The following is a 144179-nucleotide window of genomic DNA, read 5'->3' on the forward strand; positions in this document are numbered from 1 at the left end:
CCGTAAGTTTAACACTGAAATCATTTTATATGTATGAGACGAACTCTCTTCTCAATATGACAAATGATTCTTGTATTTTTATGAATAATTCACAACATGCATAAACAACTGTCTAAAACTGTCTCCAACACTGATGCAGTAATATCTTCACTGGCTTGTTTGTATCTTAGTAAAAGTAATTTTTTACTTGTTAAAGAGATTAAATGTCTTCTTCTTACTGCAGTTTACATATTTTAACCTGTTTCCAACAGAAATCAACTGAATACTGAGTGTCAGTATCTTTGAATGTCAGACCATTTCATTATAATACAGATAGAGTTGATTTATATTGGAAACATTCATTTGTTTATTTACTTTAAAAAGAAAAAAAAAGACATATGACTCAATAATGGACAAAAATAACTTATAAAATGCTGAATTTTGTAGTCAAAGAAAACTTTTATGTGACATAAAAAGCAGATTGTGAAAAATAAATCAAACTTAAAACAGCTTTAGTACAAATTTTAAATTGTGCTGCATGAAAAACCTGAATCTGAGCTTAAATAAAAAACAGTTCTCAGCTGTTTGAGCAGCAGATGTGGAAGCAGCTGCAGTTTTAGTCACGACGTGTCTCACGGTGTGAATACTGGGAGCGGTGGTTACGGTAAACTGGTGTTTGGATCCGGCAGCAGGCTGATTGTCCAGAGCCGTGAGTTTCCTCTCAAACATCTAAAACTCTTCACCGACTTTAATCACTTTATTTAAACCGCAGCCGTCTGACCATTAATCTGTCACCTCAAATCTACTCTTAGAGCTCAAAAACCATTAAAACTCATCTGATTTTCATCTAATATTCGTCTCGTGTTTCTGAAAACTGAGCGAATAAAAACTGTCAGCAGAACAACAGAAAGATTTAAACGATCAGGCTTCATTAACTTAAGTGTAACTGGCAGCAGAAGCTTTTACACTCAACAGTAAAACAAATAAAACATCTCAACTCATTTTGTCTAAATGATCTTAAAGTCGTCCTGATGAAACTGTTTTTATTCAGAAGCTGATCAATTCAGGGAAAAAACTGAAACATCTTCAGTCTGTTATTTTTGTCTAAACTGATCTAATTTGATGCAGCTTTAAAAGTTACTGCAGCAAGTTTAACAGTTAAATTATTTGAGTTTCATTGACATCAAAAGACCTAAAAACTCTAAATTACCATAAAAACTTGACGGAGCTGAGACTCGTTTTCTCTGTTTGTACTGAAACAAATCAACATCTTGCAGTTTAAACATGTGGAGCAACACAGCTGCAACTGACTTTGTACAGAAAGTCAAATCAGATTAATTGACTTAAAGTTTAGTTTGTTCAGTCTTGATTTAAACTGACGAGTTTAAAGTTGAATAAAGCTGCCTGGAGGTTTTCAGCCAGCTGTCAGTCACAGTGTGACGCAGGGCGGTGCTGGGAAGATGATATTTGGGAGAGGAACTCGGCTGATAGTCGACTCAGGTATGAAGGAAAAGCTTTTTAATACTTTTTGAAGAAGGAGAAAAGTTTAACAATAACCAACACTGCAAAAAATATCTGCTTTATCAAATAACGTTTGTCTATAATTGAGCCTTTAACAAGTGAAATAATCCTCCAGCACAGCGAGAATATTTCAATCTGTTCAATTTAATAATAACAATAATCGACTTATTTCAAAGTGTTTGTAGTTAGAAGTCAGAAGCTCTTTGACTGGAGGTTTTCAGCCAGCTGTCAGTCACAGTGTGACACAGAGCGGTGTTGCGAAGATGATATTTGGGAGAGGAACTCGGCTGATAGTCGACTCAGGTGAGAAACATAAAAATATATATTATTATTGAATAGGGACTACGTTTTTAAACCATGAAAGTTTATCTTATGTTTGAAACAAACAGCCAAACTCTCAAAAACGTAAAGTTCTCCATTTACTGTTTGTTACGTGAAAATTTAAAAGTAGTTTTTATGGATTAAACTACAGAAATCAGCTGCTGGTGACTCTAGTGGAGAAAGTTTCTAAAGAGGCCAAATGCAGATGTAGCAGTCATGTCGCATATTTCTATATTTCACTCAGTGGAAATATTATATAATTTCTATGAAGAGACTTAAGGTGGAGAATTGAGAGTTTTTATGGTCTGAAATGTGTTTAAATCTAGTCTCAGCAGGTTTTGTGTCACACTGTGAACAGAAAAAAGGTCAAAGGTTACAGTTTGGGACGAAGTTATTGGTGGTGACTGTTGACTGAAATCATGTAAAGATACCATACGATTGTATGGAAGTTGATTTCTGCCAGGAAAAAAAAATAGAAATAACAATAAATAAATAAAAGCTTCATCACAGTAAAACTATCCTACAAACTGAAATTAATGCACAAAAATGATCCGGTCACATGGCTTCAAAATAAAGAAATACTTTCATTAATTCTGTATCTAATCATTTTAGTTCATTTTATCATCAGTCATTTCTTCTTGTCTTTGTGGAAAAAGGCTTCCATAGGTTTTGTTCTCGTTAAATATTTAAAACATGTGAATCACATAAGTTTAACTTTTACACATCAAACCCTGAATGTCCCTTTTATTGTTCACATTATTCACACTTAAAAGTTTTTAAATAAGAGACAAACTCCCAATCAAAGGAAGACGTTTTAACTGTTTTTAAGTAAAGACAGTTTCTGTAGTTTTATTGTATCTTTGGTATTTGTGGCAGTTTGGAGTTTGAGGGTTTTTGTTGAAGCGTTTGCTGCTGTGTGAACACTGGAGCAGGACAGAAGATGGTGTTTGGTCGAGGAACTCAACTGACTGTCGAGTCAAGTAAGAGATTTCTGTCTGATTCCTCCAGAAAAAAACAAAAAATACATTTATACAAGATTATTGGTGTCTATAGAGTCTAAGAGATTGATTGATTAATTGACAAGATGTGTAGCAGAGGACGTTAAAGTCAGTAATGATCAGTTTCAGGCCTCCAGAAAGAAGAATTATTGGATTCTGATCTTTGGTTTCTCGGTGATGTTCAGGAACAGAAGTTAGTCGTGTTTAACTAGTCGGATCGAGCTGCTCGTTAGTGTTTTAATTGTTTCTTTAATGATTTGATGACTTCAGTCTGACGGGTGAATGACTGAGTTGTGTTGCAGTTGAGTTTCTGTGTTTTTGTCACGTGTTGTGTTGCTGTGTGAAGGGATCTGGTGTCGATAAAATCCTGTTTGGAGCTGGAACTAAACTGACTGTGGACTCCTGTAAGTCTGCTCATCTTTTATCATCCTGTCAATCAAATTAAAAACACTCCGAGCTTCACAAATGTGTTTTTTTTACCGAAACACAAAAGCTCCAGTTGTCTTTGTCTCACGTTAAAATCAACTCTAAATCTACATAACTGTGTTTTATTGTTCTGATTGGTTGACTCATTCAGAAGCCTTTTCTGTCTCTTTTCATTCAAATGGTTCATTTTTGTGGCTACTGATCAATAATTCAGACATAAATAAACAGCTGATCAGTGATACTGAGGGTGCCGGCTCATCCAAATCATTGTGAAGAAAGTTTTTGGTTGCAGATTGACAGTTTCCATCTTTTCTGTGAACTTTTATCTAAAGACATAAACAAACAGAAAAGATTTAATTCAGCTGATTAAACCCTCCGACATGTTTCTCTTCTTTGGGTCAGAAAATATTACTGTAATAATATTATTTATAGTCGACTTTCTTGTCAGATTGTTGGTGATTTTAAGTTTCTGGCTTCTTGTTTTTGACTAAAACCCCGCTGCAGTTGGTTGAGATGTTGAGGCTGCTGTTGTAGTTTGAGCAGTTTGAGGTTTATGTGATGAGACTCGACACTGTGTGAAAACTGGAGGCTACGAAAAAATCCTGTTTGGCTCCGGAAGCAAACTGACCGTCGAGTCCAGTAAGTTCAAAACCATAAAAAACTGTTTGACTTATTTTGAAACACATTGTCTTCAGTCTTCAGAGTGATTATTGATCCGGATAGATTGTTCAAAGTAGAAAAACTGACTTTTGATCAGTAAGTTTGTTATAGGTTGTTAAGATCACACAGGATCTTTAAATATCTGTACAATCAGTCCACTGCTTCAGTAATATGTTGAAATAATACAGAATATTGTAAACACAACTTTTATTGAAGCAAGAAAGTTTCAGCCAGATTAAAATTATCTTGTAAATTAATTAATTCAAAATAAAACACATCAAATATGAAGAAAGTTTTAAGAAAAGGAATAAAACAGATGATCTGTTTTATAAGATGATATAAAACTGATAAAATAAGAGGAGTTAATACATTATTACAACAAATATGAAAACAGAAATCCATCAGTTGTGACAGAAAGTTAAGAAAACTTTACAAAGAGCAACGATTTAAAAGCAGGTCAGTGGATCAGAAACAGTAACGTTCATGTGGAAGCTGAGAGAAAACGTGTTAAAATGAAATAAAAACTTAATTTGAGCAGATTTTTGAGCTCAGTGTGGTTGAGCTGATGATTCTGTGTGAGGACAGTAACACTGTGTGACTTCATCTGGCGGAAGGAAGATTTTCTTTGGAGAAGGAACCAAACTGATTATTAGCAGCAGTGAGTAACTGATGAATTATTTTACAGCATCACTGTGAGTTTTGATCATATTACCAAAGCAGCTGGACACCAAATATAGTTTTAAAACAAACTGTGAGGCTGCTGATATAGGAGCTCATGTAATAAAGTATACTTATCGTAATATTTCATGTTATATATATGTTAACGAGCCTCAAACATCAGACAAGTTTACAAAAAACACGCCTGAAATGTCTAGAAATCAGATATGTACATGTGTGTATTAATAACATGTGAAGTATCTGAAATTAACATGCGTCTGTGTGAATATTTCACATGTGAAATATTGAATTTCAGGTTTATCAAATGTAAAATTGTAAAAAACCTTTAGTCAGACAGATCTGCCCTGACAGGTTTAATTAATCAGGTTTATTTAATCCTATTTTAATCAAACTGAGCAAAGCCAGATACGTTTTTTTGAGTCTCTTTATATCTTTTCCTCTGATTTCTCGAACCTTTGATCATCTCAGTAATATTTCTTCCATCTTACGGTCACCTCTGACCTTTGACCTTCTGACTTTTGGTCATTTTTCATGTTTGGCTTGCAGCGGTTGAGTTTGTTGTCCTGTAGTTTGACGCCTGAGTGAAGCTGAGTGTTTTTGTTGGGTGCTCTCGTGTTGTGTGAATGTTGGTGGACGAGAGAAACTCATCTTTGGTTCTGGTTCTCTGTTAGTGGTTCAGTCCAGTAAGTCCCATCTTCTATTTTATCTTTTCTGATGTAAAAAGTCGTTGTGAGAGTATTAACTGACGAGTGGATGCTGTTGACAGTGATGAAAATGATTCATTTGACTCTTCAGACTCTTAAAGTCAGAAAATAAGTAGAACATTTAGTTTTAGCTGCTGCAGTTTTCAGTAGAGTCAGTGAGGTTTGTGTGCTGAGGCTTCAGGCTGTGTGACATACGGCTCTGGTGCAAACAAGATTATCTTTGGAAGTGGCACCAAACTGCTCGTTACTGCCAGTAAGTAGAACTAATTTCATTCTGTGGTGAAACTGTTTAACTTTAAGCAGCAGACAGACAGACGGACTGAATTAAAGCTTCATTTACAGAAGAAAACATCAGATCATTCAACTGTTCAACAGCTACAAAAAGCCAGAACATAATCATAATCACAAGAATAAATGCATCAATTAAGACTAATTATAAAAAGCATCATCACTTAAAACCTTCCTTTAAAACTAACGTTTATTTTTGATTAAAATTGCAGTTTATTCTAAAGTTTTTCTAAATGTAGTTTGGTTCAGTTTGTGTTATGATGCTTCATGTTGTGTGAATACTGGAAGTGGAATTAAGCTCGTCTTTGGAAGTGGAACCAGATTAACCATTGAAACCAGTGAGTACAAATATAGATCATAAACTTCATATTGAACAGCAATAATCTGAATCATTAATACATTAATCAGCATCTAAAGCACTAAAATAATCTGCATATAATCTCTGCTGCAAATTAAATATATAAATATATAAACATTATTGTTTAATATGACTGAAATTTAATAACAAAAGTCTAAAATGTAGAAAAGAAGTTTTTCTTAAATGTAGTTTGGTTCAGTTCATCTCTGCTGAGTTTATGTTATGATGCTTCATGTTGTGTGAATACTGGAGGTGCATATGATAAATTCATCTTTGGAAGTGGAACCAGATTAACCATTGAACCCAGTGAGTACTGATATCAATCTTTAACTGTGTTAATCATATAAATCATAAAATCATAAATACGTCAACTGTTAAGTAGCCGCGCTAATAAGAATCATCAATGTTTTAATCACTAACATGGTCCCTATATAATTTATACTGTAAAGTAAATATCATAACTTAAATTTTATTTATTATATGTAATTATATTGTGAGTTGATTTAGAACAAAAATAATGACATGAATGTGATCAAACAGGCAAAAGTCTAAAATGTAAAAAAACTATGATTAAATGACAGGAACTCCTCTTTTAAATCTTTAAATCTGGATGTTTATGTTTAAAATTAGTTTGTAAGTTTTCTAAATGTAGTTTGGTTCAATTCATCTCTGCTGAGTTTGTGTTATGATGCTTTATGTTGTGTGAATACTGGAAGTGGAAATAAGATCTTCTTTGGAAGTGGAACCAGATTAACCATTGAAACCAGTGAGTACTTTCATATCAAAACATAAATGTTAATGTTAAATATGACTGAAATTTTATAACAGTTAGTTTTATAACAAAAGTCTCAAATGTAGAAAAGAAGTTTTTCTTAAATGTAGTTTGGTTCAGTTTGTCTCTGCTGAGTTTGTGTAATGATGCTTCATGTTGTGTGAATACTGGAGGTGGATATAATAAGATCATCTTTGGAAGTGGAACCAGATTAACCATTGAACCCAGTAAGTCCTGATAAAGATCATAAACATTATTAATATGGAGCATCTTTAAAAGCAAACTTTACTTGTGTTATACATAAAAAACAGGAAAATAGATAAAAACATTAACAGCTGCTGCTGATGAAAATTATTCAGACAAAAAGAAAAGTTTTTGCTTTAGCTGCTGCAGTTTTCAGTAGAGTCAGTGAGGTTTGTGTGCTGAGGCTTCAGGCTGTGTGACATACGGCTCTGGTGTAAACAAAATTATCTTTGGAAGTGGCACCAAACTGCTCGTTACTGCCAGTAAGTCGAACTAATTTCATTCTGTGGTGAAACTGTTTAACTTTAAGCAGCAGACAGACAGACGGACTGAATTAAAGCTTCATTTACAGAAGAAAACATCAGATCATTCAACTGTTCAACAGCTACAAAAAGCCAGAACATAATCATAATCACAAGAATAAATGCATCAATTAAGACTAATTATAAAAAGCATCATTACTTAAAACCTTCCTTTAAAACTAATGTTTATTTTTGATTAAAATTGCAGCTTATTCTAAAGTTTTTCTAAATGTAGTTTGGTTCAGTTTGTGTTATGATGCTTCATGTTGTGTGAATACTGGAGGTGGAACTAAGTTCGTCTTTGGAAGTGGAACCAGATTAACCATCGAAACCAGTGAGTACAAATATAGATGATAAACTTCATATTGAACAGCAATAATCTGAATCATTAATACATTAATCAGCATCTAAAGCACTAAAATAATCTGCATATAATCTCTGCTGCAAATTAAATATATAAATATATAAACATTATTGTTTAATATGACTGAAATTTAATAACAAAAGTCTCAAATGTAGAAAAGAAGTTTTTCTTAAATGTAGTTTGGTTCAGTTCGTCTCTGCTGAGTTTGTGTTATGATGCTTCATGTTGTGTGAATGCTGGAGGTGCAAGTAATAAGCTCTTCTTTGGAAGTGGAACCAGATTAACCATTGAACCCAGTGAGTACTGATATCAATCTTTAACTGTGTTAATCATATAAATCATAAAATCATAAATACGTCAACTGTTAAGTAGCCGCGCTAATAAGAATCATCAATGTTTTAATCACTAAAATGGTCCCTATATAATTTATACTGTAAAGTAAATATCATAACTTAAATTTTATTTATTATATATAATTATATTGTGAGTTGATTTAGAACAAAAATAATGACGTGAATGTGATCAAACAGGCAAAAGTCTAAAATGTAAAAAAACTGTGATTAAATGACAGGAACTCCTCTTTTAAATCTTTAAATCTGGATGTTTATGTTTAAAATTAGTTTGTAAGTTTTCTAAATGTAGTTTGGTTCAATTCATCTCTGCTGAGTTTGTGTTATGATGCTTCATGTTGTGTGAATACTGGAAGTGGAGGAAATAAGATCGTCTTTGGAAGTGGAACCAGATTAACCATTGAAACCAGTGAGTACTGATATAGATCATAAACTTTATATTTAACAGCAATAATCTGAATCATTAATACATTAATCAGCATCTTCACTAAAATAATCTGCATATAATTGCTGCTGCAAATTAAATATATCAAAACATAAATGTTAATGTTAAATATGACTGAAATTTAATAACAAAAGTCTCAAATGTAGAAAAGAAGTTTTTCTTAAATGTAGTTTGGTTCACTTTGTCTCTGCTGAGTTTGTGTTATGATGCTTCATGTTGTGTGAATACTGGAGGATATAATAAGATCATCTTTGGAAGTGGAACCAGATTAACCATTGAACCCAGTAAGTCCTGATAAAGATCATAAACATTATTAATATGGAGCATCTTTAAAAGCAAACTTTACTTGTGTTATACATAAAAAACAGGAAAATAGATAAAAACATTAACAGCTGCTGCTGATGAAAATTATTCAGACAAAAAGAAAAGTTTTTGCTTTAGTTGCTGCAGTTTTGGGATTATTTAAATATTATTTAAAGGTTTTATGGCACTAAATGGTTAAAAGCTTGTCTCAGTTATATTGAAAATAATCATAATCAGTACGTTGACTTAGCATGTACCAGTAAAAGCATCAAATATAATAATCAATCACATCATTGCTAAAACAGTTTGTTCAGTATCTCCACTGTAAATACGAATATAAATATAATTATTTAGGCAAAAGTCTCAAATGTAAAAATTTTTATAAATGAAGTTTGGTTCAGTTTTTGTTATGATGCTTCATGTTGTGTGAATTATGGAAGTTCATCTAAGATCATCTTTGGAAGTGGAACCAGGTTAACCATTGATGCCAGTAAGTCCTGATATATATACTGTAAAAAACAACTTAAGTGTTTGACATAAATATATGCAAAATTAGAATACATATATATATATATATATACAATATGTAAAAATATATAGAAAACTGTAGTTAGCTGGACTGATTAGACTCTTTAGGCTCATAAAATAAACACAAAATAGAAAATAATTCAATATAACACTCGTGATTATCGGTAATGAAGAAAATTGAAGAATCATCCAGCTAAAACAAAGATATAAAAGATTTTTTATGATAAATTGCTGAAAGATTGTCATTATTATAATAATCAGATTTTATTTCACATTCATTAATTTATTAATCAACCCTAAAACTGTTTATTCAGAGTCCATTTTGTACAGTAAATATCAGTGTAATTATAATGTGCATTTATTTTTCATCAAATTAGTGTCTTATTTATGTACCTGGAGTGTAAACAGTTTGTGTTATGATGCTTCATGTTGTGTGAATACTGGGAATAAGATCACCTTTGGAAGTGGAACCAGATTAATCATTGAACCCAGTGAGTACTGATATAGATCATAAATATTATTTAGTATCTTTAAGAGCAAACTTTACCTTTGTTAAACATATAAAACCAGAATACTGAAACAGATCATAAACATTATTTATACGGAGCATCTTTAAAAGCAAACTTTATGGTATTTTACAAAACCATAATAATAATAATAATAATCATCACTGAAATAGTTTGTTCAGTATCTCTATTGTACTGTAAATATCAACATTTAGACTTTAATTATAATACACAGTATTTCTATAATGTAACAGCTGCTTATTTTTGTGACTGGAATGTAATTGTTCGTGTAGAAATCTCAAATTATTATGAAGGGAACTAATCTTTTAAATTAAATCTGGATACTTAATTGGAAGGTTAATATTTCACTACTACAGTTTTTCTAAATGTAGTTTGGTTCAGTTTGTCTCTGCTGAGTTTGTGTTATGATGATTCATGTTGTGTGAATACTGGAGGAAATAAGATCTTCTTTGGAAGTGGAACCAGATTAACCATTGAACCCAGTAAGTACTAATATAGATCATTAACATTATTATTATTATTATGGAACATCTTTAAAAGCAAACTTTACCTGTGTTAATCATATAAATCATAAAATCATAAATACATCAACTGTTAAGTAGCCGCGCTACTTAGAATCATCAATGTTTTAATCACTAACATGGTCCCTATATAATTTATACTGTAAAGTAAATATCATAACTTAAATTTTATTTATTATATATAATTATATTGTGAGTTGATTTAGAACAAAAATAATGACGTGAATGTGATCAAACAGGCAAAAGTCTAAAATGTAAAAAATTATGATTAAATGACAGGAACTCGTCTTTTAAATCTTTAAATCTGAATGTTTGTGATTAAAATTAGTTTGTCAGTTTTTCTAAATGTAGTTTGGTTCAGTTTGTCTCTGCTGAGTTTGTGTTATGATACTTCATGTTGTGTGAATACTGGAGGTGGAAGAAATAAGATCTTCTTTGGAAGTGGAACCAGATTAAACATTGAAACCAGTGAGTACAAATATAGATCACAAACTTTATATTTCACAGCAATAATCTGAATCATTAATACATTAATCAGCATCTAAAGCAATAAAATAATCTGCATATAATCTGTGCTGCAAATTAAATGTTATTGTTAAATATGACTGAAATTTTATAACAATAGTCTCAAATTAAAAAATTATGTTTTCTTAAATGTAGTTTGGTTCAGTTCGACGAAAATTATTCAGGCAAAAGAAAAGTGTTTGCTTTAGTTGGATGTTGCTGCAGTTTTGGGATTATTTAAAGATTATTTAAAGGTTTTATGGCACTAAATGGTTAAAAGCTTGTCTCAGTTATATTGAAAATAATCATAATCAGTACGTTGACTTAGCATGTATCAGTAAATGCATCAAATACAATAATCAATCACATCATTGCTAAAACAGTTTGTTCAGTATCTCCACTGTAAATACGAATATAAATATAATCATTCAGGCAAAAGTCTCAAATGTAAAAATGATGTTTTTGTAAATTAAGTTTGGTTCAGTTTTTGTTACGATGCTTCATGTTGTGTGAATACTGGAAGTTCATATAAGATCATCTTTGGAAGTGGAACCAGATTAACCATTGATGCCAGTAAGTGCTGATATATATAATGTAAAAAACAACAGTACAGTGTTTGACATAAATATATGCAAAATTAGAATACATATATATACATAAAAAAATATGTAAAAATATATAGAAAACTGTAGTTAGCTGGACTGATAGATAAGTGAATAGCTGCTCATTAGATTCTTTAGGCTCATAAAATAAACACAAAATAGAAAATAATTCAATATAACACTTGTTGTGATTATCGGTAACGAAGAAAACTGAAGAATCAGAATCAGAATCCAGCTAAAACAAAGATATAAAAGATTTTTTTATGATAAATTGCTGAAAGATTGTCATGATTATAATAATTACATTTTATTTCACATTCATTACTTTATTAATCAACCCTATAACTGTTTATTCAGAGTCCATTTTGTGCAGTAAATATCAGTGTAATTATAATGTACATTTATTTTTCATCAAATCAGTGTCTTATTTATGTACCTGGAGTTTAAACAGTTTGTGTTATGATGCTTCATGTTGTGTGAATACTGGGAGTAAGTTCACCTTTGGAAGTGGAACCAGATTAATCATTGAACCCAGTAAGTAATGATATAGATCATAAATATTATTTAGTATCTTTAAGAGCAAACTTTACCTTTGTTAAACATATAAAACCAGAATACTGAAACAGATCATAAACATTATTTATACGGAGCATCTTTAAAAGCAAACTTTATGGTATTTTACAAAACCATAATAATAATAATAATAATCACTGAAATAGTTTGTTCAGTATCTCTATTGTACTGTAAATATCAACATTTAGACTTTAATTATAATACACAGTATTTCTATAATGTAACTGCTGCTTATTTTTGTGACTGGAATGTAATCGTTCGTGTAGAAATCTCAAATTATTATGAAAGGAACTAATCTTTTAAATTAAATCTGGATACTTAATTGGAAGGTTAATATTTCACTACTACAGTCTTTCTAAATGTAGTTTGGTTCAGTTCGTCTCTGCTGAGTTTGTGTTATGATGATTCATGTTGTGTGAATACTGGAGCTGCAGATAAGCTCATCTTTGGAAGTGGAACCAGATTAACCATTGAACCCAGTAAGTACTAATATAGATCATTAACATTATTATTATTATTATGGAACATCTTTAAAAGCAAACTTTACCTCTGTTATACATATAAAACCAGACTAGAAAAGATTCAACATTCATTCAACTCTTCAGGTTCATAAAAATCAACACAAAGTAGAAAATAATAAAGTATGACACAACAACAACAACGTTTGTATAAAACCAGGAATACAGCACCATCCAGCTAAAGCAAAGAGTTCAAGTTTTTGTATGAGTGTAAATAGTTGAAAGACTAACCTGATCATATTAAATACATCAAGAAAAAGTATCCAACTAATCAGAATGATCAATGTATTTAACTAAAACAGTTTATTTAGTTAGTACTGTGCAGCAATTGTCAAAATTTACATTTACATATAATTCATGTTGATAATGTACATTTATCTTTAAATCAAATAGAGAATTATTTTGTGTCTTTTGAAAGTTTGGTTCAGTTTGTCTCTGCTGAGTTTGTGTTATGATGCTTCATGTTGTGTGAATGATGGATTTAAGTTAATCTTTGGAAGTGGAACCAGATTAACCATTGATCCCAGTAAGTACTGATATAGATCATAAACATTATTAATATGGAGTATCTTTAAAAGCAAACTTTACCTGCGTTATACATAAAAACCAGAACAGTTAACATAAAAGAAAGTTGTTGTAGTCGTGATGTATTTAGTTGCGGACTTATAAAATCAACTCAGAGTGGAAAATAATTGAGCAACACTTGTGTTAAACACAAAACAGCAGATATTAGAATTGACATATTATTTTTGATATATGATTTATTATGTGCCAGTGTTTTAAATGAAAATAGAAACCAAAGTCTAAAATGTAAAACATTAATGACTCGTTTTTCTGAACGGAGTTTGGTTCAGTTTGTGTTATGATGCTTCGTGTTGTGTGACTTCTGGGAATCAATATAAGATCTTCTTTGGAAGTGGAACCAGATTAAACATTGAACCCAGTAAGTACTGATATAGATCATAAATATTATTTAGTATCTTTAAAATGAAACTTTACCTGTGTTTTACATACAAAACCATAAAAATAGTTGAAAGTACTGTCAACTGCTGATGATGATAGAAATGATTCAGACGAACAGTTTTAAGTTTAGTTTGTTCAGTATCTCTATGGTTCAGCATTCAGTTTATGACTGAAATTTAATTATTCAGGAAAAAGTCTTAAATGCAGAAATGATGATTGTGTGACTATATTTAAGGGTAAATGTGATTCTTCACTACGTATTTTTCTAAATAGAATTTGGTTCAGATCGACACTGCTGAGTTTGTGTAATGGAGATCCATGTTGTGTGTATACTGGGAATCAAGTTAAGCTCATCTTTGGAAGTGGAACCAGATTAACCATTGATCCCAGTAAGTAATGATATAGATCATATACAAAAGCATATATACGTTTTTACAGAAGTACATACAAACCCAGACTAGAAGATTAAAAACTATTAAATAGTCAATTGTAGTCAGTTATAACACCTGCCTGCAGTGATGGAAATTTAAGTGAAATCTTCAGGCTCAGAAAACCTGCAGTTTTCTTGTTATTCAAAGATTTAAAGAAGGTTTTATTAAACAAAATGAGTGAAAGATTGTCTTCATCTCATTAACCATGAATATTATAATAATGAAATACACTGTAAATTCTAATTAGTCAAACTTATTTATAAAAAGCATGCAAACTGAGTGGAACAGGTGTTGTATGCTGTACTAACTAATGCTTATCCAGTATACTTACACTTGAGTTTAAGTAACTAAAAGAAAAACCTGTATAGAGTACTTAATCATTTACTTTAGACGTACTCTTAGTATAGACTACTCACAATTACTATTTCAAACAACTAAATCATTTCAAGCGTACATGAATTCATGTAGATATTTCTAAATCTCTCAGTAGTTGTTTTAAATGTAGTTGAGCTGAGTTTGTGTTATGATGCTTCATGTTGTGTGAATGCTGGAGGATTTAAGATCTTCTTTGGAAATGGAACCAGATTAACCATTGAACCCAGTGAGTACTGATATAGATCATAAACTTTATCTTTAACAGCAAAATCTGAATCATTAATGCATTAATCAACATCATGACTAAAATAATCTGCATATAATCTCTGCTGCAAAGTAAATATCAAAATATAAATGTTATTGTTAAATATAACTGAAATTTTATAATAAAAGTCTCAAATTAAAAAATTATGTTTTCTTAAATGTAGTTTGGTTCAGTTCGTCTCTGCTGAGTTTGTGTTATGATGCTTCATGTTGTGTGAATACTGGAGGTGCATATAAGATCATCTTTGGAAGTGGAACCAGATTAACCATTGAAGCCAGTGAGTACTAAAATAGATCATTAACATTATTAATTTGGAGCATCTTTAAAAGCAATTATATGAATTTTAAAATCATAAATACATCAACTGTTAAGTAGCTGTGCTAATAAGAATCATAAATGTTTTAATCAAAAGCACCATCACTAACATGGTCCCTATATAATTTATACTGTAAAGTAAATATCATAACTTACATTTTGATCTATTATATATAATTATATTGTGAATTGATTTAGAACAAAAATAATGACGTGAATGTGATCAAACAGGGAAAAGTCTCAAATGTAAAAATTATGATTAAATGACAGGAACTCCTCTTTTAAATCTTTAAATCTGAATGTTTATGTTTAAAATTAGTTTGTCAGTTTTTTTTAAATGTAGTTAGGTTCAGTTCATCACTGCTGAGTTTGTGTTATGATGCTTCATGTTGTGTGAATACTGGGAATCAATATAAGATCATCTTTGGAAGTGGAACCAGATTAACCATTGAACCCAGTAAGTTCTGATATTTATCATACACAAAAGCAACATTTATATTTCATTTGTTTAACATGAACACTTACAAAAGCAGAATAGCAGATAAAAAAATATAAAACATGTAGACATCTGAACTCATTGATGAGCAAACAGCTGCTGATTCATTTGAAACTAATCCAGTATATAATATATATAATATAGTATAACACTGTTGTCAGGTGGAAAAGCTATGAAACAAACAAAAAAAATCTGTAGTTTTGGAATTAATTAAAGATTTGAAGAAGGTTTATAACTAAATAGTAAAAATACTGTCTCAGTCATATTAAACATGATCATAATCAATATGCCAAAGCATTAACGTATTAATCAATAGCATCATTGGTAAAATAGTTTGTCCAGTAATTCTACAGTAAATATCAAAATCTACATTTTGTTTGTGACTGAAATTTAAATGTTGAGGCAAAAGTCTCAAATATAAAAATGTGTTTTTTAAATCTAGTTTGGTTCAGTTTGTGTTATGCTGCTTCATGTTGTGTGAATGCTGGAAGTGGATTTAAAATCATCTTTGGAAGTGGAACCAGATTAACCATTGAACCCAGTAAGTTCTGATATAGATCATAAATGTTATTTATATATAGTATCTTTAAAAACAAACTTTACAGTGTTCAGAATTTACCTTTTATTTAAGTTTATATTTACAACATACATTTATTTTTGTCCTATTTTACTGGAATGTAACTGTTCAGGTAAAAGTTTTATTACATGAGATGTTCCTCTAATGTTATTCATTATATCAAACTTAGATATTTAATTGTAAAATACATTTTTCAGTAATCATTTTTCTAAATGTAGTTTGGTTCAAATAATCACTCCACTGAGTTTATGTTATGATGCTTCATGTTGTGTGAATGATGGAAGTGGATATAATAAGCTCTTCTTTGGAAGTGGAACCAGATTAACCATTGAATCCAGTGAGTACTGATATTGATCATAATCATTATTAATATGGACCACCTTTAAAAGCAATCTTTACCTGTGTTAATCACATAAATCATAAAAACATAAATACATCAACTGTTAAGTAGCCGTGCTAGTAAAAATCATAAACATATTAATCAAAAGCACCATCACTAAGATGGTCCCTATATAATTTATACTGTAAAGTAAATATCATAACTTAGATTTTATTTATTATACATAATTATATTGTGAATTGTTTTAGAACAAAAATAATGACGTGAATGTGATCAAACAGGCAAAAGTCTCAAATGTAAAAAACTATGATTAAATGACAGGAACTCCTCTTTTAAATCTTTAAATCTGGATGTTTATGTTTAAAATTAGTTTGTCAGTTTTTCTAAATGTCGTTTGGTTCAGTTCATCTCTGCTGAGTTTGTGTTATGATGCTTTATGTTGTGTGAATACTGGAGGATATGGAAAGCTTATCTTTGGAAGTGGAACCAGATTAACCATTGATCCCAGTAAGTAATGATACAGATCATATACAAAAGCAAACTATTCATGTTTTACAGAAGTACATTCAAACCCAGACTAGTCGATTAAAAACTATTAAATAGTTGTAGTCAGTTATAACACCTGCCTGCAGTGATGGAAATTTAAGTGAAATCTTCAGGCTCATAAAACCTGCAGTTTTGTTGTTATCCAAAGATTTAAAGAAGGTTTTATTAAACAAAATGAGTGAAAGATTGTATTGATCATGTTAATCTTGAATATTATAATAATAAATACACTGTAAATTCTAATTATTCAACCTGACTTAAAAACAGCATACAAACCAATTGCCTTTAAAAACACTAAGTGGAACAGGTATTGTATGCTGTACTAACTAATGCTTATTCAGTATACTTACACTTGAGTTTAAGTAACTAAAAGAAAACCCCGTATAGAGTACTTAATCATTTACTTTAGATGTACTCTTAGTATAGACTACTCACAATTACCATTTCAAAAAACTAAATAATTTCAAGTGTACATGAATTCATGTAGATATTTCTAAATCCCTCAGTAGTTGTTTTTCTAAATGTAGTTTGGTTCAGTTCATCTCTGCTGAGTTTGTGTTATGATACTTCATGTTGTGTGAATGCTGGAGGAAATAATAAGCTCTTCTTTGGAAGTGGAACCAGATTAACCATTGACCCTAGTGAGTACTGATATCAATCATAAATGTTATTAATATGGAGCATCTTTAAAAGCAATCTTATCTCTGTTAATTATATAAATCATAAAATTATAAATATGTCAACTGTTAAGTAGTCGCGCTAATAAGAATCATAAATATTTTAATCAAAAGCACCATCACTAACATGGTCTCTATATAATTTATACTGTAAAGTAAATATCATAATTTATTTATTATATATAATTATATAGTGATTGTTTTAGAACAAAAATAATGACGTGAATGTGATCAAACAGGCAAAAGTCTCAAATGTTAAAATTATGATTAAACGACAGGAACTTGTCTTTTAAATCTTTAAATCTGAATGTTTATGTTTAAAATGAGTTTGTCAGTTTTTTAAATGTAGTTTGGTTCAGTTCATCACTGCTGAGTTTGTGTTATGATGCTTCATGTTGTGTGTATACTGGAGGAAATGATAAGATCTTCTTTGGAAGTGGAACCAGATTAACCATTGAACCCAGTGAGTACTGATATCAATCATTAACATTATTAATTTGGAGCACCTTTAAAAGCAAACTTTACCTCTGTTAATCATATAAATCATAAAATCATAAATACATCAAATGTTAAGTAGCCATGCTAGTACGAATCATAAATGTATTAATCAAAAGCACCATCACTAACATGGTCTCTATATAATTTATACTGTAAAGTAAATATCATAACTTACATTTTACTTATTATTTATAATTATATTGTGAATTGATTTAGAACAAAAATAATTACATGAATGTGATCAAACAGGGAAACGTCTAAAGTGTAAAAATTATGATTAAATAACAGGAACTCCTCTTTTAAATCTTTAAATCTGAATGTTTATGTTTAAAATTAGTTTGTTGGTTTTTTAAATGTAGTTTGGTTCAGTTCATCACTGCTGAGTTTGTGTTATGATGCTTCATGTTGTGTGAATAATGCAAATGGAAAGCTCTTCTTTGGAAGTGGAACCAGATTAACCATTGATCCCAGTAAGTAATGATACAGATCATATATACAAAAGCATCAATACATGTTTTACAGAAGTACATACAAACCCAGACTAGTAGATTAAAAACTATTAAATAGTTGTAGTCAGTTATAACACCTGCCTGCAGTGATGGAAATTTAAGTGAAATCTTCAGGCTCATAAAACCTGCAGTTTTGTTGTTATTCAAAGATTTAAAAAAAGGTTTTATTAAACAAAATGAGTGAAAGATTGTCTTCATCTCATTAACCATGAATATTATAATAATGAAATACGGTGTAAATTCTAATTAGTCAACCTCACTTATACTGAGTTTGTGTTATGATGCTTCTTGTTGTGTGAATACTGGAGGCATAACTAAGCTGTTCTTTGGAAGTGGAACCAGATTATCCATTGATCCCAGTAAGTAATGATACAGATCATATACAAAAGCAAACTGACCATTCATGTTTTACAGAGGTACATACAAAACCAGAATAGTAGATGAAAAACTATGAAATAGTTGTAATCAGTTATAACACCTGCCTGCAGTGTATGTAGTTTGGTTCAGTTTATGTTATGATGCCTCATGTTGTGTGAATGCTGGAGGCGTAAATAAGATCATCTTTGGAAGTGGAACCAGATTAACCATTGAAACCAGTAAGTAAGCGAAAAAAACTATAAAATATTTACAGTATTATTTTGCACATCAAACCAGAGTAATAGATAGATGAATATCTCTATAAATATAAAGTCAGCTGGACTCATCGATGAGTGAACAGTAATGGAAATCAATTATTCTCCTAAAATCGGCATAAAGTAGAAAATAATCCAGCATAAAACTGTTACCAGATGGAAAACATGTATCTCCAAAATATTAACTTTTGACAATGTAAAAGAACAGTTGTTGTTTTAGTAGGATGATACTCCAGTTTTGGTGTTTTGCAAATATTTAACGAAGGTTTAATGATACTTATAATAATATGAATAAATCAACCAAGCAAGTATTAAACAAAAGCATCTCTACTGTTCAGTGAATATCACATGTCTTATTCATAATATATATTTTGGTGTGTAAATTGTGACCCGATTTTTGAAACTGGAAAGTAATGATTCAGTTAAAAGTCTCACATGAAAAAAAAAACAAAACAACGATTATATGAGAAGAACAAATCATTTAAATTAAATGTAAGAGTAAAATGATTCTCCGGGTTTTTTTTAAAAATGTAGTTTGGTTCAGTTCGTCTCTGCTGAGTTTGTGTTATGATGCTTCATGTTGTGTGTATACTGGGAATCAAAAGATCATCTTTGGAAGTGGAACCAGATTAACCATTGATCCCAGTAAGTAATGATACAGATCATATACAAAAGCATCTCTACGTGTTTTACATAAGTACATACAAACCCAGACGAGTATATTAAGCTATTAATTAGTTGTAGTCAGTTATAACACCTGCCTGCAGTGATGAAAATTTAAGTGAAATCTTCAGGCTCATAAAACCTGCAGTTTTGTTGTTAGTCAAAGATTTAAAGGTTTTATTAAACAAAATGAGTGAAAGATTGTCTTGATCTCATTAACCATGATTAATATAATAATAAATACAGTGTATATTCTAATTAGTCAACCTGACTTAAAACCAGCATACAAACCAATTGCCTTTAAAAACACTAAGTGGAACAGGTGTTGTATGCTGTACTAACTAATGCTTATTCAGTATACTTACACTTGAGTTTAAGTAACTAAAAGAAAACCCTGTATAGAATACTTAATCATTTACTTTAGACGTACTCTTAGTATAGACTACTCACAATTACTATTTCAAACAACTAAATCATTTCAAGTGTACATGAATTCATGTAGATATTTCTAAATTTCTCAGTAGGTGGTTTTCTAAATGTAGTTTGGTTCAGTTCATCTCTGCTGAGTTTGTGTTATGATGCTTCATGTTGTGTGAATGCTGGAGGTGCACGTAAGATCATCTTTGGAAGTGGAGCCAGATTAACCATTGAAGCCAGTGAGTACTGATATCAATCATTAACATTATTAATATGGAGCGTCTTTAAAAGCAAACTTTACCTCTGTTAATTACATGAATCCTAAAATCATAAATACATTAACTGTTAAGTAGCTGCGCTAATAAGAATCATAAATGTATTAATCAAAAGCACCATCACTAACATGGTCCCTATATAATTTATACTGTAAAGTAAATATCATAACTTAGATTTTATCTATTGTGTATAATTATATTGTCAATTGATTTAGAACAAAAAAAAATGACATGAATGTGATCAAACAGGGAAAAGTCTCAAATGTAAAAAACTATGATTAAATGACAGGAACTCCTCTTTTAAATCTTTAAATCTGGATGTTTATGTTTTAAATTAGTTTGTAAGTTTTTTAAATGTAGTTTGGTTCAGTTCATCACTGCTGAGTTTGTGTTATGATGCTTTATGTTGTGTGAATGCTGGAGGTGGAGGATTTAAGATCTTCTTTGGGAGTGGAACCAGATTAACCATTGAACCCAGTAAGTTCTGATACTTATCATAAACAAAAGCAACATTTATATTTCATTTGTTTAACATGAACACTTACAAAAGCAGAATAGCAGATAAAAGAAATATAAAACATGTAAAGTCTGGACTCATTGATGAGCAAACAGCTGCTGACAGTGATGACGATGATTCATTTGAAACTAATCCATATATAATATATATAATATATATAATATAGTATAACATTGTTGTCAGGTGGAAAAGCTATGAAACAAACAAACAAACAAATGAAAAAATGCTGTAGTTTTGGAATTAATTAAAGATTTAAAGAAGGTTTATGACTAAATAGTTAAAATACTGTCTCAGTCATATTAAACATAATCATAATCAATATGCCAAAGCATTAATGTATTAATCAATAGCATCATTGGTAAAATAGTTTGTTCAGTAATTCTACAGTAAATATCAAAATCTACATTTTGTTTGTGACTGAAATTTAAACTTTCAGACAAAAGTCTCATATGTCAAAATGATGTTTTTCTGAATGAAGTTTGATTCAGTTTGTGTTATGATGCTTCATGTTGTGTGAATCAAGTTAAGCTCATCTTTGGAAGTGGAACCAGATTAACCATTGATCCCAGTAAGTTCTGATATAGATCATAAATGTTATTTATATATAGTATCTTTAAAAACAAACTTTACAGTGTTCAGAATTGACATTTTCTTGAAGTTTATATTTACAACATACATTTATTTTTGTCCTAATTTACTGGAACGTAATCGTTCAGGTAAAAGTTTTATTACATGAGATGTTCCTCTAATGTTATTATTTATATCAAACATGGATATTTAACTGTAAAATACATTTTTCAGTAATCATTTTTCTAAATGTAGTTTGGTTCAAATAATCACTCCACTGAGTTTATGTTATGATGCTTCATGTTGTGTGAATGATGGAAGTGGATATAAGCTCATCTTTGGAAGTGGAACCAGATTAACCATTGAACCCAGTGAGTACTGATATTGATCATAATCATTATTAATATGGAGCGTCTTTAAAAGCAATCTTTACCTGTGTTAATCACATAAATCATAAAAACATAAATACATTAACTGTTAAGTATCCGCGCTAATAAGATGCATCGATGTTTTAATCAAAAGCACCATCACTAACATGGTCCCTATATAATTTATACAGTAAAGTAAATATCAAAACTTATATTTTATTTATTATATATAATTATATTGTGAATTGTTTTAGAACAAAAATAATGACGTGAATGTGATCAGACAGGCAAAAGTCTCAAATGTAAAAAATTATGATTAAATGACAGGAACTCGTCTTTTAAATCTTTAAATCTGGATGTTTCTGTTTAAAATTAGTTTGTCAGTTTCTTAAATGTAGTTTGGTTCAGTTCATCACTGCTGAGTTTGTGTTATGATGCTTCATGTTGTGTGAATGATGGAGGATATAATAAGATCATCTTTGGAAGTGGAACCAGATTAATCATTGATCCCAGTAAGTAATGATACAGATCATATACAAAAGCAAACTGACTATTCATGTTTTACAGAAGTACATACAAAATCAGAATAGTAGATGAAAAACTATTAAATAGTTGTAGTCAGTGATATCACCTGCCTGCAGTGTATGAAGTTTGGTTCAGTTTATGTTATGATGCTTCATGTTGTGTGAATACTGGAAGTGGATATAATAAGATCATCTTTGGAAGTGGAACCAGATTAACCATTAATCCCAGTGAGTACTGATATAGATAATAAATGTTATTTATATTCAGTATCTTTTACAACCAGTGTTTTACATGAAAGCATAAAACCAACATAACTGGGATAAAAAACAAAGTCAGCTGGAAAATAAAAGAAAATAATTCAGTATAACACAGCATCTTCATCATAATAATCAAATAAGTCAACCGAGAAATTATTCATCAAAATCTTCAATGTATTAATGGAAAACATTTTCGTTATTTATTCAAAAGGGCTTTACATAAGTTAAAAGGATTCTAAAAGAACAAAACAACACACTTTAATCACAATGTAGCACACAATATTAATCACAATTCATATTTTAGAATTAATCATGTGCTAATATTTTAATGAAAATAGAAACCTGTTTTCTGTGACTCATAACTTACATTTTATTTATTATATATAATGATATTGTGAATCGATTTAGAACCAAAATATTAATTTGAATTTGATCAAACAGGCAAAAGTCTAAAATGTAAAAAACATGATTAAATGACAGGAACTCCTCTTTTAAATCTTTAAATCTGTGTGTTTGTGTTAAAAATTAGTATTTCAGTTTTTAAATGTAGTTAGGTTCAGTTCATCTCTGCTGAATTTGTGTTATGATGCTTCATGTTGTGTGAATACTGGAGGTGGATATAAGCTCATTTTTGGAAGTGGAACCAGATTAACCATTGATCCCAGTAAGTACTAATATAGATCAAAGATAAATGTTATTAATATGGAGTGTGTTTCAAAGCAAACTTTACCTCTGTTAATTACATGAATCCTAAAATCATAAATAAATTAACTGTCAAGTAGCCGTGCTAATACGAATCATAAATGGTTTAATCAAAAGCATCATCACTAAAATGGTCCCTATATAATTTATACTGTAAAGTAAATATCATAACTTACATTTTATCTATCATATATAATTATATTGTGAATTGATTTAGAACAAAATAATTACATGAATGTGATCAGGGTTAGGGTTAGGGTTAGAGAAAAGTCTCAAATGTAAACATTATGATTAATGACAGGAGCTCTTCTTTTACATCTTTAAATCTGGATGTTTATGTTGAAAAGTAATTTGTCAGTTTTTTAAATGTAGTTTGGTTCAGTTTGTCTCTGCTGAGTTTGTGTTATGATGCTTCATGTTGTGTGAATACTGCAAGTAGAAAGATCATCTTTGGAAGTGGGACCAGATTAACCATTGATCCCAGTAAGTAATGATACAGATCATATACAAAAGCAAACTATTCATGTTTTACAGAAGTACATACAAACCCAGACTAGTAGATTAAAAACTATTAAATAGTTGTAGTCAGTTATAACACCTGCCTGCAGTGATGGAAATTTAAGTGAAATCTTCAGGCTCAGAAAACCTGCAGTTTTGTTGTTATTCAAAGATTTAAAGAAGGTTCTATTAAACAAAATGAGTGAAAGATTGTCTTCATCTCATTAACCATGAATATTATAATAATAAATACATGGATTCATGTAGATATTTCTAAATTTAGTTTGGATTTTGGATTTTGGAAGTGTCAAGATAATTTCTCAGTAGTTTTTCTAAATGTAGTTTGTTTCAGTTCGTCTGCTGAGTTTTTGTTATGATGCTTCATGTTGTGTGAATACTGGATATAAGCTCTTCTTTGGAAGTGGAACCAGATTAAACATTGAACCCAGTGAGTACTAAAGATCTAGATCATAAATGTTATTAATATGGAGCGTCTTTAAAAGCAAACTTTACCTCTGTTAATTATATGAATTTTAAAATCATAAATACATCAACTGTTAAGTAGCCGCGCTAATAAAAATCATAAATGTATTAATCAAAAGCACCATCACTAACATGGTCCCTATATAATTTATACTGTAAAGTAAATATCATAACTTACATTTTGATCTATTATATATAATTATATTGTGAATTGATTCAGAACAAAAATAATGACATGAATTAATGATCAAACAGACAAAAGTCTAAAAAGTAAAAAAAACATGATTAAATGACAGGAACTCCTCTTTTAAATCTTTAAATCTGGATGTTTCTGTTTAAAATTAGTTTGTCAGTTTCTTAAATGTAGTTTGGTTCAGTTCATCACTGCTGAGTTTGTGTCATGATGCTTCATGTTGTGTGAATGATGGAGTGTATAAGCTTATCTTTGGAAGTGGAACCAGATTAACCATTGAACCCAGTGAGTACAAATATAGATCATAAACTTTATCTTTAACAGCAAAATCTGAATCATTAATGCATTAATCAGCATCATCACTAAAATAATCTCTGTATAATCTCTGCTGCATATTAAATATATCAAAATATAAATGTTATTATGAAATATGACTGAAATTTATTAACAAAAGTCTCAAATTTAAAAATTATGTTTCCTTAAATGGAGTTTGGTTCAGTTCATCACTGCTGAGTTTATGTCATGATGCTTCATGTTGTGTGAATACTGGAACTGCAACTAAGATCATCTTTGGAAGTGGAACCAGATTAACCATTGAACCCAGTGAGTACTGATATAGATCATGAACATTATTTAGTATCTTTAAAAGCAAACTTTACCCTTGTTAAACATACAAAACCATCCAAAAATAGGTAAAAAAATATCAACAGCTTATTCAAATGATAACAAAAACTAAACAACAGTTTTTGCTTTAGTTTTTACAGTATCTCTACAAATATTTCAAATTAACATTTAGTTTATGACTGAAATTTAATTATTCAGTAAAAAGTCTCAAATGCAGAAATGATGATTGCGTGATTTTATTTTAGGGTAAATGTGATTCTTCACTACATAATTTTCTAAATGTAGTTTGGCTCAGTTCATCACTGCTGAGTTTGTGTAATGGAGATTCATGTTGTGTGAATACTGGAAATCGAAATAAGATCATCTTTGGAAGTGGAACCAGATTAACCATTGATCCCAGTAAGTTCTGATATAGATTATAAATGTTTTTTTATATAGTGTCTTTAAAAACAAACTTTACAGTTCTCAGAATTTACTTTTTTATTTAAGTTTATATTTACAACATACATTTATTTTTGTGGAACATAATCATTCAGGTAAAAGTTTTATTACATGAGATGTCATTAATTATATCAAACATGGATATTTAATTGTAAAATGCATTTTTCTAAATGGAGTTTGGTTCAAATAATCACTCCACTGAGTTTATGTTATGATGCTTCATGTTGTGTGAATACTGGAGCTGCATATAAGCTCTTCTTTGGAAGTGGAACCAGATTAACCATTGAACCCAGTGAGTACTGATATTAATCTTTAACTGTGTTAATCATAGAAATCATGAAATCATAAATACATCAACTGTTAAGTAGCCGCGCTAATAAGAATCATAAATGTATTAATCAAAAGCACCATCACTAACATGGTCCCTATATAATTTATACTGTAAAGTAAATATCATAACTTACATTTTATTTATTATATATAATTATATTGTGAGTTGATTTAGAACAAAATAATTACATGAATGTGATCAAACAGGCAAAAGTCTAAAATGTAAAAAACATGACTAAATGACAGGAACTCCTCTTTTAAATCTTTAAATCTGGATGTTTGTGTTTAAAATTAGTTTGTCAGTTTCTTAAATGTAGTTTGGTTCAATTCATCACTGCTGAGTTTGTGTTATGATGCTTCATGTTGTGTGACAACTACAAGTCAATATAAGATCATCTTTGGAAGTGGAACCAGATTAAACGTTGAAGCCAGTAAGTACTGATATAGATCATAAACATTATTATTATTACTATTATGGATCTTTAAATGCAAACATTACCTGTATTTTACATACAAAACCAGAAAAATGGATAAAAATATCTATTATATCTATATGACAATGATGGAAATGATTCAGTCTCATAAAATCAGCACAAAGTGGGAAATAGTTGAGTGTAGCACTGCTGTCAGGTGGAAAACTTCAGAAACTACAAAATCATGTTTAGTTTCAGCTGGATGTTTGTTGTTATCCAAAGATTTAAAGCTTTTATGGCACTAAATGGTTGAAAGATCGTCTACGTCATATTAAAAATAATCATAATCAGTAAATCAAATGAGCATGCATTAGTCAAAGCATCAATGTATGTTAATCATTAGTATAATTGGTAAAAAAGTTTGCTCAGTGTCTCTGTTGTGCAGTAAATATAAAAATGTACAGTTGATTTAGAATTATCATTCAGGCAAAAGTCTCAAAAGTAAAAATAATGTTTTCTTAAATGAAGTTTGGTTCAGTTTCGTCACTGCTGAGTTTATGTTATGATGCTTCATGTTGTGTGAATGATGGGATTAAGATCTTCTTTGGAAGTGGAACCAGATTAACCATTGAAACCAGTAAGTACTGATATAGATCATAAACAGTATTAATATGGGGCCTTTTTTAAGTTAACACTACAGTTTTTTATTGGAACACATACAAAACTACTAAACGTAATAAATAATAGAGAAGACAAATATAATGAGAATTTATTTATTTGTATAGCAGTTTTAGCAGTTTTAGATATTTAGTTGTGTTTTATCCAGATTGTCTCTCGGTTTGTTTGCAGTTTTTCTTTTGAATTGAATCTGCAGCAGTTTGTTGTCAGTCTGGAGTTGAAGGGTTTTTATCAGGCTGTTAAACGCTGTGTGACAGCGGGGAATAAGCTGCTGTTTGGCCGAGGAATCAGCCTGAATGTTGAGTCACGTAAGTTTAAGGAAATTTCAAACAAAACCAGCAGAAACTTTGGGGGACTTTTGTACATAAGTAAGTCTAAAAGAAATAGAAACAGCTTGACATGCAGGTAATTTAATTTCAAATCCAGTTTGAAATATAATATTTGAAGTTTAATCACTGACACTGAATTAATTTTCAGAAAACTAAATTAAACTAAAGAAACAGATTTTTAAACTCTCATGACTTGTCCAGTGTTACTCTAACAGTAAATGAGAGGCAATAGCACTCAGAGTTTCAGGGTCTAAAACTTTTCACTGAAAAGTGTTTCTGTTAGTTTGAAGAATGACACTCACAAGAAACAAGACACAGTTTGAACAAATTTTGCCCTAAAATCTTAACATCATCATAACATTTCCCACTGGTGCTGTGTAATGTCAGCTTTTTACTGTCTGTTTCCAGAGGTTTTGTTTATTTCTGTAACTTGTGTTTGAGCTGCGTGAGCTGTTTGCTGTAAAGTTTAGTCACTCAGGTTTGTGTACTGCGGCTTCAGACTGTGTGACTGTTAACAAGATTATCTTTGGAAGCGGCACTAAACTACATGTCAATGCCAGTAAGTTGAATTCTTTTCATACTGTGCTGAAGTCTGACTATATGTAGAGAGTTAAAAGTTAAACACTGTACACAGATTGGGTTTCCCCATGATAGAATATTTCTGACAAGAAGTCTAAACAATTCAGAAATATAGAGTTTAATCTTCAATAGTCCTTTAAAAACCCATAAAACTCTCTGGATGAACTGAACTGGTCAAACTGAAAGCCAGATTTTTATCCAAAAAGTTGATATTTTGAATATTCTAGCAGGCAGTAATTTAGGCAGATTACAGTATATTTTCCCCTAAATTCAGAGGAGATGTTTAATTGTAAAATCAAGAGTTAAAGAATGTAAAGGTCAACTAAACAAGATATTTTACCATTTGATGAATGAAACCATTTGAAAAATATTTGTTAGACCTCTGAGGGTTTTTGTCCTGTCAGTTCGTACTGTGGGACAAACACCGGCAAAATGACGTTTGGAGCTGGAATCAAAGTGACTGTGGAGACACGTGAGTCCACTCATCCAAACTGTCTGATATTAGTTATTCATACATGACAAAGATTTGCTATTTTTCATCATGCAAATTTTGAGTGTCAGTTACAAACTAATTATTTTGATTCTAAATTCAATGATCCCATTGCTGAAATAAAGGAAGAAGTTCATTCAAACCCAGCAAACAAACAATCTGCACACCTGTTATTTTCCAAAAGACTCAAAATAAGAGGCAGAGAAGAGATTTACTGGACATGTGAAACCTTTTCTGGAGATTATTTTACCTTTTTCTTCACTGGGTGAATATAAATCTCCATATAACAGCTAATTATGTCTATAAAATGCAACTGTTTGCAGATGATGTGGTTACAACTTTAGTTCTTTGCACATACAGTTCATGCAGATCAAACAGCTCATTAAGTTGAAATAACTTAAATTAGAAAATGTGCATGTTAAATCAATGATTTTACATCAGTTTTTATAGGTTTAGTGGTAATTTAAATGTACCGGATGCAAATCTACAAATTTAATGAAACCATCAAACATGTAGCATAAACTTTAAATTGGTACAGTAATAATCCTGCTAATGTGACACATATGACATACCATCTATGAAAAAAACAAGGCTTCAGTAGATATTATTGCATTAAAAAGCAGGTTTAAACTGTTAACATGTATTCTGATTATCACCAAACAATAATCATTATTTAATTTTTTCTAATGGAACATTGAAGTTAGTCATTTATAAAAATCGAATCATTTTGATGTATTTATCAGGTATTAAAATAAGAAATGTTTATTTGTTCCTCTGGATACAGACACTGTGAGCTGCTGGTGAAGCTCAGTTCATGTCAGTTTATGTGATGGTGTTTTATGTTGTGTGAATACTGGAACTTACAAGCTGATCTTTGGATCGGGGATCAGGCTGAACGTTGAAGCCAGTAAGTCCAGTCATGTTTGTTTTATTTAAAAAAAAATACTCCTTAAACTCTTGTAAATATTATATAAACTGTAAATATTTTACACCATCACCTTTAGTTTTTTTTTAAAGCAAAGATTATCTGTTTGAAACTAATGAACGCCAAGTTAAATATTCATGTGATCTCAAATCTTTAAAATGGTGGACATCTGATTTTAAATGTAAACACTTCAGCTCAGATTGAGTGTGCAGTTTAGATTCAGACCATTTTAATCTCCTGAAATTCATACCAGCAACATCTTGTTGCTGTTCGGTAAAAACTTTGGATCTCCAATTCTGGTGATTTGCCACACTTTCAAAAAAGTTAAATTACAGCACTCTCCTCTGTGGTTTGAGACCATTTTACGTTAAACAGTTGTGTGATCCAGCTTAAATGAGGCTGTTTTGACCAGAAATTGACATACTGTTGACATATGTTAGCATGCATGCAGCAGGATCAGTTACTGTGATGGCAACAAACACTGTGTGACTTATTCCAAGCTCAAATTTGGCAGAGGGATAAAACTGATCACTGAATCAAGTAAGTTCAAATACAACACAAAATGATGGGATGAAAAGCAGACTCTGAGAAGACAGTAGAAATCATTGACTTTACTTTTTGAATACTCTACCTTTATCCATTTGAATTCTGATCTGATATCTCCATGTCTTTTTTAATGTGTAACATTGTTTTTGGAGATTCACTTCAGAAAATGTTTTAAAAATTATTTTCTCTCTGATAAGTTACACAAAACTAAATGTGAAAGTAAATATTTAATTATATCTCTCTAACTGTGAGTTGCAGAAGATATTGCAGTGAAAAATGACTTTAAAAAGTCACATTTAATAACTTAAGTCCAATAAAGTCCAAACACAATGAAGCTAAATACAAATTTGCTGTTACTGTTTTGTTAACTTATTTCTTTTTAACGTGAACTACGGCATGTTCAGGAGGAAACACTCTAAGTAGTTATTGTTCAGATCAAATCTACTGTGTGACTTTGACTGGAAACAACAAACTAATATTTGGAGAAGGAACCAAACTGACAGTAGAGAGCAGTGAGTATCAATAATATCATGTTAGATGGTTTTACGTTTCTTCCTTCTGCCAAATCTGCCTTTTCCATCACGTAACTTGACACGAGTCCTTCCTGAAAATGTAAATGACCGTTAAAACTAATTGCTTGATTTAACTATTTCAACACAAAGTCTCATATCAACAGTCTCCTTTTAGTTGGATGAGATTAAATTTAATATTATCTAATATTGGTGTAATGGATTGAAAATGGTCCTAACACATGGAGAGCATGTCATCATTCATCTCATCTGAAAACAGGAAAAATCACCAAAATTTAATCTATAAGGTTTTTACCCAACAGGGATGATCTTTCAAAGATACCAATTTTATCAGGCTGAATTTTTGGAAATGCGTTTTACCTAATGTACAAAATGTCTACAATATTTCCATTCAGTGGAATTTCATTTAAGCACTTAAATGGAAAAAGCAATGATTTCAGATATGAAACAATAATGTTTTGCTTTCATTAGAAATTGCAAAAAGCAACTTAAATCTGATGTGATTATATTCATCAGCTCTGCAGTTATTGTTGAGGGCAGAAATACTGTGTGACTGGAACTGGAAACAGAAAAGTACTTTTTGGTGAAGGAACACAGTTGACTGTTGAATCCAGTGAGTACAATTTAAAAAAAAATATGTGCTATATTTTATTTTAAACCATGTAGAGAGACAAAGCTGGCAGGCACTGCAATAATACAAGATTTTATGTCTTTATGATGATGATAAACTAGTCACTTTTTCCTGATGTTAATCCACTGTTTGCCTTATTTAGTTTAATTTTGCTCAGATTCGTAGTGCATGGCCATCTGTTCCTTGAACTAAAAGTTTATCCAGTTACATTTGCTACTGCAGTTGCCCAAATTATACATTTTTAATTTCATTCAATAATTCAATTATTCATATTTGAAATTGACTGTGAACAAATCTTTCAAAAACTTGTAGTATTTAAGAGGTAAAAAACTGCGAAATGTTCATATTTTTCCCTCTAAAATTTCACAAAAGTCTTTCTTTATAAGTTTAACTGTCATTTTTCTGTGCTTAGTATGCAATCTGTAGTCATTTTTAAAAAGTACCTAAGACTTATTAACTGTACCTTCTGTATCATCATGAGGAAACAGTTCATGTAGTTATTGTTTAGATCAGATGCACTGTGTGACTTCATCTGGAGGAAGCTGGAAACTCATTTTTGGAAAAGGAACCAAACTAACTGTAGAAAGCAGTGAGTACCCAAAATACAAATAAAATAAAAATAGATACACAATGACTGATATCTAATTTATGTCATCATTTATTAGAACTTAAAATAGCAGCTCTATTGGTTGGAAATATCAGTAAAGGTCTCCTTAATGGCATTTTCTATTTTTATTTTTAGCTAGCAAGAATAATGTTTAAAAGGTTTCCATTATTTCTAACAGCTGGGAGATTTGTATGAGACCTTTTCTATATAGTTCTAGTGAAAAAATATATATATTTACTCGTTTTTTACTTCTGACCCCAGATCTTCCAGTTAATATGAAGTCTTATAAAATACTCTTTTAGTCAAATACACACCCAAATCCTTTTTAACAGTTTATTATTAATTAGTGTGGATTAACTGCATTAGTTGATGTCATTAAAGCCGAGTTAAGCAGCAGAAGTCCATGTAGTTATTGTTGAGCTCAGATCCACTGTGTGACTTCTGGAGCAGGAAACTATAAACTGATCTTTGGAGAAGGAACCAAACTAACTGTAGAAACCAGTGAGTATCATAAATTCATATGTTTCAAAGATAACATTCATATATTTGTGTTTGATAGTTGCCCATGTCAAATTTATAATGTGGTATAAGACAACTTGAAATGAAGTCAGTTATGGCTGTAAATATGATAACAGCTAAATCTAATGTAGCATTTTGACAATATATATATGTGTATTATTGTCAAAATGTGTCACAAATGTGAAACTAACTTGTCAAAACTAGCTAATTTAGAGTCGTCCCTTTAACATATTTAAAGTTTAAAATAATTGTACTGTTTTTACATCTTCATCATTAATTAACAGCTTTACTTGTTGATAACTGGTGTAATCAGTGTTGTTTGAGGCAACAGCAGTCCATGTAGTTATTGTTCAGATCAGATCCACTGTGTGACTGTTGGAACAGGAAGCTATAAACTGATTTTTGGAGAAGGAACCAAACTAACTGTAGAAACCAGTGAGTATTAATAATTTTTGTGTTTATTAGGTAAAATACATTAAAATGTGTTTGTTGGTCCTTCAGGCTGAGGTAATATTTGAAATTGACAAAATCAACCAATTCATGGATGGAAACATTTTAGACGATATATACAGACGTAGTTATTGTTTAGATCAGATCCACTGTGTGACTGCTGGAGGAGGAAACTTCAAACTTATTTTTGGAGAAGGAACCAAAGTAACTGTAGAAACCAGTGAGTATCATATATTCATATATTATTAGATAAAATAAATCAAAATGTGTTGAGTGTTCATGCTAAGATATTGTTAGGTATTGACAGAACTCAAGACAAAGACAATTATTGCCACAAATATCATAACAGCCTGATTAAATTATACATTTTAATATCAACGATAATAATCGTCAGCCAGCTAAAACAGAACTGTTTGCAGATTATAAACATAAATCCATCACTGTAAACATCTTTACACATCAGTTATTGTTTTGGGAGGAAACATTGTGTGACTAGTGCTGGGTCAGCAGGCTGGAAAATATCTTTCGGAGAAGGAGTCAAACTAACCATTGAGGCCAGTGAGTATCAATAATTTAGTAATTTGCTTTTTAGATGTATATTTACATATAATGAAGGTCAGACTCTAAGAAGACAAAACTATAAAACTGAAAGAGTAGATCTATTAAAATGTAGAGATCTCAGTGCAGATTTAGTAAGGAGCTCGGTGAAAGGTTTAAAAATCACTTTTTAAGCACAGATTCTTCTGATAAACCTCAAACTATCTATTGCCCACAGCAGCCCAAAAAATACAAAGTCCACTAAAAATATATTTGTAATAGTAATCTGTTGGTATCAGACTGAAAATAGGACATTCCTAAAATTATGATTAACAAAAAACAAAAGTATGCATCATTACTGGCTTGAGTACTGGAAAGAAAGAGTATGTGACCGACAATTTTGAAAAGAAGATGTTGTATTTAACTTTATAATGAACTGCAATAGACTGCTGTTTTAATGTACATGTTTAGAATTTTTCTTACTCTTACTTTTGCGTCCTAATCAGAGGTACATTTTAATAGTTTTAAACCTCCAAAATTACTCTAAGTTCATATAAATAAACCTATCACACGTTCAATTCATTTTTTCTCTTAAATAATCCATCTATGGGTTTGTGTGGTTGGATTTCTCAGAGTGTGACTAGCTCTGGCTTTTCTAAACTCATCTTTGGCTCTGGGACTAAAGTGACAGTTGTCTCCAGTAAGTTCACCTTTTAAATTTAACATTATATAAATATCCACTGGAAAATATGAACGATATGAGATAAATTATATAAAGGCACTCCAGTTTTGGTGATTTTCATACTTTTAAATACGTTGAATGGCCGCATAATGAGAAATTATTTTCAATCCCTTAAAACCTTTAAACCATTTGGATAGCAATAAAACAAATACACCAACATCCAGCTATGATAAGATGACTTTAATATAAAGTCATCTTATATATAAAATTAAATCTATAAATTATTGAATTCAGAAAAACAATGTCTTTTTCAACCTAGTATTTGTCAGTTGTGATAAGCACAACTTCATAATAAAATAGTCCATGTAGTTATTGTTCAGATCAGATCCACTGTGTGACTACTGGAGGAGCAAACTTGAAACTTATTTTTGGAGAAGGAACCAAACTGACTGTAGAAACCAGTGAGTACAACAATGATCTATTCAACACATTAAATTAACTGAAAGATATATAATATAATATATCTAAAAGAACTGTAAACTAATGACACATTTTGACATATGTTATATTGTTAATCAAAAAGTTAGCAATATAGTCCTTTATAAGTACAATTAATTAGTTGTGTTATTAGATGTATTAAATCCATTGAAGTTATTTAGATAAACTTACTCAACACATTCAGTACATTTCCATATCCGTTAATATTCCATCTCTGGGTTTATGTGATTAGATTTCTCAGAGTGTGACATACTCTGGAGTTTCTAAACTCATCTTTGGCTCTGGCATCAAACTGACAATTATCTCCAGATAGATTTAAACGTTCTTATTTGACCTCATAAGTCCTCCAATTTCCAGTGGAAGTTGGAGAAGAACTTGATAAACTATATAATTGATTTCAGCAAATATCTCATATCTGGTATTGCACTAACATGAAGCTGAAACAAGCTGATTTGACTTAATTACCACAAAATGTAATTTTTCAAATACATGGTTTTCACCCGACTGGACTATGAAGTCCATTTCAGTCCTTTGATTCTAAGATGTCTGACATTTATTAAACTATACGTGTTTTTGTACAAATTTCTGCGAGAACGCAAACATCCAAATGATGTAATTTCTTTTACTTGATAATTTACAGTTAAAATGCAGTATTTAAACCTGTCTCCTGTTTGGTGCAATTAGTCTAACTTGATACCGAAATAGTCTGTGTAGTTATTGTAAAGATCAGATCCACTGTGTGACTACTGGAGGAGACAGGAGGCTGATTTTTGGAAAAGGGACAGAAATAACAGTAGAGAGCAGTGAGTATTAAATATTTCAATTTTAAAAGGTGACTTACATGTCTGTTTGTTCATGTTATTTAATAATTGACATTACATAAAATGGCACCATTTATTATAGGAATATGACAGCAAATACTAATGATATATTTCAAGGGAAATAATGTTTGATAAAAAGTAGAAGGTGTAGTTTGTTCTTGATGTGATTATGTCAAACTAAAAATCACATAAAGATAACAGTCTGCAGCATATTTTTGAAATTTAGCATGTTTTACAAGATTCAGGGCACCTTTGAAGATGAATGAACTGCTATGAACTAACTAATTATGTTTAACTAATCAGAACCAGGTATCCATACAGTTAACACTAGTTTGTCTGTAAAAGTAAAACTGTTTGCAGACGATGTGATTAAATTAATCACTGTCGGGTTCTTGATGCTGCGGTTTTCGTTGAGGGAACAAACAGTGTGTGACTGGACAGGGAAGCCGGAAAATCATTTTTGGGGAGGGTATCAAACTGATCGTGATTGAAAGTAAGTTGAATTAATATAATTGTATACTTTCTCTGGTTTATCAGATCAATCACAGTGGACGGTTAAGAGACAGGAGAGATAAACTAAAAATTTGAATGTATTCAATCATTACACATTTATCATGTTACATGTTAAATGTAATTAAATACTGTATATATATTTGGCTGCCAGGCTTTTATTTTTGGCACACGTGGCCTGAAACTGAACTCAATGCAGTCTCCTAATTTTAACTGAAAATGCACAGCGTTCAAATGAGAAAAGAAACATTTTCAAATAGTGGATGTTGTTTGCTGTAGAAAAGTCTAATTGTCTCTCAGTATCTCTCCATGACTTATTTCAAGTGATTCATTTTATATATCACATACAACAAAATAGCAGTTGCAACATAACTGTATATACGAACCCAGTCAGACACTTTGTTGGCCTGTTTTTGTTTTAGTGCTCTAAACACTGTTTGTGTCCGAGTTGTTCTCTGAATTTATGTCAGTGGTTTTCTTACTGTGTGAATGGCTATGGCAATAAGCTCATCTTTGGTTCTGGCACAAAACTTAAAGTTGAATCAAGTAAGTTACTTTATTCATTTGTAAGGAATGATGGCTGATATGATGCACTTTCCGAATTTAGCTTTTTTCCACCTGGTTTTAACTTATATTATACATATACAACATTCGATAAAACTGTAGTTGAAAATCTCTTTCACTCTTGTAATTGTTTAATGGTAGCAAAATTAAATTTTAAGTTACATATAGTGATGAAATCATGTTCCTTTTAAGCCAAATGAGAATGACAAGGGATGTAATTTTTGCATATCTTTTGTTAAATATAAATAGAGCAGCTTCATGAGGCATTAGTTCAGTTTATGGATCTCTGGGTTTACGCAGTTGGGTTTCTGTCTGTGTGTCTGGCTTTGGGAACTCAAAACTCGTCTTTGGTTCTGGCACAAAACTGAGAATTGAATCAAGTAAGTTATTTTATTACCTATTTATTACCTCACGTAACACTCCGAATTCAAAATTTTCACCCAGATTTACACCACAAGCCGTTCATATATACAAACAGAAATCACTAGATAAACTCTAATGCAGACAAAAACGAAGCTTTTAAAACTCCACTACCCTCCAGTAATCATTACATTTTCTGTGCATGTATTTCAGATAGGACCTCATTTGTTATATATAAATAATGAAACCCAATAAGGAAATAGTCCATATCATCGATCTAGGGTTTGTGTAGTTGTGTTTCTTATTGTGTGACTGGCTATTCTGGTGCAAAACTCATCTTTGGTTCTGGAACCAAACTTACAGTTGGATCAGGTGAGGTATTTTCTTAATTTGTAAGAAGTGACGGTTAATCTAATATAACACTCTAAATTAAGCTTTTTTACTGTTGTCATGTACCACACCAACAGCTCATATACATAAAAAGAAAAACAAACCTTTCATTCACAAACAGACAAAAAGTGGCTTTTAAAACCCCACTGACTCCTGTAATCATTATATTTCTGATAATTATTTTTTTCTTTGTTTATATCTTGAGGAAAAGTTCATGTCATTAATGTTCAGAGCAGCACCACTGTGTGACTGCTTCAACAGGAATTGTGAGGCCAGTTTTTGGAAAAGGGACCAAACTTACAGTAGAGAGCAGTGAGTATCAGCAATTCAAATATTCTAGAAGAATATAACATATTGATGTGAATGACAAAAAGTGACATTTTATTTCTACAACATAAATCTAATGACACATTTTATGTTGATAAAATTGTTCATTACATAGTTGTAAAGCGATGCCTTACAGTAAAATGAGGGTGGATAAAATTGTTCAACATCCAAGGCTCCTAAAACCATTTCAAACCTCTTTAAATTATTTAAAAACACATGTTACCAGGCTGTTTTTCACCCAGTTTGATATAGTTTGTTGTTGATGTGAGAGAGATTGTTAGCTGCCATCAAAATGTTAACATTGTCTCAAGTACAGTAGGTTTTTTAAAAATTGTGGATAAAAACTAAGAAACATCTCATTAAGATCATGTAAACATATGATTGCTGCTGAGACTTACAGTTAAAACCAGTCGTAGTGTAATATTGTTTGAAGATGATGTGATTTAGTCTGTCGCTGTTATTGTTTTGAAATTTTGATTTTGTTCATATTCTTCAGCAGAGACTTTTCTTTGATAGATATTACTTTTTGGGAAAGGGATTAAATTAATTTTTGAGGTCAGAGAGTATTACTCTTGTGTTTAAAGTGGTTGGATAGATGAGATCAAGTTAAAATATAAAACTCTTTGCAGATGATGTGATTACATTTGTGGCTGTGAGAAACTTTCTACAGCAGTTATTGTTCAGGACAAAAACACTGTGTGACAGGAAGCTGGAAATTAATTTTTGGAGAAGGAATCAGACTGACTGTTGAGGACAGTAAGTACTACTAGTCTGTTAATATATTAGTGTATATTTGGAGTGTTTTAAGATGGTACAGTGGTGAGAACAGAGATTCCAAAAACTCTACTATAGACAACCCACATTCTTTAAATATTTGTTGTGCTTGACCACAATATAATAAAAATATGCTACTGTTATATTTGCATTTATAAATGCATAACTCGTTCTTGTTTTAAAATCCCTAAATTTACTGGACTTCATATTGGTCAGTCAGCTGCATGAGCGGTTGTCAGGGTTTTTTGTATTTGAGTTTCGGAGTGTGTGACTGACTCTGGACTTTACAAACTCATCTTTGGTGGTGGCACAAAACTGATAGTTGGTTCAAGTAAGTCATTTCATGATTAATTAAAAGACATAATTGAATCATTTTGTAATGTAGAGACTTGAGTTTTGCAAAAACTAACTGAAATGTTTTAAGTACACATTATCCTTTTCCAAGATTAGTACAATCCATATAGTTTCTTATTTACTAAATAGTTAATATTAACATTCATAACTAATAATTTCCTAATGTTTTTTCTTACTCTGCCCATTCATTATTTCACAATACTTGTAATATTTCATGAGTGAAACTCTTTTTAGCTTCACATTTTTAATTCCAACCTAATTAGTGCATTACTACACAGAAAAATAAACCCCACACCTCAGGCTGGGTGTTTGTACTGTGGTTTATTATTTGTCCTTTGCTGAGGCACAGGTAGTTTTTGTTGAGTCTCTTTCCAGTGTGTGAATGTTGGAGTGAAGCTCCTCTTCAGCACTGGAACGTCTCTACATGTAGAAACAAGTAAGAAAAAACAATATCTTAAGTATCAAGTTAGGTCATTGATTAAGAAATCATGGACATCAATGAAGCATTTCTTAAGATTAGACATTGGATTGGTAAAGGTTAAACAGAATATAGAACAAGCAAACTGAAAAGAAATAATGCATCAACTCTAATATCACTTCTTAACACAATCCAGACTAAACTAGTGACTAATGGGCAAGAATCATAAATAATATATAACAAATGTCACTGTGTGTTTTTTCATTGTAAAACAAAGTAATTGATTATTTCAGTTTAATTCATTGGTTTAAATAATCGTCATTTCTATAGTGCAGCAGCAACTTGGTGCTGTGAGTATTAATATTGAATCTGTTTTGAACTTCTGTTTGTGGTTTAATAGATTAGAAAGCGGCAGGAAAGTTGGGAGATTGAAAAATGTTGAAATGAAAGTTGATTTGATTTCTTTAGTTGTGTTGAAAAAGTTTTATTAAAATAATTTCAGTCCAGTATCTGTCTGTGACTGTGAGCTTAGATCAGTGTCAGTGTTTCTGTAATTGCTCCTGTCACAGTGTGACGAGCTCTGGAGTTAATAAGATCTTCTTCGGTTCTGGCACCAAACTAACAGTAGAGTCCAGTAAGTTTGTTTTATTCAGATTGATGGTCCATCTAGTATCTAATCTCTGCAGCTGAGTCTGATTTTGTTTGTACATTTCTGTAAAAAGTTTCTCAGATATCTTACGGAAGATTTGACTTTGTACATTATGAACAAAATCATGCTAATTTACCCTCTAAATGGAATTATTCATAGCTCAATTCATGGAGGCTCTAGTGGTAACCAGGTCATTTTGATGGTTCATATAATTTGATTATTAATGTGAGAAGACCAATCATACAAATTTAATGCCCCCTTACTGATTATCTTCAACAGGATTCAATACAAATAACTTTTATTGCTTTAATGACAAAGACTTTAAGTCTTGTAAATTTATTACAAGATTAAACTGAGAAATGTGGTGTTTTGAGATTAAAGTATTTTTAATGGCAGATTTTTAAATTCTGTTTAAAAGTATGCAGTTAATGCTGAGGAGGCTGTTAAGGTTGTCGTGAAAAATGGCAAATGAGTGTTACTTACACCTCCAATCATAACTGCTCAAATACATTTTAGTTGATAAAGGAAAAATTGATGTAAATTTGAGGTCAGTTTATGGAATGTATTATTTGTAGATGTAATAATGCCACAATCTACAATATACACTCCATTATTATATAATATAGACTTAGTAACAGGTTTAAACTGCGAAAGGCCTCCAAAAGGCTTTCTTTATCAGCAGTAAATTTGAAGTTTTTATCGGTTGCTCTCATTAAAACCAGCCATCACTTGAAGTCAGTTTTCGTTCATCCTGTTGTCATTGTGTGACTTTTGGAGGAGCAAAACTTGTCTTTGGCAGTGGAACGACGTTGTTCGTACAAACCAGTAAGAAAATGACCTTCATTAAGATTTTCCGAACAGAATAATCATATTATTTACTTCACAGTTTGTTCGCACTTTTCATCAGTAAATGTTTTGTCTCTAGAACTGAAAGAGTTATTATTTGAATATAAAAAGGTCACGTGTGAAAATTCAAATTCAAAGTTTGCAGTAGATAACACACTTTTCATCTGTGCAGTTTGCATGTTTACATGTAAAACCAAAAATATAAAATCCTCTATTGTAAGTTTGGAAATGATTGTATGTGATTGTAATTCCACATATGAGAAAATTAATGCTTCTCATGTGATCATTTGTAACTGCTGAAAAGAGAAAAATGTTTCCAATCAAACGTTAACAAAATATAAAGGAATGCAGCTCAAGTTTTTGGTTTGTAGCTAAGCACTGTGTGACTGACACTGGACTCAGAAAACTCTACTTTGGAAGAGGAACCAAATTAGTTATTGAACCCAGTGAGTCAAATCAATTTTTTTTAAATCTTAACTTTTGACAAAATTAGTTTCTTTCCCTTCAACTCAATTTCACACCACATACCAAATCAACAAAATCCCATTAATCTCTTATCACTGAAACTGTATGTGTAATTATTAAATATGTCAATATATTTCACAATAGTATCTGAACAGTCTCTGGTATGCAAGCCATTGATGTTAATCCGTTTAATTGAACTTATACACTCCATTTTCCGACTGACTGTTCTAGTTTACAAAGTCTCTGAATATATAAGAGTTAGTAAAGAAGTATCTGAGTTATTGATCAGCCTTCCTGCACTGTGTGACTGTGAGCAATTCCCGGAAACTACAGTTTGGATCTGGAGTTAAACTCATCGTCCATGAGAGTGAGTAAAAACTCTTGATTACAACTGAATCATAAAGACAAAAAAACCTGCAGTTAATATAATTGCATAGTTGTTTAATCTTTTTTCCTCACAATTATTTCCTTTTGGATCTCACAAGAACAAGATGTTATGTTGTGGGAAGTGATTCTGATGGTTTTAATACCTTAAGGTTAAAAAATATAATACAGATATCATGATTTATTGTGAGGACTCAAAAGTGTTCTTCTGTACAGTCAGGAAAACTGGCAAAATGATCACCTTTGACCTTTATACACGAGATCTGACTGTAAGCTCAAAACCAACAAATCTATAATTCCTCATCCAGAACTGATTCAACACTAAATATTTCCACTAAAATATGAAATGACAGAAAATCCACAATCCTAAAAACATATAGTAGGTGTAAATACCATTCTTCATAACTTTAGTTTTTTCAGTCACATTCTCAGTGAGTTTGTGTTGTGAAGCATCTCAGTGTGTGAATGACGGGACTGGAAGGCTGATCTTTGGACAGGGAACCGAGCTGAAAATACACAACAGTAAGATTATTAAACACAAAATAACTGAACCAGTCATTCACAACTCGCTTAACAGTTACAAAAGACTAAATTATCTCTTCTGTGATTTTAACAGCTTTGTGATATCAGCTGCATTACACATATTATTGCAAATAAGTTAAATTTGCTTAACTGATAAGAAGTTAATTGATAACAATTTTGATATATAGTATTGTCATTTCAACACCTTTGGCTTTTTGTAGTGTTTGTATGTTTAGTCACTACTTACTTAGGCTCTGCTAACCTGTTGTTACTAATTTTGAGGAAACAGTTTCCTTTCATGTCTGATGAGCATGTTTTCCATGTTTTTGGTCAGATGATAGTTAGTCTTATCTAAGAATAGTCCATACAACTCAAAACCAAAAATATACAAAGAGATAATATAAAGAAAACCTTGTAGTTGAGAAGTTGAAACCTTCACTCTGAGTTATTGTTCAAGCTTCCTGAACTGTGTGACTGGAGGCAGTTCTCAAAAACTCCAGTTTGGATCTGGGATCAAACTCATCATTCATGTCCGTGAGTAAAAGCTATTTATGGGGATAACGAAGCCTGCAGTAACTTCAACATATACGCATTGCACCTTTTAACTGACCATTGAATTCTTTCAAAACTTGTGACAACTAGATGTTATATTGCAGGAATAAATTCTTAAGTTATTATCTTATTTTCTGAGTAGATACAACACAAAGTTTTCATTGGTGCTAATATTACGTAAAAAACTTTGCAGTTTAGAAGTCTTTGAAACCTGTAAAGTACGTGAGGAGATATGAGAGTTATTGATCAGCCTTCCTGAACTGTGTGACTACATCTGGTTATCAAAGACTCCAGTTTGGATCTGGAATTAAACTCATCATCCATGACAGTGAGTAAAAACTGTTTATTAAAACACTATCTGAGCTGTAAGTCCTAAAACATCTCTCTTAGATATTAAAAGTGGTGAGCTGGTTTTATCTAACAGAACTAACAGAACAAACTCACAGAACCACAGTTTAATGTGAACTAACAAGTTCAATGTAATAGTAATAAAATAAATAATATTACTTGATTTGAAATAATATATTAATAGTAGCAAAGGGAACTGCTCTCTTACTATGGGACAAATATCCCTTAAAATATATTGAAATACTTAAATCATCTTTTAATCTACACACACTCAACCTCTCCATAGAAACGGATGGTCCTTTAAATAGCTGAATTTAATGCCTCTATTTAATCAATGAAATTGTCTGCCAGTCACACTAACATTTCCTTCATTTATTTCATATAGTCTCTATTAAATCTGGGAGCAAAAGTTCACTAAAAGAAAGAAATGAAATCTTATCGTCAGCATACAGTGATAATTTGTATGGTGACTTTTCCCGCCAGCAGCTATTCCCTGTTATATTTTCATGCTGTCTAAGTGCTTCACTGAGAGGTGACTGAGTCACTGAGTCACTGAGTCATGTATAAGTGCTTGATAGGGTGGATTTTAATTAATTTAATTTGAACCATAAAATTAATTTAGCCTTTATTTCATCTTAGAAGACTAACCGCTGTTAAATTTACCTCACTTACACTTATTCCGTCAGGATTTAAGCCATTCGTTTATGAATGTAAGGAAAGATGTAGTGAGAGAAGCAACATTTAGGGCTTTGTTTGGGCTAATAAAAGTCAAATTAAGTAGTTTTACTCTCATATTTACTTTATTTTGTCCATATTTCAACTTGTTGTTCATTAAAAACAGTTTGAGGTGGATTTAAGGTTAACACTTGGGGGATTCTGTTCCTCATGGTATTTGCACTGAAGTGTGACACTGTGTGACTTATGGAAACAACAAAATGATTTTTGGATCTGACACAAAGCTGACAGTTCACACCAGTAAGTTACTTCATCCATTGAACAATCCATTATTTCAAACTAATGTGCGGAAATAATCACTGTATTTTTAATTATCATAATTGTCAAAGTAATAATTTCAGTTCCCGTTAATGCAGTGACCATTCAACACAGAACCACCCATGTAATACACATTTCCCTCTGTCTTTAATGATAATATTTAAAATGTTATATCATTGGGTATAATTACATGAAAGGGAAGACTGTAATTACATTTGGATAAGGCATACAGTATCTATCTTGAACTTTAACAATTACAAGAAAAAAAGGTGAAATTGGTGTTAGGAGCGTATTGTTGTCTTAATGGTTCATTATACTTATACGATTGGTGGATGCTATCTTGTGTAGAGTTAAACATTAAGAGTTTAGATGTTCAGCAGTTTTTGATGTGAAGAAATGTACAGTGTGAATGATGCTGCACGCAAACTCATCTTTGGGAAAGGAACTGAACTCTTCATACAGTCCAGTAAGAATGAAACAAAACATTATTTTGATATATTTGTGCATCACAATGACAATTTGCATGAATAACTTTAATAATATTTTTGTATGCAAGCTACAAAGTGCTTTACGGAGTCATGAAATAGATAAAAACAGGAAAATCCTAGAAAAAAAGTAAAATAATACAGTTTTAATACGGTTAATATTATTAAGTATAAACAGAAACCATATAAAAACCTGTTTACAAAGAGATGATTTTTAAAGAGATTTGTTGGTAGAAACTGATTTGATTTGCATTATTGAAAACAGGATTTTGCTCCAAAGTTTGTAGCCTCAACCTCAAAGTTTGCTTGAACTCCTCATGAAGTAATTCAAGACTTTATACAGAACTGTCAGTGTGGGTTACGGTTTTATTTAGCCTTTGAAAATCTAAAAGAATATCATCTTTGACTTTAGGAAACCCATCAGATGTCACATAACTCTTCAGATGGAACATTCAGCTATAGATATTTTTATAAAAATATAAACAGGTGTAAATTACTATTCGGTTTTGTGAAACTTTCTTTAATCAAACATTGACATTGAGCCGCTCGGTGACTTTGTGTTATGAAGCATCTCAGTGTGTGAATGACGGCACTCAAAAGGTGATCTTTGGACAAGGAACTGAGCTGAAAATACAAAACAGTAAGATTTTACATTCATTAAAAGAGAAAATAATGGAAACAATTAATGATACCTCCCTAACCAACAATTTACAAAATGTCATTACAACATTATCAATAGATAGTAATAGATAATTGAACTGTAATGTTAGTGAAAATCAACAACAGCTACACTACAGTATCAGTTCATTATAAATACATCAGTGCTGAAAAAAATAATTTTTGAGTTGATAGACAAAAACTGATGACAATTTTAATAATTGATTGAAGTAAAACTGGTATGAAAATGCAATGTACATGCAAAAGTTAATGTCATAATTGTCACAGCTTTATTTTGATTGATTTTATTTACTGAAGTTATAAAAATCACATGGTAAAAAGTTACCCTCATATTTATCCCATTAAGTCAAATATTTTTGAGAAAAATCTTCCTGTTGCTTTCAAATTAGTTCCCAAATGTTTCTGTAAACCCCCATATGTCCATGTCAGGATTTAATTATAATACGATTATGTGGAGAAATTATTCATCACAATATTTAATTTTATGATCAAAGGATAGAGCACAACAGAATCAGTATTAGTATGTGAACATCAGGTTGGAGTTTTCGATAAAGCTCTCCTTGATGTGTGACTCAGACTGGAGCCCAGAAACTTCTGTTTGGATCAGGGATTCAAGTCTCAGTACAAACAAGTGAGTTCTGTTTCAATTAAGCAGCCAATTAATGAGTTTAAGCTCAGTTGAAATGGTGAAATTGTCCATTTAAATGTTTTAATAGTTAGTTTAAATTGTTAGCAAAGACAAATGCCTTTTTAAGATAAGTAACATTTCATAAAGCGGCAGAGTCATCAGCGTAAAATGTTTTACATCTGGAAGTTTTTTGAACAATAAATTAAACCCTAATTTAAATAATTAACCATAAAGGTCTTTCATAAACATGTAGCTGTAGAAATATATATATATACACACATCAAGTACTGTAATTTGGGTAAAATTACTGTTTTCCTAAATATAACTGTTAGTGTTATAGTTATTGCACAAGTAAAATGAAATTAAGTTAGCGAAGTTAAAATGTTAGTAGATACATGTTTAATAAAAAACAAGTAGTATTAAGTAGTAAATATTAGTAGTTATAAGACAAATAGCTTACTGTATGTTAAACTAAATACACCTTCACCTTGATGCTTTGATAAAATGTTTTCAATCTTTCACTTTGAAAAATACTTCTTTCTGCACTGAATAATTATTTTAGTTTGGCATTACACACAGAAATATTAGGTCTAGTCATGTTATTTAACATTTTCGGCTGTTTGACGCAGTGGTTATCAGCAGGTTATTGTTGAGCTTTCACACACAGTGTGAATACTAACAACCAGAAAATCACCTTTGGTTCAGGAATTCAACTGAAAATTCAAACACGTGAGTAGAATGTTTTATGTAAAGCAGATTAAAATCCAAACCTGTCTTTTAGAGTCATGTCACATTTATTCATTATCTCTGGACATACAGCAGGACCACACAGGCTTTTTTTAAAAAATATATATCTTCATCCACATCCCAAATGTTCAGACAGAATGCTATTTTGTATTAACAACATAGATTTTCAAAGAAATGGTAATGCTGCAAAGATTATGTTTTCCCATTATGTTCCCATTAAACTATCTTATAATATATTAATCATACTCATATGGCCGACAAATAATTTATAGGGAGAAGGTTAGCTTGTCTTTTCTCTTTACTCTTAAAGAGGCAACTGAACTAACAAGGCCATTTAGTAAACAGATTTTAGTTAGGGTGGATTTTAATAGATTAATTTGTCTCTATTTCATCTTAGAAGACTAACTGCTGTTAAATTTACCTCACTTACACTTATTCTGTCGGGATTTAAGCCATTCGTTTATGAATGTAAGGAAAGATTTAGTGAGAGAAGCAACATTTAGGGCTTTTGTTTGGGCTAATAAAAGTCAAATTAAGTAGTTTTACTCTCATATTTACTTTATTTTGTCCATATTTCAACTCATTCATTAAAAACAGTTTGAGGAGGATTTAAGGTTAACACTTGGGGGATTCTGTTCCTCACTGTATTTGCACTGAAGTGTGCCACTGTGTGACTTATGGAGGTGACAAAATGATTTTTGGATCTGGCACAAAGCTGACAGTTCACACCAGTAAGTTACTTCATCCACTAAACAATCCATCATTTCAAACTAATGTGTGGAAATAATCACTGTATTTTTAAAAATACAATGGAAAAGCTGTATGTTTAGAAACACTGTGAATAGATTCTATATTAAAGCTATAAAATAATGATATTTTATTTAACCGAACCTGTGAGGACTAGCAGTATGAAACAAAGTGTGTGAGGGGTTTTTGTTCTGGAGTCAGTGCATGTGTGAATGTTGGATACAAGTTAACTTTTGGAAATGGGATCAAACTACACGTCCAGGCTAGTAAGTTGTTTATCAGCTTTAAAATGTACATATAGCTGTGCTCATCATGACTTAATTATATAATTTATTAATTTTTAGGAAATAAAATGTGTAAATAGTGTAATCCCGGCATGATCATGAAGGCAATATAAGGAATGAAGATGATGTAAATGATATAGGGCTTCATATTCAAACTAAAAAGTCAATAATGACTGAATATGTGATTTTCTTTGTAATGTATTTTATGTATTGCATACAATACATAAACATTACAAACCTAAAATAAATACAGAACATGTCAAATTCATGCTTTCATTTGCGAAATATCATATTTCACATGTACAATGTCAAAAAAACCACATGGGCATATAAGCTGTTTCACATGTGATGTTGTTGTTTTTATACGTGATGTTATTGTTGAAAATCCCATGCACGTTTATTGTGAATTTATCACATGTGAAATATCCGAAACTGTGATTTCTTATATGTCTAATATGACTAAATATGAAATATATACTACACTAACAAAACAAGTATCTCATCATTTAGTTTAACTCTGAAAATGAGTAAAAATACACGTTATATATACGTTTTTATATTCAAACTACATATTTATAAACAGTAAAAACTGTACTTAACGTTTCAGTAATCAGTAGTTCTGTAGAGTTTAAGCAGCCAGTGTTTGTTGTGCTGTGCTCACTTACTGTGTGAATGCTGCTGGCTCTAAAATCACCTTTGGAGCTGGAGTCGATTTAATCGTACAAACACGTGAGTCGTGACAAAACAATACATGCACTCAGAATGTAAATTATTGATAAATGGTCAAAACCACCATCTATCTGCAGAAAGTTACAGTGAAAAATCATACTGCAAGTTTGTAGCACTCAAGCAGTTTGTTATATAATTGATGGTTAATTCAGAGAGAATCAACCAATGGCAGTTATATTATAATTAATTGTTTAATTAATTTATAGAGTACAAATGCAAAACATTATCTAGTTCTAGCTTCTACAGTTTGAAGTGTTGCTACTTTTAGCTATTTTGATGAAAAAACAGTTAGAAGACTGTCTTACATCAAACTAATCCTTAGTTCCAGGCAATTTTAAGGTCTGCATCTGATAGTGAAGTTAAACAATATTAATGATAATCATAATCATAATAATAATAATAATAATAATAATAATAATAATAATAATGATGATCTGCAGTAACAGAGCAAAATATTGAAGCAATTCTTCCAAAACTGATAAAGCCAATAACAATTCAGGTAACTTGTGTGTTTTTGTCTGTGTGGATGGAAGTGGACAGAAAATAATGTTTGGCAGTGGGATCAAATTAAATGTGTGGCTGAGTAAGTCACGCTTATTCAATTTATTTGTAGTTTTTCTTAAAATATTGGACTGTTAATGTAATAATGGATAAACAACAATTATTCAAAAGCCACTTAATATTACAATCTACACTAAATGTAGACTGTTAGTGTTGCACATGGCAATAAAAATGAGAAATATTAATCTTAATATGAATCAGAATAAATACAATTTGTAGATTTGTACATTTTTTGAGAAACAAACTGAGTGAGATGTACAGTCATACATGCCAGATGCTACAGTGGTTTTTGAATGCTGGTAACTTGCTGTGTGAATAGTAATAACTACAAACTCATGTTTGGATCTGGGATCAAAGTTACTGTATCATCACGTAAGTGCATTTTGATTATATTCAACCAGTCCAAATAACATTACTGATTGTTATATTGAACTGGTTGCTAAACTCAATTAGTTATGATTACCATGAAGGTTAGGTTAGGTTTTTTTTGGTATATATTCCTTCAGTAATTTCGCATTTTATAATGTACATTGTAAAAATGATGCTTGTAAATGATTAGATAAAATATCAGATTAGATCAGAAACATAACTTTTTGGAGTACTAAGTTAAACAGAAGCAGAACTTAACAGTTAGCGTAAGCATGAAACTATAGTCTGACTTGTTAACACTCTTTGACAACATCAAAATTCATGATGCGCTATGAAGACACATTAAGTATTCAATATCTTTGCACAAAACTGCACAAGTTTTAGAAGTACTGTACGTAATTTCTATTTGGTATTTAGTGAAATGACAGGCTCTGGTTATCGAACTTAAACTATCAATTTACAAGTAAAAGGACGAGACAGGGGTGTCCCTTACTACCATTTCTTCCTAAGCATCACCTATTGATGTCTGAACTAGTCATTTTACTTCGAACCTGCATTTTGATTTTTTTACATTGATGCACGTCATGTTCATTATCAGTAAAACAATACTTTTAACTTCTTATGTGAAAAAAACATTCTAAAAATAAAACTCTGTTATCATTAATATAAATAATAGTAATATATTTTACACTTTTCATTCTTAGTGAAACATAAAGAAAATAATAATAATAGTAGTTAACAAATATGTCCCCAGTATTCAGTTAGCTGGTGTTTTTGCTGCCAGATGAACCAGTGTGTGAATAACATCAGGATCGTATTTGGATCTGGAATTAAACTTGTTGTTCTGACAAGTAAGTGCGAGACTTAACTTCACTGAAGTAAATGATTCAATTTATAGTTATAGTTGATATAATCGCTAACTTATAATTATTTGAAAAATACTGAAACCTTTGATGAAAATGCAGGAAAAAATGCAGACCAGGTTAGACTGACATCAATAATTACAGTCATTTAAATGAAGACACTTGAGTGTGAGACGCTGCTCTGGTTTTTGTAACTGGTTTAATTTCTGTGTGAACGGCAACAACTTCAAAATCACATTTGGATCTGGAGTCAGAGTGATTGTACTGTCGAGTAAGTGTACAACTACGCAAACTCGCCTTTGACATGTGTTGACCGTTTTTTAAATCTATCCCAAAAAATGTATAGACATTTATGACATTCATAATAATGTGGAGGTGGGTTTCTCGTTTACAGCTAAGCTGAGTTAATCAGAGGACTTACTCTGGATGCAGAATCACTTTTAATTATAACATAACAACAACATTGTTGCGTCACTCATATCTATGTCAGATAAAAGCAGGAACTGACAGACTAACTTTTGTGTGATTGACAACATCAGGACTATATTTGCATCTGGAATTAAACTTGTTATTCTGACAAGTAAGTTTATTGCATCACAGTTATAACTGAACTCTAATAATAGTAATAAAAGCAACATAAGGTCACAACATAAAACCCCACATAACAGTGCAAACATTTACTTTATTATACTATTTTATCTGCTCAACATAAACAATTCAAACAGTTAAAAAAAACACCATTTCTTTTTCCCAAATATTCTGACAAAAGAAACAGACTAAGAACTGAAAAGAGCGGTAATTGTCAAACACCAGAACAATGTGTGACACAACTTGGAGTCGGAAAATTTGTTTTTGGAGCTGGCACTAAAGTTATGGTTGAAAAAAGTGAGTTATTAAATATTATATTTGAATCTGAATATATTCTAATGTCAGAGTGATATTTCTAAGTCTTTCTGAAATATAATTGAAGTAGCATCATCTGTATTTGTAATTGGACAATCTGCTGTGTGAATTACAACAACAACAAAATCCTGTTTGGATCTGGATCAAAACTGATCGTTCTGTTGAGTAAGTCATCGATACAATTGATGTTTACGTTATCATTTAAATGTTTCTACAAGAGCTTAAGATTTTATGAAATAATTTAAAAAGTACAAATACACAATTTCAAATACACCAGATATACATTTTCTGTATTTAATGTGCTTCAGTTTACTTCTAATGTATCTCAAAGTAGAACGCTAACATAATGTTTAATTCAAACCACGTAATGACATTAAACAATGCACTTAATATATGGTTAAATGTTTTGAAATAATACTTTTGTGTATATTTGGCTACTTGTGTACCAAAATAGTACACTTTTCTAAAAAAAAACTATCATACCTGTGCTATATTTTATCATTAGTGTGCTATAAATAGAACCTTTATACCCAAAATGATTGGATCGTTTTACATTAGGCTGTATGAAGTATGTATATGTGTGGTTCTGTGACTTGTATGCTTAAATTAAATTTACTGAAGTATTTAAAGTACAAATAATACAAATTACAGAAATTATCATGAGAGAAATATACATACAAAGTATAAATAAATAGATATGGATGTATTATGTTTATTCAAAAACAATACAATACACCCAGTTATGTTTTATAAATGACTGCCATGCTTAAACTGTATTTTGAATTAGTAAACAGAAAAATACCAAACCACATGAAAACTTATTATAAAAGAGAATAATCATAATACACATTTGTAAGAAAATTCACAAACTAATAACACAAACTCCTGGCTTGACTTATGTGCTGATCGTAAACGTTTCTCTTAATATCTTCCTAGCAGCTCATATTTCAAACTGAGCTTTCAAAAACAAGTTTTAGAATAATTAAAATATTTTTCCAGCAGGGCTCCAGTTCGGGATTATTCTTTCTAAAATGTTGATTGTCACTTTTGGGGAAGCAGCTGAGTATGAAATCGTCACAACAGCTAAAAAAAAGGATGTTTCAGACTGCGTTTCAATCACTGTGTGTCTGTGTGATGTCTTCTTCGGATTTGTGTTGGATACAGTTTGAGCTTCTGTAGGTGGTGCTCTTTTTTTTCATCATCTGTTCAGTTATTATGGATATCACGACATGTCCAAACTTCCCCAGCCTAGCTCTGTTTTTTTTTTATAAACATGAAACACATCTGGCAGAGCTGCCAGAACACTTAAATATACAGTTACGTTGGCAATGTTCACACATGATTCCTGTTGTTTATGAGTTGTCCTTTTTTGTGTTTTTCAGGGAATGACTTTAAACCATCCTACTTTGAACTACAGGATGATAAGTCGAAATTATGCCTGGCCACTGGTTTCAGCCGATATGACGCAACAGACGGTAAACCCAAGCTTTTCAAGGGCACAGAGCCTGTCCGGATATCAGGAGACTCTCTGTTCAACCGGGTGGCTTGGATAGGAAATGACAAGGAGGAGTGCGAGTCAAGTAAGTATGAACAATTTCCTGTGTATGACCACTGATTGTATCATTTTTATCAGAAGACTAAAGTGACTGCCAAAACCTCCCATAGCACTCGCTGACAATGCTTGTGATAATATCAAAAGTAATGCTAACTGCTAAAGTGATTCATATGCAAAGTGCTTATCACTGTCAACTAAGCCAATAATCATTTCTTGTGTCTGATTTGTTTCAGCAGATGATGAACCTTATGTTCCATGTGAAGATACTTTGGAGCCAGGTTAGTATTAAATCTCACTGAACGGCTGATTCTGGCGGTAAAAGCTCTGTTTGTTTCTTTGAGTATTGGTGTAATTTATCTCATTGCTGTTTGCAGGTGCGAAGGTAAACATCATGTCTCTGACCATCCTGGGCCTCAGGATTATCTTTGTGAAGACCATCATCTTCAACGTCCTGATGACTCTGCGGCTGTGGATCAGTCAGTGTGAGTACAAACACGCTTACTGTTGATGCTCATATAAACTTAGATACTGTAGGTTTTTATGGGTATATTTGATCATATTTTAGAATCATGCCTCACAGTTTTTTCTGATTTTGTTTGATTTGCCGTTGATACAAACTCAACAATTCCACCATGTTTATCTGTTGTCTTGATAAATTCAGCATAATGTTGATTTCCAATAATTCCATCAGTACAACAACAGAGTCCAACGACAACACTGTTCTCATTCACTGATTATTTTTAATTGCTTTACAGCTGGAATGATAAAACAATTAATGGATTTGTTCATCATTAGAAATTATGAATTTGATAATCAATTCGTCATTTCAGTCATTTTCAAGCAAAAATGCCAAAAAGTTTGCTGCTTTTCTTGTCCAACATTATATTAAATTGACTGAGTTCCAAACTTTTAGTCGGACAAAATGAAACATTTGAAGACGGAGCCTTGGACTGGCAACAATTAATCAAAAAATCACCAGATTAATTAATAATGAAAAATAATGTTTAGTTGCAGCCCTAAATTTCCTCTACTTTGCTTTTAATGTTTAAAATAATTACATCTACAGTAGCTTAACACTGATAAAAAACTGTAAAAGTAGGATTGAGTGTTTTAAAAACCTGCATTTTGTTATGGTTGTTTGTCCATCGTTCCCAAAGAGGGTGTCGATTTTGGACGATTGCTCAAACCTCTCATTACGTTTAACAAGCACGTTTTTAAAGGATCACTGACAACCTTTTGGTTACGTTCTTACTGTTCTGCCTTTGAATTCTGGTGAGGGTCAGAGAATATGTTGTACTTTGGGATGCTAATATTGATGACAAACACTTATACCTTCATCAATCACTCCAACAACCACACCGTCTGTACACTGCAGTGTATGAACCTCAAGTCTTGGCAATGGATAGTTCTCACTACTGCAGAATAATCCAATGTCACCCTCTTACAAAATTGATTTGGATGAAACTGTAATGGCTGAATTTTTAGGGAGGTCTTGGTGGATAGTTCAGGTCTTTGACCTTGACCGTTGATCAGGGTTCATGTCCTGCATCCCACCTGTTTAGATACTAGTATAAGTTTAGAATAAGATGGTGGTTTTAATTTAATGTTTTAAAAAGTAAACGCATCCTGTCTTGTGCTTCAAGTTAGCATCGACCATTTCAGTATTTAACCAACTTAACTATCTTTCCCGAATCTGAATCAAAGCTGTGAGTTGTTGATGTTGAACAGAAGCATAAAAACGTTCATCATCATGCTTTAGTTGCTGGAACCATTTGCAGATACGTTCAATATAAATATTTCCTACAAAACACATGCACCAATGGAAGTCAGTGATATGAGAACATAATTTGTAGGAGATAGGATTGTTCTTATGGACACAATTTACAGTACAGAGGAAGACATATTTTTACACGAGTCCACGAGCCAACAACAAGTCCAGTTTATCCCAGTCATCTAAACCACTGATGTGGAGGAGAAAACCAAGGTGAATGCTAAAGTTATTACCTAAGCTGTGTGTTGTAACAGTCCATTACACCTCATAGAATTGCTACTTGGTTTAACTTTGACCTTTGGCGCCTGCCATAGCTGTTTAGAGCTCACTACTGGAAGCTCAGTCAGTGGCTTAGATGGTTTGGTTACACTGGACATGGAAAAAATGAATGTAAATGAAAAGTTAACATTTCAGTTTGTAAAGTGAAGTATCATCTTGATCCCTGAAAAACAGCAATATAAATACAAATACACATTTGAAATGCTTCATGTAACAAATTAAATTAAGTCTTCATGAAGTTTTCAATGAACAATATTGTTTTACGTTCAAGAAGTTTTTATCTTTTTTGGAAAAATTAACTTTTCTCAGGACTCAAGATGAATACTTCAACTAATAATTTACTGCTTTGACTTTGAACATCTTGATAAAACTGACACTGATTCATGTTTTCTTTTGCCAACGTTTTGGAATTTCACATAGAATTTGCATCATATTTTGGGAACCTACAGACAGAAGTTCACATTCTGTTTAACATGTTGAGTATTAAACCACTGAGATATAAACTGAAGAGATGTCTTTGTTAATAAAAAACGATTCAGGTCAGATTAATTAAATGTTTTTGTCATGTTTTGTCTTTTAGGAGCTCATCAGAGCTTCACCAAGAAAAAACTCCAAGATGGCGGATTCACAGGAGTTTCAGATGAAGCATCAAGTTCAATGCTCACCTTCATCGTGTATAAACATGTAATAATATCATATGACCTGTTCATCATACCATCTGTTAATGTCTTAATACTGTGGACAGTCATGAGGGCGTCCTGTAATACATGTAACATTTAGTATTTTGTAGAAGTTGTTTTTGCTTTTGATGAATTAATTTTTACTCTTGTTTGTCCTGCTGATGTAAATATCACAGTTACAGTTAAAAGTCTGACAGACTGATTGTCCTGCTTTTAGTATAAAAAAACCCTTTTAATAACCTCTCTATGTTATATTTCCTGTGTGATGTTTCAATAAACATTGAAAAACGACCGAGACTGACTTTAATGTGAGTTATTCATAATTCTTACTTTAATCTTTGGTTATACTTTCTCATTGTTTGGGGTCCCACAGAAACCACTGCTGTATGTGAATAATAATAATAATTACAAGATCAACAAGATCATTTTTCTTTTCGTCTGACCTTATTAAAACCCAATATGCAAAAAAGTATTGAAGTAGTAACTCCTCCTTTTGCCAAAAACTGGGGTTGCCCATTTGATGAAGGTGATAAAATACATAAATAACTATGAAGCTTTGTTATTAGGCCAAATAAGGGAATATTTCATGTTTTATATGTTATATAGGCGTGCAGGTGCATGAACACATATATTCCATTTGTTTGCTAAAAGACAAAGAAGTACATGTTATCCTACAGAGTGAAGTTAGTCATGTTTGGCAGGAAAAACTCCAATAACAGAAGCACAACATCAACAGTTAAACAGTTGGACCCCAAACAGAAGTAATGTGTTGAAGATGTCCAGGGGTCTCCACGACCACAAACAGAAGACGAGGGTTAATCAATAAATTTGTCATCAGTTACAGTTTCTGCTAGAAGCACATTTGCACAAGTACAGAAAATATCAATGAAAGTAAATTATATCTAAAATTAAAGCTGCAAGCAGCGTTGGTCAGGACCTCACACTCTGGCCTGTCGGGATCAGATCATTTTGCTTTTTAAAAATGAGAGATATTTCTTACAAGTGTGGTTTGCTTTTATTTTGAAAGTTTGATTGACACTACTGTCAGGTGTGTAGAGACAATAAGTAACTGCAGCTGGACACAGAAAAATACTCATATATTTGAATGGAGAGTGTGAGCGAACCCACACCTTTTTGAACATTTACTGCTTCCACATAATTTTAGATACAAACTTCATTTGAACTTTAAATGAGTCACAAGACTTTGACCTACAAATCTTGAATTTACATGTGTTTTCTGTCTTTTATTGTTTTTGAGATATTAGAGTGTGAGTTTTAGTCTTTTCTTGCTCCTCCTGTGATTTTATAATGAGTGTGTATTGCAGAATGTTTCACAGCACTGAGGGAGTGACATCACCAGGAGCAGTTGGAGAGGAGGATTTTAGAGTACGCCTCTTGTAAAATCTCTTCATAAATCCCATGACTTTGGCCAAATCTAACATTAAAAATCATATTTTAGTAGGAAATTTCATTGCGAATCCATTGATACAGGTTTCAAAGTGGTCTGACTTATAGTTTAGATGTCAGAAGCCTCTGTTTGACACAAAGTTCATGCCCATAGATTGCCTCCCCATTGTTTTACATTGTAAGGGTGATGTGGCACTGCAACTTTCAGGGCTCATAAAATCCAAACCGTTCGAGTTATTACAAAGTTTTTAACAACTTTGTTTCAGCACAGTGTCATAAGTCATGTATTAAAGTTTGAAGCTGATACCATAAACGTCCGTGGAGGAGATAGCGTTTGTTCAGGGTCCAAAATTGGGTCAAAGTCTCATTTTGAAATTGAGATTGCGGACTTTCTGATGGACTTTCTGATGGATTTAGGTCAGGGGTGTCAGCACATGATTTATAGGTCTTGATGAGACGAATAATTGAGTTTTGGTTTGATCTCTCTATGACATTCCTACGGGCTGTGGCGGCCATTTTAGTTACATAAGTGGCACTAGAGAGCACATTTTAGCACTTTAGGGGTTAATTTTTACATTTTATCAAATTTTTTTCCAGACCTGATGTGCCAAATTTGGTGAGTTTTTGAGCATGTTTAGGGGGTCAAATTTAGGGTTTAAGTGGCGTAATAATAAAGAAAGAAAGACAGAAAGAAAGAAACAAACGCACGAAAAACAGTAGGGTCCTCACCCTTAGGCGAGGACCCTACTGTTTTACAGTAGTCCTCTGCCTTTTGGGCTCGGTCCCTAAAAAATAGGCAAAGCTGACGGAAGAAGCATTTTCATAAAGAATACTGACACAACCAGAAGTCTGAGTGTCCAAATACTTTTGTCACAGATGGATCATCATACAGGCCTGCTGGGCAGAAGCCCAGGGGCCCCAAAGTGTCAGGGGCCCTAAAGAAATACATCTATGAAGTAACTGAAACCTTCTTGTAGAAGATTCAAAGGACAATTTTAAAAGTCCTTCTCAAAGACATCAGCTTTAAGATTTCATGACAAACATATGTTATGTTATATGATGAGGGGCCACTCAGGCATCTGTGGCCCGGGGCCCATCGTTTCAGAGTCTGTTCGTGACTGTTAACACAATGTCGGTGTGTTTTAAACTCCGATCAGATCAGCAGCAACCTTCTATTACTTTTCTTGTTATAAAAAGAGACATTTTTGTCTTAAAATTTAGGGAAAAAACTTGTTATAATGAGGTACATTATATGGCCAAAAGTATGTGGACATCAGAACAACACTCCTCTGGTGGTCTTTGTTTCTAGCAGATGTTGGAACCTGGCTGCAGGGACTTGCAGCACTAGAGCATCAACGAGGTCCAACACTGATGCTGATGATCAGGTCTGACTCACTGTCGGCGTCACAGTTCATCTGCACTAATATATGATCCAGTATTAAGAATTACCTTCATTCAGACCAAACCAGACTGAGCCCCTTTAACCTTGCGGCACTTTTTTGTTGACTGTTGCAATTTTTCTTGTTGTTTATGGTATTTCTTATGCACTAATCCACTTCCAGTTGTTGTTTACGTTGATAATTAAAAGACAAACAACATAAAAACTTCTGCCTAGCGCTCTTTCTCATCACTCTTGTACCTGCTCAGCTCCTTCGGCTCTTTCTGAGTCACTGTTTTCACTACCGAACTCTGTTCTGTATTTCCGTATTATAGTTTCTTTTTGCACAATCCATGTTCATGAACGCTGCTACCAATGCAGCCTTGCACACTATATTCTTTATTCATTTTATTTAGAAATTTTTAAACCTTCATTTTGAATTCCTCTCAAATCTTAATACCTTCTTGCCTTTACATCACCTTATTACCAAAGCCCCGGGAAACACAACTGAAAAGTATAAATGTTACTGTGGTGAGATGTATCTTCAAATGACCTAGAATATATAAAAATGGAAATATTTCAATTTTTTTTTTTTTAAATTTTGTGCAGCTGATACACATTTTTGTACATGGAGAGTGTTTGTGGGTTCAATATGACCTGCATTTGATTAAAAAAATTCTCCATAAACAAATAAAAACATAAAGAAATCTTTCTCTGCTCTCTGAAGGCCTCATTAAGGTTTAATCACCCATTTATGATGAGGTATTTATGAATGAAAAATAGATTTGTGGTTCAGAAATTTAGCGATTTTTAAAGACTAGTTATTATAGGATACTCTGAAGATATGTGTCTGTTTTTCCAAACCAGGAGCAATGTGTTTTAAGATACTGACAGATGTGAAAGTATTTTTTCCAGAATTCAGCAGGACTGCTGTTATGTGCACAATAAGGAAGCTAAAACTGATTTTAAATATGAAGCCAGAGGTTTAACTGAATACATTTACTTATGTACAGTTTTGAGGTACTTGTACTTTACTTGAGTATTTCCATGTGATGCTACTTTCTACATTTCAGAGGGAAATATTGTACTTTCTACTCCACTACATTTATTTGACAGCTTAAGTTACTTTTCAGATGAAGATTTGACACAATGGATAATATAACAAGCTTTTAAAATACAACACATTGTTAAAGATGAAACCAGTGGTTTCCAACCTTTTTGTCTTTTGACGTCTTACAAAAAGCAGTGTGTAGTCGGGGTCACATTTCACATGTCTATGAGTTGTTAACAGCTCCACCAAATAGTGATTTTTCCCTCTAAACTTCTCACATGCTTTCATTTCAATAAATGTTCAAATGATCCAATATTTCAGCAAAAATCAAAGATTAGAGAAAAAGTCCAAAAACTGAAAACAGATTTGTGTATCAGAACTTTGTTTTTTCTTCTTTCCTCTCCCATTAATCATCTCACCACCCCTCAGATTTATCTGCTGACCCTTTGGAGGGGCCCGACCCCTAGGTTGGGAACCACTGGACTAAACTAGCTAACTGTATATAAAGTAGTGTAAACTAGCTCCACCTCCAGCAGCTACAACAGTAACATGCTGCTCTAACACTGATGCTTCAGTATTAATAATCTAATGATGTCATATATAATAATATATCAGTCAGAGGGACCAAACCACTACTTTTACTGCAATACTTTAACTACATCAAGCTCATAATACTTATGTACTTTTACTGCAATACTTTAACTACATCAAGCTCATAATACTTATGTACTTTTACTGCAATACTTGAACTACATCAAGCTCATAATACTTATGTACTTTTACTGCAATACTTGAACTACATCAAGCTCATAATACTTATGTACTTTTACTGCAATACTTTAACTACATCAAGTATGATGAAATAAGATTTTTCATGCAGGATTTTTACTTGTAAGAGTAAATTAGTATTTTTACATCACTCTATTGGTACTTTTACTGCAGTAAAGGAACTGAGTACTTCTTCCACCACTTTATGAAACTCTATGTGACTCTGTGGAAACAAGATTACTCTTAGAGATTAGCATGTTTTACCATCAGTACCTCAGAATTAGTCTTGTAATCAGTAAACCAGATTGTTCTGATGTCAGTCATGGTGTTTTTCTACAAAGCTGTTTGTCTGACCGACCAGTGAGTCGATGTGTTTTCTGTTTGAGTCAAAGTGTAACAGCAGCGTGTTGTTCAGCACAGTCGCAGTGTGAAAGTGAAGCCTGCAGAAGTCGACAGGCCCATGTGATGACTCATTTATTATCTGTGAACAGTCATCGGTGTAGAGAATAAACAGAGGCGGGGATGGGACACAACAGTGAGGACGGCAGGTGCTGCTTATACAGAACAACATTAATGTGACTCTCTATAAACCATCAGACGTTAAAGACCAGGATGAAGAGTTTCTGCTTGTTAAATAAAATCACTTCAAATATATAACATGTTATCATTACTGATATTATTATTGCTACTATTACTATTACTACTTACTATTATCACCATTTCTTTTCTTTATTTGTCTTTAATTTCATATCTCAGTCCAAGATGAAAATCAGCCTGTAGAGACTTGATGGCTCTGCTCTAATGAAGTGACCCAGGAAACAACTAAAATAGTTCAATGAAACCTGCACATTGTCATATTATGATGTTACTTTAGTAGAAGGCTTCGGCCCAAAACATCCGTCCACACTGCGTCATGTTTTCTGCAAGTCACAGTGTGCACACTTGACGTTGTAGCAACTGCACACTATAAACAAGTTTCCTCACATATATTTTCAATAATGTACCATTGCAGATTAAAAAAAAATAGGTAACCACAATACCAATAAAATCCTGTCTATATTATTTATCAGAGGCTTATAGAAGGAACCTCACCTCAACACGCAAGTATGAGAAAATACAAGATTCATGTAATCCAGAAAAATAAACAAACAAGCAGCCATAGGATCAAAAAGCAAACGTAAAGTGGGCGACATAAGTCAAGCAAAGAGTGTGTGCCAAATTACTGATTATAGGAAACGTGATTGAATCATTCTAGCCGTAACTTGTCTGTAATTTTCATACATGGTGTGATTTACAGATGAATATGTAGATATTTATTCTGCTGGTTTGTTGGTGGTATGATGTGTCTTTACATCACGGAAATATGTTGTGCTGTTTCTTGTGTCATCTGTCTCATAATATTAAAAAAGGATTCAGTATTATCAGTCGGTATCAGTATTATTAATGTCAAGTGAAAATGTCAGCTGTGAAAAAAACCTCTCGCTATGAATTCAAACTTCCGATGTCAGTCGTCTTAACGTTAATTTAAAGGAATTCATTGAGTCCTCTGAGGACACAATTTGAGGGCAGGGGTCATAGAAAAACTTAACATAAAGTATATTTCCTTCGACAGGTGCAGTTTATCAGAACATAACTACACTTAGCAGCTCTGAGCCTCGTTTCCCAAGAAGATGATGAACTTCTTAAGCTAAAGATGTGTTTCCCAAAAGCATCGTAACTGACGACTAAACACTCAACACACAGGAATCTGCAGAATGAACCACAAAACTAAGTTTTGTTTTTCTATTTTTAAGTTTATATTTTTGAGCACTGATGTTCTTTATTAAGTGACATTTTATGTGAATGTGTTGGTCTGTTTGCTCATTGTCTCTCTTATTCATCTCTTCTGGCTGAAACTTTCCTAACGGGATTTTATTTCTTTTTTATTTCTGTTGTTGTTGATGAAACTGCTTCGTTTTCAGTTGAATCTGACGTTCAGAGTAATGTCTGCCTCCAGCAGCTGCTAAATCAATCAGTTTACTTTCTGAAACTGTGACTTCCACCCACAAACATGAGTTATAAAGTCTCTTTACTGCACACGAAGCTTCGTTTTCATACTCACTCACACTTTGTGATGTATTTTTAATATATAACATGCTTACTGATAGATAAATTATCAATAGACTGAGGTTGGTTGAAGTCAAGCGTTTGTTTAATTTAAACAACACACATTTTACAGACACGGAGAGTCCGCAGAGTCTCCGTGGAGTATTCTGAAGAAGAAAGGAAATCACTGGTATATATATTGATGGCTTTGGGAGGCACCTTTAGCTGTTTACAGATTCCTACCAGACCTAGACAAAGCTTTACAGAGCTCTCCCTTCCACAGGATATCCATATGACTTTGTCCTGCTGTTACCCTTGGGGCCCTGTAGTCTGATATATATATATATAACCATGCATGGTACACAATGTACAGATTTTTCTATCACTTACAGACAGTTAACTATGCAAAGTTACTTTAAAAATGCATCATCTTCACCACAGACAACTGACATAAAGAAGCTCTTAATGGAGTGAACATGCACTCGCTCAGAGAAAAACACTCTTAACTTCTCTTTATTTAAACTCTTTACAGTTCACCTTCCACCCAGGATGGTTCATGTCCGTATTTTTTTTTCTGTTTTTTAGTTTATTGAACTGAATTAGTTGTGGTCTTAGTCTTGAAACTGGAGCAGCAGTGTAACACATGCTGTAGGTTTTAAATGTAAATGTTAATAAAACAAACAGAAGTTATCAGTGTTTGTGATCAGCAGAGCTGCTCAAACTGGAACGAGTCGATCAGATGAGCTGCGATTCTCTCTGCGGTTTCCTGTTTGTTCTGCTGCACAAAAATGCATCAGCAGGAGTGTGAGCGTGATGTTACACTTCTGTCTTTGTGAGGACCAACTTGAGTTTTAGATCTTAAATGTGAGAACATTTTAATGTCAATAATAAATTCAAATTATGAATTCAGAATGAAACTACAACCAACAGTACAGTATGTGTGGAGCTGAGGTCAAGTTCTTCCAAACTGAGAAAACTATTTATTTGTGTCTGGAGCTGCTTTGTGCAAAGGGGAACAAGCTGGGATCACAAAGTTGGAGGAACATTATTGTCTGAAATATCATTGCATGCTACATTATTAGGATTTCCCTTCATTAGCACCAAAAGGCCCGAACCAGGAGAAACAGACCAAAAGCACATTAAATGGTTCATATTCTGCTTTTTGTGGTTTTCTGTTTTATATCCTGTTCTGATGTTGATGTTAAACATGGTCAAAGTCTCAAAACATGAGGTGAACATGTTTAGAAATGCTCCCTGCAAGTCAAAAGCCAACCTGCTCTGAACGCTCTGTTTACAACGTTTTTTCTACTTCTAAAAATGACAGACTCAGTATTTATGGAGAGAAGTGGACAGTTTTTTGAATGGGAGTCTGTTGGAGCATCTAGCAGCCATCAGTGGCACTTTAAGGCGCTTCAGCCTCAAGTCGCAGTAGCTGCGTGATGCATCTCAGATCTTCATACAGTTCACAGAGTTCATGTCCTGTCACAGTCTTGCAATTAATGTAATTTATTTCTATAACTATATCTACAATCCATCCTAACTTTAACCATATCATAGTTTCCATGCACAGATATTGTAGAGAGAAATTATTTTAAAATGATTTCACTGGATGGACTCTGGATCTGAAAACAACACTATGACAATAGTAGTATAACATTGTTAGTTTGATAGAGTTTGGACATGTTGTAGTGTCCACATACTTTTGGCCATGTAGGGTATTCTTTTAACCACCACCAATTACTTTCAGGGAAATTTCTAACTGATATATTCAAGGAAAAATAAACTGTCCTTTAACTAATAATCCCTAAAATAATAATGAATCATTAACTGTTCAACATCACCATGAATAGACGTAAAGGTAACAGTGTGACATCTGAACATTCTAGGCTAGGTTAGCTTGTTAGCTTTTATGTGTTGTAGAGATATAAGGATTTTGCATGTTGACCTTGGAAATTTCTCTCTATTATTTCCTCCTAAATGACCATTAAGGGCTCACAGTGTTTTGGATGAAGCAAACATCATCTAACTTTTGCTGATCATCTAGAAGACAAGCTGCTCTCATGTAGCATCATAAACCCATAATACAGGATGATTATATGTGATTCCAGCTGGTGTATTTGTAAGTGCGGTTTTCATTTATGCATCTGTGTTTCCTCTGTGAGTGAAAAAAATACTGAAGATGCGGTCACACCACAAAGAGACATTTGCTTGTCCAAGCAAAATAAGTGTGGTGACGTAGTGATGACTTGCAGGGCTGGTGAGCTAACTGCTAACTCACTAATCAGTCACAGTAGCCCAGGATCTTATCTGTTTTCTCTCTCTTACTTCCCCCTGACTTCTTGTTCACTATTTTGTTAAAAAAAAAAAGTTATTGAAGAAACAGCTTGCTTATAGTTAGTCAGACAGGACAATAACCTCACAGGGAGCGTCAATAAAACTGGATGTTACATTTTTATGCGGATGATACTATTCTATATGTCACTGCTCTTCTCTTAAAGGATGATATGACAATTTTTCAAATGTGTCTTAAACCAACAGTCAGGAGCCCAAATGAACATCGAAACCTGTTTTTCTTGCTGAAATCATTCCTCCTGTTCATACTGACCATTAGAAGATCCCTTCATAATGACCTTACAATGGAAGTGATGGAGGACAAAATCCACAGTCCTCCTTCTGTGCAAAAATGTATTTAAAAGTTTATCTGAAGCTAATATGAAGCTTCAGCGTCCAAATGAGTCAAATCAAGTAGATATCTTTCAACGTTACAGTCTTTTTAGTGCCAAAGTTCCTCTTTTTGTTACTATACTTCCACCTGCAGCTCAACAGGGAAACACTGTCCGAGGAAACACAAAGAGGGAATTTGATGCTAAAAAGACTGTAAATGTGTCAGATATCCACTTGATATGACTAACTCAGACTGCTGAAGCTGAATATAAGCTTCACAGAGACTTTTAAGGACACCTGACTGCTGGTTTAACACACTGGGAAACACTGTGAACCCTCCTTTAATTAGTCTGATAGATGTTTGGTATTAACGGTGCACATGATGAGAGAACAGTTATTATCAAATACTGACAATGAGCAGAACTTGAGTTAAGTTTGTAGCTGAGTCTTGACTTTATTATGATGAAACTCTGTGAAGGAAATTAAAGAAAATTCAATCATCTCAAATGGGGCCAACTGTTGAAATCACACATTTTATTTTCCAACATTTACTCATCAATAAGATACGGATCATTATGAGATATGGAGGCGGTAACTGGTAAATGTTTTGTCTTTGGTGACTGTGGTGAACTTTACAGTTATGAAGGCAGAAATCCAGAAACACTCAACATGTTGGTCTGATAACTGAATGTGTGTCATCACTTCCAGGTTACACAAGCACACTGAATGGAAACGATAAAAACCACAGAGTGAAACTCACAGCTGTGTGTGTGTGTGTGTGTGTGTGTGTGTGTGTGTGTGTGTGTGTGTGTGCGCCCACTTCCACTCCACCTGTTTTCCACTGGCAGGGTCCCAAGTTTGTGTGTGTTAATTTTAATATTTGAACATTGATTTGTGATTAACTGTTTTACTGTTGTGTTTAACTTTGACTGATGATACATATTTTAAGCGTTGTGTCATACGTCTTCTTTTATCCTCATCAGAATAACTGAAACTTCTGAGATCCAGAGAGTACTATTTTGTTAAAAATAAACTGAATACAGTTCAATCAGTCTGCATCATGCTGAGATATTGTGTTTGGCATCCATGTTTGACTGCTGTGGCGCCCTCCTCAGACCAATAATAATCATTAGTTTCATCTAAAATGCGTCGTGGGACCGCCCAGCTCTCGCTCTGTCTCATCAGTGATTAAAGAAATGAATCAGTCGTCTGCTGCTGGATTCTCATTTAACCTTTTTGTGTTGTCTTATAACATATGAATAAATGGTTTAAAGCTGCTGAACAGTTGAACATGACACTCTAAAACCACAAAGCTTGAAGTACACTGATGTCTACTGTGGCCAAAATGTATGTCAAAACCCCCGTCTATATACTTATGGCCATGTAGAGATTTTAGAAGCCCCTCGTTTGCATTAATCTGCAAAGTAACTACAGCTGTAGTTCAATAAAATAAACATACCTAAAGTAAAGTACACGCACCATAAAACTGATCAGTAAAGTATTTGAGTGAATGTACTGATTTATTGATTTTGGAAATGTGGATATTATGTGTTTATTTACTTAAAATACATTGAAGCTCTTCATCTACCAGCGATTTGCATATATAAGCATGTCGGCAGTGGTGATGATATATTATTATATTGATATTGACTTATTTGTTGCTTATTTCTTTTCTCTTATTGTGTCACTCAAAAATGCTGAAGAGAAATGATGTGATACATATCATGTAGTAAATGTAACCTGTTTCCTACATAAATATACTGTATGTATACAGTATATATATTATATACATTTAAACCTCCTCAAACACTGCAGCAGAAATTGAAGAGTCAAAGTTTTCTCAACTCGACTATAAACCCTGTGACCCTGCAGCTGAGGTCAAATTATCACTATGATCATTAAAACAAGACAACTCGTGTGTTTCTCTACGTAATCGTCTGTATCTGAACTCATTTTGTGACATTTTTGTGTGTTTAAATCATAAAAATCAACATTCATACCAAAATATGAGGAAGATCAAAGGTCAAATGGGGGCGTCAAGCCTTGTGTAAGGATTGAAAGTGATGAAAGTGGAGATTACTTTAAGAAAGATGAGCATTTAAGCAAATTGATGAGCTTAAATAAACACAAGTAAATAAGTGTTTATTAACAGATAATTAAATAGAGAAGAACTTAGACGGTAATATTTATCTTAACATCTCTATGGTTTATCACATTGTATATAATGATCATATACTTGTTTGTGTGTCGTTCTGTGGGGGTGTTTGTATCTACAATCTGATTGGCTGCGGCTGCCGCTGCTGCTGCTGCTGGAAAATCTTCTGCCTCACTGTTTCCACAGGATGTGGTCGCTCGATGTGGAGGAGCTGCACGAAGACGACTGCGTCACAGATGAAGGCGGCGGCGGCGGTTTCCGGCTCAAAGGCTGCTGGCACAGGATGTGTGTGTAAGTCTGTGTGTGTGGGGGGGGCGGGGAAATCGAGGTCAGGCGGTGCTGAGGTGAAGACGCATCATCAGGTGTGGCCTCTAGTGTCTGCGTGAGAAAAAACAGATCAGACGCCCCTAAATATAAACCATCAGTGAAGCAGCTCATCTGCTGCTGTGATAAACATGAAACTAAATATTAATCTTCTATCTTCAGGTGTAAAGTCACAGAAGCAGGTGGACGAACGAACACCTGCTCAGACGCCTGAAGACACCAACACGCCGCAAAACCAGCAGGAAAAAGGAAAAACACATCATAGACTTTTCCATTCCAGCATTATTCAGCTTTGTGTTTTATTCTTGATTTATTATTTGTCTCATTGTTCTCATGCTGCAGTTATTACAGGCGTGTTCAGGTTCATTTTCTGTGTTTATGTACATAATAATATAATTTTTCTATAGTAGAAGAAGAGTAGGGATACCAAGTATGTTTGCATTGAAGGAATGTGACAATAACGCACAATAATCTTCAGAAAGACGCACAAGGACAACAAGCCGAGCAGAAATCATCAAACATAAACATATCACCATTATGTACAAGAAGCAAATGGCTGAAAAAATAGATACATAAATATAAAAACAAGTGAACAACAACAAACAATGTCTGTATATACAGTATAAACTGTAAACAGGATACAAGAGTGCAGGCAGAATAAATACTGTTCAGTATAGACAGCCTGCTCAAATATACAGTAATGAATGAAATGTATACATGTTATTGCACATTTTCCTCTTTAGACTGAAATAAATAATTTATAGGTAGTAATAAGATAATAGATACGTTTATTTGTATAGACGATTAAAAGCGTTTCACATAAGTTGTAGAAATACATTCAAACAACACGCTCAAAGCAGACATAAAAAAACAATTTAAAATGAAAACAAAGAACAAATTACAAAATTATAAAACATCAAAAAAACATTCATAAACATTCAAAACATCTGCATCCAGATGTTAAGGCGGCCTCCATGTTAATTAGAATCACTTTCAATGCTTCCAGTGAGACTGAAGTTCAGTACAGTCTTTAGGGACAGATGGTCGGAATAATGATCTGCAGGTAAGAAGGAAGCAGACCAAGAATGGCCTTTATTAATAAGAATAAGCCAATATGTTTGAGTGTACAAGTGAACAAGGCAAAAACATCCAACCGCAGCAAACAAACAGCAATGATGACATTTGTAATAAACCTCCACGGTCGACAGTGTTCAGCACAGACATAAAGGTGGCAGCAACAATAACCATAAATCTATGTTTCATACATAATATTATTCATACTTAATGAAGCTTCCAGAGAACAGAGAGAGTTTATTCTTTAGGTTTTACACATTTATGATGACACATATCTGATGATCTGCTGTTGAGACAGGAAACATAACAGTCAGCATGAATACATATGAGTCCAATTTAATCCTGAAAACCTTCCCACATGTATAAAAATGTGTATCAGCTGCACAAACATTAAAAAAAAAGTTGAAATATTTCCATTTGTGTTTATTCACAGTCACAACGTTTCAGGCTGTTTTACTGCTCTGAGCTCTTTGCAGCAGCTCTGTGCAGCACAGTAACTAAAAGCTGCAGTTAGCAGATCAATTATTGCTCCATTATATAACTTATATAACCTATAACTTATCATAATGTACAGAACTGCGTATTTCAAAATGAAAAAGGTTACAAAATAACTGCAGGATGCTTCGTCTTTATATATTTATGCTTTTCTGTATAAAAACAGAAACGTCTGTGTTTAAAAGTCAACAACCACATTTACTCAAATAGCGAACTCGTCAGGTCACTAGAGCGACGAAACACAAAATGAAAGTCAACTACACAAAGATCACAAAAAAAAAAACACAAAGAGTCAAGTTTCAGCTCTTAACTAAACACATTCGGACCTTCGTTTACTCTCTAAATTATATTTAATATCTGGTTCTGTGCAGGAATCTTCTTTGATATGTGTGTCCAGGTTTCCTCCTACAGTCGATCCCTTAATATCATCAGCAGGTTTTACATGACTATATTTATATCACACTAAAAATTGTTCCTGTAAATGAAACACATGTAACAGAACTATGTAAGACAGATAGATATTGACGTGTTTGATCGTCTTCAATTAGTTGCACTTTTACCTGTGAGGCAACATGTGACTGCGGGAACTACATTTATCAGTAGCTTGGTGCATGATTATATGAGTAAATATTGGAGGTCAACAGTTGTATAAGCTTCCATTTAGGGGGTCAAAGGTCAGAGGTCACAGTGCTGAATGATAACAGAGCAGGACAGTGAGGCTTCAAACTGCATATTTTCAGTGGAGGTTCAGCATTAAGGTTTGTGATAGAGACAGTGAGCTCTGTCATGATATTCACACATTTACCTTCATACTGTATTTTCTGTTGTGTGAATGTAAATATTGTCCTCATCTCTCATTCTTGCATCTCTTCTCTTTTTGTGTCTTTTTGTGTCTTTTCTCTGATAAAAGTGTTTATATTTAGTATTTATGACATATTACATATTTTTTGTATGAATTCACTGTTTATATTTGTTGGTTTTTATCTGACAGTTTACAGAAAGATTTAGGTAAATAAAATCATCATCATCACAGTTCTCATGATGAAGGTGGATCTGACCTTGTTTTTTTTGTGTGTGTGTCTTATCTGTGACCTGCTGTGACATAAACCACACTGACAGCAATGGAAAAGCGTTTGTTTGTTTGTTTGTTGGTTTTGTTTGTTGTTTTCTTCACCGCTGACAGGAAGACGTGCAGCAGAATGTGCGACACGGAGCGAGGAGGCGGTGGCAGCAGCAGCAGCAGCAGCAGCGTGAGAGGCTTTGAGGTCGGGTCACAGTCTGACTAACATCCGACAGCAGACAGAAGAAGAAGAACGACACAACCTCAGAATATTTCCAACACTAGTGGTTAAAAAAAAAAAAACTGCAGCTGAAAGAGTTTCCTCTAAGAAAATATAAAACACTTAAAATAATAAGATAAATGTTAAAACAGCGTCTCTGTTCTCTTAAAGAAGGTCAAAACCTGACAAATCTAATCTGTTTACTTCTTTACTACTACTTTACATACAGACATAATAACAAACATAATAATACTCACAACTGCACGAGTTTTAAACATCCATTAACTGGTAAAAAGTTTTCTATAAACTGCATCTTCACAAATACAGTCTATATGTTGACCTGCCCTTATGGAAAGGCCTATAAGACAAACCTTTTCAAAATCCCATTTGTGTCCCCCTCACTCTCAGTACCTGAACATCATGCTCAACACGTTGCTGTCTGACCAGCTGTCAGATTCTGAGCTGCTGATTTTAAAGCCCTGAAAAAAAAAAAAGACCACAGACGACGAGTAGCGGACGGACAGCCTGCTTACGTGGGTCTGTGGTACATTTTTGGTGTGTGTGGATGCAGATCACTGAACGAGCAGGCGGCGGTTCATAATAATAATGGAACGCCAACAGCAGCGGTTAAATTTAAACCTGCAATTTTACGTATAAATGAACGTCTGTTAAGCCGAATGAGGTCAGACGATGATGATTAAGCCAATCACCACCAGGGAAATCTATTTCACAGTATACAGAGTTTTAAAATCTTAGACAGTGACGACATTCCCACGCTAACTCGGCTAACTTCACGTTAGCTCTCTGCTATCTCGAATGTGGATGAAATAATTTAATTGTGCTCTTCTAGACTTTCCAAATGTTATCGGACCGAATGGATCAAATCCTGATGGTGAAACGAGTCATTTCATCGGGGTTTGTGTGACGCTCAAAACAATTTATCAACCATCTAACAGCTGCGACAGTAGCGACAGAGCAGGCTATAGCAGGGCCTCTGATGTAAGCAAGTGTCGACAGTGTTTTTACATCGTCAATACGTCGATACACTCTTGTTATGTAACGTTGGCTATCGAGCAAAATAGTTGCCAGCCTGTCACATATTTCCAAAGGTGGAAAAAGTGATTTGATAAACTAAATATTTAAAGTGGTTGTAAAACAGCACGATTTATTTATTAACCTATGTAACTATGTAAAACGAGTCCACCTTAAACCTTAAACCGCAGCAAGTATCTGTTAACATTGTCTGAAAAGCACAGTCTCTCTCGCTGCTAGTTAACATTAGACTTACACAACACAGGCTCAACAGGTTGACTGGACTCTGGCGTCTGGTGTGTATGGACGTCAGGGAGGGCGACGCAGCACTGAGCTGCAGGTACGTTATATGTGCTGTGATTCTGATTGGTTGATAATGAGAGGAAGGAGTGAACATGGACAGCTTTTTAGTACTATTCTGACATAAGTTAGCATTATGACCAACTTAATTATTTCCCATATTTTGTATTGGTTAGGCCGACTGCAGTCACTAAATATATGTAGAAATGCAGGAAGTGGGATTCCAATCATTAATTAGTCACTTTTCTCTCAGTGTGTTTGTCTGAAACCTTGTAAATGGTGATCTAAAAACTGGTGTACATATGTTGAGAAAAAAAAAAAAGTTTTGAAATGTTTAAACTTGAGTTTCAAAAGGGTGAAACTTTTGCAGAGGTATTGCAGACCGTTCTTTCAGAGCTGAGTTTACATCACACACAGTTGCATGCAGAGGAAGAGCAGTTTAAATAGACTGCCCTCTATGAGATTCGCTAGTTGAATGCATAGAAGGGAAGGAGCTGAGGCATCAGCTGACCGAGGCTGCTTGTGATTAGCTGTGAAAGAATAGAGCTGCCTCTGAAAACATCTGGCTGTTATGTGTGCATGTGTTTATTTGTGCAGGAAGATCTGGAGTCAGCAGTGAGATTAGAGTTTTTTTCCTGTTTGAGTGGAGTTAAAAGTCTGCAGTGGACACCATGTTGTGGCTCCTGCCGCTGCTGCTCTGTGACAACCTGCTCTGCTACTTCAGCCCCGTCCTGGAGAAGGAGGAGAAATTCAAGCTCATCGTGACAGAACGTCCTGTCGTCCTGGGGCTGCATGGCGGAGATGAACAACTGCAGCCGGGTGCTTCCAACTCAAAGGAACCAACTACACCATAATCTACGCCTGCTGTGATCGACCGTACTGTAACTGGTGCCCGAGTGTCACAGCCGAACTCTCCATGACTGTAGGTGTGATAGCCAGCAGCTTGATTCACAATACTAAGAGCTCCATTAGAGGCTCATGTCAGGAGGGAAGATGCTTATGTGGGTCAGCAAGAGTCTCTGCAGCCTCAGCGCAGAGTAATGCTGACGGTCTGCAGGGTTCTCAACTGTTGTTTATTTTAGTGTCTTAGTAGAAATCTGTTTTTAGAATATTTAAATGTCCATGAAATAAAACATTTGTCCTTTTTCATGTGAAGCATTTGGTCTTTTCTTTGTTGTGCAGCACTTCGAGCTGCATTTCTTGTATGAAAGGCGCTACACAAATAAAGATTTTTGCTTACCTTCATATAATGACTAGCTATTATTTATCAACACTATTGTATAGCTCACACATCTTTGCCATGCTCACAGCCCTGTATAGACCTACTGATGAAGAGCAAAAAGATGATATTTTAACTCAAAAACATTCAATTATTGTGACATAAGTTCATCACTTGAGCCAGTGTTTCTGCTACCACAGGCAGCTGTGCACCCTCCACTAACTGGGCATTTTCTGCAGACTATCTTCAAATAATTTTAAAATTCTTGCCATAAAATATTCACCTATGAAAAAGCTGAAAAGCGACATAAACTGCAGCCTCCCTGTTTATCACACGTGGTGCTGAGTTCAGCTGAGACATGCAGGCGGACAGAGAGTCATGAAGCTGCTGAGTCACAGACAACTAACTGAACAGATAACTGAACAGATAACTGTGCATTCGGTCGACTTAGCAGCGTAATTTAGCTGTGTTTCAGATGCACACTGCTTCCTGAATGATTCGGTGGGATAAACCTGACAGTGCATATCACAGCAGTTCTCTTACTGTGGGCAGGTCTCTGAAATGTGAGTGTTTTTAAAAGAACAATCTGCAATAGAAGTGCAAATGTACATCTGCAAAAGTTTCCCCCTTTTGAAACTCAAGTTTTACATACATATGTGCAACAGGGGGAATGTAAAGAGGCAGAGGATGGAGGTGTGAAGAAGCAAAAGTTAAATACAAAATAATGTCTGCAGAGATTTGGTGTTTTTCAGCCTATCTAAACATTATGCATGCCTTCAAAGTCCCAAGTCTGCTCTTCCAGATCTTTCTGTGTAAAGTTACAAACAGATGGATGTTAAAAGGTGGTAAAACTTGTCTGAGTAATTTCTTACTTTTTTAAATTTGTGCTGTCAGTTATTTTCTACAGTAATATCAGATGTCACTCGTGTTAAATGATGGAGAACAACAAACTTCATAGTGCAACTGCATTAAGAGCTTGACAGAGTCTGTACAGTACAGCAGCAGCAGCTCATTGATGTGAGAAATGACTGAAGCTGTTTTATGTCCTGTAGGCGGAGTACTACAGGCTTTCTGTTTGTTTTTTTGGTGTGACAACATCGCCATCTTGTGGCCTTTCTCAGAACACTCAAAGTCCTGAATGAAGCAGATACTTTAAAGGACAGGTTCACAATTTTTCAAGTGTGTCTTAAACCAACAGTCAGGAGCCCAAATGAACATTAAAACTGTTTTTCTTGCTGTAATCATTCCTCCTGTTCATACTGACCATTAGAAGATCCCTTCATAATGACCTTACAATAGAAGTGATGGAGGACAAAATCCACAGTCCTCCTTCTGTGAAAAAATGTATTTAAAAGTTTATCTGAAGCTAATATGAAGCTTCAGCATCCAAATGAGTCAAATCAAGTAGATATCTTTCAACGTTACATAATACAATAATAATATACAATATAAGCTTCACAGAGACTTTTAAATGACTGTGTGGACACACTGTGGATTTTGGCCTCCATCACTTCCATTGAAAACACATTTGAAGGATCTTTTAATATCCAGTATGAACAGGAGGAATGATTACAGCGAGGTAAACCTCTTTTACTGTTCATATAGACACCCGACTGCTGGTAATAGACAGACTTACTCCTGAAGTCTTGTTTGCATAAGCTGCTGAATTCCTTTTTAAACAGATGTGTTTTGTCCAAATATGAATGTGGATCAGCATCAGCAGGGTTTTTCAGCCTCAGACCTCTCAGGTGATATGTGACAAGTCTGCTCACTGTCCCCAGGATCAATACTAAAGCTGATAAGTTTTTATGCACCACATCACAGAAAACATGAGGTCTACTCAGTTCTTGTAAATCAAGGATCAAAACTTTTCTGCTTGCCACTGATTCCATAACTTTCATTTTGTTATTTTATTTTGAAATCCTGTTGATATGGACGGTGGGCTTCATGGTGCCCACACCTGCTATTAGTATCACTAGTCTTATCTCTATTATTATTGTTGTTGTTATTTTTATTATTGTTGTTATTACGCTTCTCTGTGTCTCTCCCTCCCCCTCTCTCTCTCTCAACCCACCTGGAGTCCGGTTCTGCTTGAGGTTTCTTTCTGTTTAAAGAGTTTTTCCTTGCTGCTGCTCATGGAGGAATGTAAAGAGTTCAGTCCAGACCTGCTCTGTGTACGAAGAGCCCTGAGATGACTTCTGTTGTGATTTGGTTGATATATTATATTGATTAATATATTAAAAAAGATTAATTGATATATCTTTTTATGTTGCCTTGTTTTCATATCTTGTCTTAATACCTTTTGATGTCTTTATAAATTTACTCTGCTGTCACATCACATTCAGATCAGGTGCAGGTGGTAACTGCAGGCTTCCTGTTTACTTTTTGATGTGACACCAGCACCATCTAGTGGCTGACACCAGGAAATGTTACACACAACTCAAAAAGTCATGAATGAAGCAGATACAGTATTTACCATAATGTAGAAACGCTCTTTGAATTTCCATTTTTGGAGACAAAAAAGTCACAATTCCTTAAAACAGATCAAATTAGTCCTGTTTTCTTCATTTAGGGGCAGGAAGAAGGCAAAAGTATATAAAACTCTGTATGTGTGAGAAAAATTCAATCAATAGATTATTCAGCTTGTAGTTGCAGGTTTCAAATATTGATTACCATTAAACGTTAAGCACATCTGCAGCCTAATATTCATGCAATGGCAATGTTGTATACTCTGTTATGAAGTCTGACACTGCCTTCTTGTTGTTTACTCTGTGTGTGTGTGTGTGTGTGTGTTTTGCAGCCAGTCATCCAGCTGCTCTGAGGCCAGTTAGCTAACACCAGAGAACGTGGGTGGATATTGAGAATAACTACATGTTGTTTCAAGTTTTATTGTCATATACTTGACAACAATGCAACATCATCATCACTAATGAGATACTTTGACTCAGAGCCAACTCAACTTTACAGAATAAGTGAAATAAGTCAAATAGTAAATAGTAAGCAAAATAAAAATATAAGAATAATAATAGTGGTAGTCAACTTAAACACTGGTATCTTAAATAGTTGTGGGAAAACAGGTATGCAGTGGAATACTGATATAAATTAAAGTGTCAAGTGGAGTAGCAGGAATGGACCCAAATGCAGAGACCGGAACACAGAGTTGACAGAAAATCTTCTTTATTCTTGAGGACAGAAGGACAGAACCGAGCAAAACAGAAACAAGCAGAACAGAACAAATGATGCAACAAAGACTGCTTCCCAAACCAAGAATTAAAAAGTAACTGAACTAACGAAGAGATGAGGTGCAGCTGGGGAGATGGGTGGAGAACTCAGGGTGGAGAGGGGAGTGAACACAGGGAGCAGGGCTAACGAGGGCAATGCAAGGCAGGAGTAGCACATGAACACAGGAGGAGAAAACACAGGGAAACCAGAAAACCAAAAAACACAATAAGCACAGTCTGACCAGTAAAGGCAACCCAAATGCCAGAAAGTCCCTCAAAAAGTTCAACACAAAACAGAAAGAGTCTGAGGGCATCTGATGGACCAACCAACCACCAAAGAATTCAAAAGAACATAAACACAAAGAGTCCAATAAACAACCGAAAGTCCATTCAGTGTGTGACAACTGGTGGTAAATAATGTACACAATGTACACAGTAGTTATAAATAAGGGTCCAATTATTGGTGTGTGTGTGTGTGTGTGTGTGTGCGCCATTGTGTGTGTTACTGTAGTATGTGTGTATTGTGTGTGCAAGTGATAGTGTCAACAGATCAGTAGCCTGATGGCTTGTGGGTCCCTGAACCTGCTGGTTCGGGTCTGGATGCTCCTGCCAGAGTCTGTGGCCTGGATGACTGGAGTCAGAGAGGAACGCTGTGTCTTCCTTCTGTTGTGTACACAGAGACTGTTTTTGTTTACAAAATGTTTATTATCACAGGAAAACCTGAGTCCCGGGCTGAACCTTCGCGGTCCTTCACAGTCCTGATGCTGCTTGTGCTTGTTGTTGTTGTTGTGATTGTTTTTCTTCTGTCCCCCCTCCCCCTTTCCCTCTCTCTTTCTCTCTCTCAACCCAACCGGTCAAAGCAGATGGCCGCCCACCAAGAGCCGGGGTCTGCTTGAGGTTTCTACCCGTTAAAGGGGAGTTTTTCCTTACAGCTGTCGCCAAGTGCTTGCTCATGGGGGAATTGTTGGGTCTCTGTAAATTAAAGAGTACGGTCTTGACCTGCTCTATGTGAAAAGTGCCTTGAGATGACTTCTGTTGTGATATGGCGCTATATAAATAAAAATTGATTGATTGATTGATTGATATCTTCACATATAGATGTCGCAGCCAAGGACTGTTGCAGGACTGTCGTGCAACTAGCAATGTCTTTATTTTTGCTTTTAACAACAAAAACAAAGCAGAATATGCTCACTCTCACAGTCCGACAGCACAGTTCTCTGCTGCTAAAACCGAGCATCTTCTTCTTCTCAACTGCAATAGACAACAACAACAACAACAACAACAACAACAACAACAACAACAACAACAACAACAACAAAGTTTTCTTCTTCTCCTTCACAACTCGCTTTTTCAGACACAACAGCATAACCTGGTGGTCGGAGCCAGACAGTGCATCTACAAACAATATTTAATAAAATACACATTCACAAACACTGTATCCTGGAAAGACATTTAGGATTATCTACATTGCCTGCAGACACAAATTTTTAAGCAGTTAAAATTTAACGCATTAGGTGAATTAAGTTCTGCAAATTAATCTGTTAAACTCAACTAAATTACAAAAGAAAATAGATTGGGGGTTCTCTGATTTAACAGGAGGGAATGCCCTCGATAACAAATATAAAATATCCTACTGATATCAAGTGACCTCTCACAACTTTGTGTAGAGTTTCTTGAGAGTCATACAGACAAAAACCATAGTAGTAGAAGATCAATGAACAACATCAAAAGAGGACAGGAAAAATGACAACACAAAATTATGCATGTGTGTCGCCATATATAAAATAAACATAAAAGAAATTGGCAGAATATAAAATATATTAAGAATTTTAAAAAAAGAAGTAATAAACTGGATTAAAGTGTGGGAGGTATCGCCCTTTTTAACACATAGTACCCAAAGTTTAAAGGTTCAAAATGAATGAACTTGGCCACTTAATGTTTGTTGGGCAGCTGTGTGTTAATTCAACATTAGTTCAGCACAAAAGAGCTCACATGTGACTGTGAGCTGACTGAGAGACGCCATTTAGATTGAGGTGGACTTGTCTGTCCTGTTAATGTGGTGAAAGGAGGACAATTTAGTTTCTCTTCTGTATGTGCTTGATTGTGAATCCTATGAGATGAGCTGTTATGTTTGTTGTGTTTCTGTGGTTGCAGTGTTTATGTATAAGTGCATGTATGACTGTATGTGTGGTGGACCCCAGTACTAATGGGGATCCTAATAAACACAGAAAGACCGTGTCCTTAGTTCACTACAACACAACCGAGTAACATGGTCTGAAATAAAAATGGCCAAATAATAACAATAAATCTAAATAAATACATATTAAAAACAATGAATTAAAACATGTCAATACTGCAGCTGGGCCAGTAAAATCTTCAGGTCCTCTACAACAGTATACCATAAAGATTGGAGAATAAAATCAACAGTCCAAGAAACAGACACTGAATCACAAACTCACAAGCTGTCTCTTATATACCCAATTCTACTACTGTGGAGCTTTTTTTAAATCTTATTTCTAGGGCTCCACCTCACTTTATAAAATCCTGGCTCTTTCCACAATTATATCATAAATGCTTAGTCATCAGTGACCTTCAAGATGTTGCAAATAATTGTCAATGATTCAACAGGCGACTTTTGGGATACAATTATTTTTGGATTTGTAATATCAAAAATAAATGGCAACATGGCCTTTAATGAGTAATCATCAGACACGGTGACCTTTCATAGTCATCGCCATACAATCATAGGGTAGCTATTATAATTTCTGACCTTTAATGATTCATTATCATATGATTGTCAACTGATCAAGTACAAGAAAGAAAGAAAAATCCTCCACACTCTATGTATTTTTAGTGAATTTTTACAGCTGTCTACTAAAACTATTGATGTTAATTTCACTACATGTACTGTTATGAGAGGTCTATACGCGATGTGATTGGCTGATTCAACCAGGATGCACTGGACGCATTGTTGCGTCTCACTCTTTCTCTCTCTCTCTCTCTTAAAAAAACAAAACAAACAAACAAACAAACCTGCACTCAGTTTGAGGATTTAACAGATTAAATCTAAGGATGAAATAAGTTTTAACAGTTAGGGAGATTGTGAAGGAGCAAAACTATGGAAGACAAGGGCGCTGAGGAAGAACTACCTTGTGAATTTGCCTAGAAGTGGTGAAAAATAGCTTAAAATTGGGTATTTCAGTTGGTAAAGCTGCTAATTTAACAGAATTGTCAAGGAGATACGCTGTTTCACTGTGAGAAACAACAAGAAACATCATGATTTGGCTTTTTACATTTTACATTTCAGCTCGTTTTTGTCTGGAGAAAAGTCAAGGTTGTTTTTTTCGTCAAGAATGCTAACGTTAGCAGACGTCACTGTAAGACACATTATGCTAACTCAGGCTGCGCCAAAAAGATGCTAGCTTGTTGGCTTGCTTCATCACTAAGGTAAGAAACTCATACTGTAAATACTGTTCTTGTGGCTTGTGTTGTGGTTTCATGGTGAACAGAGAGCTATCTTTTAATATTCTCATTACATACAACTAGGGCTGCAACTATTGATTATTTTCATTATATATTAATCTGTCAGTTATTCTCTCGATTAATCGATTAGTTGTTTGGTCTATTAAATGTAAGAAAATGGTGAAAAAAATGTGGATCAGTGTTTCTCAAAGCCCAAGATGACGTCCTCAAATGTCTTGTTTTGTCCACAATCCAAAGATATTCAGTTTGCTGTAATAGTGGTTATCAAAGTGGGGTCCAGGAACCACCAAGGGGCCCTTGAGAGGGTTCCAGGGGGTCCCCAGCAAAAAGTTGTACAATTTATTTTCAGTATAATTCCATCTATAAGTAACACAATGACAGAATGACTATTTTGGTCATGGGTTTCATACACTTTCTGTAATAAAACATCTAAAAGCAAAAATTCTTATCAGATGGGGGTCTGTGGTCTAATTTGTGTCAGTTTAGGAGTTCTTGATGTGGAAAAAGTTTGCAAACATCTGTAATAGAGACTAAAGAAACCAGAAAATATTTACATTTAAGAAGCTGGAATCAGATAATTTGGCAATTTTTGTCTTAAAAATGACTCAAAATAATGAATCGGTTAGATACACAGTACTTTGTTGGCATTGAAATTCACGTAATATCAAAACTAAAGCTGTTACTGAAAAGCGTCTGATATGATGATGCTGAGTTCAGAGAGATCAGATGAAGCGGTTTAATCTAATATTGTCACCAAGTGCCGTCACTCACAACCTGCTCAAAGTCTGAGCGTTTAGCGTTAGCTAACCGTTGCCACACAATTGGCTAAATATGAACCAGAGAGGAGACCATGATGTAGATGGGGGTCAGGTAGGAAGAAATACTTTTGAACATTTACTGATAAGTGGTGAGAAGATGAGGTATTTCTGAAGTTGATCATCATACAGTTGTTATTTTGCATTTTCCAGCTCTGTTTTGTCCAGTGTAAAGACTGTTGACCGTGTTGCTGCCAACAAACATGTTCTGTTCATGTTCAACATTTGAACTAATTTTCATCTGGAGAGAATTTAAGGTTGTTTTGCCACCAAGATGATACACATATAGCTAACGTTACTATAACTTAAATTTACGTTAACTAACATTGGACTGTTTAATCCCTGTGGACAACATTAAAGCAAGAAAAATACTCTTTACTCTTGTTTTATATCGTAAAAATACTGGTGTTGCTGATCTTGTGGCTTCTATAAGATGCACTTTACACTTTATTTTAAGTTGCTGCAGTTTTTTTTTTTAGTTGTCACTGAAGCAGTAAGAAGTGATGTGTAATGGTAGCAATAAAGCTGTTACTGTAATGTTGTTCTTATGATGATGATAAAGATTATGATTAGTTAAGATACAGAGATGAGTTAAAGCTGGCACCAACTACTCTGTCAATTACATCCTGTGCAAAATGTGAACTGTTGGCGCTAACTGTCTCTGCTCAAACAGCTAAATATGATCCGGAGCGGAGAGCGTGAATAAGCAGGACGCCTGCCAGGAAGTAACACTTTTGGACATTAACTGAAAAGTGGTCAGAAGATTTGGAAAGTTGATTATTTTACAGCCTTTTTTTTCTTTTGCATTTTTCCAGTCAAATTTCAGTCATATTCAAAATGGAAGTTACTCCTGCGGGATGCTGCATCTGGAAACACAAGGTTTTACCTTCCACATTTGGACAGCACCACTTTCCCCCGTAAAAGCGTCTACCTCGAGTTTTTAAAAGTCGTTTTGCAGCCATGTCGACATACAACCTCAACCAAAAGGCAACTGTGAGACAACTGTAAGATAAGAAACATTTCTTGTATAAAATACTGCTGTTGTTGTGTTGCTGGTCTGTCTCAAAATGTGCTTTTGCTGGTGATCACTTGAACTGAAATTAAAAATCGTTTTTGCTAAGAAATAAGTAATAAACTTAATTTCCAGTGAAGTACACCAAGATAAAATGTGTGCAGTATAATGCAACAGCCCTGCAATAATTCCTTCCTTCCTCCTGTCATATAGTGTCAGCTGGGTCTGATGACGATCAGATTAGATGAAGCTATTTAATCTCCTCTGGCTTGCTTGCTTGGCCCAACTAGATCCCTCACTTACACTGTCTGGTGAAATCCTCATATTGTAATATTTGGTATTTTTCAAGTTTTTTGGTTAAGTTGAAGATGAAGGTCGAGGTCGCTATTGGTTTTCTTATTGTCAGTAAATCCCATGAAAAGAACAGAATCACTATCTATTTGCTACCTGTTACCTATATCTGCTGCTACCTCTTTTTCTCTGCTGTTAGCAATTTGAGTGTAAAAGTGAAAATGAGGCACAATATGTAACATCATGTCTATAGCATGTGTACTACTTTTTGCTAAGTAGTCCCACAATGCAATGTTTTTTTGATACATGAGAAAATTAGTTATGTGACCACTACACCTGGTAAAACACCTGGTTGAGTATATTATTGATAATACTGTTGGAGATGCAGAACTAAGCAGAAGGGTATTGCAGGCACTGAATATTTGGTCACATTTGTAATTGTGTTGTTCTATGATCTGAGACTTCCTGCCATTACCATCAAAAGGAAAAATTGTATTCCCTTATTCTAAGCCAGTCATAGGATCCTCGCAATCTCTGCAATTTAACTTCAACTCTAAGGTAAGGTGGCGTCCCCACTGAATTAATGTGTAGGAAAATGATGCTGAAACTCAACTTAAAAAAATATTCCATATGTCAATATATATCAACCAAAATTCTTTTTTTAAACAGAAACATAACATAAATCTTTTTGATAAAGATCCCTTAAATTTAGTTATTGAAGTTCTGACCAAAATACAGTGATCAGCAGAATTATACAGAGGAAAAATACACTTTATTATCATAAAAAACACAACTAACAGCACCTGCAACAGTCAACTTGAGTGGAATAATTATTATTGTTAATTATAATTGGCTAGTGAGCAAGGGGTTCCTTCATAATGCGTGTTGGACTAAGCTAAGTTTTGATTAAGTTACTGTGTTTAGTTGCAATAGCCTATCATTAATGACTGTTTCATCTTTATTCTCTAGTTCATCCATTTGCCAGTACCCTTTATTTCTATCTCTGGAAGCCACAGAAAAGCATTTCCAACCTCATGTCAAAAGATTCAAAATGTAGTTTTCACTGACATTTACTTGCCACAAAGTTCAGTTCACATGTTTATTTCTAGTGTTTTTACACCTAATAATCTCTCTAATATTATCAGCCCTGGCCAGCTGTTTTGTTATGTGACGATCCATCATTAGCTAAAAGGATCAGTAACCCTGAAATGGTGCTGTGTCTCAGCCTTAAACGTTTTAGATCAACTACCAGTAGAATCTCTTCAGTGACAGACGTGTTTCCACTGTAACTGTATGAACATGTACTGAAATGTGAAGCCCAGGTATTTTTACCATTATGTTAGTTATGCAAAATGAGTACATAATCATGTTAACTCATTAACAGGACCACGCTTGACCATATGTTTGTCACTCAAACTGTTTTGGGTGGCTGTTACTTGAAATATTGCTTTATAACTGAGTTACTTTAGTTTTGTTTGCCCCGGCATCAGAAGCGAACAATTGAAAGCGGTGTATAGCAAAGACTAGTTCATAGTTTTTAACCGTTGTGGAAAATGTTACAAAGCAGTGAGCAGGACTGCTTCATGGTAATATAGTATTTTTATGATTTAAAATTAAATGCTTTCATTTGTCGGGTATTTTAATTAGCTGGATCAGCAAAAAACAGGCATACCTGTCCAAAAAAGATGTCCAAAATGGTATATTGTGCTAACGAGTCTCTTAAAATTAGAAATTAGATAGAAGACTTGTCATTTTCGCATAATCTTTTTACATTGTGAAAGCTGACTATGTCAGTTAAAGGAGTTAAAACTTGAACTTTAAAATTAATGTCTGATATAATTTATTTTCCAATTATAACCTGATTCCACCAGGTTGTCGGCTGTGGTTGGATCAGTGTCTCATTACAGTACAACACCAGTGAGAAACACCTGTGTGAACTGAAGCTGTATCTAATCACACATTAGTATTCAGTTCTGAGTCTTATCCGGCTTTTGATCATATTCAGGATATGACGGTTACATGGAACATTAGAAACCTGGTTATACATATCCCTGTATACATGATTCTAACAGGATACTGATTTCTGATCATGTGTGTCCAGTTGTGTCCTAATTCCTCAACATCCCAGCCTAATTTCTCTACCAACAGAGAATATTAACAAATCTGGAACAGATGTTTACATGCTACACTTCCCTAGTTTTACTTCAGGTAACATTTCCAGGTTTCTAAAACCAGGATACAATGTTTACTTGTGCAATACTAAATGGGAATCTCTAAAAACACCATCACAACCAGGATACTGGTGCACATGTAAGTGCACTCTCTGTCCACTTGATGGCAGTGAAGTTCAACACAAAGAGTAGTTGAAGTGTGTAAATGTTCATTGAGGAGCTGTCAGGTTTTTGTACAGAGACTGTGGGTTTCCTGTCACTGTGGGCCTCACAGCACAGTAGTACAGAGCAGAGTCTGTCACTGCAGCAGAGGAGATCTGCAGATCAACACTTTTCTCTGTTTTGTTAATGTGAGCTGAGAAAACAGAAACAGTTGGATGAATCGATCCGTCCTCTGTGATGTAGAGCAGGAACTCTGGTCTGGATCTCTGGTATTGTTGGTACCACTGGATATTGCTGATAGAACCCTCATATTTACAGGTCAGGTTGATGTTTCCTCCCTCTGCAACACGTTCTTCAGTATTTTCTGGTTTTATGCTGTTCATGGAACCCATGGCTGCAAAATGAGTCATTCATGTCAGTTAGTCTGCAAAAGATTTTAAAAGAGACTCAACAGAGGTTCTTGGCTTTTACTGTCACCTTTCATCATTTTTAAATACATTAAAAACCCAACATGTTCTTCCTGTTTGTGAATCTACTTCCACAAAATCATCCAACTATGAAAAACAGATATCTGGTTAATACATCAGGTAAAATGAGACTTTCATCTCTGTTCTAACACTCACCTATAATGTGAGATAAAAGTATAAAGAGGTAAAGCAACATGTCTTTGGAGTTGTTGAAACCAAACAGACAGCAGATGATCAATGTTCTTCCACTGCAGTAGAATGAAGAAACTAAACAGCCTCTCTGCTGCACAGCCCTTCTCCTCAGCATCAAGCTGATTGGGATTTTACTTCTTCAAACATTTGTGCTCTGCAGACAGAAATAATCTCATTGGTTGAGTTGAACCTCAGTGGGCGGGGCCAGGAAATCACCTCTGTAGGTTGTTGAACCATCAATGACATTATGAACTTCATCACAGTTTAACACGGCTTTCAATTCTGTTAAGTTTGAGTTGAACACTGAGATCCATCAGCCTCCTGACAAACTCATCATATTTACTTGGAGCTCCTGACAGTTATCTCAGGCCAAACACTCGCTCCAACTATTTATAATGTCAGAAAATGTCTTTCTGTGTGCATGAAAAAGAACAGCTTGCCTGAACTAAAACTTGTTACTGATTATGTTTGTTATATTTCTGTGTCATGGAAGCAGCAGGAGACGTTCTGTTGTTCAGGAGGACTGTGTGGAAAAAGCAGTGCTGGACCAGCACAAAGGGGAGATTCTGTTAAAACAGTTTCCCACCGTGAAACTAGAGGCCTCAGTGTTATACGATACAGCAAACACTCCCTCAGTGTTTGGAATAGATCTGTTGTTGTTTGTTTCATTGCTGGACTTCTGTTGTGTGATTTGGTTTCATGGTGTTGAATGGAAAACTCCTCTAAAGTGTCATTATATACATCATTTAAATCTGTTTAGTAGACAAAACATTTATTTCCATGAATCAGTTATATATGATGTCATTCTAATCTGACATCTTGAATTTGTAATAAGAGTTTGTTTTTCAGTGTTTTCAGTGTCCATTTATTATGTTTGATGGTGTCTTGTGTTTGAAGCATCATCCAGCTGGTTTGTCATTGATGTGGATTTGCTGCTCATGTGAATCCTCCCACAGTGTTTCATCAGCATCTGTAACCACAGTGAATCTGATAAAACAGGAATTAGCAGAATCCATCTGATATGAAGCTGTGGTTTGAAAACCACTTCCCTCCTCTTTGAAGAGTAGTTAGATATCTGTGTTCAGGTTTTTGTACAGCCTCTTCTACACTTTCTATCACTGTGTGTATAGAGCACAGTAGTAGAGAGCTGTGTCTGCCAGGGTTAGACTCTGTATGGTCAGCTCAGTTGATGTATCTGTTGTTTGGGATTCATATCTATTATCAGGAATATAATCATAACCACTCCGAGATTTTGCTCCTTTCTTGAGTATAAACTGAGGTGCCTGAAGGTCAGAATGATGTTTGTACCAGTAAAGGTCAACATTGCCATAAGTTGTCTCATATGTACATCTGAGTGTGACAGATTCTCCTTCTCTTCTACTGACTTCTTCTTTTACAGGAGAGATTTGTTGTCCAGCTATTAGTCCTGGAAAAAGTAGAGAAAATGAAGCCATTAGACTAACATTGTTCATGAGGCTGAGAGGAGAAGACAGTGGAAAATGTCAACTGTACAGTGTTACTCTGTGGACACAAACTGATCAACTGTTCATTTGACTGATTTCTATAGAAATCATCTTCCAAGGTGTTACCTAGTGAAGGAAACATGTTGTATTAAAGTTCTGTTCCAGAGTCAAATATCCATCATTTGGAAAATATCACACAATGACAAAAACATACGTACCTACAAGAGCTGAAAACAGTAAAATGACAGCCAGTGTTTCCATGGTTACACAAGTGAAATGTGCTGTAAGTGAATGTTGAGTTTGAATAAGTGTTGAGTGGTTTTGTGAGTTGTGTTTGGTCTGATGTTCACAGCTGGAATCAAACAGCTCTCTGCCATGCAGCCACCTCTGCAGTCAGTAGGAGGAGACTCATATGTCAAATGACATTCATTTGTAAAACTCTTCATCACAACTGTGTCTCATGAGGGAAAAGAATCCAGACTGTTTGATAAGAAACCACTGAAGTTTAACAGTGTGTGACTCCCTCTAGTGGATGTTGTGGAGTATTCTGTTGTCTTTGCTCCAAAGGTTTTTGTACAGAGTTTTGGTGTTTCCTGTCACTGTGGGCTGCAGAGCACAGTAGTACACAGCAGAGTCAGACAGCTGCAGCTTCTGGATCTTCAGAGGAACTGATGGTTTGATGATTGTAGCATTAAATCTTTCTCTCACAAACTCAGGAGCATTATCTCCTGTTCCAAAGGTATCTCGTCGCAAAATATACTTTGGAAAATCATTTACTTCTTGTTTGTACCAGAACAAAGGGCGATTTCCACTGGTCTTAAATGTACAAGCAAGTGTAACTGTGTCTCCTTCAGCAGCAATGACATCTCCTGTTGGCTGGGTCACACTGTCTTGTCCTTTACACTCTGGGGAAGAACACAACATGCAGAGGAAGAGATGAATCAATAAAGATGATTGATTAAAGGAGAACAATCAGCAGCTTTAAAGAGTTACCTAGCAGACACTGAGACATCTAGAATAGTCTGTTTCTACTGACTGTTGTCTGTCAGACTGAACTACATCTTTTTTTCTAAAAAAGTTATAAATGTTTCCTCTATGATGGACATTAAAAGCACTTATAGCTCAGTTCTGTGTTAAAAACTGTTGAGAAAGGAAACACATTCTGTTTTCTGTCTTACCAAAGAAAAGAGCAGCGAGAATAATCCACAGCCAATGTTCCATCTCTACAACAAGGTTTAAATCAACAGGAGAAACTATCTGATGTTCAACATTCAGTCTGAGAATTGTTCTCTTCACAGCAGCAGTTATTATTGACAGAATGGTTGAACACAGTGCAGAAGTAGTGCACCGCCTACTTGATAATGTGGCCCTCTAGTGGAGGTAAAAAGTTCAGTACAACAGTGTGGAAAAAAGGCTTCCAGCAGCTTGTCAGTGTGTCAGCTTGTGTTTTTGTACAGAGACTGTGGGTTTCCTGTCACTGTGGGCCTCACAGCACAGTAGTACACAGCAGAGTCAGACACTGCAGCAGAGGAGATCTGCAGATCTACACGTTGCTCTGTTTTGTTAATGTGAGCTGAGAAATCAGAAACAGTTGGATAAATCGATCCCCCCTCAGTGATGTAGAGCAGGAACTCTGGTCTGGATCTCTGGTATTGTTGGTACCACTGGATATTGTTGATCAAACCCTCATATTTACAGGTCAGGTTGATGTTTCCTCCCTCTGCAACACGCTCTTCAGTATTTTCTGGCTTTATGCTGTTCATGGAACCCATGGCTGCAAAATGAGTCATTCATGTCAGTTAGTCTGCAAGAGATTTTAAAAGAGACTCAACAGAGGTTCTTGACTTTTACTGTCACCTTTCATCATTTTTAAATACTTTAAAAACCCAACATGTTCTTTCTATTTGTGAATTTACTTCCACAAAATCATCCAACTATGAAAAACAGATATCTGGTTAATACATCAGGTAAAATGAGACTTTCATCTCTGTTCTAACACTCACCTATAAAGTGAGATAAAAGTATAAAGAGGTAAAGCAACATGTCTTTGGAGTTGTTGAAACCAAACAGACAGCAGATGATCAATGTTCTTCCACTGCAGTAGAATGAAGAAACTAAACAGCCTCTCTGCTGCAAAGCCCTTCTCCTCAGCATCAAGCTGATTTGGATTTTACTTCCTCAAACATTTGTGCTCTGCAGACAGAAATAATCTCATTGGTTGAGTTGAACCTCAGTGGGCGGGGCCAGGAAATCACCTCTGTAGGTTGTTGAACCATCAATGACATTATGAACTTCATCACAGTTTAACACGGCTTTCAATTCTGTTAAGTTTGAGTTGAACACTGAGATCCATCAGCCTCCTGACAAACTCATCATATTTACTTGGAGCTCCTGACAGTTATCTCAGGCCAAACACTCGCTCCAACTATTTATAATGTCAGAAAATGTCTTTCTGTGTGCATGAAAAAGAACAGCTTGCCTGAACTACAACTTGTTACTGATTATGTTTGTTATATTTCTGTGTCATGGAAGCAGCAGGAGATGTTCTGTTCTACAGTTTTTTCAGCAGAAATGCCAAATATTTGATGGTTGCAGCTTCTTAAATGTGAATGTAACACCCGTCCCATGTGGCTATAGAGTATGATGTGAATCTGCTACTATGGACGGGACCTAGGTTACAGTTTCATATTTAAAGCTATAATATGTAACTATTCTGCATTAAAATGTCTAAAAACAACTATACCTATGCTATATATTTTGTTGAGTTGTGTACTTACATTATCCCAAATGTTTCCAACATTTTCAAACCGAGAGATCTGTAATTTTAATCAAGGTAACGGACCGTTTCATTTGGTTGCCTGTCAATGGTTTCATATCCCTCTACGAAAGAGTATAGTGCACAAGATGCATGAGTCAGCATAATGTTTATCCGCTACAATGGCGTCTACCAAAGAGTAACTTACACACATACAAGATAATATATCAACGTTGTGGTTGTTCAACAGAAACTGTCTTTTATTCAGTTTTAAGCCACATTTTCATGATAAATTTTTACTAAAAAACAGCTGATGGTGCCTCCAATAAAATTAAGGACTGGTGTTAAGTGTATATGCCTCCTATTAGTTTTTTAATCTTGTGTGTTAATTTTTCCTACCCTTTTTAACAGTTAATACCAAAATATGAATTACCTATGATGAACTATGACACAACAAGTAGACTTTAAATGCAAAAAGGTACACAAAACAAAACCACTTTAGATGACTAATAAAGTGAATCCAAATAGAAATAATACCCAACATTAATAAAGACAAAATAAATATTAGTTTCTCTAATATCCATCAGGTCTTTTTTTAAATTTTCATCTGTTACCTCTAATTAGGTTCTAATATCACAAATGCCAACATCTTTAATGTGTATATCAACAATGTACTGTGGGCCCAAACTCACACACTCTCACTCTGCAACATAACCCGAACTGAGTTGTGGCTTGGGAGAATGGGAGCAAGGTGATGGCTGGTCAGAAGAGTGCAGAAGAAACTGGATGGATACACTCCATTTAAAATTTTGAAGTGCATTTCTTTTGCCTTGGGAGTTATGGGAAATTTTAGATATTTAGTTTGTAACATGTTGATATAATGCCTTGCAAATAGATTTGCAAAATTGAGTTTCTGTAAGATACGATACGATAGGGTATGAGATGCTGTTAAACATATTTGTTGTTGTTTTGTTTGGAATTTTGACTTCATTAAAGTCGCAGCCTCCAACTGAAAGTTGTGGGAGACAGGGGGTGATGGGAGTAGAATTTGATAAAATTCCTTTAATTTAGCATATAATGGAGTTGGGGATGGCTTTAGTTGTAGCTTTAAATATGTTACAGTTGCCAGTTAAATCATATCTAAGGCAGAAGTTTTCATATGACATGACACAGCCACTACTATCAACTAAGTGAATCACCGACCAAATGCCTTTCACCATCCAGTCCTCATTATATAATGATTTGTTTTTAATTGTGACATATCTGTGACATATATTTAACAAATAATTACAAATTAACAAATCTGGAACAGATGTTTACATGCTACACTTTCCTAGTTTTACTTCAGGTAACATTTCAAGGTTTCTAAAACCAGGATATGATGTTTTCTTGTGCAATACTAAATGGGAATCTCTAAAAACACCATCACAACCAGGATACTGGTGCACATGTAAGTGCACTCTCTGTCCACTTGACGGCAGTGAAGTTCAACACAAAGAGTAGTTGAAGTGTGTAAATGTTCATTGAGGAGCTGTCAGGTTTTTGTACAGAGACTGTGGGTTTGCTGTCACTGTGGGCCTCACAGCACAGTAGTACAGAGCAGAGTCTGTCACTGCAGCAGAGGAGATCTGCAAATGGATTTGTTTGTCCCCCACTGTAATCTCCAGTCCAGGTTTTGGATTTGTTACTTTTCCAGAATGTGAGTGCGAGATGAGGATCTCTGGTGGTTTTCCTGGATATTGTCGATACCAGGAGAAATAATCACGAGGGTTAAGTTCTGGGTAATTATAGGACAGAGTAACAGTGCTGCCCTCCAAACTGTTCTCTTCATTCTTGACTGCAGTGAGTTCACAGCTGACACCTATAAGAAAATATTTAAATCCAGAAGTTAGTGAACAAATGTACATTTTCTTGGGCTTCTTGTTCTGTGCTTCAGAAACTATGTAGCTGCTTTAATTACATTATCAGATATGAATGTTCTTCTCATTTAATTTAACTCCAAGAGATTAATTAAAATGTGACTTACCAGTGAATATACAGAGGAGCAGAGCTGGCACTAAAAGCAACATGTTCAAAGATAAACAGCTCAGTAATCCTCAAAGTCAACTTACTGAAGTCTGCTTACTTTCTGATGGGGACAGCTGGGCTTCTCCCATCTGTAGAGGAAGCCCCTCCTCCTTTAATGACATCACTGTGACATCACTGATCCCAGCAGGGGACAGTGTATACTGATATATTTGTAAGGACAGAACTCCCCATGCACAGCCAGTATTTTCAGTCGGTCGCAGGAACATATAAGGTGAAAATCAAAATTACCCACCACACACTAAGATGACTTTACTGTGACTTTATTAGGAGCGAACAACACGTTTCGCTTGTAGCTTCTTCAAGTTCGCTCAGCACAACTGCTGAGTACTGACAGGTGTGATAAATACAACTGAGTCACATGACTAATTATCACAGTCTTCATTTTTTCAAAGTGAACATTTTACAAAGGGCATGACAATAAAAATATGTACATATTACCAAAAATATGACATGATTAATGTTACACAAAGTTACAAGAATTACACCATTTTACATTATTAAACTTCATTACCCCCTGTTAACAACTGACTGAATAGGATGGGCTAAATTCCCTTAGCAGAATGGACTATAGATCCTACAGCTGTCCCTGTACATCACTAAATGGGAAGGGTGAGTGCCAGGGGCCCTAGTGGTTCATCTCTCCCTAAGAGTCCAAATAGCTTGTGGAGAGAAATATGAGTTAATATATATATATATATATATATATATATATATATATATATATATATATATATATATATATATATATATATATATATATATATATGTCTCAGACAAAAACTCAAATCCTGTGTATCATAAAGTTATAAAGTTCTGATCAAGATACAGTGATCAGTGAAATTATACAGAGGAAAAATACACTTTATTATTATTAAAAACACAACTAACAGCAACTGTAACAGTAAACTTGAGTGGAATAATTATTACTGTTGTTAATTATAATTGGCTAGTGAGCAAAGGGTTCTTCTTATAATGGGTATTGGACTAAGCTTAGTTTTGATTAAGTTATTGTGTTTAGTTACAATAGCCTATCACTAATGACTGTTTCATTTTCATCTTCACAAAGCCACAGAAAAGCATTTCCAACCTCATGTCAAGAGATTCAAAATGTAGTTTTCACTGACATTTACTTGCCACAAAGTTTAGTTCACATGTTTATTTCTAGTGTTTTTACACCTAATAATCTAATATTATCAGCCCTGGCCAGCTGTTTTGTTATGTGATGATCCATCATTAGCTAAAAGGATCAGTAACCCTGAAATGGTGCTGTGTCTCAGCCTTAAACGTTTTAGATCAACTACCAGTAGAATCTCTCCGGTGACAGATGAGTTTCCACTGTAACTGTATGAACATGTACTGAAATGTGAAGCCCAGGTATTTTTACCATTATGTTAGTTATGCAGAATGAGTACATAATCATGTTAACTCATTAACTATCGTCCACGCCACTGATAAACCGTTACACTAGCTAGCCTCATGGCTAACAAGCAGAGGAAAGTTACTGGTATTTAGTTTTTATGGGCGGGCCCGCACCCCGCACTGTACCCCCAGTGAATAAGAGAAATAAAACCTTATTTTCTGATTGTTTTGTGGTGGTTTTAAAGCACAAATAAAAAAACATAACACAGATGATTAATAACACTCAATAGATGATTTACTGTGGAGATAGATGCTCTTAGTTTCTGTTTCATACAAACAAATGCCATCATGTTCTTTCTCTCACTGTTCTATCTTAACGAGTATATTTCTGCAGATCTTTATTATCAAGGTCATCAATACTCGCTGAAATGTTATTATCATGAATATCTTTTCTCTTCTCTCTATGTATTCCATACTCTCTGACTTTACACTAAACATGGAGAAACCTACATATATACATCATTCATCTACCAATTATGTGCCTGATTTTATATTTTGCATATTTGTGTAATATATCAACATTACGTATCCACAACTGAAGGAAAACAACCAAATTTAATGGGAAGTTAACTGTTGTACGTATTATGTATAGAATGAATAACTCACCAAATTGAAAAAAGAGTTAAAGAAAATATAGAAAGGAAAATATAGAAGGGCCAGTAAAACTCTGATCTACTGGCCAAGTGGGCCAGACACTGGTGATTTGCTCAGGAGCGGCACACCTGTACTTGATGCAGGACCACGCTTGACCATATGTTTGTCACTCAAACTGTTTTGGGTGGCCGTTACTTGAAATATTGCTTTATAACTGAGCTACTTTAGTTTTATTTGACCCAGCATCAGAAGTGAACAATTGAAAGCGGTGTATAGCAAAGACTAGTTCATAGTTTTTAACCGTTGTGGAAAATGTTACAAAGCAGTGAGCAGGACTGCTTCATGGTAATATAGTATTTTTTATGATTTTAAATTAAATGCTTTCATTTGTCGGGTATTTTAATTAGCTGGATCAGCAAAAAACAGGCATACCTGTCCAAAAAAGATGTCCAAAATGGTATATTGTGCTAACGAGTCTCTTAAAATTAGAAATTAGATAGAAGACTTATCATTTTTGCATAATCTTTTTACATTGTGAAAGCTGACTATGTCAGTTAAAGGAGTTAAAACTTGAACTTTAAAATTAATGTCTGATATAATTTATTTTCCAATTATAACCTGATTCCACCAGGTTGTCGGCTGTGGTTGGATCAGTGTCTCATTACAGTACAACACCAGTGAGAAACACCTGTGTGAACTGAAGCTGTATCTAATCACACATTAGTATTCAGTTCTGAGTCTTATCCGGCTTTTGATCATATTCAGGATATGACGGTTACATGGAACATTAGAAAACTGGTTATACATATCCCTGTATACATGATTCTAACGGGATACTGATTTCTGATCATGTGTGTCCAGTTGTGTCCTAATTCCTCAACATCCCAGCCTAATTTCTCTACCAACAGAGAATATTAACAAATCTGGAACAGATGTTTACATGCTACACTTCACTAGTTTTACTTCAGGTAACATTTCAAGGTTTCTAAAACCAGGATACGATGTTTACTTGTGCAATACTAAATGGGAATCTCTAAAAACACCATCACAACCAGGATACTGGTGCACATGTAAGTGCACTCTCTGTCCACTTGATGGCAGTGAAGTTCAACACAAAGAGTAGTTGAAGTGTGTAAATGTTCATTGAGGAGCTGTCAGGTTTTTGTACAGAGACTGTGGGTTTCCTGTCACTGTGGGACTCACTGCACAGTAGTACAGAGCAGAGTCTGTCACTGCAGCAGAGGAGATCTGCAGATCAACACGTTTCTCTGTTTTGTTAATGTGAGCTGAGAAATCAGAAACAGTTGGATGAATCGATCCGTCCTCTGTGATGTAGAGCAGGAACTCTGGTCTGGATCTCTGGTATTGTCGGTACCACTGGATATTGTAGATAGAACCCTCATATTTACAGGTCAGGTTGATGTTTCCTCCCTCTGCAACACGTTCTTCAGTATTTTCTGGCTTTATGCTGTTCATGGAACCCACGGCTGCAAAATGAGTCATTCATGTCAGTTAGTCTGCAAGAGATTTTAAAAGAGACTTAACAGAGGTTCTTGACTTTTACTGTCACCTTTCATCATTTTTAAATACATTAAAAACCCAACATGTTCTTTCTGTTTGTGAATTTACTTCCACAAAATCATCCAGCTATGAAAAACAGATATCTGGTTAATACATCAGGTAAAATGAGACTTTCATCTCTGTTCTAACACTCACCTATAAAGTGAGATAAAAGTATAAAGAGGTAAAGCAACATGTCTTTGGAGTTGTTGAAACCAAACAGACAGCAGATGATCAATGTTCTTCCACTGCAGTAGAATGAAGAAACTAAACAGCCTCTCTGCTGCACAGCCCTTCTCCTCAGCATCAAGCTGATTGGGATTTTACTTCCTCAAACATTTGTGCTCTGCAGACAGAAATAATCTCATTGGTTGAGTTGAACCTCAGTGGGCGGGGCCAGGAAATCACCTCTGTAGGTTGTTGAACCACCAATAACATCATGAACTTCATCACAGTTTAACACGGCTTTCAGTTCTGTTAAGTTTGAGTTGAACACTGAGATCCATCAGCCTCCTGACAAACTCATCATATTTACTTGGAGCTCCTGACAGTTATCTCAGGCCAAACACTCGCTCCAACTATTTATAATGTCAGAAAATGTCTTTCTGTGTGCACGAAAAAGAACAGCTTGCCTGAACTAAAACTTGTTACTGATTATGTGCGTTATATTTCTGTGTCATGGAAGCAGCAGGAGACGTTCTGTTGTTCAGGAGGACTGTGTGGAAAAAGCAGTGCTGGACCAGCACAAAGGGGAGATTCTGTTAAAACAGTTTCCCACCGTGAAACTAGAGGCCTCAGTGTTATACGATACAGCAAACACTCCCTCAGTGTTTGGAATAGATCTGTTGTTGTTTGTTTCATTGCTGGACTTCTGCTGTGATTTGGTTTCATGGTGTTGAATGGAAAACTCCTCTAAAGTGTCATTTATATACATCATTTAAATCTGTTTAGTAGACAAAACATTTATTTCCATGAATCAGTTACATATGATGTCATTCTAATCTGATACCTTGAATTTTTAATAAGAGTTTGTTTTTCAGTGTTTTCAGTGTCCATTTATTATGTTTGATGGTGTCTTGTGTTTGAAGCATCATCCAGCTGGTTTGTCATTGATGTGGATTTGCTGCTCATGTGAATCCTCCCACAGTGTTTCATTAGCAGCTGTAACCACAGTGACTCAGATAAAACAGGAATTAGCAGAATCCATCTGATATGAAGCTGTGGTTTGAATACCACTTTCCTCCTCTTTGAAGAGTAGTCAGATATCTGTGTTCAGGTTTTTGTACAGCCTCTTCTACACTTTCTATCACTGTGTGTCTAGAGCACAGTAGTAGAGAGCTGTGTCTGCCAGTGCAGCAGAGGAGATCTGCAGATCAACTTGATTTTTCCTCTTATTCAGTTTAACAGTCAGTCGAGGGTGTGGAGGTTCTGCATTCACCACAGTAGATGTTGATTCATAGATCAGGAGAAGGAACTGAGGAGCTGATCCAGGATCTTGTCGATACCACTGAAGACTATAAGCAGTACCTGAATACTTACAGGACAGAGTAACACTACTGCCCTCTGATGAAAACACTTCAGCACTGCTGGCAGTAATATCATCTTCCAAGGTGTTACCTAGTGAAGGAAACATGTTGTATTAAAGTTCTGTTCCAGAGTCAAATATCCATCATTTGGAAAATATCACACAATGACAAAAACATACGTACCTACAAGAGCTGAAAACAGTAAAATGACAGCCAGTGTTTCCATGGTTACACAAGTGAAACGCTGTAAGTGAATGTTGAGTTTGAATAAGTGTTGAGTGGTTTTGTGAGTTGTGTTTGGTCTGATGTTCACAGCTGGAATCAAACAGCTCTCTGCCATGCAGCCACCTCTGCAGTCAGTAGGAGGAGACTCATATGTCAAATGACATTCATTTGTAAAACTCTTCATCACAACTGTGTCTCATGAGGGAAAAGAATCTAGACTGTTTGATAAGAAACCACTGAAGTAACAGTGTGTGACTCCCTCTAGTGGATGTTGTGGAGTATTCTGTTGTCTTTGCTCCAAAGGTTTTTGTACAGAGTTTTGGTGTTTCCTGTCACTGTGGGCTGCAGAGCACAGTAGTACACAGCAGAGTCAGACAGCTGCAGCTTCTGGATCTTCAGAGGAACTGATTTGGAATCCAGTGTAGATGAAAATCTTTCTTTAAACTCATCTGGTGTGTTCCCTTCATCCAGGTTAACTCGGCTCAGGATGAATTTAGGGCTGTTGTTTCCATCCTGTTTGTACCAGAACAAAGTGGTACTTCCACTGGTCTTAAATGTACAACCAAGTGAAACTGTGTCTCCTTCAGTAGCAATGACATCTCCTGTTGGCTGGGTCACGCTGTCTTGTCCTTTACACTCTGGGGAAGAACAGAACATGCAGAGGAAGAGATGAATCAATAAAGATGATTGATTAAAGGAGAACAATCAGCAGGTTTGTTTGTGAATTTACTTCCACAAAATCATCCAATTATGAAAAACAGATATCTGGTTAATACATCAGGTAAAATGAGACTTTCATCTCTGCTCTAACACTCACCTATAAAGTGAGATAAAAGTATAAAGAGGTAAAGCAACATGTCTTTGGAGTTGTTGAAACCAAACAAACAGCAGATGATCAATGTTCTTCCACTGCAGTAGAATGAAGAAACTAAACAGCCTCTCTGCTGCACAGCCCTTCTCCTCAGCATCAAGCTGATTGGGATTTTACTTCCTCAAACATTTGTGCTCTGCAGACAGAAAGAATCTCATTGGTTGAGTTGAACCTCAGTGGGCGGGACCAGGAAATCACCTTCATAGGTTGTTGAACCATCAATGACATCATGAACTTCATCACAGTTTACCATGGATTTCAGTTCTGTTAAGTTTGAGTTGAACACTGAGATCCATCAGCCTCCTGACAAACTCATCATATTTACTTGGAGCTCCTGACAGTTATCTCAGGCCAAACACTCGCTCCAACTGTTTAAAATGTCAGAAAATGTCTTTCTGTGTGCATGAAAAAGAACAGCTTGCCTGAACTAAAACTTGTTACTGATTATGTTTGTTATATTTCTGTGTCATGGAAGCAGCAGGAGATGTTCTGTTCTACAGTTTTTCAGCAGAAATGCCAAATATTTGATGGTTGCAGCTTCTTAAATGTGAATGTAACACCCGTCCCATGTGGCTATAGAGTATGATGTGAATCTGCTACTATGGACGGGACCTAGGTTATAGTTTCATATTTAAAGCTATAATATGTAACTATTCTGCATTAAAATGTCTAAAAACAACTAGACCTATGTTATATATTTTGTTGAGTTGTTTACTTACATTATCCCAAATGTTTCCAACATTTTCAAACTGAGAGATCTGTAATTTTAATCAAGGTAATGGACCGTTTCATTTGGTTGCCTGTCAATGGTTTCATATCCCTCTACGAAAGAGTATAGTGCACAAGATGCATGAGTCAGCGTAATGTTTGTCTGCTACAATGGCGTCTACCAAAGAGTAACTTACACACATATAAGATAATACATCAGCGTTGTGGTTGTTCAACAGAAACTGTCTTTTATTCAGTTTTAAGCCACATTTTCATGATAAATTTTTACTAAAAAACAGCTGACGGTTCCTCCAATAAAATCAAGGAATGGTGTTAAGTGTATATGCCTCCTATTAGTTTTTTAATCTTGTGTGTTAATTTTTCCTACCCTTTTTAACAGTTAATACCAAAATATGAATTACCTATGATGAACTATGACACAACAAGTAGAATTTAAATGCAAAAAGGTACACAAAACAAAACCACTTTAGATCACTAATAAAGTGAATCCAAATAGAAATAATACCCAATATTAATAAAGACAAAATAAATATTAGTTTCTCTAATATCCATCAGGTCTTTTTTTAAATTTTCATCTGTTACCTCTAATTAGGTTCTAATATCACAAATGCCAACATCTTTAATGTGTATATCAACAATGTACTGTGGGCCCAAACTCTCACACACTCTCACTCTGCAACATAACCTGAACTGAGTTGTGGCTTGGGAGAATGGGAGCAAGGTGATGGGTGGTCAGAGGAGTGCAGAAGAAACTGGATGGATACACTCCATTTAAAATTTTGAAGTGCATTTCTTTTGCCTTGGGAGTTATGGGAAATTTTAGATATTTAGTTTGTAACATGTTGATATAATGCCTTGCAAATAGATTTGCAAAATTGAGTTTCTGTAAGATACAATACGATAGGGTATGAGATGCTGTTAAACATATTTGTAATTGCTTTGTTTGGAATTTTGACTTCATTAAAGTTGCAGCCTCCAACTGAAAGTTGTGGGAGACAGGGGGTGATGGGAGTAGAATTTGATAAAATTCCTTTAATTTAGCATATTATGGAGTTGAGGGTGGCTTTAGTTGTAGCTTTAAATATGTTACAGTTGCCAGTTAAATCATATCTAAGGCAGAAGTTTTCATATGACATGACACAGCCACTACTATCAACTAAGTGAATCACCGACCAAATGCCTTTCACCATCCAGTCCTCATTATATAATGATTTGTTTTTAATTGTGACATATCTGTGACATATATTTAACAAATAATTACAAATTAACAAATCTGGAACAGATGTTTACATGCTACACTTTCCTAGTTTTACTTCAGGTAACATTTCAAGGTTTCTAAAACCAGGATATGATGTTTACTTGTGCAGAACTAAATGGGAATCTCTAAAAACACCATCACAACCAGGATACTGGTGCACATGTAAGTGCACTCTCTGTCCACTTGACGGCAGTGAAGTTCAACACAAAGAGTAGTTGAAGTGTGTAAATGTTCATTGAGGAGCTGTCAGGTTTTTGTACAGAGACTGTGGGTTTCCTGTCACTGTGGGCCTCACAGCACAGTAGTACAGAGCAGAGTCTGTCACTGCAGCAGAGGAGATCTGCAGATGGATTTGTTTGCCCTCCACTGTAATCTCCAGTCCAGGTTTTGGATTTGTTACTTTTCCAGAATCTGAGTGTGAGATGAGGATCTCTGGTGGTTTTCCTGGATATTGTCGATACCAGAAGAAATAATCACCAGGGTAAAGTTCTGGGTATTTATAGGACAGAGTAACAGTGCTGCCCTCCAAACTGTTCTCTTCATTCTTGACTGCAGTGAGTTCACAGCTGACACCTACATAAAAATATTTAAATCCAGAAGTTAGTGAACAAATTTACATTTTCTTGGGCTTCTTGTTCTGTGCTTCAGTGACTATGTAGCTGTTTTAATTACATTGTCAGATATGAATGTTCTTCTCATTTAATTTAACTCCAAGAGATTAATTAAAATGTGACTTACCAGTGAATATACAGAGGAGCAGAGCTGGCACTAAAAGCAACATGTTCAAAGATAAACAGCTCAGTAATCCTCAAAGTCAACTTACTGAAGTCTGCTTACTTTCTGATGGGGACAGCTGGGCTTCCCCCATCTGTAGAGGAAGCCCCTCCTCCCTTAATGACATCACTGTGACATCATCCAAGCAGGGGACAGTGTATACTGATATATTTGTAAGGACAGAACTCCCCATGCACAGCCAGTATTTTCAGTCGGTCGCAGGAACATATAAGGTGAAAATCAAAATTACCCACCACACACTGAGATGACTTTACATTGTGCAGTGCAGCACAATGAAAACAGAAGACCATCAAGGCATTTTGGAGCGAAACATACAGCCCAGTGTCAGAAAGCTATTTCTTAGTCGTAGGTCATGGGTCTTCGAGCAGGATAATGACCCCAAACATACATATCAAAGCACCCAAGAGTGGATGAGAAGAAAACGTTGGACTGTTCTGAAGTGGCCTTCAATGAGTCCTGATCTGAATCCCATTGAACATCTGTGGAAAGAGATGAAACTTGCAGTTGGGAGATGACACCCATCAAACCTGAAGAACTGAAGTGGTTTTCTCAAGAAGAGTCTGAACTACCAGTGGAGAAGAATAGAAACCTTATTCAGAGTTACAGAAAGCACTTGACTGCAGTTATCGCCTCCAAAGGCTGTCAAACAAAACATTAAGTTAAGGGTAGTAATATTTTTGGCCATGACATTTTCATTTGATTTATTGTATTAAATAATAAATTAAGTATTTTGTATGAAAATCAAACATTATACCCAGACTATGAGAAGAATGCTTAATCTCAATGGACAGTTTAGCAAGATTATATTTCACTTGATCAACAGGATTTGAGGGGCAAGTTACAGGATCTTACCAGCACTTAACGTAATAAACCAGCTGCCATAATGACTGGACTTTAATGGAATATATAATCTCATATGATCAGAAAAACAATGGAAATTGGTGCCATGTTTAAAAAAAAAACAAAAAAAAAAACATTAATCAAAAGTGAGAGGACCTAGGATTGAACCTTGTGGTACACCACAAGAAATCACAGCCTGAGAGAACAGATAAACTTCTTTTATAAAGGTAAGAATGAGAGAGCTGAGTGTGATGTGAACTGGTTCATGGAGATGCTTGATTTAAAATAAGCAAGCAAAGTTTATTTATATAGCACCTTTCACAAACACCAGTCACAAAGTGCTTCACAGTCAAAGAAATAAAATCAAGTGCAATCCGAATAAATAAAAACAAAAGACACCAGATAAAATACACAAGGAGAGCAGATAAAATAGATAAATTAAGATATAAAATAGCACATACTATCCAAATGCCTGTCTGAACAAATGGGTTTTAGCTGCTTTTTAAAAGAGTCTACAGTATCCAAGAACCTTCAGTTTGTTGGAAAACTATTCCAAAGCTTAGCGTGATCTCCCCGGGTCTTAAAATGTGTATGAGGTACTTAGAAAGCCCTCGGTGGAGGATCTAAAAACTCGGCTGGTGATGTGGGGGTGCAGATTTAAAGTGTGTGATCTGTCAATAGTGGAGTTCAATATACCAGTTAATGTATTTAGAAACTATTATATATATGATAACCATGTAATTCATATACTGAAAATTCTACTTAAATATATTGGTCACATTTTTAAAATTGTTTCACATTTGGGCAGTTATGGAAATGTAAGAGTGTCTCACAAAAATAGTTGATCCACAGAGTTGAATTTGAACTTTATTAGATATCAGATGATTTGCTGTTTAATTTGATTATGATGAGGTATTGTTTATATAACTAATACATGCTTTATCTCTAGTGTTTCATTTTCTGTTTTTTTATCACCACTACAAGAAGACTGTTTGATAAGAAACCACTGAAGTTTAACAGTGTGTGACTCCCTCTAGTGGATGTTGTGGAGTATTCTGTTGTCTTTGCTCCAAAGGTTTTTGTACAGAGTTTTGGTGTTTCCTGTCACTGTGGGCTGCAGAGCACAGTAGTACACAGCAGAGTCAGACAGCTGCAGCTTCTGGATCTTCAGAGGAACTGATGTTTTGTTCAATGTAGCATCAAATCTGTTTTTCTGGAACTCTGCAGCATTATCTCCTCCTCCAGACAAACGTAGCAAAACATACTTTGGAAAATCATTTACTTCTTGTTTGTACCAGAACAAAGGGCGATTTCCACTGGTCTTAAATGTACAGCCAAGTGTAACTGTGTCTCCTTCAGCAGCAATGACATCTCCTGTTGGCTGGGTCACGCTGTCTTGTCCTTTACACTCTGGGGAAGAACACAACATGCAGAGGAAGAGATGAATCAATAAAGATGATTGATTAAAGGAGAACAATCAGCAGCTTTAAAGAGTTACCTAGCAGACACTGAGACATCTAGAATAGTCTGTTATCTACTGACTGCTGTCTGTCAGACTGAACTACATCTTTTTTTCTAAAAAAGTTATAAATGGCAGCAGAAATTACCTGTTCCCTCTATGATGGACATTAAAAGCACTTATAGTTCAGTTCTGTGTTAAAAACACTTGAGAAAGGAAACACATTCTGCTTTCTGTCTTACCAAAGAAAAGAGCAGCAAGAATAATCCACAGCCAATGTTCCATCTCTACAACAAGGTTTAAATCAACAGGAGAAACTATCTGATGTTCAACATTCAGTCTGAGAATTGTTCTCTTCACAGCAGCAGTTATTATTGACAGAATGGTTGAACACAGTGCAGAAGTAGTGCACCGCCTACTTGATAATGTGGCCCTCTAGTGGAGGTAAAAAGTTCAGTACAACAGTGTGGAAAAAAGGCTTCCAGCAGCTTGACAGTGTGTCAGCTTGTGTTTTTGTACAGAGACTGTGGGTTTCCTGTCACTGTGGGCCTCACAGCACAGTAGTACAGAGCAGAGTCTGTCACTGCAGCAGAGGAGATCTGCAGATCAACACGCGTCTCTGTTTTGTCAATGTGAGCTGAGAATTCAGAAACAGTTGGATGAATCAATCCCTCCTCTGTGATGTAGAGCAGGAACTCTGGTCTGGATCTCTGGTATTGTCGGTACCACTGGATATTGTAGATAGAACCCTCATATTTACAGGTCAGGTTGATGTTTCCTCCCTCTGCAACACGTTCTTCAGGATTTTCTGGCTTTATGCTGTTCATGGAACCCATGGCTGCAAAATGAGTCATTCATGTCAGTTAGTCTGCAAGAGATTTTAAAAGAGACTCAACAGAGGTTCTTGACTTTTACTGTCACCTTTCATCATTTTTAAATGTATTAAAAACCCAACATGTTCTTTCTGTTTGTGAATTTACTTCCACAAAATCATCCAGCCATGAAAAACAGATATCTGGTTAATACATCAGGTAAAATGAGACTTTCATCTCTGTTCTAACACTCACCTATAAAGTGAGATAAAAGTATAAAGAGGTAAAGCAACATGTCTTTGGAGTTGTTGAAACCAAACAGACAGCAGATGATCAATGTTCTTCCACTGCAGTAGAATGAAGAAACTAAACAGCCTCTCTGCTGCATAGCCCTTCTCCTCAGCATCAAGCTGATTGGGATTTTACTTCCTCAAACATTTCTGCTCTGGAGACAGAAATAATCTCATTGGTTGAGTTGAACCTCAGTGGGCGGGGCCAGGAAATCACCTCTATAGGTTGTTGAACCATCAATGACATCATGAACTTCATCACAGTTTAACACGGCTTTCAATTCTGTTAAGTTTGAGTTGAACACTGAGATCCATCAGCCTCCTGACAAACTCATCATATTTACTTGGAGCTCCTGACAGTTATCTCAGGCCAAACACTCGCTCCAACTGTTTAAAATGTCAGAAAATGTCTTTCTGTGTGCATGAAAAAGAACAGCTTGCCTGAACTAAAACTTGTTACTGATTATGTTTATTATATTTCTGTGTCATGGAAGCAGCAGGAGATGTTCTGTTCTACAGTTTTTCAGCAGAAATGCCAAATATTTGATGGTTGCAGCTTCTTAAATGTGAATGTAACACCCGTCCCATGTGGCTATAGAGTATGATGTGAATCTGCTATGAGTACTGTGGACGGGACCTAGGTTACAGTTTCATATTTAAAGCTATATAACTATTCTGCATTAAAATGTCTAAAAACAACTAGACCTATGCTATATATTTTGTTGAGTTGTGTACTTACATTATCCCAAATGTTTCCAACATTTTCAAACTGAGAGATCTGTAATTTTAATCAAGGTAACGGACCGTTTCATTTGGTTGCCTGTCAATGGTTTCATATCCCTCTACGAAAGAGTATAGTGCACAAGATGCATGAGTCAGCGTAATGTTTGTCTGCTACAATGGCGTCTACCAAAGAGTAACTTACACACATACAAGATAATACATCAGCGTTGTGGTTGTTCAACAGAAACTGTCTTTTATTCAGTTTTAAGCCACATTTTCATGATAAATTTTTACTAAAAAACAGTTGACGGTGCCTCCAATAAAATCAAGGAATGGTGTTAAGTGTATATGCCTCCTATTAGTTTTTTAATCTTGTGTGTTAATTTTTCCTACCCTTTTTAACAGTTATTACCAAAATATGAATTACCTATGATGAACTATGACACAACAAGTAGACTTTGAATGCAAAAAGGTACACAAAACAAAACCACTTTAGATCACTAATAAAGTGAATCCAAATAGAAATAATACCCAATATTAATAAAGACAAAATAAATATTAGTTTCTCTAATATCCATCAGGTCTTTTTTTAAATTTTCATCTGTTACCTCTAATTAGGTTTTAATATCACAAATGCCAACATCTTTAATGTGTATATCAACAATGTACTGTGGGCCCAAACTCACACACTCTCACTCTGCAACATAACCCGAACTGAGTTGTGGCTTGGTAGAATGGGAGCAAGGTGATGGCTGGTCAGAAGAGTGCAGAAGAAACTGGATGGATACACTCCATTTAAAATTTTGAAGTGCATTTCTTTTGCCTTGGGAGTTATGGGAAATTTTAGATATTTAGTTTGTAACATGTTGATATAATGCCTTGCAAATAGATTTGCAAAATTGAGTTTCTGTAAGACACGATACGATAGGGTATGAGATGCTGTTAAACATATTTGTAATTGTTTTGTTTGGAATTTTGACTTCATTAAAGTTGCAGCCTCCAACTGAAAGTTGTGGGAGACAGGGGGTGATGGGAGTAGAATTTGATAAAATTCCTTTAATTTAGCATATTATGGAGTTGGGGATGGCTTTAGTTGTAGCTTTAAATATGTTACAGTTGCCAGTTAAATCATATCTAAGGCAGAAGTTTTCATATGACATGACACAGCCACTACTATCAACTAAGTGAATCACCGACCAAATGCCTTTCACCATCCAGTCCTCATTATATAATGATTTGTTTTTAATTGTGACATATCTGTGACATATATTTAACAAATAATTACAAATTAACAAATCTGGAACAGATGTTTACATGCTACACTTTCCTAGTTTTACTTCAGGTAACATTTCCAGGTTTCTAAAACCAGGATACGATGTTTACTTGTGCAATACTAAATGGGAATCTCTAAAAACACCATCACAACCAGGATACTGGTGCACATGTAAGTGCACTCTCTGTCCACTTGATGGCAGTGAAGTTCAACACAAAGAGTAGTTGAAGCACGTAAATGTTCAATGAGGAGCTGTCAGGTTTTTGTACAGAGACTGTGGGTTTCCTGTCACTGTGGGACTCACAGCACAGTCGTACAGAGCAGAGTCTGTCACTGCAGCAGAGGAGATCTGCAAATGGATTTGTTTGTCCTCCACTGTAATCTCCAGTCCAGGTTTTGGATTTGTTACTTTTCCAGAATGTGAGTGCGAGATGAGGATCTCTGGTGGTTTTCCTGGATATTGTCGATACCAGAAGAAATAATCACCAGGGTAAAGTTCTGGGTATTTATAGGACAGAGTAACAGTGCTGCCCTCCAAACTGTTCTCTTCATTCTTGACTGCAGTGAGTTCACAGCTGACACCTACATGAAAATATTTAAATCCAGAAGTTAGTGAACAAATTTACATTTTCTTGGGCTTCTTGTTCTGTGCTCCAGTAACTAAGTAGCTGTTTTAATTACATTGTCAGATATGAATGTTCTTCTCATTTAATTTAACTCCAAGAGATTAATTAAAATGTGACTTACCAGTGAATATACAGAGGAGCAGAGCTGGCACTAAAAGCAACATGTTCAAAGATAAATAGCTCAGTAATCCTCAAAGTCAACTTACTGAAGTCTGCTTACTTTCTGATGGGGACAGCTGGGCTTCCCCCATCTGTAGAGGAAGCCCCTCCTCCCTTAATGACATCACTGTGACATCATCCAAGCAGGGGACAGTGTATACTGATATATTTGTAAGGACAGAACTCCCCATGCACAGCCAGTATTTTCAGTTGGTCGCAGGAACATATAAGGTGAAAATCAAAATTACCCACCACACACTGAGATGACTTTACATTGTGCAGTGCAGCACAATGAAAACAGAAGACCATCAAGGCATTTTGGAGCGAAACATACAGCCCAGTGTCAGAAAGCTATTTCTTAGTCGTAGGTCATGGGTCTTCAAGCAGGATAATGACCCCAAACATACATATCAAAGCACCCAAGAGTGGATGAGAAGAAAACGTCGGACTGTTCTGAAGTGGCCTTCTATGAGTCCTGATCTGAATCCCATTGAACATCTGTGGAAAGAGATGAAACTTGCAGTTGGGAGATGACACCCATCAAACCTGAAGAACTGAAGTGGTTTTCTCAAGAAGAGTCTGAACTACTAGTGGAGAAGAATAGAAACCTTATTCAGAGTTACAGAAAGCACTTGACTGCAGTTATCGCCTCCAAAGGCTGTCCTACAAAACATTAAGTTAAGGGTGCTAATATTTTTGGCCATACTATTTTCATTTGATTTATTGTATTAAATAATAAATTAAGTATTTTGTATGAAAATCAAACATTATACCCAGACTATGAGAAGAATGTTTAATCTCAATGGACAGTTTAGCAAGATTATATTTCACTTGATCAACAGGATTTGAGGGGCAAGTTACAGGATCTCACCAGCACTTAACGTAATAAACCAGCTGCCATAATGACTGGACTTTAATGGAATATATAATCTCATATGATCAGAAAAACAATGGAAATTGGTGCCATGTTTAAAAAAAAAACAAAAAAAAAAACATTAATCAAAAGTGAGAGGACCTAGGATTGAACCTTGTGGTACACCACAAGAAATCACAGCCTGAGAGAACAGATAAACTTCTTTTATAAAGGTAAGAATGAAAGAGCTGAGTGTGATGTGAACTGGTTCATGGAGATGCTTGATTTAAAATAAGCAAGCAAAGTTTATTTATATAGCACCTTTCACAAACACCAGTCACAAAGTGCTTCACAGTCAAAGAAATAAAATCAAGTGCAATCCGAATAAATAAAAACAAAAGACACCAGATAAAATACACAAGGAGAGCAGATAAAATAGATAAATTAAGATATAAAATAGCACATACTATCCAAATGCCTGTCTGAACAAATGGGTTTTTAGCTGCTTTTTAAAAGAGTCTACAGTATCCAAGAACCTTCAGTTTGTTGGAAGACTATTCCAAATCTTAGTGTGATCTCCCCGGGTCTTAAAATGTGTATGAGGTACTTAGAAAGCCCTCGGTGGAGGATCTAAAAGCTCGGCTGGTGATGTGGGGGTGCAGATTTAAAGTGTGTGATCTGTCAATAGTGGAGTTCAATATACCAGTTAATGTATTTAGAAACTATTATATATATGATAACCATGTAATTCATATACTGAAAATTCTACTTAAATATATTGGTCACATTTTTAAAATTGTTTCACATTTGGGCAGTTATGGAAATGTAAGAGTGTCTCACAAAAATAGTTGATCCACAGAGTTGAATTTGAACTTTATTAGATATCAGATGATTTGCTGTTTAATTTGATTATGATGAGGTATTGTTTATATAAATAATACATGCTTTATCTCTAGTGTTTCATTTTCTGTTTTTTTATCACCACTACAAGAAGACTGTTTGATAAGAAACCACTGAAGTTTAACAGTGTGTGACTCCCTCTAGTGGATGTTGTGGAGTATTCTGTTGTCTTTGCTCCAAAGGTTTTTGTACAGAGTTTTGGTGTTTCCTGTCACTGTGGGCCACAGAGCACAGTAGTACACAGCAGAGTCAGACAGCTGCAGCTTCTGGATATTCAGAGGAACTGATGTTTTGTTCAATGTAGCATCAAATCTGTTTTTCTGGAACTCTGCAGCATTATCTCCTCCTCCAGACAAACGTCGCAAAACATACTTTGGGGAATCATTTACTTCTTGTTTGTACCAGAATAAGTATGGACTTGTGTCACTGGTCTTAAATGTACAAGCAAGTGTAACTGTGTCTCCTTCAGCAGCAATGACATCTCCTGTTGGCTGGTTCACACTGTCTTGTCCTTTACACTCTGGGGAAGAACAGAACATGCAGAGGAAGAGATGAATCAATAAAGACGATTGATTAAAGGAGAACAATCAGCAGCTTTAAAGAGTTACCTAGCAGACACTGACACATCTAGAATAGTCTGTTTTTTAATCATTGCTGACTGTCAGACTGAACCACATCTTTTTTTCTAAAAAAATATACATGGAGGCAGAAATGACCTATTTCCGTTATGATGGACATTAAAAGCACTTATAGCTCAGTTCTGTGTTAAAAACTGTTGAGAAAGGAAACACATTCTGCTTTCTGTCTTACCAAAGAAAAGAGCAGCGAGAATAATCCACAGCCAATGTTCCATCTCTACAACAAGGTTTAAATCAACAGGAGAAACTATCTGATGTTCAACATTCAGTCTGAGAATTGTTCTCTTCACAGCAGCAGTTATTATTGACAGAATGGTTGAACACAGTGCAGAAGTAGTGCACCGCCTACTTGATAATGTGGCCCTCTAGTGGAGGTAAAAAGTTCAGTACAACAGTGTGGAAAAAAGGCTTCCAGCAGCTTGTCAGTGTGTCAGCTTGTGTTTTTGTACAGAGACTGTGGGTTTGCTGTCACTGTGGGCCTCACAGCACAGTAGTACAGAGCAGAGTCTGTCACTGCAGCAGAGGAGATCTGCAGATGGATTTGTTTGTCTTCCACTGTAATCTCCAGTCCAGAGATTGGATTTGTTACTTTTCCAGAAGCCGAGTGTAAGATAAGGATCTCTGGTGGTTTTCCTGGATATTGTCGATACCAGAAGAAATAATTACTAGATGATAGTTCTGGGTATCTATAGGACAGAGTAACAGTGCTGCCCTCCAAACTGTTCTCTTCATTCTTGACTGCAGTGAGTTCACAGCTGACACCTATAAGAAAATATTTAAATCCAGAAGTTAGTGAACAAATGTACATTTTCTTGGGCTTCTTGTTCTGTGCTTCAGTAACTATGTAGCTGCTTTAATTACATTATCAGATATGAATGTTCTTCTCATTTAATTTAAGTCCAAGAGATTAATTAAAATGTGACTTACCAGTGAATATACAGAGGAGCAGAGCTGGCACTAAAAGCAACATGTTCAAAGATAAACAGCTCAGTAATCCTCAAAGTCAACTTTCTGAAGTCTGCTTACTTTCTGATGGGGACAGCTGGGCTTCTCCCATCTGTAGAGGAAGCCCCTCCTCCCTTAATGACATCACTGTGACATCACTGATCCCAGCAGGGGACAGTGTATACTGATATATTTGTAAGGACAGAACTCCCCATGCACAACCAGTATTTTCAGTCGGTCGCAGGAACATATAAGGTGAAAATCAAAATTACCCACCACACACTGAGATGACTTTACTGTGACTTTATTAGGAGCGAACAACACGTTTCGCCTGTAGCTTCTTCAGGTTCGCTCAGCACAACTGCTGAGTACTGACAGGTCTGAATCACATGACTAATTATCACAGTCTTCATTTTTTCAAAGTGAACATTTTACAAAGGGCGTGACAATAAAAAATATGTACATATTACAAAAAACATGACATGATTAATGTTACACAAAGTTACAAGAATTACACCATTTTACATAATTAAACTTCATTACCCCCTGTTAACAACTGACTGAATAGGATGAGCTAAATTCCCTTAGCAGAATGGACTATAGATCCTACAGCTGTCCCTGTACATCACTAAACGGGAAGGGTGAGTGCCAGGGGCCCTAGTGGTTCATCTCTCCCTAAGAGTCCAAATAGCTTGTGGAGAGAAATATGAGTTAATATATATATATGTCTTAGACAAAAACTCAAATCCTGTGTATCATAAAGTTATAAAGTTTTGATCAAGATACAGTGATCAGTGAAATTATACAGAGGAAAAATACACTTTATTATTATTAAAAACACAACTAACAGCAACTGTAACAGTAAACTTGAGTGGAATAATTATAATTGGCTATTGAGCAAAGGGTTCTCCTTATAATGGGTATTGGACTAAGCTTAGTTTTGATTAAGTTATTGTGTTTAGTTACAATAGCCTATCACTAATGACTGTTTCATTTTCATCTTCCAGTTCATCCATTTGCCAGTACCCTTTATTTCTATCCACAAAGCCACAGAAAAGCATTTCCAACCTCATGTCAACAGATTCAAAATGTAGTTTTCACTGACATCTACTTGCCACAAAGTTTAGTTCACATGTTTATTTCTAGTGTTTTTACACCTAATAATCTCTCTAATATTATCAGCCCTGGCCAGCTGTTTTGTTATGTGACGATCCATCATTAGCTAAAAGGATCAGTAACCCTGAAATGGTGCTGTGTCTCAGCCTTAAACGTTTTGGATCAACTACCAGTAGAATCTCTCCGGTGACAGACGTGTTTCCACTGTAACTGTATGAACATGTACTGAAATGTGAAGCCCAGGTATTTTTACCATTATGTTAGTTATGCAGAATGAGTACATAATCATGTTAACTCATTAACTATCATCCACACCACTGATAAACCGTTACACTAGCTAGCCTCATGGCTAACAAGCAGAGGAAAGTTACTGGTATTTAGTTTTTATGGGCGGGCTCGCACCCCGCACTGTACCCCCAGTGAATAAGAGAAATAAAACCTTATTTTCTGATTGTTTTGTGGTGGTTTTAAAGCACAAATAAATAACAATAACACAGATGATTAATAACACTCAATTGATGATTTATTGTGGAGATAGATGCTCTTAGTTTCTGTTTCATTTTCCTCCGCTGCATTTCTCCTTTTCATTCATTCATTACAGTTGAACTTCATGTCTGTCGTGGACAGGTGGCCTGAAGAAGCAGACAGAAGGAGCTTGGAGTGAACATGCGCACACAAACAAATGCCATCATGTTCTTTCTCTCACTGTTCTATCTTAACGAGTATATTTCTGCAGATCAGCAAAAATCAGGCATACCTGTCCAAAAAAGATGTCCAAAATGGTATATTGTGCTAACGAGTCTCTTAAAATTAGAAATTAGATAGAAGACATGTCATTTTCGCATAATCTTTTTACATTGTGAAAGCTGACTATGTCAGTTAAATGAGTTAAAACTTGAACTTTAAAATTAATGTCTGATATAATTTATTTTCCAATTATAACCTGATTCCACCAGGTTGTCGGCTGTGGTTGGATCAGTGTCTCATTACAGTACAACACCAGTGAGAAACACCTGTGTGAACTGAAGCTGTATCTAATCACACATTAGTATTCAGTTCTGAGTCTTATCCGGCTTTTGATCATATTCAGGATATGACGGTTACATGGAACATTAGAAACCTGGTTATACATATCCCTATATACATTATTCTAACAGGATACTGATTTCTGATCATGTGTGTCCAGTTGTGTCTTAATTCCTCAACATCCCAGCCTAATTTCTCTACCAACAGAGAATATTAACAAATCTGGAACAGATGTTTACATGCTACACTTCCCTAGTTTTACTTCAGGTAACATTTCAAGGTTTCTAAAACCAGGATATGATGTTTACTTGTGCAATACTAAATGGGAATCTCTAAAAACACCATCACAACCAGGATACTGGTGCACATGTAAGTGCACTCTCTGTCCACTCGATGGCAGTGAAGTTCAACACAAAGAGTAGTTGAAGTATGTAAATGTTCAGTGAGGAGCTGTCAGGTTTTTGTACAGAGTTTTGGTGTTTCCTGTCACTGTGGGCCTCACAGCACAGTAGTACAGAGCAGAGTCTGTCACTGCAGCAGAGGAGATCTGCAGATGAACACGTTTCTCTTTCTACTCTTTCTACATTAAAAACCCAACATGTTCTTTCTGTTTGTGAATTTACTTCCACAAAATCATCCAGCTATGAAAAACAGATATCTGGTTAATACATCAGGTAAAATGAGACTTTCATCTCTGTTCTAACACTCACCTATAAAGTGAGATAAAAGTATAAAGAGGTAAAGCAACATGTCTTTGGAGTTGTTGAAACCAAACAGACAGCAGATGATCAATGTTCTTCCACTGCAGTAGAATGAAGAAACTAAACAGCCTCTCTGCTGCACAGCCCTTCTCCTCAGCATCAAGCTGATTGGGATTTTACTTCCTCAAACATTTCTGCTCTGCAGACAGAAAGAATCTCATTGGTTGAGTTGAACCTCAGTGGGCGGGGCCAGGAAATCACCTCCATAGGTTGTTGAACCATCAATGACATCATGAACTTCATCACAGTTTAACACGGCTTTCAGTTCTGTTAAGTTTGAGTTGAACACTGAGATCCATCAGCCTCCTGACAAACTCATCATATTTACTTGGAGCTCCTGACAGTTATCTCAGGCCAAACACTCGCTCCAACTATTTAAAATGTCAGAAAATGTCTTTCTGTGTGCATGAAAAAGAACAGCTTACCTGAACTAAAACTTGTTACTCATTATGTTTGCTATATTTCTGTGTCATGGAAGCAGCAGGAGATGTCCTGTTCTACAGTTTTTCAGCAGAAATGCCAAATATTTGATGGTTGCAGCTTCTTAAATGTGAATGTAACACCCGTCCCATGTGGCTATAGAGTATGATGTGAATCTGCTATGAGTACTATGGACGGGACCTAGGTTACAGTTTCATATTTAAAGCTATAATATGTAACTATTCTGCATTAAAATGTCTAAAAACAACTAGACCTATGCTATATATTTTGTTGAGTTGTGTACTTACATTATCCCAAATGTTTCCAACATTTTCAAACTGAGAGATCTGTAATTTTAATCAAGGTAACGGACCGTTTCATTTGGTTGCCTGTCAATGGTTTCATATCCCTCTACGAAAGAGTATAGTGCACAAGATGCATGAGTCAGCGTAATGTTTGTCTGCTACAATGGCGTCTACCAAAGAGTAACTTACACACATACAAGATAATACATCAGCGTTGTGGTTGTTTCAACAGAAACTGTCTTTTATTCAGTTTTAAGCCACATTTTCATGATAAATTTTTACTAAAAAACAGCTGACGGTGCCTCCAATAAAATTAAGGAATGGTGTTAAGTGTATATGCCTCCTATTAGTTTTTTAATCTTGTGTGTTAATTTTTCCTACCCTTTTTAACAGTTAATACCAAAATATGAATTACCTATGATGAACTATGACACAACAAGTAGACTTTGAATGCAAAAAGGTACACAAAACAAAACCACTTTAGATGACTAATAAAGTGAATCCAAATAGAAATAATACCCAATATTAATAAAGACAAAATAAATATTAGTTTCTCTAATATCCATCAGGTCTTTTTTTAAATTTTCATCTGTTACCTCTAATTAGGTTCTAATATCACAAATGCAAACATCTTTAATGTGTATATCAACAATGTACGGTGGGCCCAAACTCACACACTCTCACTCTGCAACATAACCCAAACTGAGTTGTGGCTTGGGAGAATGGGAGCAAGGTGATGGCTGGTCAGAAGAGTGCAGAAGAAACTGGATGGATACACTCCATTTAAAATTTTGAAGTGCATTTCTTTTGCCTTGGGAGTTATGGGAAATTTTAGATATTTAGTTTGTAACATGTTGATATAATGCCTTGCAAATAGATTTGCAAAATTGAGTTTCTGTAAGATACAATACGATAGGGTATGAGATGCTGTTAAACATATTTGTAATTGTTTTGTTTGGAATTTTGACTACATTAAAGTCGCAGCCTCCAACTGAAAGTTGTGGGAGACAGGGGGTGATGGGAGTAGAATTTGATAAAATTCCTTTAATTTAGCATATAATGGAGTTGGGGATGGCTTTAGTTGTAGCTTTAAATATGTTACAGTTGCCAGTTAAATCATATGTAAGGCCGAAGTTTTCATATGACATGACACAGCCACTACTATCAACTAAGTGAATCACCGACCAAATGCCTTTCACCATCCAGTCCTCATTATATAATGATTTGTTTTTAATTGTGACATATCTGTGACATATATTTAACAAATAATTACAAATTAACATATCTGGAACAGATGTTTACATGCTACACTTTCCTACTTTTACTTCAGGTAACATTTCAAGGTTTCTAAAACCAGGATATGATGTTTACTTGTGCAATACTAAATGGGAATCTCTAAAAACACCATCACAACCAGGATACTGGTGCACATGTAAGTGCACTCTCTGTCCACTTGACGGCAGTGAAGTTCAACACAAAGAGTAGTTGAAGTGTGTAAATGTTCATTGAGGAGCTGTCAGGTTTTTGTACAGAGACTGTGGGTTTGCTGTCACTGTGGGCCTCACAGCACAGTAGTACAGAGCAGAGTCTGTCACTGCAGCAGAGGAGATCTGCAGATGGATTTGTTTGCCCTCCACTGTAATCTCCAGTCCAGGTTTTGGATTTGTTACTTTTCCAGAATCTGAGTGCGAGATGAGGATCTCTGGTGGTTTTCCTGGATATTGTCGATACCAGAAGAAATAATCACCAGGGTAAAGTTCTGGGTAATTATAAGACAGAGTAACAGTGCTGCCCTCCAAACTGTTCTCTTCATTCTTGACTGCAGTGAGTTCACAGCTGACACCTATATGAAAATATTTAAATCCAGAAGTTAGTGAACAAATTTACATTTTCTTGGGCTTCTTGTTCTGTGCTTCAGTAACTATGTAGCTGTTTTAATTACATTATCAGATATGAATGTTCTTCTCATTTAATTTAAGTCCAAGAGATTAATTAAAATGTGACTTACCAGTGAATATACAGAGGAGCAGAGCTGGCACTAAAAGCAACATGTTCAAAGATAAACAGCTCAGTAATCCTCAAAGTCAACTTACTGAAGTCTGCTTACTTTCTGATGGGGACAGCTGGGCTTCTCCCATCTGTAGAGGAAGCCCCTCCTCCCTTAATGACATCACTGTGACATCATCCAAGCAGGGGACAGTGTATACTGATATATTTGTAAGGACAGAACTCCCCATGCACAACCAGTATTTTCAGTCGATCGCAGGAACATATAAGGTGAAAATCAAAATTACCCACCACACACTGAGATGACTTTACATTGTGCAGTGCAGCACAATGAAAACAGAAGACCATCAAGGCATTTTGGAGCGAAACATACAGCCCAGTGTCAGAAAGCTATTTCTTAATCGTAGGTCATGGGTCTTCGAGCAGGATAATGACCCCAAACATACATATCAAAGCACCCAAGAGTGGATGAGAAGAAAACGTTGGACTGTTCTGAAGTGGCCTTCAATGAGTCCTGATCTGAATCCCATTGAACATCTGTGGAAAGAGATGAAACTTGCAGTTGGGAGATGACACCCATCAAACCTGAAGAACTGAAATGGTTTTCTCAAGAAGAGTCTGAACTACCAGTGGAGAAGAATAGAAACCTTATTCAGAGTTACAGAAAGCACTTGACTGCAGTTATAGCCTCCAAAGGCTGTCCTACAAAACATTAAGTTAAGGGTAGTAATATTTTTGGCCGTAACATTTTCATTTGATTTATTGTATTAAATAATAAATTAAGTATTTTGTATGAAAATCAAACATTATACCCAGACTATGAGAAGAATGCTTAATCTCAATGGACAGTTTAGCAAGATTATATTTCACTTGATCAACAGGATTTGAGGGGCAAGTTACAGGATCTCACCAGCACTTAAACGTAATAAACCAGCTGCCATAATGACTGGACTTTAATGGAATATATAATCTCATATGATCAGAAAAACAATGGAAATTGGTGCCATGTTTAAAAAAAAAAAAAAAAAAAAAAACATTAATCAAAGGTGAGAGGAGAGCAGATAAAATAGATAAATTAAGATAAAATAGCACATACTATCCAAATGCCTGTCTGAACAAATGGGTTTTTAGCTGCTTTTTAAAAGAGTCTACATTATCCAAGAACCTTCAGTTTGTTGGAAGACTATTCCAAAGCTTAGCGTGATCTCCCCAGGTCTTAAAATGTGTATGAGGTACTTAGAAAGCCCTCGGTGGAGGATCTAAAAGCTCGGCTGGTGATGTGGGGGTGCAGATTTAAAGTGTGTGACCTGTCAATAGTGGAGTTCAATATACCAGTTAATGTATTTAGAAACTATTATATATATGATAACCATGTTAATCATATACTGAATATTCTACTTAAATATATTGGTCACATTTTTAAAATTGTTTCACATTTGGGCAGTTATGGAAATGTAAGAGTGTCTCACAAAAATAGTTGATCCACAGAGTTGAATTTGAACTTTATTAGATATCAGATGATTTGCTGTTTAATTTGATTATGATGAGGTATTGTTTATATAAATAATACATGTTTTATCTGTAGTGTTTCATTTTCTGTTGTTTTTATCACTACTACAAGAAATCTAGACTGTTTGATATCAAACCACTGAAGTTTAACAGTGTGTGACTCCCTCTAGTGGATGTTGTGGAGTATTCTGTTGTCTTTGCTCCAAAGGTTTTTGTACAGAGTTTTGGTGTTTCCTGTCACTGTGGGCTGCAGAGCACAGTAGTACACAGCAGAGTCAGACACTGCAGCAGAGGAGATCTGCAGATGAACTCGATTTCTCTCATTATTCAGTTTAACAGTCAGTCGAGGGTCTGCAGGTTTTGCATTCATCACAGTAGATGTTGATTCAATGATCAGGAGAAGGAACTGAGGAGCTGATCCAGGATCTTGTCGATACCACTGAAGACTATAAGCTTTAACTGAATAGTTACAGGACAGAGTAACACTACGGCCCTCTGATGAAAATACTTCAGCACTGCTGGCAGTAATATCATCTTCCAAGGTGTTACCTAGTGAAGGAAACATGTTGTATTAAAGTTCTGTTCCAGAGTCAAATGTCCATCATTTGGAAAATATCACACAATGACAAAAACATACGTACCTACAAGAGCTGAAAACAGTAAAATGACAGCCAGTGTTTCCATGGTTACACAAGTGAAATGCTGTACTTGAATGTTGAGTTTGAATAAGTGTTGAGTGGTTTTGTGAGTTGTGTTTGGTCTGATGTTCACAGCTGGAATCAAACAGCTCTCTGCCATGCAGCCACCTCTGCAGTCAGTAGGAGGAGACTCATATGTCAAATGACATTCATTTGTAAAACTCTTCATCACAACTGTGTCTCATGAGGGAAAAGAATCTAGACTGTTTGATAAGAAACCACTGAAGTTTAACAGTGTGTGACTCCCTCTAGTGGATGTTGTGGAGTATTCTGTTGTCTTTGCTCCAAAGGTTTTTGTACAGAGTTTTGGTGTTTCCTGTCACTGTGGGCTGCAGAGCACAGTAGTACACAGCAGAGTCAGACACTGCAGCAGAGGAGATCTGCAGATCAACACGTGTCTCTGTTTTGTTAATGTGAGCTGAGAAAACAGAAACGGTTGGATGAATCGATCCGTCCTCTGTGATGTAGAGCAGGAACTCTGGTCTGGATCTCTGGTATTGTCGGTACCACTGGATATTGTAGATAGAACCCTCATATTTACAGGTCAGGTTGATGTTTCCTCCCTCTGCAACACGTTCTTCAGGATTTTCTGGCTTTATGCTGTTCATGGAACCCATGGCTGCAAAATGAGTCATTCATGTCAGTTAGTCTGCAAGAGATTTTAAAAGAGACTCAACAGAGGTTCTTGACTTTTACTGTCATCTTTCATCATTTTTAAATACATTAAAAACCCAACATGTTCTTTCTGTTTGTGAATTTACTTCCACAAAATCATCCAACTATGAAAAACAGATATCTGGTTAATACATCAGGTAAAATGAGACTTTCATCTCTGTTCCAACACTCACCTATAAAGTGAGATAAAAGTATAAAGAGGTAAAGCAACATGTCTTTGGAGTTGTTGAAACCAAACAGACAGCAGATGATCAATGTTCTTCCACTGCAGTAGAATGAAGAAACTAAACAGCCTCTCTGCTGCATAGCCCTTCTCTTTAGCATCAAGGTGATTGGGATTTTACTTCCTCAAACATTTGTGCTCTGCAGACAGAAAGAATCTCATTGGTTGAGTTGAACCTCAGTGGGCGGGGCCAGGAAATCACCTCTGTAGGTTGTTGAACCATCAATGACATCATGAACTTCATCACAGTTTAACACGCCTTTCAGTTCTGTTAAGTTTGAGTTGAACACTGAGATCCATCAGCCTCCTGACAAACTCATCATATTTACTTGGAGCTCCTGACAGTTATCTCAGGCCAAACACTCGCTCCAACTATTTAAAATGTCAGAAAATGTCTTTCTGTGTGCATGAAAAAGAACAGCTTGCCTGAACTAAAACTTGTTACTGATTATGTTTATTATATTTCTGTGTCATGGAAGCAGCAGGAGATGTTCTGTTCTACAGTTTTTCAGCAGAAATGCCAAATATTTGATGGTTGCAGCTTCTTAAATGTGAATGTAACACCCGTCCCATGTGGCTATAGATTATGATGTGAATCTGCTATGAGTACTATGGACGGGACCTAGGTTACAGATTCATATTTAAAGCTATAATATGTAACTATTCTGCATTAAAATGTCTAAAAACAACTAGACCTATGCTATATATTTTGTTGAGTTGTGTACTTACATTATCCCAAATGTTTCCAACATTTTCAAACTGAGAGATCTGTAATTTTAATCAAGGTAACGGACCGTTTCATTTGGTTGCCTGTCAATGGTTTCATATCTGTCTACGAAAGAGTATAGTGCACAAGATGCATGAGTCAGCGTAATGTTTGTCTGCTACAATGGTGTCTACCAAAGAGTAACTTACACACATACAAGATAATACATCAGCGTTGTGGTTGTTCAACAGAAACTGTCTTTTATTCAGTTTTAAGCCACATTTTCATGATAAATTTTTACTAAAAAACAGCTGACGGTGCCTCCAATAAAATTAAGGAATGGTGTTAAGTGTATATGCCTCCTATTAGTTTTTTAATCTTGTGTGTTAATTTTTCCTACCCTTTTTAACAGTTAATACCAAAATATGAATTACCTATGAAGAACTATGACACAACAAGTATACTTTTAATGCAAAAAGGTACACAAAACAAAACCACTTTAGATCACTAATAAAGTGAATCCAAATAGAAATAATACCCAACATTAATAAAGACAAAATAAATATTAGTTTCTCTAATATCCATCAGGTCTTTTTTTAAATTTTCATCTGTTACCTCTAATTAGGTTCTAATATCACAAATGCAAACATCTTTAATGTGTATATCAACAATGTACTGTGGGCCCAAACTCACACACTCTCACTCTGTAACATAACCCGAACTGAGTTGTGGCTTGGGAGAATGGGAGCAAGGTGATGGGTGGTCAGAAGAGTGCAGAAGAAACTGGATGGATACACTCCATTTAAAATTTTGAAGTGCATTTCTTTTGCCTTGGGAGTTATGGGAAATTTTCTAGATATTTAGTTTGTAACATGTTGATATAATGCCTTGCAAATAGATTTGCAAAATTGAGTTTCTGTAAGATACAATACGATAGGGTATGAGATGCTGTTAAACATATTTGTAATTGCTTTGTTTGGAATTTTGACTTCATTAAAGTCGCAGCCTCCAACTGAAAGTTGTGGGAGACAGGGGGTGATGGGAGTAGAATTTGATAAAATTCCTTTAATTTAGCACATTATGGAGTTGGGGATGGGTTTAGTTGTAGCTTTAAATATGTTACAGTCGCCAGTTAAATAATATCTAAGGCAGAAGTTTTCATATGACATGACACAGCCACTACTATCAACTAAGTGAATCACCGACCAAATGCCTTTCACCATCCAGTCCTCATTATATAATGATTTGTTTTTAATTGTGACATATCTGTGACATATATTTAACAAACAATTACAAATTAACAAATCTGGAACAGATGTTTACATGCTACACTTTCCTACTTTTACTTCAGGTAACATTTCAAGGTTTCTAAAACCAGGATATGATGTTTACTTGTGCGATACTAAATGGGAATCTCTAAAAACACCATCACAACCAGGATACTGGTGCACATGTAAGTGCACTCTCTGTCCACTTGATGGCAGTGAAGTTCAACACAAAGAGTAGTTGAAGTGTGTAAATGTTCATTGAGGAGCTGTCAGGTTTTTGTACAGAGACTGTGGGTTTCCTGTCACTGTGGGCCTCACAGCACAGTAGTACAGAGCAGAGTCTGTCACTGCAGCAGAGGAGATCTGCAGATGGATTTGTTTGTCTTTCACTGTAATCTCCAGTCCAGAGATTGGATTTGTTACTTTTCCAGAATGTGAGTGCGAGATGAGGATCTCTGGTGGTTTTCCTGGATATTGTCGATACCAGAAGAAATAATCACCAGGTGAAAGTTCTGGGTAATTATAGGACAGAGTAACAGTGCTGCCCTCCAAACTGTTCTCTTCATTCTTGACTGCAGTGAGTTCTTCACAGCTGACACCTATATGAAAATATTTAAATCCAGAAGTTAGTGAACAAATTTACATTTTCTTGGGCTTCTTGTTCTGTGCTTCAGTAACTATGTAGCTGCCTTAATTACATTATCAGATATGAATGTTCTTCTCATTTAATTTAAGTCCAAGAGATTAATTAAAATGTGACTTACCAGTGAATATACAGAGGAGCAGAGCTGGCACTAAAAGCAACATGTTCAAAGATAAACAGCTCAGTAATCCTCAAAGTCAATTTACTGAAGTCTGCTTACTTTCTGATGGGGACAGCTGGGCTTCTCCCATCTGTAGAGGAAGCCCCTCCTCCTTTAATGACATCACTGTGACATCACTGATCCCAGCAGGGGACAGTGTATACTGATATATTTGTAAGGTCAGAACTCCCCATGCACAACCAGTATTTTCAGTCGGTCGCAGGAACATATAAGGTGAAAATCAAAATTACCCACCACACACTGAGATGACTTTACTGTGACTTTATTGGAGCGAACAACACGTTTCGCCTGTAGCTTCTTCAGGTTCGCTCAGCACAACTGCTGAGCACTCACAGGTGTGATAAATACATCTGAGTCACATGACTAATTATCACAGTCTTCATTTTTACAAAGTAAACAGAATATGTAGTAAAGAAGATGATTATCAAACTAAGGTTAAGGAAATGTCTCAATATTTTAGACAAAGGGGATATGACCAGACACTCATTGATTTAGCTGTTCAAAAAGCTAACATTGTGGATAGGGAAGTATTATTTAATCCTCCCCCTAAACACATTGAAAACACAGTAACGTTTGTTTCTGAATATTGTATGGCATCTATGAAAATCGAACAGATTATAAACAAACATCGGAAAATCCTAGAATGTGACCCAAGTTTGAATCATTTGTCATCCTCTAGACCTCGTTTCTGCTTCAGAAGAGGCAGAGGTTTTATCTTCACTCACTTTGAAAGACACTAGTCTAGAGACTGGATCTGATATTGGATTTCCCATTCCTGTGTGAGAGATGAGGAACTGTGGTGGTGTTGATCTGCAGCAGTTGCTTGTTTGTAGCATGTGTAGGACAGAGTAACAGTGCTGCCTTCTGAACTGTTCTCTTCATTGTTGACTGGACGGAGTTCTTCACAGCTGACACCTAAAGGAATCAAGGAATCAGTGGAATTGAACTTTCTTATGGAGAGACTTTCATATCTGTTGGAATTACTAGAAATGGTAAGTAAGTACATAATACTGTTATGACAGCATGTTGAATAAAGGTAATGTTTATGGTTTGTCTATTGAACTCCTCACTGAATCTATCAGTCTCCTCTTAGATCTGTATTTTCACTTCTGTCCATGTGCGGCCAACAGATTTTCGTTTTGTAATGAGAAAACCAAAATAAGGAACAGATGTGGCCGAAATTATTGGTACCCTTGCATTTTATTAAAATAATGCACCATTCGCCCAGAACAGTGTTGAAATTAAAAGGTATTTTATCATCACTGCATGTCTATGTTTGGTTTTCAGTGGAACAAAACAAAAAACTTGTGAAAACAATTGAATTCATGTTTATTCTACAAAGAAATTCTAAAATAGCCTGGCCAAAATGACTGGTACCCTTTAGAAGTTGTGAGAAATAATTGATTTGTAGTGATACTTTAAGCAGATTATTGTGTTTAATTAGTATCAAAGGTGTTTTCAATCTTATAATCACTCATGCAGCCAGTTTAAAGGAGAAAATGACTCACTCTGCTGTTTTGTGCCACTGGGTGCATCACACTGAACATGGAAAACAGAAGGAAATCTAGAGAAGGTCTGAAGACATTAGAAAAAGGTAATAGCCAAGCATGGTCAATGTAATGGTTACAAGACCATCTCCAAAGAGCTTGATGTTCCTGTGACCACTGTTGCCAATATTATTAGGAAGTTTAAGGTCCATGGAGCTGTAGCCAACATCTGTGGACGTGGTCGCAAGAGGAAAATTGGCCCGAGATTGAACAGAAGGATTGCCCAAATGGTCGAGAAAGAACTGAGGAAAACTTCAATACAGATCCAAGCTGATCTTCAAGTTGAAGGTCCAATAGTTTCAAGTTTCACCATCCTTCGCTGTCTGAATGAAAATGGGCTCCATGGTAGAAGACACAAGAAGACCCCACTTCTAAGAGGGAGGCACAAAAAAGCCAGACTGGACTTTGCCAAAATGCATGTTGACAAGCCACAGTCCTTCTGGGAGAATGTGCTTTGGACAGATGAGACAATGTTTACAGAAGAAAAGATGAAGCCTTCAAAGAAAAGAACACTATACCTACCATAAAACATGGAGGAGGCTCAGTGATGTTTTCCATCTCTACAACAAGGTTTAAATCAACAGGAGAAACTATCTGATGTTCAACATTCAGTCTGAGAATTGTTCTCTTCACAGCAGCAGTTATTATTGACAGAATGGTTGAACACAGTGCAGAAGTAGTGCACCGCCTACTTGATAATGTGGCCCTCTAGTGGAGGTAAAAAGTTCAGTACAACAGTGTGGAAAAAAGGCTTCCAGCAGCTTGTCAGTGTGTCAGCTTGTGTTTTTGTACAGAGACTGTGGGTTTGCTGTCACTGTGGGCCTCACAGCACAGTAGTACAGAGCAGTCTGTCACTGCAGCAGAGGAGATCTGCAGATGGATTTGTTTGTCTTTCACTGTAATCTCCAGTCCAGAGATTGGATTTATTACTTTTCCAGAAGCCGAGTGTGAGATAAGGAACTCTGGTGGTTTTCCTGGATATTGTCGATACCAGAAGAAATAATCACCAGATGAAAGTTTTGGGTATTCATAGGACAGAGTAACAGTGTTGCCCTCCAAACTGTTCTCTTCATTCTTGACTGCAGTGAGTTCTTCACAGCTGACACCTACATGAAAATATTTAAATCCAGAAGTTAGTGAACAAATGTACATTTTCTTGGGCTTCTTGTTCTGTGCTTCAGTAACTATGTAGCTGTTTTAATTACATTATCAGATATGAATGTTCTTCTCATTTAATTTAAGTCCAAGAGATTAATTAAAATGTGACTTACCAGTGAATATACAGAGGAGCAGAGCTGGCACTAAAAGCAACATGTTCAAAGATAAACAGCTCAGTAATCCTCAAAGTCAACTTTCTGAAGTCTGCTTACTTTCTGATGGGGACAGCTGGGCTTCTCCCATCTGTAGAGGAAGCCCCTCCTCCCTTAATGACATCACTGTGACATCACTGATCCCAGCAGGGGACAGTGTATACTGATATATTTGTAAGGACAGAACTCCCCATGCACAGCCAGTATTTTCAGTCGGTCGCAGGAACATATAAGGTGAAAATCAAAATTACCCACCACACACTGAGATGACTTTACTGTGACTTTATTAGGAGCGAACAACACGTTTCGCCTGTAGCTTCTTCAGGTTCGCTCAGCACAACTGCTGAGTACTGACAGGTCTGAGTCACATGACTAATTATCACAGTCTTCATTTTTTCAAAGTGAACATTTTACAAAGGGCATGACAATAAAAATATGTACATATTACAAAAAACATGACATGATTAATGTTACACAAAATTACAAGAATTACACCATTTTACATTATTAAACTTCATTACCCCCTGCTAACAACTGACTGAATAGGATGAGCTAAATTCCCTTAGCAGAATGGACTATAGATCCTACAGCTGTCCCTGTACATCACTAAACGGGAAGGGTGAGTGCCAGGGGCCCTAGTGGTTCATCTCTCCCTAAGAGTCCAAATAGCTTGTGGAGAGAAATATGAGTTAATATATATATATATATATATATATATATATATATGTCTCAGACAAAAACTCAAATCCTGTGTATCATAAAGTTATAAAGTTCTGATCAAGATGCAGTGATCAGTGAAATTATACAGAGGAAAAATACACTTTATTATTATTAAAACACAACTAACAGCAACTGTAACAGTAAACTTGAGTGGAATAATTATTACTGTTGTTAATTATAATTGGCTAGTGAGCAAAGGGTTCTCCTTATAATGGGTATTGGACTAAGCTTAGTTTTGATTAAGTTATTGTGTTTAGTTACAATAGCCTATCACTAATGACTGTTTCATTTTCATCTTCCAGTTCATCCATTTGCCAGTACCCTTTATTTCTATCCACAAAGCCACAGAAAAGCATTTCCAACCTCATGTCAACAGATTCAAAATGTAGTTTTCACTGACATTTACTTGCCACAAAGTTTAGTTCACATGTTTATTTCTAGTGTTTTTACACCTAATAATCTCTCTAATATTATCAGTCCTGGCCAGCTGTTTTGTTATGTGACGATCCATCATTAGCTAAAAGGATCAGTAACCTTGAAATGGTGCTGTGTCTCAGCCTTAAACGTTTTAGATCAACTACCAGTAGAATCTCTCCAGTGACAGATGTGTTTCCACTGTAACTGTATGAACATGTACTGAAATGTGAAGCCCAGGTATTTTTACCATTATGTTAGTTATGCAGAATGAGTACATAATCATGTTAACTCATTAACTATCGTCCACACCACTGATAAACCGTTACACTAGCTAGCCTCATGGCTAACAAGCAGAGGAAAGTTACTGGTATTTAGTTTTTATGGGCGGGCTCGCACCCCGCACTGTACCCCCAGTGAATAAGAGAAATAAAACCTTATTTTCTGATTGTTTTGTGGTGGTTTAAAAGCACAAATAAAAAACCATAACACAGATGATTAATAACACTCAATTGATGATTTATTGTGGAGATAGATGCTCTTAGTTTCTGTTTCATTTTCCTCCACTGCATTTCTCCTTTTCATTCATTCATTACAGTTGAACTTCATGTCTGTGGTGGACAGGTGGCCTGAAGAAGCAGACAGAAGGAGCTTGGAGTGAACATGCGCACACAAACAAATGTCATCATGTTCTTTCTCTCACTGTTCTAGTTTAACGAGTATATTTCTGCAGATCTTTATTATCAAGGTCATCAATACTCGCTGAAATGTTATTATCATGAATATCTTTTCTCTTCTCTCTATGTATTCCATACTCTCTGACTTTACACAAAACATGGAGAAACCTACATATATACATCATTCATCTACCAATTATGTGCCTGATTTTATATTTTGCATATTTGTGTAATATATCTACATTACGTATCCACAACTGAAGGAAAACAACCAAATTTAATGGGAAGTTAACTGTTGTACGTATTATGTATAGAATGAATAACTCACCAAATTGAAAAAAGAGTTAAAGAAAATATAGAAAGGAAAATAAAGAAGGAGTAAAACTCTCTAATCTACTGGCCAAGTGGGCCAGACACTGGTGATTTGCTCAGGAGCGGCACACCTGTACTTGATGCAGGACCACGCTTGACCATATGTTTGTCACTCAAACTGTTTTGGGTGGCCATTACTTGAAATATTGCTTTATAACTGAGTTACTAAAACAACTTTTAGTTGTTTGACCCGGCATCAGAAGCGAACAATTGAAAGCGGTGTATAGCAAAGACTAGTTCATAGTTTTTAACCGTTGTGGAAAATGTTACAAAGCAGTGAGCAGGACTGCTTCATGGCAATATAGTATTTTTATGATTTTAAATTAAATGCTTTCATTTGTCGGGTATTTTAATTAGCTGGATCAGCAAAAAACAGGCATACCTGTCCAAAAAAGATGTCCAAAATGGTATATTGTGCTAACGAGTCTCTTAAAATTAGAAATTAGATAGAAGACTTGTCATTTTCGCATAATCTTTTTACATTGTGAAAGCTGACTATGTCAGTTAAATGAGTTAAAACTTGAACTTTAAAATTAATGTCTGATATAATTTATTTTCCAATTATAACCTGATTCCACCAGGTTGTCGGCTGTGGTTGGATCAGTGTCTCATTACAGTACAACACCAGTGAGAAACACCTGTGTGAACTGAAGCTGTATCTAATCACACATTAGTATTCAGTTCTGAGTCTTATCCGGCTTTTGATCATATTCAGGATATGACGGTTACATGGAACATTAGGAACCTGGTTATACATATCCCTGTATACATGATTCTAACAGGATACTGATTTCTGATCATGTGTGTCCAGTTGTGTCCTGATTCCTCAACATCCCAGCCTAATTTCTCTACCAACAGAGAATATTAACAAATCTGGAACAGATGTTTACATGCTACACTTCCCCAGTTTTACTTCAGGTAACATTTCCAGGTTTCTAAAACCAGGATATGATGTTTACTTGTGCAATACTAAATGGGAATCTCTAAAAACACCATCACAACCAGGATACTGGTGCACATGTAAGTGCACTCTCTTTCCACTTGATGGCAGTGAAGTTCAACACAAAGAGTAGTTGAAGTGTGTAAATGTTCAGTGAGGAGCTGTCAGGTTTTTGTACAGAGACTGTGGGTTTCCTGTCACTGTGGGCCTCACAGCACAGTAGTACAGAGCAGAGTCTGTCACTGCAGCAGAGGAGATCTGCAGATGAACACGTTTCTCTTTCTCTGTTTTGTTAATGTGAGCTGAGAATTCAGAAACAGTTGGATAAATCGATCCCCCCTCAGTGATGTAGAGCAGGAACTCTGGTCTGGATCTCTGGTATTGTTGGTACCACTGGATATTGATGACAGAACCCTCATATTTACAGGTCAGGTTGATGTTTCCTCCCTCTGCAACACGTTCTTCAGTATTTTCTGGCTTTATGCTGTTCATGGAACCCATGGCTGCAAAATGAGTCATTCATGTCAGTTAGTCTGCAAGAGATTTTAAAAGAGACTCAACAGAGGTTCTTGACTTTTACTGTCACCTTTCATCATTTTTAAATACATTAAAAACCCAACATGTTCTTTCTGTTTGTTAATTTACTTCCACAAAATCATCCAGCCATGAAAAACAGATATCTGGTTAATACACCAGGTAAAATGAGACTTTCATCTCTGTTCCAACACTCACCTATAAAGTGAGATAAAAGTATAAAGAGGTAAAGCAACATGTCTTTGGAGTTGTTGAAACCAAACAGACAGCAGATGATCAATGTTCTTCCACTGCAGTAGAATGAAGAAACTAAACAGCCTCTCTGCTGCACAGCCCTTCTCCTCAGCATCAAGCTGATTGGGATTTTACTTCGTCAAACATTTCTGCTCTGCAGACAGAAAGAATCTCATTGGTTGAGTTGAAACTCAGTGGGCGGGGCCAGGAAATCACCTCTGTAGGTTGTTGAACCATCAATGACATCATGAACTTCATCACAGTTTAACACGGCTTTCAGTTCTGTTAAGTTTGAGTTGAACACTGAGATCCATCAGCCTCCTGACAAACTCATCATATTTACTTGGAGCTCCTGACAGTTATCTCAGGCCAAACACTCGCTCCAACTATTTATAATGTCAGAAAATGTCTTTCTGTGTGCATGAAAAAGAACAGCTTGCCTGAACTACAACTTGTTACTGATTATGTTTGTTATATTTCTGTGTCATGGAAGCAGCAGGAGACGTTCTGTTGTTCAGGAGGACTGTGTGGAAAAAGCAGTGCTGGACCAGCACAAAGGGGAGATTCTGTTTAAACAGTTTCCCACTGTGAAACTAGAGGCCTCAGTGTTATACGATACAGCAAACACTCCCTCAGTGTTTGGAATAGATCTGTTGTTGTTTGTTTCATTGCTGGACTTCTGCTGTGTGATTTGGTTTCATGGTGTTGAATGGAAAACTCCTCTAAAGTGTCATTTATATACATCATTTAAATCTGTTTAGTAGACAAAACATTTATTTCCATGAATCAGTTACATATGATGTCATTCTAATCTGATACCTTGAATTTTTAATAAGAGTTTGTTTTTCAGTGTTTTCAGTGTTCATTTATTATGTTTGATGGTTTCTTGTGTTTGAAGCATCATCCAGCTGGTTTGTCATTGATGTGGATTTGCTGCTCATGTGAATCCTCCCACAGTGTTTCATTAGCAGCTGTAACCACAGTGACTCTGATAAAACAGGAATTAACAGAATCCATCTGATATGAAGCTGTGGTTTGAATACCACTTCCCTCCTCTTTGAAGAGTAGTCAGATATCTGTGTTCAGGTTTTTGTACAGCCTCTTCTACACTTTCTATCACTGTGTGTCTACAGCACAGTAGTAGAGAGCAGAGTCTGACAGTGCAGCAGAGGAGATCTGCAGATCAACTTGATTTTTCCTCTTATTCAGTTTAACAGTCAGTCGAGGGTGTGGAGGTTTTGCATTCACCACAGCAGATGTTGATTCATAGATCAGGAGAAGGAACTGAGGAGCTGATCCAGGATCTTGTCGATACCACTGAAGACTAAAAGGAGTACCTGAATAGTTACAGGACAGAGTAATACTACGGCCCTCTGATGAAAACACTTCAGCACTGCTGGCAGTAATATCATCTTCCAAGGTGTTACCTAGTGAAGGAAACATGTTGTATTAAAGTTCTGTTCCAGAGTCAAATATCCATCATTTGGAAAATATCACACAATGACAAAAACATACGTACCTACAAGAGCTGAAAACAGTAAAATGACAGCCAGTGTTTCCATGGTTACACAAGTGAAACGCTGTAAGTGAATGTTGAGTTTGAATAAGTGTTGAGTGGTTTTGTGAGTTGTGTTTGGTCTGATGTTCACAGCTGGAATCAAACAGCTCTCTGCCATGCAGCCACCTCTGCAGTCAGTAGGAGGAGACTCATATGTCAAATGACATTCATTTGTAAAACTCTTCATCACAACTGTGTCTCATGAGGGAAAAGAATCTAGACTGTTTGATAAGAAACCACTGAAGTTTAACAGTGTGTGACTCCCTCTAGTGGATGTTGTGGAGTATTCTGTTGTCTTTGCTCCAAAGGTTTTTGTACAGAGTTTTGGTGTTTCCTGTCACTGTGGGCTGCAGAGCACAGTAGTACACAGCAGAGTCAGACAGCTGCAGCTTCTGGATCTTCAGAGGAACTGATTTGGAATCCAGTGTAGATGAAAATCTTTCTTTAAACTCATCTGGTGTGTTCCCTTCATCCAGGTTAACTCGGCTCAGGATGAATTTAGGGCTGTTGTTTCCATCCTGTTTGTACCAGAACAAAGTGGTACTTCCACTGGTCTTAAATGTACAACCAAGTGAAACTGTGTCTCCTTCAGTAGCAATGACATCTCCTGTTGGCTGGGTCACGCTGTCTTGTCCTTTACACTCTGGGGAAGAACAGAACATGCAGAGGAAGAGATGAATCAATAAAGATGATTGATTAAAGGAGAACAATCAGCAGGTTTGTTTGTGAATTTACTTCCACAAAATCATCCAATTATGAAAAACAGATATCTGGTTAATACATCAGGTAAAATGAGACTTTCATCTCTGCTCTAACACTCACCTATAAAGTGAGATAAAAGTATAAAGAGGTAAAGCAACATGTCTTTGGAGTTGTTGAAACCAAACAAACAGCAGATGATCAATGTTCTTCCACTGCAGTAGAATGAAGAAACTAAACAGCCTCTCTGCTGCACAGCCCTTCTCCTCAGCATCAAGCTGATTGGGATTTTACTTCCTCAAACATTTGTGCTCTGCAGACAGAAAGAATCTCATTGGTTGAGTTGAACCTCAGTGGGCGGGACCAGGAAATCACCTTCATAGGTTGTTGAACCATCAATGACATCATGAACTTCATCACAGTTTACCATGGATTTCAGTTCTGTTAAGTTTGAGTTGAACACTGAGATCCATCAGCCTCCTGACAAACTCATCATATTTACTTGGAGCTCCTGACAGTTATCTCAGGCCAAACACTCGCTCCAACTATTTATAATGTCAAAAAATGTCTTTCTGTGTGCATGAAAAAGAACAGCTTGCCCGAACTAAAACTTGTTACTGATTATGTTTGTTATATTTCTGTGTCATGGAAGCAGCAGGAGATGTTCTGTTCTACAGTTTTTCAGCAGAAATGCCAAATATTTGATGGTTGCAGCTTCTTAAATGTGAATGTAACACCCGTCCCATGTGGCTATAGAGTATGATGTGAATCTGCTATGATTACTATGGACGGGACCTGGGTTACAGTTTCATATTTAAAGCTATAATATGTAACTATTCTGCATTAAAATGTCTAAAAACAACTAGACCTATGCTATATATTTTGTTGAGTTGTGTACTTACATTATCCCAAATGTTTCCAACATTTTCAAACTGAGAGATCTGTAATTTTAATCAAGGTAACGGACCGTTTCATTTGGTTGCCTGTCAATGGTTTCATATCCCTCTACGAAAGAGTATAGTGCACAAGATGCATGAGTCAGCATAATGTTTATCCGCTACAATGGCGTCTACCAAAGAGTAACTTACACACATACAAGATAATACATCAGCGTTGTGGTTGTTCAACAGAAACTGTCTTTTATTCAGTTTTAAGCCACATTTTCATGATAAATTTTTACTAAAAAACAGCTGACGGTTCCTCCAATAAAATCAAGGAATGGTGTTCAGTGTATATGCCTCCTATTAGTTTTTTAATCTTGTGTGTTAATTTTTCCTACCCTTTTTAACAGTTAATACCAAAATATGAATTACCTATGATGAACTATGACACAACAAGTAGACTTTAAATGCAATAAGGTACACAAAACAAAACCACTTTAGATCACTAATAAAGTGAATCCAAATAGAAATAATACCCAATATTAATAAAGACAAAATAAATATTAGTTTCTCTAATATCCATCAGGTCTTTTTTTAAATTGTCATCTGTTACCTCTAATTAGGTTCTAATATCACAAATATCAACATCTTTAATGTGTATATCAACAATGTACTGTGGGCCCAAACTCTCACACACTCTCACTCTGCAACATAACCCGAACTGAGTTTTGGCTTGGGAGAATGGGAGCAAGGTGATGGGTGGTCAGAAGAGTGCAGAAGAAACTGGATGGATACACTCCATTTAAAATTTTGAAGTGCATTTCTTTTGCCTTGGGAGTTATGGGAAATTTTAGATATTTAGTTTGTAACATGTTGATATAATGCCTTGCAAATAGATTTGCAAAATTGAGTTTCTGTAAGACACAATACGATGAGATGCTGTTAAACATATTTGTAATTGCTTTGTTTGGAATTTTGACTTCATTAAAGTCGCAGCCTCCAACTGAAAGTTGTGGGAGACAAGGGGTGATGGGAGTAGAATTTGATAAAATTCCTTTAATTTAGCATATAATGGAGTTGGGGATGGCTTTAATTGTAGCTTTAAATATGTTACAGTTGCCAGTTAAATCATATCTAAGGCAGAAGTTTTCATATGACATGACACAGCCACTACTATCAAGTAAGTGAATCACCGACCAAATGCCTTTCACCATCCAGTCCTCATTATATAATGATTTGTTTTTAATTGTGACATATCTGTGACATATATTTAACAAACAATTACAAATTAACAAATCTGGAACAGATGTTTACATGCTACACTTTCCTAGTTTTACTTCAGGTAACATTTCAAGGTTTCTAAAACCAGGATATGATGTTTACTTGTGCGATACTAAATGGGAATCTCTAAAAACACCATCACAACCAGGATACTGGTGCACATGTAAGTGCACTCTCTGTCCACTTGACGGCAGTGAAGTTCAACACAAAGAGTAGTTGAAGTGTGTAAATGTTCAGTGAGGAGCTGTCAGGTTTTTGTACAGAGACTGTGGGTTTCCTGTCACTGTGGGCCTCACAGCACAGTAGTACAGAGCAGAGTCTGTCACTGCAGCAGAGGAGATCTGCAAATGGATTTGTTTGTCTTTCACTGTAATCTCCAGTCCAGAGATTGGATTTGTTACTTTTCCAGAATGTGAGTGCGAGATGAGGATCTCTGGTGGTTTTCCTGGATATTGTCGATACCAGGAGAAATAATCACCAGGGTAAAGTTCTGGGTAATTATAGGACAGAGTAACAGTGCTGCCCTCCAAACTGTTCTCTTCATTCTTGACTGCAGTGAGTTCACAGCTGACACCTATATGAAAATATTTAAATCCAGAAGTTAGTGAACAAATGTACATTTTCTTGGGCTTCTTGTTCTGTGCTTCAGTAACTATGTAGCTGCCTTAATTACATTATCAGATATGAATGTTCTTCTCATTTAATTTAACTCCAAGAGATTAATTAAAATGTGACTAACCAGTGAATATACAGAGGAGCAGAGCTGGCACTAAAAGCAACATGTTCAAAGATAAACAGCTCAGTAATCCTCAAAGTCAACTTACTGAAGTCTGCTTACTTTCTGATGGGGACAGCTGGGCTTCTCCCATCTGTAGAGGAAGCCCCTCCTCCTTTAATGACATCACTGTGACATCACTGATCCCAGCAGGGGACAGTGTATACTGATATATTTGTAAGGTCAGAACTCCCCATGCACAGCCAGTATTTTCAGTCGGTCGCAGGATCATATAAGGTGAAAATCAAAATTACCCACCACACACTGAGATGACTTTACTGTGACTTTATTAGGAGCGAACAACACGTTTCGCCTGTAGCTTCTTCAGGTTCACTCAGCACAACTGCTGAGCACTCACAGGTGTGATAAATACATCTGAGTCACATGACTAATTATCACAGTCTTCATTTTTACAAAGTAAACAGAATATGTAGTAAAGAAGATGATTATCAAACTAAGGTTAAGGAAATGTCTCAATATTTTAGACAAAGGGGATATGACCAGACACTCATTGATTTAGCTGTTCAAAAAGCTAACATTGTGGATAGGGAAGTATTATTTAATCCTCCCCCTAAACACATTGAAAACACAGTAACGTTTGTGTCTGAATATTGTGTGGCATCTATGAAAATCGAAAAGATTATAAACAAACATCGGAAAATCCTAGAATGTGACCCAAGTTTGAATCATTTGTCATCCTCTAGACCTCGTTTCTGCTTCAGAAGAGGCAGAGGTTTTATCTTCACTCACTTTGAAAGACACTAGTCTAGAGACTGGATCTGATATTGGATTTCCCATTCCTGTGTGAGAGATGAGGAACTGTGGTGGTGTTGATCTGCAGCAGTTGCTTGTTTGTAGCATGTGTAGGACAGAGTAACAGTGCTGCCTTCTGAACTGTTCTCTTCATTGTTGACTGGAGTGAGTTCTTCACAGCTGACACCTAAAGGAATCAAGGAATCAGTGGAATTGAACTTTCTTATGGAGAGACTTTCATATCTGTTGGAATTACTAGAAATGGTAAGTAAGTACATAATACTGTTATGACAGCATGTTGAATAAAGGTAATGTTTATGGTTTGTCTATTGAACTCCTCACTGAATCTATCAGTCTCCTCTTAGACCTGTATTTTCACTTCTGTCCATGTGTGGCCAACAGATTTTCGTTTTGTAATGAGAAAACCAAAATAAGGAACAGATGTGGCCGAAATTATTGGTACCCTTGCATTTTATTAAAATAATGCACCATTCGCCCAGAACAGTGTTGAAATTAAAAGGTATTTTATCATCACTGCATGTCTATGTTTGGTTTGCAGTGGAACAAAACAAAAAACTTGTGAAAACAATTGAATTCATGTTTATTCTACAAAGACATTCTAAAATAGCCTGGCCAAAATGATTGGTACCCTTTAGAAGTTGTGAGAAATAATTGATTTGTAGTGATACTTTAAGCAGACTATTGTGTTTAATTAGTATCAAAGGTGTTTTAAATTTTATAATCACTCATGCAGCCAGTTTAAAGGAGAAAATGACTCACTCTGCTGTTTTGTGCCACTGGGTGCATCACACTGAACATGGAAAACAGAAGGAAATCTAGAGAAGGTCTGAAGACATTAGAAAAAGGTAATAGCTAAGCATGGTCAATGTAATGGTCACAAGACCATCTCCAAAGAGCTTGATGTTCCTGTGACCACTGTTGCCAATATTATTAGGAAGTTTAAGGTCCATGGAGCTGTAGCCAACATCTCTGGACGTGGTCGCAAGAGGAAAATTGGCCTGAGATTGAACAGAAGGATTGCCCAAATGGTCGAGAAAGAACTGAGGAAAACTTCAATACAGATCCAAGCTGATCTTCAAGTTGAAGGTACAATAGTTTCAAGTCTCACCAGCCTTCGCTGTCTGAATGAAAATGGGCTCCATGGTAGAAGACACAAGAAGACCTCACTTCTAAGAGGGAGACACAAAAAAGCCAGACTGGACTTTGCCAAAATGCATGTTGACAAGCCACAGTCCTTCTGGGAGAATGTGCTTTGGACAGATGAGACAAAATTCGAGCTTTTTGGTAAATCACACCAACCCTATGTTTACAGAAGAAAAGATGAAGCCTTCAAGGAAAAGAACACCATACCTACCATAAAACATGGAGGAGGCTCAGTGATGTTTTCCATCTCTACAACAAGGTTTAAATCAACAGGAGAAACTATCTGATGTTCAACATTCAGTCTGAGAATTGTTCTCTTCACAGCAGCAGTTATTATTGACAGAATGGTTGAACACAGTGCAGAAGTAGTGCACCGCCTACTTGATAATGTGGCCCTCTAGTGGAGGTAAAAAGTTCAGTACAACAGTGTGGAAAAAAGGCTTCCAGCAGCTTGTCAGTGTGTCAGCTTGTGTTTTTGTACAGAGACTGTGGGTTTCCTGTCACTGTGGGCCTCACAGCACAGTAGTACAGAGCAGAGTCTATCATTGCAGCAGAGGAGATCTGCAGATGGATTTGTTTGTCTTTCACTGTAATCTCCAGTCCAGAGATTGGATTTGTTACTTTTCCAGAAGCCGAGTGTGAGATAAGGAGCTCTGGTGGTTTTCCTGGATATTGTCGATACCAGAAGAAATAATCACCAGATGAAAGTTTTGGGTATTCATAGGACAGAGTAACAGTGCTGCCCTCCAAACTGTTCTCTTCATTCTTGACTGCAGTGAGTTCTTCACAGCTGACACCTATATGAAAATATTTAAATCCAGAAGTTAGTGAACAAATGTACATTTTCTTGGGCTTCTTGTTCTGTGCTTCAGTAACTATGTAGCTGCTTTAATTACATTATCAGATATGAATGTTCTTCTCATTTAATTTAACTCCAAGAGATTAATTAAAATGTGACTTACCAGTGAATATACAGAGGAGCAGAGCCGGCACTAAAAGCAACATGTTCAAAGATAAACAGCTCAGTAATCCTCAAAGTCAACTTTCTGAAGTCTGCTTACTTTCTGATGGGGACAGCTGGGCTTCTCCCATCTGTAGAGGAAGCCCCTCCTCCCTTAATGACATCACTGTGACATCACTGATCCCAGCAGGGGACAGTGTATACTGATATATTTGTAAGGACAGAACTCCCCATGCACAACCAGTATTTTCAGTCGGTCGCAGGAACATGTAAGGTGAAAATCAAAATTACCCACCACACACTGAGATGACTTTACTGTGACTTTATTAGGAGCGAACAACACGTTTCGCTTGTAGCTTCTTCAAGTTCGCTCAGCACAACTGCTGAGTACTGACAGGTGTGATAAATACAACTGAGTCACATGACTAATTATCACAGTCTTCATTTTTTCAAAGTGAACATTTTACAAAGGGCGTGACAATAAAAATATGTACATATTACAAAAAACATGACATGATTAATGTTACACAAAGTTACAAGAAGTACACCATTTTACATAATTAAACTTCATTACCCCCTGTTAACAACTGACTGAATAGGATGAGCTAAATTCCCTTAGCAGAATGGACTATAGATCCTACAGCTGTCCCTGTACATCACTAAACGGGAAGGGTGAGTGCCAGGGGCCCTAGTGGTTCATCTCTCCCTAAGAGTCCAAATAGCTTGTGGAGAGAAATATGAGTTAATATGTATATATGTCTCAGACAAAAACTCAAATCCTGTGTATCATAAAGTTATAAAGTTCTGATCAAGATACAGTGATCAGTGAAATTATACAGAGGTAAAATACACTTTATTATTATTAAAACACAACTAACAGCAACTGTAACAGTAAACTTGAGTGGAATAATTATTACTGTTGTTAATTATAATTGGCTAGTGAGCAAAGGGTTCTCCTTATAATGGGTATTGGACTAAGCTTAGTTTTGATTAAGTTATTGTGTTTAGTTACAATAGCCTATCACTAATGACTGTTTCATTTTCATCTTCCAGTTCATCCATTTGCCAGTACCCTTTATTTCTATCCACAAAGCCACAGAAAAGCATTTCCAACCTCATGTCAACAGATTCAAAATGTAGTTTTCACTGACATTTACTTGCCACAAAGTTTAGTTCACATGTTTATTTCTAGTGTTTTTACACCTAATAATCTCTCTAATATTATCAGTCCTGGCCAGCTGTTTTGTTATGTGACGATCCATCATTAGCTAAAAGGATCAGTAACCCTGAAATGGTGCTGTGTCTCAGCCTTAAACGTTTTAGATCAACTACCAGTAGAATCTCTCCGGTGACAGACGTGTTTCCACTGTAACTGTATGAACATGTACTGAAATGTGAAGCCCAGGTATTTTTACCATTATGTTAGTTATGCAGAATGAGTACATAATCATGTTAACTCATTAACTATCGTCCACACCACTGATAAACCGTTACACTAGCTAGCCTCATGGCTAACAAGCAGAGGAAAGTTACTGGTATTTAGTTTTTATGGGCGGGCTCGCACCCCGCACTGTACCCCCAGTGAATAAGAGAAATAAAACCTTATTTTCTGATTGTTTTGTGGTGGTTTAAAAGCACAAATAAAAAACCATAACACAGATGATTAATAACACTCAACTGATGATTTATTGTGGAGATAGATGCTCTTAGTTTCTGTTTCATTTTCCTCCACTGCATTTCTCCTTTTCATTCATTCATTACAGTTGAACTTCATGTCTGTGGTGGACAGGTGGCCTGAAGAAGCAGACAGAAGGAGCTTGGAGTGAACATGCGCACACAAACAAATGCCATCATGTTCTTTCTCTCACTGTTCTATCTTAACGAGTATATTTCTGCAGATCTTTATTATCAAGGTCATCAATACTCGCTGAAATGTTATTATCATGAATATCTTTTCTCTTCTCTCTATGTATTCCATACTCTCTGACTTTACACAAAACACGGAGAAACCTACATATATACATCATTCATCTACCAATTATGTGCCTGATTTTATATTTTGCATATTTGTGTAATATAACTACATTACATATCCACAACTGAAGGAAAACAACCAAATTTAATGGGAAGTTAACTGTTGTACGTATTATGTATAGAATGAATAACTCACCAAATTGAAAAAAGAGTTAAAGAAAATATAGAAAGGAAAATATAGAAGGGCCAGTAAAACTCTGATCTACTGGCCAAGTGGGCCAGACACTGGTGATTTGCTCAGGAGCGGCACACCTGTACTTGATGCAGGACCACGCTTGACCATATGTTTGTCACTCAAACTGTTTTGGGTGGCTGTTACTTGAAATATTGCTTTATAACTGAGTTACTTTAGTTTTGTTTGACCCGGCATCAGAAGTGAACAATTGAAAGCGGTGTATAGCAAAGACTAGTTCATAGTTTTTAACCGTTGTGGAAAATGTTACAAAGCAGTGAGCAGGACTGCTTCATGGTAATATAGTATTTTTATGATTTTAAATTAAATGCTTTCATTTGTCGGGTATTTTAATTAGCTGGATCAGCAAAAAAACAGGCATACCTGTCCAAAAAAGATGTCCAAAATGGTATATTGTGCTAACGAGTCTCTTAAAATTAGAAATTAGATAGAAGACTTGTCATTTTCGCATAATCTTTTTACATTGTGAAAGCTGACTATGTCAGTTAAATGAGTTAAAACTTGAACTTTAAAATTAATGTCTGATATAATTTATTTTCCAATTATAACCTGATTCCACCAGGTTGTCGGCTGTGGTTGGACCAGTGTCTCATTACAGTACAACACCAGTGAGAAACACCTGTGTGAACTGAAGCTGTATCTAATCACACATTAGTATTCAGTTCTGAGTCTTATCTGGCTTTTGATCATATTCAGGATATGACGGTTACATGGAACATTAGAAAACTGGTTATACATATCCCTGTATACATGATTCTAACAGGATACTTATTTCTGATCATGTGTGTCCAGTTGTGTCCTAATTCCTCAACATCCCAGCCTAATTTCTCTACCAACAGAGAATATTAACAAATCTGGAACAGATGTTTACATGCTATAATTCCCTAGTTTTACTTCAGGTAACATTTCCAGGTTTCTAAAACCAGGATACGACGTTTACTTGTGCAATACTAAATGGGAATCTCTAAAAACACCATCACAACCAGGATACTGGTACACATGTAAGTGCACTCTCTGTCCACATGATGGCAGTGAAGTTCAACACAAAGAGTAGTTGAAGTGTGTAAATGTTCAGTGAGGAGCTGTCAGGTTTTTGTATAGAGACTGTGGGTTTCCTGTCACTGTGGGCCTCACAGCACAGTAGTACACAGCAGAGTCTGTCACTGCAGCAGAGGAGATCTGCAGATCAACACGTTTCTCTGTTTTGTTAATGTGAACTGAGAAATCAGAAACAGTTGGATAAATCGATCCGTCCTCTGTGATGTAGAGCAGGAACTCTGGTCTGGATCTCTGGTATTGTCGGTACCACTGGATATTGCTGATAGAACCCTCATATTTACAGGTCAGGTTGATGTTTCCTCCCTCTGCAACACATTCTTCAGTATTTTCTGGCTTTATGCTGTTCATGGAACCCATGGCTGCAAAATGAGTCATTCATGTCAGTTAGTCTGCAAGAGATTTTAAAAGAGACTCAACAGAGGTTCTTGACTTTTACTGTCAGCTTTCATCATTTTTAAATACATTAAAAACCCAACATGTTCTTTCTGTTTGTGAATTTACTTCCACAAAATCATCCAACTATGAAAAACAGATATCTGGTTAATACATCAGGTAAAATGAGACTTTCATCTCTGTTCTAACACTCACCTATAAAGTGAGATAAAAGTATAAAGAGGTAAAGCAACATGTCTTTGGAGTTGTTGAAACCAAACAGACAGCAGATGATCAATGTTCTTCCACTGCAGTAGAATGAAGAAACTAAACAGCCTCTCTGCTGCACAGCCCTTCTCCTCAGCATCAAGCTGATTGGGATTTTACTTCCTCAAACATTTCTGCTCTGCAGACAGAAATAATCTCATTGGTTGAGTTGAACCTCAGTGGGTGGGGCCAGGAAATCACCTCCGTAGGTTGTTGAACCATCAATGACATCATGAACTTCATCACAGTTTAACACAGCTTTCAGTTCTGTGAAGTTTGAGTTGAACACTGAGATCCATCAGCCTCCTGACAAACTCATCATATTTACTTGGAGCTCCTGACAGTTATCTCAGGCCAAACACTCACTCCAACTATTTAAAATGTCAGAAAATGTCTTTCTGTGTGCATGAAAAAGAACAGCTTGCCTGAACTAAAACTTGTTACTGATTATGTTTGTTATATTTCTGTGTCATGGAAGCAGCAGGAGACGTTCTGTTGTTCAGGAGGACTGTGTGGAAAAAGCAGTGCTGGACCAGCACAAAGGGGAGATTCTGTTTAAACAGTTTCCCACCGTGAAACTAGAGGCCTCAGTGTTATACGATACAGCAAACACTCCCTCAGTGTTTGGAATAGATCTGTTGTTGTTTGTTTCATTGCTGGACTTCTGCTGTGTGATTTGGTTTCATGGTGTTGAATGGAAAACTCCTCTAAAGTGTCATTTATATACATCATTTAAATCTGTTTAGTAGACAAAACATGTATTTCCATTAATCAGTTACATATGATGTCATTCTAATCTGACACCTTGAATTTGTAATAAGAGTTTGTTTTTCAGTGTTTTCAGTGTCCAGTTATTTTGTTTGATGGTGTCTTGTGTTTGAAGCATCATCCAGCTGGTTTGTCATTGATGTGGATTTGCTGCTCATGTGAATCCTCCCACAGTGTTTCATTAGCAGCTGTAACCACAGTGACTCAGATAAAACAGGAATTAGGAGAATCCATCTGATATGAAGCTGTGGTTTGAATACCACTTCCCTCCTCTTTGAAGAGTAGTCAGATATCTGTGTTCAGGTTTTTGTACAGCCTCTTCTACACTTTCTATCACTGTGTGTCTAGAGCACAGTAGTAGAGAGCAGAGTCTGACAGTGCAGCAGAGGAGATCTGCAGATCAACTTGATTTTTCCTCTTATTCAGTTTAACAGTCAGTCGAGGGTGCGGAGGTTTTGCATTCACCACAGTAGATGTTGATTCAACGATCAGGAGAAGGAACTGAGGAGCTGATCCAGGATCTTTTCGATACCACTGAAGACTATAAGCATTACCTGAATACTTACAGGACAGAGTAACACTACAGCTCTCTGATGAAAACACTTCAGCACTGCTGGCAGTAATATCATCTTCCAAGGTGTTACCTAGTGAAGGAAACATGTTGTATTAAAGTTCTGTTCCAGAGTCAAATATCCATCGTTTGGAAAATATCATACAATGACAAAAACATACGTACCTACAAGAGCTGAAAACAGTAAAATGACAGCCAGTGTTTCCATGGTTACACAAGTGAAATGCTGTAAGTGAATGTTGAGTTTGAATAAGTGTTGAGTGGTTTTGTGAGTTGTGTTTGGTCTGATGTTCACAGCTGGAATCAAACAGCTCTCTGCCATGCAGCCACCTCTGCAGTCAGTAGGAGGAGACTCATATGTCAAATGACATTCATTTGTAAAACTCTTCATCACAACTGTGTCTCATGAGGGAAAAGAATCTAGACTGTTTGATAAGAAACCACTGAAGTTTAACAGTGTATGACTCCCTCTAGTGGATGTTGTGGAGTATTCTGTTGTCTTTGCTCCAAAGGTTTTTGTACAGAGTTTTGGTGTTTCCTGTCACTGTGGGCTGCAGAGCACAGTAGTATACAGCAGAGTCAGACAGCTGCAGCTTCTGGATCTTCAGAGGAACTGATGTCTCGTTAACTGTAGCATCAAATCTGTTTTTCTGGAACTCTGCAGCATTATCTCCTCCACCAGACATGTAACGCCGCAGCATATACTTTGGCGAATCATTTAATTCTTGTTTGTACCAGAACAAAGAAGAACCTCTGTTACTGGTCTCAAATCTACAAGCAAGTGTAACTGTGTCTCCTTCAGCAGCAATGACATCTCCTGTTGGCTGGGTCACGCTGTCTTGTCCTTTACACTCTGGGGAAGAACAGAACATGCAGAGGAAGAGATGAATCAATAAAGATGATTGATTAAAGGAGAACAATCAGCAGCTTTAAAGAGTTACCTAGCAGACACTGACACATCTAGAATAGTCTGTTTTTACTGACTGCTGTCTGTCAGACTGAACTACATCTTTTTTTCTAAAAAAGTTATAAATGGCAGCAGAAATGATCTGTCTCCTCTATGATGGACATTAAAAGCACTTATAGCTCAGTTGTGTGTTAAAAACTGTTGAGAAAGGAAACACATTCTGTTTTCTGTCTTACCAAAGAAAAGAGCAGCAAGAATAATCCACAGCCAATGTTCCATCTCTACAACAAGGTTTAAATCAACAGGAGAAACTATCTGATGTTCAACATTCAGTCTGAGAATTGTTCTCTTCACAGCAGCAGTTATTATTGACAGAATGGTTGAACACAGTGCAGAAGTAGTGCACCGCCTACTTGATAATGTGGCCCTCTAGTGGAGGTAAAAAGTTCAGTACAACAGTGTGGAAAAAAGGCTTCCAGCAGCTTGTCAGTGTGTCAGCTTGTGTTTTTGTACAGAGACTGTGGGTTTGCTGTCACTGTGGGGCTCACAGCACAGTAGTACAGAGCGGAGTCTGTCACTGCAGCAGAGGAGATCTGCAGATCCATTTGGGTTTTATCTTTAATCACATTAACAGACAGTCTAGGTACTGGATTTTCAACCACTTCTCCGTTTTCCATGTGAGAGATAAGGAATTCTGGTGGTTTTCCTGGATATTGTCGATACCAGAAGAAATAATCAGCAGCTCCTCTCGTATATTTACAGGACAGAGTAACAGTGCTGCCTTCTAAACTGTTCTCTTCATTGTTGACTGGAGTGAGTTCTTGACAGCCGACACCTAAAGGAAGAGATAACTATGTTTTACTTCATGTTTATCAGTAAAACTCCTTTAAAGTCAATAGTAGAAAATATTATTTAGTAGTCCATCTGCTCACCTACCTGTCAGTGTGACGAGAAACAAAGTCAGAAACAGACTAAAGTGCACTGACAGCATCTTAAAAACCAACCGTGTTTGTGTTAAAGTCCACAGTGAAAGTTTGTGTCTTTTCTGTTCTTCAGTCTCAGGTTTTCTCCTCCCTCCTCTCAGCTCTCAGCTGTTTTTCTTCCTGCTGCTGTCTTCCTCTTCAGGATATTATATAACTACGATCAGGTGATAAAAGGATAATTATCAGACTTAGTAGCTTGTTCATTAAATTTTTAAATGTTTCTTTGTGAGAACAGTGAACGTAATAAACTTTGGCTTCAATCTACATGTTTTCAGACATTAATGTGATCATTATTTTGCAGCAGATACTGCTCCATTAAAATATTTACTTCTTTAATTCATAAGTTGAAATGTTTTTAAGTGTGTGATGTGCTAAAAACATTAGTTTCCAGAGAGGGTCTCTTATATTTCACAGATGCTGACTGATGACTTTAATGCAATAGTTCATAATAAATTAATATTTGAATGTATAACTGTTTAGAGTAAAACAGCAGTGGAGAGAAAGATTAGACTGTAATCATTATCTCAGAAACACATGTACAATATTTTCATAATACAAAATGTTTTCATGTTTCTCTGTTATAACATGTTAAAGTCACGATCAAGGAATCACATTCAGACAAAAGTGGAATTGAATTTTTTTCATGCAGAAACTTTCATACCTGTTAGAATGACTAGAAACAGTAAAGAAAATACATAATACTTCAATGCCAGCATGTTGAATAAAGGTAATGTTTGTGGTTTGTGTATTGAACTCTGCTGAATATGGAAGTTCGTCTCTCTTCTATAGTTCAGTAACAGCTTAGCTCCTCCCTGAATCTCTCCGTCTCCTCTTAGATCTGTATTTTCACTTCTCTCAGTTACTCTTCCTCCTGGTTAACAGACTGGTTACATTTATAACTGGAGTTGCAGAAAGGTAGCTGATAACCTTTTCAGGCTTTACAAACACAAGAAGAACCTATTGGTTTGCTTCAAAAGTGGAGACAACATTACCTCTTCACTGTACGATTTAAGCCAGCTGATGATTAAAGTAAAACACAGCATCAAATATTATACACAGACTATGAGCAGTAAGATTAACATCAACAGACAGTGTCAGCAGGATTTCACCTGTTCGGCAGAATTTTAGGGGCAAATTAAAGGATCTCAGTTTAAGAATCACTGGATTGTAGGAAGATCTGGAACACTAACACTTAACTCTTTGATCCAACAGTAACATCTAAACTGAAAATAAGAGGACCCAGGATTGAACCCTGTGGTTCACCACAAGAAATCCAAGAGAACTACAGAGAAACTTGTTTTATAATAAGAATAAACCAATCAAACTCTGAGTCTGTGATGTCAACTGGTTCATGAAGAGAAATTATGATGTCATATTTTCTATAGAATGTTGATATGATCTATTTATCTGTATTGCTTCTATTTCTGTTGTTTTCATCACCACTACAAGAAATCTAGACTGTTTGATAATAATTGACTTGACAAATAATCAGCCCACCCTCCCTTTTATATTCACCTTCATCCAGCCCTTTTGCACTTTGTGCTCCGGCACATTCATGAACCTGAATAACAGGAGTGCCTGGAGACGCCTGCACAGTCCGTACATCCAGGATCTACCACGCTGCACTTAAAATACGGTCCATTATGTGTCTACAAAAGTAATCAGTGAAGATGTTTCTTATTATTTATCCTCTGGGCCAAACTGTCAGTGAACCAGATTCAGCTTTAAGATTAAAACAGCAGTGGACTTCCTCTTTCTGCACCACTCTTTACATTTTGTCATCATTACATTAGAAACATCACAAAATTTCAGATGTTGTTTCAGTCACACTATTGAAAAATCTATCTATATGCCGATGACATTTTATTATATTTCACAAAA

At 35.3% G+C, this 144179-nt stretch overlaps 1 protein-coding gene, 1 long non-coding RNA gene and 5 gene segments (V, D, J or C); 2 read left to right on the plus strand and 5 right to left on the minus strand.

The window, feature by feature from the left end:
• Positions 1-1751: 1751 nt before the first annotated feature.
• On the plus strand, positions 1752-55230 carry LOC121909335. The segment is given in 5 exon segments: positions 1752-1803; positions 52037-52234; positions 52437-52487; positions 52584-52691; positions 54840-55230. Coding segments are annotated over 5 exon segments (399 nt in total).
• Positions 55231-69702: 14472 nt separating this feature from the next.
• On the plus strand, positions 69703-72099 carry LOC121908771. Its single transcript, XR_006099309.1, has 2 exons — positions 69703-70992; positions 71550-72099. It is a non-coding gene; the product is annotated as an uncharacterized LOC121908771 (long non-coding RNA).
• A 10547-nt stretch (positions 72100-82646) lies between these two features.
• LOC121908874 lies at positions 82647-84113 on the minus strand. The segment is given in 2 exon segments: positions 82647-83720; positions 83950-84113. Coding segments are annotated over 2 exon segments (498 nt in total).
• Positions 84114-86033: 1920 nt separating this feature from the next.
• Positions 86034-86912, minus strand: LOC121908892 (the record flags this gene model as incomplete). The annotated part of the segment is given in 2 exon segments: positions 86034-86353; positions 86627-86912. Coding segments are annotated over 2 exon segments (363 nt in total), but the record flags the coding sequence as incomplete, so codon positions are not given.
• Positions 86913-93091: 6179 nt separating this feature from the next.
• Positions 93092-96082, minus strand: LOC121908835. Its single transcript, XM_042429144.1, has 4 exons — positions 96061-96082; positions 95189-95481; positions 93909-93951; positions 93092-93791 (listed from the first exon to the last, which is right to left on the minus strand). Exons 1-4 carry the CDS (start codon positions 96080-96082, stop codon positions 93445-93447), a joined length of 705 nt encoding a protein of 234 aa, XP_042285078.1. The 3' UTR covers positions 93092-93444.
• Positions 96083-110510: 14428 nt separating this feature from the next.
• LOC121908836 lies at positions 110511-117163 on the minus strand. The segment is given in 4 exon segments: positions 110511-110534; positions 111434-111499; positions 116169-116479; positions 117136-117163. Coding segments are annotated over 4 exon segments (429 nt in total).
• A 21245-nt stretch (positions 117164-138408) lies between these two features.
• LOC121909133 lies at positions 138409-139232 on the minus strand. The segment is given in 2 exon segments: positions 138409-138789; positions 139019-139232. Coding segments are annotated over 2 exon segments (498 nt in total).
• Between the last annotated feature and the right edge of the window lie 4947 nt (positions 139233-144179).

The sequence above is a fragment of the Thunnus maccoyii genome, chromosome 12 (genome assembly GCF_910596095.1).
Source record: "Thunnus maccoyii chromosome 12, fThuMac1.1, whole genome shotgun sequence".
In the NCBI taxonomy this organism is placed as follows: Eukaryota; Metazoa; Chordata; class Actinopteri; order Scombriformes; family Scombridae; genus Thunnus; species Thunnus maccoyii.

What these genes read in the sequence shown, in the direction of transcription:
- LOC121908835 (XM_042429144.1), bottom strand. Translation starts at nt 96,082, where the DNA reads ATGAAGGGAACACACCAGATGA. An exon ending in GAAGGGAACACACCAGATGA is followed by an intron (nt 95,482 to 96,060) that starts GTTTAAAGAAAG and finishes TTCCTTCACTAG; the next exon opens with GTAACACCTTGGAAGATGAT. An exon ending in ACACAGCTCTCTACTACTGT is followed by an intron (nt 93,952 to 95,188) that starts GCTCTAGACACA and finishes TGTTTTTCATAG; the next exon opens with CTGGATGATTTTGTGGAAGT.